Source organism: Aedes aegypti, chromosome 3, assembly GCF_002204515.2.
Source record: "Aedes aegypti strain LVP_AGWG chromosome 3, AaegL5.0 Primary Assembly, whole genome shotgun sequence".
Classification (NCBI taxonomy): domain Eukaryota; kingdom Metazoa; phylum Arthropoda; class Insecta; order Diptera; family Culicidae; genus Aedes; species Aedes aegypti.
In genome coordinates this window covers 107550864-107695042 of record NC_035109.1, presented here as the reverse complement: position 1 = coordinate 107695042, position 144179 = coordinate 107550864, and the positions used below count along the sequence as shown (strand labels likewise).

Genomic DNA, 144179 nt, shown 5'->3' with positions numbered 1-144179 from the left:
TCCTCTGAAAAAATCCGAGAATATTAATTCATTCACATGTAAGGACAATTTTTAATTCGAATCATTAGATACCTACAGAAATTTGTAATTGAATACTGCCCAGTTCCTATATTAGTACAGTAATTTCTCGATTATATCAGGGATCCAAATATTTATGGCGTAATATAATGAAAATTTAATTTTCATCAAAATTTGAGCTTTATGTTGCGGAAATAGATAGAATGAAACGAAAAGCAAATCAAAAAGATATATGTTGGTTGTTTGAAGTTGTTTTTCTATGTAAAATGTATAAACTTCATACAATTATTGTGGCGTGATAAAATTGAACAGAAAACCGTGCTAAAATCGAGGGTGATATATTGGAGCGATATAAAAACAAGCAGTGATAAAATCGAGAAACTACTGTATTAATTATTACAAAAATAAACGAACAAAGATAAGTACGGAATATTTCTTATACCTCTCAAAAAAGGTGAACAGTTTCAAAACATACATATGTAATTTTTAACAACTTTTATATGTAATTTTTTGTCGAACTATCAACATAGGTTTTAAAATACTCAAGGATAATATAAATAAGATTAGACTCGGAAAAAATGCGACTGTTTGATTCGGGTGTAACATTTTATCGCGTGGGTAAAAATTAAAGAAACAGTCGAACAGTTTTAAAGATGCATTCGAAACAAGAAGAGCTACGGCAGCAAATCTTGGGCGCGGTAATCGATAATCCTGGTCAGTCGCACAGGTGGATCGTCAAACGGCTTGGAATCTGCCATTCCACCGTGTCCCGTGTTGTAAAAATATTCCAGAAGACGAGGAGACGAAGACCATCGAGCGGCGCGCTGGAAGTGGCTGAAAACCGAAAACGGAATCAACCACCCAAACGCTACCGATAAAATATCTGCAAAGTATATACTGCCACCAAGTGCCTGCCGAACGCTATTTACTAGGATGAGCACAATCCCATCGAATCGCAAACGTTTGAGATAAACCGAAAATCAAAAGATTCACGGAGCGGAGAGAGCACCAATCCGCTCTTAAATGGGAGACACGAAATAACGCGTTCGCTGAATGCTTTCTGCGGAATTTACGGATTTCGCGTTCACTGAATCATTTCGCCGGGTGTATTCCCCGTCAGTGAACGCTCATCAGCTCTCAAACACGAATGCCAATCGTGCGGAATCGGAATGTAAAGAATTATTCGCTACAGCAATTGGATGCATTCGGCACACGAAGTCGGTAGTGAATCATTCTGTTGCTGTTTTTGTCGAACTTGTCGCTTGGCGGACAAGAAGAAACCCAAGCAACCAAATTTCAGGTAAAAGGGCATGTTTTGGTTTAATCAGCTTACCTTTTAAGTAATGAACCGTTTAGGTTGCTAGGAGGATGATATTTACCTTCATGTAAGAAAGAAGTTCAATTTAAACTTGTTCTGAACTTTCTAGTTGTTGTTAAGTTCCGAGCCAGTCTTTCGAGAATCAAGCTCCGTAGTGTTGTCTTAATCAGCGAAAAAGTCTAACTGAAACTAGATTCATACCAAAAGTCATCTTTGGAGTTCACTGCTTAAGTACAATCCGAACTATTGATTGCTTGGGAAGCGCATTGAAAATTGAAACACTCAGCTTGGTTGGTTGGGATACGTATTTTTAAGGTCAGGAAGGCGCCGAACCGACTGACAAGCAAAACACGTGGGCCAAATTGCGTGCGCGCAAGCTGTACCGTGAGTGGCTGGTCAAGCCAGGCTGTCTCGTCATGGACGACGAGACCATACATCGAGGCGGACACCAAACAAAACCCCGGCCTAGAGTTTTTACGTCCCACATGGAGGTTCCGGAAGAAAAATATGGACAAATTCGCGAAAAAGTACCTGTTGTGGCAGGCGATCTGCGAGTGCGGACGGTACAGCAAGCCGTTCGTTACAACCGGCACTCAAAACGGGCAGATTTATCTAGAGTAATGCTTGCAGAAGCGTTTGCTGCCTCCTCCGCTCTCACCGTGGTCTCACGCTGTTCTGGCCGGATCTCGCTTCGTGCCATTACGTCAAGCCTATAATGGATTGGTACGAAGCGATGGGCGTTAATGTGGTCCCGAAAGAGGCGAACCACCAAGTACACTAGAACTTCGTCCGATCGTAAAGTTTTGGGTGATAATATAGAAGAAGTTGAAGTAAAGCGAAAAACATTCAAAACCGATGAAGTTTTGAAGAAAAACTGGGAGAAATTGTTTAAAAAAGAAAGATGGGCAAAGCCTCGCTCAAAATCTCTTGAGCAGTGTTTAGAGAAATGTACGAGCATTCAGCTTGGGAGATAAAATGCAATAAATGAATTATGCCAAAACATAGCTAATATATAGCTATTTCATCCCTGAAAATTTGAGAAGTATCCGATTTAAAATGAATTTTTGGTGATCATTTTTGTGCGTCTCATTTTTCCGAGTCCAGTCTTTATTTACACGGGAATCTATATTTTCTCTCAAAATATCCCTTGCAAGGCAACAACTTCAAAACGATTAGTTATAGCATCTCATAAATCATTGTATCAATATTCAATAAAAAAATTTCGGCTTGAAATGATACTCAAAACATGAAATTATAGCCAATAAATCTTCAAAAACCTAACGAAGTGGAGTTCTCCCAAGGAATTCCACTATGAATTTGATCTAGCATTAAATGAGCAGTGTAGAGCAAAATCGACATATTAAACCACCCTACGAAACAGTGTTATTCCTGACAGGAGATACCTACATTAAAATATCTTTTGCGAAATACTTTGCGCTATTTTTAGAAAGAAGCTTCTACAAATTTTTTTGAGATAAACTCATTAGGATTTTCTGTCACATTGTTGAAAGCATTTTTCGAAGTACTATTTACAGGAGGCATACAGAAATTACGGAGTCATGGAGATTCCTTTGGGTTAGTTTCAAGCCTCTTCCGTCACCATATCATTATTCAGGCTATTTCCAAGCCGTACAAACCCATTGCCTAGTCCGGAATTGTAATTGCATTTTAGACTATACTATGCTTACTAGAGTGGATCAAAAAATAGTTTTTGCTCCACACCGCTCATTCGATTCTAGATCAAATTCTGAGTGTCCTCTCAAAATTTTAGCTCATTTGGATGAAAACTGAGACTGCACAAGCCCTTCAAAGTTTATATGGGAATTACTATGAGAAACGCAACCAATTAATTTACTCGGTCATAGTGTTTGCCCATGTGCTCTTGAGGATTAGAACTATGTTGATACTGTGAGCTACAGTAATCAGCTACAACCTTGCTGAAGACCGTTTTTTGAATTGGACGCCCCAGTAATTAGTTATTGATTTTTTAATGAGTTGTAAAACTTTGGCTATAATTATTGGGCTGTTCTGCAGGCATCACTGGATATATGCAGTAAACCATAGTAGCCATGATAAGCCATTTTACGAGACGTTTCGGAACAGCTGATCGCCGCAACGGCGTCAATTGACAGGAGACCTGGGATTAAATCCAGCGTGATTTTCAACAACGCCTCATCTTACCAAACGAGGACATGGAGAAAATGACAAAAATGAGATCCAAAAATGTTCGTTACTGCAACATTACACCTAGTTATTGTATCAGCTACCTCTTTTTTACCCATATTGCACATAAAAAAGCACTTTTGTGAACAGAAACATTTGAATATTTTTTCTCCATTTAAGTTTTCGCCTGGATGAAAAGCTACGCTCGAAATGCGCACAGTCATCAATCATCATCATCACGAAAACTAACGACGATGATTGTAAAATCCCAGGTCTCCTGTCATTTCACCTGCTTCGTAAAATGGCTTATTAGTGCGTGCTATCTTTCGCGCCAGGTGCAGCAATGTTGCCTGTTCAGAAGTTAAATGAGCACTGCTGAAGAATTTGTGACTGCGTTAGCGTTAGCGTAGTTACGGTATACTTCGTAGATTGGATACTAACAACATTCATGTTTCTTTTTAATAATCTCATCCTGACTACTTTCAGGAACAAGGCAGGGGAATATACCTTGTTCAAATCATAAATAAGATTACTAAAAGCATGAATATCACTATTCCCGGCCACGCCCATCTTTACCGTAGCTTGGGATAGGGGAAGGAAATGTTGATGTAGCACTTACTTAATGAGAGGCCACCGACTCAGCGACACCCTCATAAGTGCTACGAGTTGGAGATTGGGGAAGGTATATTGTCAGGATTCGCCTAGAAAGCTGGCGATAGACCATAAACATTTGTTGTTTAAGTGTTTTCAATTTAATCTTTTGAATGCCGGCAATCAAAAGAGAAAACAATAGTTTATTTATAGTATAAATAGTATTTCGCGAAATGCATGTCGATTGTGCAGTAATATTTTTGCTCAATCGCCAATAAAAAGCAAAACCGATCCCTCCAGAGTCATCGGATTGTATAAAATAACGATACGCGTAAAAAAAAACTCTCCGGCGACGAAAACACGCGTGGAACCGCGAGCAAAATCTATCTGACGACGCAAAATCGAACTGTCCTGCTTGGGCTTCACGAAGCACTACTCGAAGAATTTGTGACTGGATATAAATCAATAACTAATTACTGAGGCATTCGATTCGAAAACGGTGTTCGGCAAAGTTGTAGCTGATGAATGTATATCACAGTATCAACGTAGTTCTAATCCCCAAGAGTGAATGGGCAAACACTATGATCGATTAAATTAATTGGTTGCTTTTCTCATAGTAATTCCCATATAAACTTTGAAGGGCTTATGCAGTCTCAGTGTTCATCCAAATGAGCTCAAATTTTGAGAGGACACTCAGAATTTGATCTAGAATCGAATGAGCGGTGTGGAGCAAAAACTATTTTTTGAACCACTCTAATGCCTACACTGAAGGAAAATCCTAAACCGAAAATAGCGAAACGTAGGCGAGGCCCTCGTTATCAAAACGAAGGAGGTGAGATACACGAAGAAGCGAAACAACTCAAAATTAAGTCTTTTTCACTCATCTTGACAGCTAAGTGGAATGATTCAAGATTGAGTTGTTTGTAAAGTACTCAATTCTGAGTCATTTCCCTAATACATTGAATTGAGTGAGTTTAACTATATTGCAATAACTGTATTTTAAATCAAAAATACTCAATACCGAGAGTTGTGTTGAAGCTGTTTTTTTTTTTAAATAATGAAATAAATAATTTCTTTGTTTTAAATTATTTCCAAACCATATGCACAACTACTCTAACTACATTATATTTGATCTTAAATAAAACCATATAAAAAATGTAACATTTTCATTTGATGAATGCTGGCACAGTTGTGCAAATCTGCTCCCGGTCTTCCGTTTCCGAGCAGTGCTCCCGTTGTTTTGGGTTTACCAGCAGGACATTTCTACGTCCACTACGACCATCGTTAGGAGGCTGTTATGTTGGGAAAGATTGAGGCTATATATCTCATGGCGTAGATAAAATGAAATAACAAACTTACCAATGATCCCTGAACAATCCTTACGTCCCAGGGTGGCAGCTAGGTTTTTATGCATCTTTTAATATAGAAGATTAAGTGATTATAATAGAAATTTAATTAGAAAACGTAAAAAAAATGACTTACCCGGAGCGCGCTTGCATTCAACCGACGACCAAACTTGTTGTGACGCTCAACTAAAATTTTCATCCAAAACCAAGTACTGGATCAATACTTGCTTTTGGGTACTTTCTCAGATGGCGAAGCAAAGCAAAATTAAATTTGAACGCTTTCAGAGACAAAAACTATCAAATAACTCAAAAATAAGTAGTTAGTAGTGTTGAAGAAGTACTTCATTTTGAGTACTTTTTATCTTAAATTTGAGTTGTTTCGGTTTTCCGTGTAGCCATTGGGTGCAGATGTGCGAAGCATAGGTCGTACTAGGATTGGTGAAATGATGCTGAAGTCCCGACAGAAATAAGCTGTGCAGAAAATGCTGCACCGAAGGCCATAGGGTAAGCGACTGTAAGCAAATCGCTAAGTGCCTAATATGTATCGACAGAGCAGACAGGCGCTTAACGAGAAAATCCGAGCACAAGCGGAGTATCAAAGCAGCCAAAACAAAAATAACACAGTTGAATTTAAATCACTGTGATGCATCCCAGCAGCTGCTTTGGCAGTCAGTCTCGGAAACAAAAACCGACGTCGTGTTACTGTCAGACCCATACCGCATACCAGCCAACAACGGGAACGGGGTGTCGGATAGGTCTCAACAGCTAGCAGCTATAGGGTCGACAGGACGATACCCAACCCAAGAAGTAGTCTCTTTTTCAAATGACGGTCTTGCAATAGCAATAATTAACGATTTATTCTATTGCGGGCCGCTGCAACCGGCAGTAATGATAGCTGGTGACTTTAATGCATGGGCAGTGGAGCGTGGTAGCCGCTACACCAACCAAAGAGATCAGCTATTGTTGGAATTCCTAGCCGCATTTAATGTAGAGCTGTCAAATGTGGGTACAGTGAGTACCTTCCGTAGAAATGGTGCAGAATCGATTATCATCGTGATGTTCTGTAGTACTAACCTTATAGGTACCATAAACTGGCGCGTTGATGACGGTTATACTCATAGTGATCATAAATCGATTCGCTATAGCATAATACCGGGTGAGCGGAGGCTAGTGCGTATATCAGAAGGCCGGTTCCAAAGGTATGTACGTTCCCCAACAGTTGGGAGATTTGTACCCCCGGTGTACTGGTGGTGCGAATCAAGGCGGGGAAACCACCAGGTGACACTAGTGGTCTATGGCGAATCTATGGAGGAAATAAAGTTGACAGTAGCGCACTCTATCTCCATAGTTGAGGAATGGATGAAATATATGAAACTAGGACTGGCCCGTCACAAGATTGAGGTCCGAGCAACGGGCGCTTATCTCGGTAGGTGATTGCACCATAGAGTCCAAGCGGTCCCTTAGCCACGTTGAATATGTCTGTAAAAGGGCATCTACGGCTATAACGGTGCTATCGAGGATGATGTCTAACAGCAAGCGTGGCGCTATCCATACTAAGGTCAAAATCGCTTAGAACGAGCAGAAACTTAAAGCGGTTGGAAAGCACGTATATTGTGCTTAAGAGTAGCTAGTGCATACCGAACGGTTTCTATAGAGTCCGTATGCATCATGGCAGAGAAGACGCCTATCACGCTCATCATCAAGGAAGATGTTAATTGCTTCAATCAAAGAAATACCAGAGGAGTTCGCAATGCGTATAAAAAGGCACCGGTCAAAGATTGGCAGCAGGAATAGGACAAATCCACTAAGGATAGATGGATCCATCGGCCAGTACCAAATGTGTCAGATTGGTATAAAAGAAACCATGGGTTCACTTCCACCTGACGCAGTTTCTGTTAGGACATGGTTGCTATAGACAGTACCTGCATAGGTTCGGGCACTCAGAATCTCCTGCGTTCCCCCATTGTGCTGGTGTGGAGGAAACAGCGGAGCATGTCGTATTCGATTGCCCGCTTTTCGTTGTTGTGAGAGATCGCATGCTCGCTACATGTGGAGGAGACACGTCTCCCGACATTATAATCTAGAGAATGTGTGCGGATGCCGAGTGCTGGGATGCAGTAACTACGGCTGTCACTCACATTATGCTAGAATTGCAGCTCCTATGGCGCGCCGACCAAGAGTTGGCTGCAGAAGATTTGCCCTGCCGAGGATGATCCCTTGTATCATTGTTTAAGTCGAATAAGTGAAGCAGTTTGCCTAGACTACTTCTGCCACATGTGTTAAGTGCTATATGCACTGGCCCTCCCCGAAGAAATATCTTGTCTGAGGCTATGAATAATGTATGTGCACTATGTACACAATTTGAGCAGTTCAAAAAAAAAGAGTACACTTTGTCCACTGTAATGGCATTGGGAAGGTTTACGTCTTCCATAGCGACCATACAAAGGCCTGAAGGTACGATTGTTAAATTAAAAAAACTCTAAATTTCCAGTATACATTGCTAGATTAATTAGAATAAAGTTATCTGAAAAATCGTAAACTTAATGGTAACTAACAGAACTCCAAGACTGAAAGACTACTTGTAAGAACTGGTATTCTTCAATGCAGCATTCTGGGACCAATATTATATAAAATTTCCACATCTGAATAATCTGAGTTACCCCAGAGGCGTCATAAGTCATTGTTTGTGGAGGACGCCAAAGGACGAAGCTTGCTTGTAATCTGTAGAAGATTTCAAAAAAAGTTTGGGTATGTTTTCTTCATTCTTGCAAAAATGGAGGATTTCTCATAATTCCTGTAACTAATAACATTCCACATAAACCAAAAACTCTATTCGAAACCTTCAAGTTTACTTGTTGTCAATAAATTGGTCTGATGAAGACTCATGCGAGATAAAAATTTGACTTTCAAACATCACATTGAGGCAGTACAAGCCGAATGTAACACATGTGTAAAATGTCTGCATCCACTTTGTTTTGTCCAGGGTTGACCAGGCCCTACGCTGTATTGATTGAGGTTTACTGAACTACCCAAACTAATATTTCAGCTATTATTGATTTATTGCACTTCACCGATACACGCTATGGGACGGAGTTGGTGGTCTAATAGCTACCGCTTTTGCTTCATAAGCAGAAGGTCATGGGTTCAATCCCAGGCCCGTCCCATTCCTCGTACTTTGTAGTTGTATCTTTCACTTGCTTCTATCTACCACTCTTAATATATGACAGTTGATGTATCTATCACAGTTCATAGCATTTGCTAGAACCAGAGACGGACAGAAATAAACCGTTTCCATGCGCTTCCATTCGTTCATCATTTTAGCATGCCTTCCTTTACGCCTGATACATAGGCAGTCTGCTAACCAAACCAGCAAGCCTCTCTGCCATAAAAATTACCCCACCCTTTCCCTGCCCATAAAGGCATAACTGTCCCATATTGAAAAAGTAGGCATTGAGAAAACACCGCTCAAAGTTTGAAGTTTGAGTTCTCATACAAATGTTCATGATTTCTTCTATTTATCATCAAAAAATATAAACTTGAACACAATTCATGTTTCGCATTGGATATTTCGGTTGAAAGTTCATATAGACACTGTTATGCCTTTATTTTTCAATATGGGACTGCATCTACTTCATATTTTTTCACAACATTTTCAAACAAAGTGTGTAAATTTTTATGTGCATAGTAAAATACATATTAAAACATGGCTGTTGCGACAAAAAAAGGTGTTGGTTCGAAAATCAATATGGGACAGTTATGCTTTTATGGGCAGTTCACCCCTCCCGCATAAACTGACGTTGACGCAGTGCAAAGTCTATGAATGGAGAGTTGCGCAAAGAGAACTGGCAACAAGTTCCTCAATAACAAAACATTTAATTATTCTGGCAACTTATTTTACTGTGTGCGCTTTCCAGTGACTTCACTCAAATGCGTTCTCAGATCGAATGTTTATTTACATACGACAAACAGCACGTACTCAAAAACTTGAGCTTATTCCGGTATCAGCGCGACGAGCAACAGAAAAACTGGGGAATTTCTTTTTGCCGTTTGCCGCCCAACTGAGAATTGACCGAAACTGCTGCATCTGCAGCGTAAGTCTGGGTTGAATAACTATTATATCGTGTTCAAACTAACTTATTTTATATGGTTTAACATTGAATTAAAATTCACCGTTTTAACTATAAAACGGATTTATATATTTCCACTGATGGATGTGAAATAACTATTCTTTTCACTATTTCACCGAAAGTAGCATCTTCGCTCCGCCACTACAGGATGGAGATTACATTACCGTTACATTACATGTAAGAAGAGAAAAGTTCATTCACAAATTATTGCTGTGTGCGTTTGAAATACAAAATTTGTATGCAATATTGTATGTATATTGTATATTGTATATTGTATGCAAAATTTAAGCAATGTACACGGCGAAAAAATGTGAAAAAGGTGATTCATTTTAAAACAGTTTTAGAAGACAGGTTGTGATTCTTCTGAATTAATTTTCTCAAAACTGTATGGAAATTACTTACGTCGATTTGAAAAGAGAAATATCAAATGCGGAAAAATCAAACGCGGTGAGATTTTTCACAAGAAGACGATGTCAAAGATTTCTTTTCCTTGCTAGGTTGGCGGCTGGGAGGGAGACACCGATACTACACACAAAATATGAGACAAAGTTATTTCAAACTGCAAGAAATCTCCAGCTTGCCAACGCCAATCAAGGCAGACTCTATGAAAATCGCTAGTTTTCTTTTGTTGTGTACCTGCGATCAATCTGGACAAATGAGGAAAAAGGGCCAAAGTTTTTTTATGCATTTAATTTTCGTTTTTATTGGAAAATGTAATATGATGAGTATTTGAGTACTTTATATTCAATCAGAATAAAAGGTGCTATTGTGACATTACTTTTGAACAAGCATGAATAGCTTTTCAATTGATGTTTTGTCATATTTGATAAAATGCAAAAATATGTTTTGATCAATTACGCGCTTTTATCATGTTTGTTCATTGTTTAAGATCTGGGCTCACAGTAACAGTTCGTGACAGCAGAATTTCGGCTCACCTTGATGTGCATAAATTTCGTATCGGTTTCTCCCTCCCAGGTTGGCGGTTATATTGATAGTGGTTGTTAAGTGTCTTGATTGTTGAATGCATCATCAATTCCTTCCCCTTCACCTCATTGGTCAGCATTCTGACGTGGCAGGCACCATTATTGCCTAAAAATAGAAGATCACCAGCACTTATACACTGAGGGTGCCTGTTAATCCCAAGCAATCATCTGGTTCCTTGTGTAAGTGCAGCTGATCTGGCGATACTGGAGTAGCAACCACGGGCGGCCAATCAAGCTCAAGCTTCATCGATACACGCTATGTCCAAACCAGCAGATTATTAAAATTGAATCTACCTTGGATTTTTTCCACAAGAGTTCAGTATTTGGATTATATTTTCATAATAGGAAGGTTTTGAAATATTCCATCGGTAAAATTTTGATGTTTTCCACTTTTTAGCTATTTTTTCATATACAGTCCATGAAAATCATATTATCCTACGCATTTCAGCCCATACTAAATGTATGGAAAAAAATTCACCGATAGAATATTTTAAAACCTTTCGATTATGAAATTATAGACCAAATATTGATCCCTAGCGGAAAAAAATCCGAGGTACCGTCAAACAAGGTAACTTGCAACAGTTTTCAACTTCAAAGCTATATGGATGAAAAATTTGAGGATTCAGATGAGCCAAAAACTATCTGTTACTCTAATCGCCACGTGAAAAATACCACGCGGTAATAATTTTAACATTATTTGGTTTTGTAGGATCAGGAGAGATGAAAAATATGCATTTTTAATGCTACCCCTGATGTGGGGTAACATGCACCACACAGTACTACCTAAAGTACACTATTGAAAACTTATCCTATTTCGTGTCATTTTGATCATTTAATAATTTTCTGCAGTAATAGCATGACAATAATCAGAAGCAGGCTGCTCTTTTGTTAGAAAACTAATTATTATTGATTGAATTACGAGTATTAAACCGATTCGATTGAAAACTTCATTGGCATCCACACGGGGAAATTATACCATATCATGAGTCTTGACAGTTATTGGAAAGCCATTAAAACTTTTGAATTCAATTTTTCTACAAATACAATGGTATTTTAGGTTTTACTACACATAACTTATTTTTTATACATATTTAAATCAAAGCGACGTATATTAACACACATTGATATTAAGCCATTAAATTGTCTATGTTGGTGTTTTGACACAACTTCCATTATATTGATTGCAGAAAGTTCCTAATAGCGGATTTGCAAGCTATTTTTTAAAATTATTCATTATTTTACGAAAAAAAAAATAGAACTGAATCTAAAAATAATGCGATTTTTTAATATCCAGTACCAAACGTGCATTGAAGAACAAACATTTTAATATTACTAAACAAATATATGCTCAATTTTGCCTTTTCATGTGTTTTCGATGACAAACGGCAAGAAATATCAAACAATTGTGATCAAAATTTCTGTTGCAAGTTACCCCAGAGTAGTCAAAATCGTATTTGAATTTTTATAGTGTTTAAGCATCAAATTACACAGCGCAACAAAAATTACATTTTTGCGTGCCTCAAGGATCAAATTATGTGTCTCTAGTAGATTTGGGGTTACTGGATCTGATGCCGTTCTCAGAAATTTCCCAGCACGTTACAATTTTTAGCTACAGGTCGTTAAAGTTGTATAAAACATTGGTTTTATTGATGTTTACCTAAAATTTGAAGTATATTTTATCAAACTTTTTTGTGATCTTATCCACCAAGCATGCAAAAAAGGACTTAAACTTTCGTTTTAGATGTGTTTTGGTTAAAATTTCACGATTTAATTTAGATTAAACCGATATTTTTCAACATGCTTGCAGTCTCCATACAAAATTCTTAGTTTCTATTGTATGGCAAAATACAATACTTTTCTAAACCATCAAAAAATAACTTTTCCGCATCAAAAATATTATAAACTTTAATTATAAGTATTGTTATACACATAAAGTTTGAATTCTGTGGCAAATTAAGCAAATAAATTGCCTTTCAAGCTGGCAAACTTGCATGCAAGTTGGCTGAAATAGTCATTTTTTTCATTTTCAACAACCAATATCACAAAAACTAGACGTGCTATGATATTTCTGTAAACGGCTATGGATTCAGCAACCCTTAAATTAATAAATAGAGGTATTTTGATGCTGGAGACAAAAACGTGTTCCGCAGTGTTATCAAAACTTTTATATTGTCAGTTTGTACACTACTAAGTACTGTAGCTGATAGCAAATGACTCGAATGACACATTTCTACCGTTTGTGTGGTACGATGAGCGTTTTTCAGCATTAGTTTCATACACTACCATGTGTAATATAATTTTCACTTCCATAAAACCAACCAAATAAGAAACAATGCCCAAACCCTCGCCAAAATCTTATGTTGTATACCTCAGGTCAATAAATGGCAGAATAAATTATAATAATTTAATTCAATGTTGAACGAAACGACAATTCGGTTACATGTCGAAGTGTTGCAAGTTTCACCCCTGTTGCAAGATACCCCGTTTGACGGTACATGCGATCTTCATAATCTGCTGGTTTAGACATAGCGTGCTATAATAATAAAAAAAGGGTGCTGAAAATGTCAATAATTATCATTTTGTGAGAAATTGTTGAATAACCTTGCCCTGCCGTTTAAAAGGAGGTGTATTGTGAACACATACACATACAAAACTTGGTGAATAACCTTTTTGAGGTCGTTCGCCCCCTGGAGGAAATCCTAGCTTTGCCCATGCTCGAGCTCGATGAGCTACTACTGGATCAGTGCTTGTAGTGTACAAATTCCTATTGCGCTTCCATCCACAGCTGAGGCGGATATCCACCGAATGGATCGGGAATGATGTTCGTTCTACCAAACCAATTCAAGGCAACAACTTTTACCTACTCTACAACGGTAAAATGGGAGGAAAACGAAGATAATAACACAAAACAAGAGAAGTGCATTTTTTCATGTGCTTTCTCTAGTGGAAGCCGGGAAAATACGAGAATTATCCTTGGGTTTTTCTGCCTTCGAATGAAAATGCTTCGAATACCGACCGACCCGGACTCCTCCTTCGTTGGCCCTCACAAATAGTGGGAGAAAGTGAACGAAACATAAAAATAAAAACATAATAAAACCATCATCGAGCACACCGGTAGCAGGAGCAGAAACATGCTGTTCTTGCTGCTATTTATGCTGTCGGGTTTTGTAAAAACCAATTAATTAAATACGTCACCTTCAGTAAGGGCACGCGAGGAGCATCGGGAAAATTAATTCGAAGGGGGTACAAAAGCTAAATCAGGACTTTTCCGGTTTGATTAATTTTCGCCTCGGACGTTTTGTGCAACAGATAATCAATTGGACAAATCGAACTGTTTATAGTGGGTGGAAAAGTAGGATCGATAGGGACAGGACAAGAAACCCTTGGGGAATGGTCTTGAAAAGTATGAGAAAATAACACAAATTAAACGTTCCTTGAGATTAATTCGAAGTTTGAAGTGTTTCTTTTCATATCTTGGCTGTATTTCGTATATTAGGATATTCAGAAATACCCCCAAAAACATTTCAAATTTTGGCGTAACGTAATAAATGGACGCCGCCTAAGAAAAACTTTAGGTTTTCTGTTAATTGTGGATAAAGACATTTTATATATTTGTTACATTTTGCTTGAATATTCTCAATGTTTTTGACAGTTCAATTTTTATCTACCATGAGCATTAGATAATCAGTTTATTGGAACCCCTCTAATCGTGACATCATGTCTACTTTATTATTTTATTTATTTGGTTTAACATCAATTAGCTTGATAAAACCTCGCCAACAACATTTCGCCAATCCACTCGGTTCATGGCCGCTTCTCTTCCTCCTCGACTGCGACCCACGCTCTCCAGGTCCTGGTGCACCTGGTCCAATCCACCTAGCTCGCTGCGCCCCACGCCTTCTTGTTCCGACCGGATTCGTAGCGAACACCATCTTTACAGGGTTGTTGTCCGGCATTCTTGCAACATGCCCTGCCTAGCGTATCCTTCCAGTTTTAGCTACCTTCACGATACTGGGTTCGCCGTAGAGTTGAGCGAGCTCGTGGTTCACTCGGCGTTCGAAAACCCCAAGAGCTTGCAAGTCCTCCTCGAGCACAGTCCACGTCTCATACCCGTAGGGGACTACCGGTCTAATGAGCGTTTTGTACATCGTGCATTTGGTCCGGGGGTGAATCTTTCTTGACCGCAGTTTCTTCTGGAGCCCATAATAAGCACGACTTCCACTGATGATGCACCTTCACGGTAAAAAGAAGCAAGGTATTACACTCCGAAAAATGACATTTGGCAGTGACGTCATTCCTATCGCAAACTCGAACGAGTGCAAAAGAAAGCAAGGCTTGCTCTCTTTTACTATCCTGTAAGCCTCATGCTTGACGATAGGAATGACGACACATGTTTTGATTGAAAACCGTTGTTTACACGTGGGAATAGCCTACCTTGTTGTACCTACCGTGATGCGCCTTCGTATTTCGCGACTAACGTTGTTGTCAGCCGTCAACAAGGATCCGAGGTAGACGAACTCGTCCACCACCTCGAAGGTATCCCTGTCTATCGTGACACTGCTTCCTAGGCGGGCCCTGTCGCGTTCAGTTCCGCCAACTAGCATGTACTTTGTTTTCGACGCATTCACCATTAGCCCGACTCTTGTTGCTTCGCGTTTTAGGCGGGTGAACAAATCTGCCACCGTTTCAAATCTTCTCCCAATAATATCCATGTCGTCCGCGAAGCAAACAAATTGTCTCGTGATCTCGTGAAAATCGTGCCTCGACTGTTAAGTCCGGCTCTCCGCATAATACCTTCAAGCGCAATATTGAACAACAGGCACGAAAGTCCATCGCCCTGTCGTAGTCCCCGCCGAGACACGAACGAACTGGAGTATTCGCCCGAGATTTTCACGCAGTTTTGCACACCGTTCATCGTTGCTCTGATCAATCTTGTGAGCTTCCTGAGAAAGCTGTTCTCGTCCATGATTTTCCATAGCTCTACGCGGTCGATACTATCGTATGCCGCCTTGAAATCGATGAACAAATGATACGTAGGGACCTGGTACTCGCGGCATTTCTGGAGGATTTGCCGCACGGAAAAGATCTGGTCGATTGTTCTGAGGCAGTCGTGACCCGACCAACGGATCCACGCTGTACTCAAAACTTGGTATATTGTATGGTTGAACGCTAAGGCGACTTCGTGTTCCAAAACTAGTGACCGAGCATTTGTTCAAAAAACTGAACACGAACACGAGCGCAATCAGAAGAACAATTGTGAACGCTCACAGAACATGAGCGTTCAAAATGCATCTCTGATAAAAAGTCGTGTGCTGATGGTAATTTTACATTTTTTTATAAATATGTATTGTGCAAAATAGAAGCGGTCATGTAGTCAGGTAGGGTGAAAGAAATCAGTGATGCATTTTAAACTGAACGCGTTCTAATTTTGCACGAGAACCTAGTAAGCATTGAACTCTCATGCAAGATTCTGCGCCTACTCATGGCCCGTTCATTTCAAAATGCACAATGACGTTGAAAACCAGAAAAGACTACATCAGACCACATTGAATTTATATCATTACAAATATATGAAACCATAAATTGTTGGGCGGTTGTTTTTTTTTTCGGTATGTCCGGTTAGTCAGAAAATTTGACAGCTGCCGCTTTTACTCTAGTTTATGTTTCGGTAATGTTTTCGTTTACCGAACCAATTACCGACCGCTCAGCTGTTGAGATTTCGGTAAACGAATAACCGAAGTCGGTATTTTGTTCCAAGTGTACGTGTTTGCTAAGTTCAACATTCTACAACTAGGAGGTGCTATTGAGCTACAAATATATCAAACTCACTTATCTCACAGGGCCTTCCTTAGCCAAGTGGTTAGAGTCCGCGGCTACAAAGCAAAGCCATGCTGAAGTGTCTGGGTTCGATTCCCGGTCGGTCCAGGATCTTTTCGTAATGGCAATTTTCTTGACTTCCCAGGGCATAGAGTACAATCGTACCTGTCACACGATATACGAATGCGAAAATGGCAACTTTGGCAAAGGGAGGTTTCAGTTAATAAGTTAATAACTTTGGAAGTGCTCATTGAACACTGTGCTGAGTAGCAGGTTCTGTTCCCAGTGAGGATGTAATGCCAAGAAGAAGAAGTATAATTCTTAAACAAATCATTCTCACAGATTTTAGGGCAGGAATTTGCAATTTTTCATGGTCTTTTTGAATAATCAGTCAGAAAAGGACAAATGCCCAACAGGGGACGGACCTGGTGTAGTGGTTAGAACACTCGCCTCTCACGCCGAGGACCTGGGATCGAATCCCATCCCCGACATAGTCACTTATGACGTAAAAAGTTATAGTGACGACTTCCTTCGGAAGGGAAGTAAAGCCGTTGGTCCCGAGATGAACTAGCCCAGGGCTAAAAATCTCGTTAATAAAGTCAAACCAACCAACAAATGCCCAACAGGCCACTCTATCGACACGCAAGGCTATTCTCGAACTTATACGGCCGCCTAAAAGGGCAACCACATCGCTCTAGGGATTAGCCAGCCATTGAGGCCTTGGCGTTACATGGAGAAGAACGCTGCACTACTGCAACCATTCCACACCTCCCCTAATGTAAATCGCGCGCGCAAACCGTGTTATGCATTTATTTATTTTTGTGTGACTCTCTGTTTTATTGTGCAGCATAACCAAAGTGTGACTCCGGGACTCCCTATAATAACTGCGGCAGCACTCTGCAAAATACATTTACATAGGGGGTAGGCGGGGCAAGATGGCCACCTAGAGCAAAATCAGCACTCTTTGTTTGTGAGATTCTATCAGAGTTTTTCAATTTTTGTGATTCTTATGAATAATATTAATATATTAATTGAACCATCAACGCCTGGTAATTCAGGTACGTCAGATGCGAAAATATTGTATACATTGGTCATAAAATGTTGCCTTGAGGTACATCAATTCTTAAAGGAAATCTGTCGAACTTGGAGTACTGATAAATAACCTGAAATGTACGATTCTAACAATGTATGTAGGAAAATTAAAATTTTCTAATTTTACAATCAAGCCTTAATGCCAACACTGTCGAATGCTTTTTCTATGTCTAGAAGAGTAGACCAGTAGAATAGCCTTCAGATTTTTGGAAACAAATCAAATTTGTTGCGCGTAAAAGTTGGTGAGTGGTCGAATTTCCATGTCAGAATCCGAACGGTTCAATGTAAAAAAAAAAATGGTTTTTCCTACATGTGGTTCATCATTCTGTTCAAAATGTCCTATTCAAAAAGTTTACTGGTGGAAGAAAGAAAGCTGATTGGACGATATCTAGAAGCTTATGCAGTAGTTTTGACGGTTTCCTGAGTAAATTGATTATCAATTGGACTAGTGAGTCCTAAATTAAAATTGTGCGCGCTTTCAAACAGCATTATATTTTATTAGTATATTATATTAGACATAATTTCATATTAGTTTATATTAGATATATTTGTTAAGTATGCTTAAATCTAGCACATCTTTGGGGTGCACATCTTGCCCCGTCTGCCCTATACCGGTCCTCATTCGCTCGCGCTCGTCTGCACACATGCATCATCGTACAAATCTGGTTTGACGTGGGGTCAACGTGGGCTTTTTCCGCTTTGGTTCTCGTTTTCGGGACGCTTTTTGCATTTTGGCCTTTCTCTCGACGACTACTGGCACGCTCGCATCTTTCGTCATTCATTTGGTGCGGTGCTAAGCGTGTGGTCAGAATATGTACCGGGATATCAGTGTCGTGGTGGGGAGCTTAAGGTAAGCACCCAACATTTCACAGTAGGATGGCAGCCAGGATAATATCACTGGATTTCATTAGTCTTGTACTGCTTTTATTACGTTATAATCTGTAAACTCTGGCGTATGCGATTTGGTTGTTGGGATTTACCGAGTCCGTTGCCGCTTCTGCTTCTTCTCCCTTGAGCACGTTATGTATAGTTACCCGAGCAAAAAATCGTAACTAATACCAGTCTATAGCATACCATATTTTGATATTGTACCAGAGCCGTAGCGTGGCCTCATACTGTCCCTAGGTATTTTTTTTTCATGATTCAAATGACAAAAAAAAAATATTTGGAACAATTTAATTAGAAAAAAAAAATATCTTCGGTATGTAGGCCTTGACCGGGCTACAGGTCTTTTTTCTGCGCTTGTCATTTTTTTCTACTTTCAACTGATTTTCAACTCCGAGGCTTTGCAATAGATAGAAGGTGTTGGTGATTCCAGCCGTCAACGTTGCTGTTGTTGGTGTCGCCGAAGTTGATTGAAGCTCTATCCTTAGTTGCCGTTCAAGAGTTTCAATTCAAGCATTTGGATTCAAGTTTTCGTCGCTTTTGTTGTTTTCAGACGTTCCGTTCAACCTTGAGTATAGTTTTATCTTAATTATTTATTTCTTTTATTCTTCTTTTTCACTTGGTAGTCCTAGTTATTTCTTTTTGAATTAGGTTTTCATTTTGGAAACTGACGGAGATGAGGGAGAACCCAAAGAAAATAATAATTGTTCTGAATCCTCTTCTTCGACCAAACCTTTCCGTGTAAAGGTAAACCCTTCTAGTTTTTCTGGGCCTTTTGTCGTATTTTTTCGAAACAAAGAGAAACCCATCAATGTTTTACTGATTTCATCTGAGATTTATAAAAAATATTAATCTGTGAAGGAAATCAAAAAATTTCTTTGGACAAATTGAGAATAGTTTTTGGATCACGAGATGAAGCTAACGCTCTCTTGGAATCCAAATTATTTTTTAATTCCTATCGTGTGTATGCTCCTTGTGAGTCATGCGAAATAAATGGAATTATATATGATGAATCATTAGACTGTGATGACATTAGGAATCATGGTTCAGGGTTTATTAGGAACAAATCTATTTCTCCTGTCGAGATTTTGGATTGTGTTCGTTTATCAAAATTATTTATTGATGGAAATGTTTCCAATTATGTTCACTCAAACTGTATCAAGATTACGTTTTCTGGATCTGTACTTCCAGACTACGTAAATGTTGATAATGTAATTTTTCGCGTGAGACTTTATTACCCAAAGCTCATGCATTTTGATCGATGCCTTCTCTTTGGTCACACTTCAAATTTTTGTTCAAATAAACAAAAATGTTTCAAGTGTGGTGAATTTCATTCTTAATCCACTGTAAAAATGTATCGAATGTTTGTATTTATTGTAAACAGAAACACAATTCTTTAAAAGAACGTGCTGTTTACATTGAAAATCAATCAGAATTTAATCAAAAAATTAAAAATAAAAATTCTTTGTCTTATGCTGAAGTAATGAGATCCACTGATAACATTGCTTCTACAAATACTTTTGAAATTTTGCCAGATGATGATGGTAAAGTAGACCAAGAAAATTTTGGTAATTATGTGTACAAACCTCCTAGTAAAAGAAAAAGAATTAACATTAAAACTTCTAACAATCATAATCAATGCTTCGAACCTCAACTATCTACTTCTATTGATATAAGCTTTCCAACCTTAAATGATACTGTTTCTTCTGAAAATATTCCTGGATTTCGTAAAATAGAGACTGATCCAACTTCTAACAGTAAAAATCAAAATTCAAATAATTTTTCAGAGGAAAAAATAAAAGAAGATACTGGTAGTTCAGTTTTGAACATTTTAGAAGAAATAGTAGAATTTTTGGGATTGAGCGATTTTTGGAAAAAAAAAATAATTAAATTATTTTTACCTATATTGACTACTTTTTTAAATAAATTGAATTCTTTCGGCCCTCTATAATCTTCATTTTTCTCTTTCTAATGGCTTCAATAAATATTAATAATTTGAACGTTCTACAATGGAATTGTCGAAGCATTATTCCAAAAATTGATGGATTGAAAGCTGTGATAAGCGGTTATAATATAGATTTGTTTTGTTTAAACGAAAATTGGTTAGAGCCATCCAAATTATTTCGTGTTTCAAAATTTAATATAATTCGAAAAGATAGAGATTCTTCATATGGAGGAGTTTTTATTGGAATTCGTGATGATATAGAGTTTAAATATTTGGATTTATCAATGCATTCACAAGTTGAATATGTTGCTATTTCTATTAAAAAAGAAAAGAGTGAGTTTTCAATTATTTGTTTTTATATTCCTCCAAATGTATCTTTTTCTTTATCCCAAATTAAAAGTATATTGAATGAAGTACCTCCTCCATTTTATATATTAGGCGATTTCAATGCACACAATTTTGCATAGGATAGTGAGAAAACTGATGGTAGAGGTTCGTTGATTATGTATTTGATTGATGATTTAAACTTACATATCCTAAATGATGGATCTATTACTAGGATTGTTGTACCACCAAATCATCATTCATGTATTGACTTATCGCTATGCTCTAATAGCTTGTCTATGAAATCTTCATGGAAAACTATTGACGATCCTAATGGTAGTGATCATTTGCCAATTTCAATAGAAATTCAAAATCCTATTAGCTTAGCTTAGACTGACTACACATATCAATGGTTGCTATTCCGTGATTGACCGAAGTCAGTGAAAATGCACAAAGAATCAACTAGAAGTTCGGCTGGGATTGGCCATAATCTTCTTCAGTGTGCATAATTCAGTGCCTCTATTTATACAGGGTCAATAACGGCGCCGGCCACGTCCTTGCAGTCAGGTGGGATTGGGGGAAGGAATGTTAGTGTGTAACCTTTGCTTTTTGGAGACCGTGTTTGCCTCTGCATCTCCACAAAGGTTACTGGGAGGGATGTTTGTTAATGGGGAGGATCGTTGGGTCATAGGATTCACTTTGATAAGCGATTAGACCATAATAAACAATGATTTGTGAGATATAAACATGCTTATACGTAAATATAATATTTTCATTTGATATGAACAATTTCTATGTAGAGGAAAATTATGCCGACACTTGAGGTGACGAACCATTCAAAGTTTGTTGAACAAATACCTAAATGTAACATTCCTACAGCTGTCAGGACGAACGCATGTGTTATTATATTTTACTCATTTGAAAAGAAACAAAAAACTCGATTGGTTGGGACATCATAGAACACTCTTATTCTTATGCCGACACTTACAGTGGCGAACCATCCAAAGTTTGTTGAATAAAGTGAACCTTTCGCAAGTCTACACTTGTAGTGTCGAACCATTCAAAGTTTTTTTAATTACAAAAATAAAGGTATATAAGAGGTGTTCTGGAAAAAAAAAAGTTGAACATAAATAAATCATGAATCAGAGTTTGTGTCGACACTCACAGTGACGAACCATCCATAGTTTGTTGAAAAATCATATTTACATCCCACCATTGTAACGAATGAATGTGCAGTCATACATATTTTATAGATTAGAAATAGTAGCATGAAACGAGCTCACCAATTGATCCGTTATCCTTGACTGAGCAGCCACAATCCACTTTCGGCTTCACTCGTTTGCTCGGCTATAAAAAAGCACTCAGGAAAAAAAAAAAATAAGCGCGCGATCCAAAAAGAATAAAAAAAAAAACTGTTCGGGCTTTCTTGACGCACTGCCCAGGAGCAAGCGTCAAGGTCGAAGGATCAAACAGAACTAACCGATCGCGGCACTTTTTCAGTTACTCCAACCGAACTTACCGATCACGCCACTTTTTCACTTACGAGACCGACGCGCGACATGTTTGATCCTGCCCTCGTCGCTTGCCCCGGGAAAAGCAAGTGTCAAGGTCGAAAGATCAAACAGAACTAACCGATCGCGGCACTTTTTCACTTTCTTCAACCGAACTCATCGATCACGCCACTTTTTCACTTACGAGACCGACGCGCGACATGTTTGATCCTGCCCTCGTCGCTTGCCTCGGGAAAAGCAAGTGTCAAGGTCGAAAGATCAAACAGAACTAACCGATCGCGGCACTTTTTCACTTTCTTCAACCGAACTCACCGATCACGCCACTTTTTCACTTACGAGACCGACGCGCGACATGTTTGATCCTGCCCTCGTCGCTTGCCCCGGGAAAAGCAAGTGTCAAGGTCGAAAGATCAAACAGAACTCTTCAATAGAAATTCAAAATCCTATTCGTGATAAATCAGTCCATGATTCTAATGTTCCTAATCTATGTGAAAATGTAAATTGGACAAAATTTTCCGATCTTTCATTAATTCATTTTATTGATACGGTATCTCCAATCGACAATTACAATAATTTTTCAAAATAATTAATTGATTGTTTATTCAAATCTCAAAATAAAAAAAAAGTTTCACGATTTATTAAAAAAAATCGCCCTTCTTTCTGGTGGGAAATGAATGTTTCATTGCTTCAAAAACTAAATCTGATGCTTTTAAATTATTTTGTAAATCAGGCTCCAAAAATCATTATTTTACATACTGTAAAACTGAAGCACAATTCATAAGACTAACTAAATCCAAAAAGAGAAATTATTGGAAAAATTTTATTCAAAATTTAGATTGAGAAACTTTTTTATCTACATTGTGGGATGTTGCCAGAAATTTAAGAAATTATGATCCCAGCATTTCTACTGTTTTAGAGTATTCAGAAAAATGGATACATGAGTTTGCTTAAAAAATTTGTCCTGATTTTGTCCCACGTTCCATTAAATTTAAAAATAGTCCAATAAATTATTTTCCAGATCTTTGTTGTCCGTTTTCATTAGCCGAATTCAATTTAGCACTTAGACTTAGTTTCTACTTTTCTTGATGTTTCTGGAGCCTATGATTCTGTTCTAATTGATTTATTATTTGAAAAGATGGATAATTTCAAAATTCCCAGTATGTTTTCTAATTTCATATGTAATTTATTTCCTTTCAAAATTATGGCCTTTTCTCATAATGGAGAATCAAAATAATTAAGACATAGTTATTTCGGACTCCAACAAGGGTCATGTTTAAGTCCATTTTTATACAATTTATTAACCAGCGACATGGCATCAATAATTCCTAATGGTTGTTATTTGCTTCAATTTGCAGATGATAATGTTATTTCTACAAGTGGCAAAAATAGAGAAGTCATTAGTCGTTTTATGCAATGTGCCTTAGATAACATTGATTCATGGGCACAAGAGAATGGATTTTCATTTTCTGTTTAAAAAACAAAATATATGATCTTTTCGAGAAAACATTCGAACATTTCCATTAATTTATATCTTAATAGAATCGAAATTTAACAAGTTGATGAATTTAAATATCTTAGCATATGGTTTGACCCTAAATTAAATTGGAACATTCATATTAAACAAATTCAAAAAACATGTTCGAAACGAATAAATTTTCTCCGTACTATTACAGGTACTTTATGGGGTGGTAATCCATCTGATTTAATTACACTTTACAAAACTACTATTCGTTCAGTCATGGAATATGGTTGTTTCACTTTTCGAAGTGCTGCACAAACACACTTTATCAAACTTGAAAAAATACAATTTCGTTGTTTGAGAATTTGTTTGAAACTTATGAATTCAACTCATACTCAATCAACAAAAGTACTGGCTGGTGTCGTACCACTTAAAATTCGTTTTCAAGAACTCAATAGAAATTTTTGATGAATTGTTTATCAAATAATTATCCAATTATCAATATTTTGAAGTCTTTATTCGAAATTAACCCAACGAGCAAAATATTGGAATCTTACATTCATTGCTCATCTGAAAATATAGTACCAATTTCATTTAATAGTTTTTATGATTCTGAAATTAATATTCACACTTTTCAACCTTTGATTGACTTTTCTCTGTTCCATGAGCTGAAACAAATTCCAAACCATCTTTATTCTTCTTTTGCCAATATTTTATTTATGCGTAAATTTGGTAGAATTACTTCTGCACAATTTTATTTCACGGATGGATCCTTAGCTCAAGGTATCGCGGGTTTTGGAGTATACAATGAATTTTTGGCTCATTTTTTCAAACTAAAATCTCCTTGCTCCATATTCATTGCAGAATTAATTGCTTTATACTTTGCTTGTAATTTGATAAAGGATTGTCCACCAAATGTTTACATTGTATGTAACCACCTTCGTGCTTTGAGTACCATCTTTTTCAATTTCAAAATTCATCATGTTTTATTTATGATGAAAAAAATATTATTTACATTGCATAGTCAAGGATTTATTATTAAATTTGTGTGGATCCCTGCTCATTGTAGAATATACGGTAATGAGCAGGCTGATTCATTGGCTAAACTTGATGTTGTTCGGGGTATAACTTATGATCGTGATATTTTTCCTTCTGAGCATTATCCTAAACTGAAAATACATTCCCTTGATAGTTGGCAAACTTGTTGGAACTCCAGTGATAAAGGAAGATGGTGTCATTCAATTTGTCCAAAAGTCAGTCATTTTCCTTGGTTTAGAAATATACCAGGAACCAGAAACTTTATTTGTTCATTTTCGCGATTGATTTTTAATAATTATATTTGTAACAATCATTTATATCGTATTAATATTGTGGATTCAAATCTATGTGAATGTGGTGAATCTTATGACAGGGTGTCGACTCAATTTGTAAAATAAAATTCCCTGACTTTCCCTGACCTTCCAGTCGTTTTCCAGAAAAATTCCAGTCCACTGAAATTGATTAATTTGAACAAAAATGAAATTTGTACAGGAAGATACATATCCGACTATTCGCATGATGTATACACCAGAGATGCATTTGCTCAGATCATGTTATTGTTGTTGTTGTTGTTCATATTCATGTTCTTAGCCACAATTTATATTCCGTAAATTGACAGATACTTGACGACGTCATTCCTATCCACCTCTAACAAATTTGTTGAGAAAATGACCTAGTGATCCAGATCGTGTATGCTACGATAGCAATGTTTACATGTTTACAATCAAGTAAAGAGACTGCCTTGTATTTATAAACAGTGTTCTTAGCCAGTCTTGGCATTTTTCAGAACTTTTTATCAAAATTGACACCGTCGAGCGCTCAGTGGGTTATTTTTTTGCTGAGATTCTGGAAATATTTTGCAAAAATCAACTAACAAACGTTTTTTTTGCCGAGAGTTTGTTAAAAAAAAATATTGGGCACACGGAATTGTTGAACTCAAGTTAGTTTGTATAGCTTTTGAATTGCTTCACAGAATTAAACAGAGATGTGTCATTTTGTGTCAGAAATTCCTCTTGAAATTATTAAACGTTTTAGCAAGGTTTTCCTCCAATGCTTCTTCGAGAACTCTTCTAAGATTTCTCCTAGGAGCTCCGCAACCCAAACTCAAAGCTTTCTCAATTCAATACAAGAAGGAATTCTCTAACAATTTTTAGAGAAACCTTGAGGCGTGATTAGCAAAATTCTTATGCTAATCACGCCTCAAGGTTTCTCTAAAAATTGTTAGAGAATTCCTTCTTGTATTGAATTTGTCCAAGAATAGCGTGCCTCCAGCAATGGTCGAAAAAACTCCTCTAAGCATTCTTCGATGAGTATATCCAAGTAATCTAATGAAATTTCAATGGCTTATCGAGCAGATGCCTTGAAACAAAATTACCGTTTTCTGAATTTTATGAGGCATCTTCAGAATTCCTGGAGCATACCCTGAGCATATTCTTTCTTAGTTTAAACGAACTGGATATACTTATGAGAAAGATCCTGATAATCCTTAAGTAACGCTAGGACCCTAATTCAGCACATTTAAAAAAATATATGGATAATTGAAAATTATAGTTAATGGTATTTTCAACAGTAATGTGCAGTATGATGTCCACATAAGTATGATGTAGTATGAACCCGACCAGAACCACATAACAAGATCATAACACATTCCTACCAGCATCAGTTAAAAATAACAAAATTTAACACAATTTTGTTATCAAGATGGCTTTGTTCTTAACTTGTTATATTTTTAGTAACACATTTATAACAACATTTGATATATATTTGACATCGCATTTGTAAGTTTGTTGCAAATACCATCCGATGTCATAAACAGTAACATAGTTTGAAATAATTTCATTATTTTGTAACATCCTTGAAACAAATTCTGTTATAATTTTGATATAATTGTAACAGGGTTTGTTACATTCTAATCTGGTGCAAATTTGGTTAGATTTTTTGTTATTTTAACTACTAACGGTACATGTTTTATAACAACTGGTGATATAAAAACATCATATCAGGGGAACACATTCTGTTATAATCTTGTTTCTTCCGTCTGGTCGGGAAAGCATCATAATATGCAATTTCACAACAAATATAACATGAGTGAAATTGTAAAAAAAAAAATATCCGAAAAAATGTACCACTGTTAAAATCACACCACAATCTTTCAGGAACACAAATCTAGAGAACCAAGGATTGATCACTACCAGTGACTAACGATTTTATTTTTCAAAGTGAATAGTTGTTTGATTCACCAGATTTGTGCTCATTAAAGATTGATATACGGCTTTTATTCATCTGCACCAAAATACAAGATTAGTATTACTCTATACAGTCAATTTCCGTAACTCGATATTGAACCAACTTTTACTATGGTTCTCGAATTCGATATCGAGATATGAGTAAGGGATAGTTGACTTTTTAACGTTCTCCCAGAGTTACTTCGATATTTTGAGCGAAATACGCAAAAATAGTCAATGAGTAAATCTAGCAAACTTTAGAACTAAATAGATGAAGCACTACTGATACTTTTCATGTCATAAAATTATGAATTCTTAGTATATGTAGAATATTGCATTTTACTTGATTATGCATAAAAGCGTTTTCCCAATGGTGAACATCTATTTTGAAATATTGATTCCCAGTTTTTCAAAGATCGTATTTATAGCATAGCATGCAAGAAATTATTGTAAATTTTGAATGAAGTTTAATATTTTTCCCTGACCTCTAGTGAAATTCCCTGACTTTCCCTGACTTTCCAGGTCAAAATTGAATTCCCTGACATTCCCTGACTTTCCAGGTTTTTCCAGGTAGTCGACACCCTGTATGAAGATATTGATCATATAGTACTTCAATGTTCCAGGTTCATTTTACCGAGGAATAAATTATTTAATAGTATAATCAATTATGGCCATCCAATTCCTGTATCTATTCGGGATATACTGGGTACAAGATGTTATCATATACTTAAACTCTTATTTAGTTTTTTGAATGAAATCTCATATATTGTTTGATACTCGTTTGGTCTAAAGCATCGAACTGATTTCTCAATTCGATGCAATTATCAACATTAACCATTTCACCCTTGGAAGAAACCGTGCATTCCGGAGAATCGTCCTTTCTTCCATTTTTGCCACGTTTAGCGACAGTTTAAACCCCACTTTTTTGGAAGGAAGTTATGATTCCAAAGGTTCACCCTTCCTTGGACGTGGTTACAATCATGTTCAGAGAATAAACGAAAGAAGACGTGACCTTCGAGAGGTTTTCTCCCAAGACGGTGTCCAAGAAGGATTACCACCGCTAGCTTTCGCTTTTAAAATCTTCCGTGAGCTGAAAGTATTTGTGTACGCATAGCACGATTGAACAATGCGCACTCTATAACCTGGTTCTAGTTATGCATTCCTGCTCGGGTACAGCACTAACGACAAGGCAGTCGAGGTGAAAGGGTTAAGCCACCGCCATCGCCGTCATTCGCCTCTTGGATCCGTGGCCAGGTCGTGTCGGGAGGTGCTTTACAGCCAACCGTAGTGAAACTCCCGCTCAAGTGGATGAGTAGAGTATGGCAAGCCACTTGTAATAGACTCTCCCACAGTGGATTTATGCAGTTGGTTATTAAGCAGATTGATGGTTGTGCAAATTAGCATTAACTTCATAACTGTGTCAATAGTGCTATCTGATGGATCTGAGGGAGTGTGCGGTTGCGCTCAGAGAAAAGCATTAATGACTAAAACTTTGTAAAGCAACAAATTTTAATGAATCTCAAGTATACTCCTGCGAATGAAACAAGAACAGTTCTAGTTTTTTAAGGGCCGAACTTTGAGCTCGATGTTTTGTGAGGATCTACAGATGCCACAAAATAATTCAGTTTTCGTAGTCCATCCCGGGACAAAAAATCCCAGGATTTGACAAATTTCGGGATTTCCCGTTTCCCGGGATTTCATTTCTGACATCCCGGAAATCCCGGGATTCCCGAAAAATACGTAGAATTTGATGAAAACCAATAAATTTCAATGAAAACCAATGACACTTTTCCTCACTTTCAACCTTATTTGATAAAGTGGAAAAGCATAATGAAAAAGAGAATAAACGAGTAATTGTTTTAATGAAAAGATCAATTTACCAAGTAAGAAACACATATTTTTATTTGTCTAGTTGCAACGTTTTTTTTTGCCTTTCGTTTCAACATTAAGGAAGCAGGATCCGTCATTGATTTCCGAATATTCAAAAGCAGTTTTTTCGTTCAAAATCAAGGAGATTTACAGCAAAATGTGTTCACTGTATTATATTCTCCAACCGCAACACAGTGAACACATTTTTATCGAATAATGTTTAGTTTTTTACAGAAAAACTGCTTTTTAAGTTTCGATGATTACGATGACGGAGCGTTGATCGTTAAACACATAAACTGCCGCAAATCGCAAGTCAGTACCATCTGTTAAAAATTAGGCATTGAGAAAGTTGACTGAGAAGTTTTCAATCTCGTTTTCCATACAAATATTTAAAAAAAAACCAGGAGAGTGGAGCGTGTTTCGACTTAAAACTTACATAATTTGATTTTCACTCCGTTACCTTTCCGCGAAAGATATAAAGATGACCAAATAACGATTCATTTTTGTGTTACACTATGCGAAAATCTGCAGTGGAACGGACATGCGTCTACTTTACACTATGGGTCAATTCGACTTGGTGTTTTTTCCTAATTTTACTGAACAAAAAGTGATTTCTTGTTAGTGCAGCTGAAAGATCATTAGAAGATCTAATGAAAACAAAATGCAGATAGGACTGACTTCCAGAGGAGGAAAGAATAACTCGCATGCATACCATATTTTGGTATCATACCATAATTAGGTATTGTTCAGTTGTCAATACCTCATTTTGGTATTATAACGGTATTTAAAAAAAAATGTTTATAGCAATCAAAAATACATCATTTTGGTATTCGATAGGTATTGAACTATTATTGAAAAAAAAAAATCACTTTTATTTGAAAATCCATCAAGTATTATTTAAGTATTACAATACCTGATCTAATTATCAGCTTGATATTTGTAGAATATGCAGAAGGTATTATTTGAGGCATTTTACCTCTTATGCAGGGCTCATTCATACCTCATTGGAAATTATCTGGTATGGAATACCTCAATTTGGTATTCAGTAGTTATTTTCTCATGCTCGGGTTGCGATTCATGGCAGTAAACTTCAGCAAATTGCTTTAAAATTATGACTTAAGTTTTAATCATACCTCCATTCATAAATGTTTGGAGAATTTTGAAAAAATCCATAGCAAACCTATCAAGCTAAGTTTTGATTTTTGTTAGGTTACTTCATCAGAATAAGAAAGTCTTATCTGAAATGTGATTTGCTATAATTAACTTATTTGTTAAATAGTTCCATTATCTGTTCATCTAATTGAAGAAAAAAAATGTATTGTTAAATTTGTACTTCCATTTCACCCGAAAAGCTAGTTCTATTGAAAATCTGATAAATCCCGGATTAGCATAGATGGGCGGGAAATGGACACTCTAACATCTGCTGATTATTTGCGGTTTTTGCAAGCGGATTAAGTAGTGCGGCAGAAGCGCAAAGCATTTTTGAAGAAGGAAAAGCGTCTAAAAAAGGCAATTGTGAATCGGCGAGACCTGCCATTAATTGACCATATTAAGGGTTTGGCTTTGATTTTACATAACAAATAAATGTTTAGTTCTCTGATATATTTCATAAACTAAATGCTTACATGTTACTGATAAAAAATATTGAAGAAACAATCATTAAATAATAATTATGATTTCTCTTTTCCGGGACATGGGTTATTGCGGGAAATGGGGTATTCCGGGAAATGGGTCATTCTGGGAAATGGTTTCCGGAAAACGTCATTCCGGGAAATGGTTTTCCGGGAAATGTCATAGAATCATATTTTTATACTAACCTAAATAAAGCTCTAGGGCAATCAAGTTGTTCGTAGGCACACTTAGGAGAGTCGAATTGGGCATCTCAGAGAGCCGAAGGAGGTGTAGGGTTGTGAAGGAGAAAATGGAGTCGTGACGGACCTTGGTTTCAGGTTGGCCGATTGCGCTGCAGAATCGTTACCCGTTTTGTGGCGTACCGTGCACCCCCGCTAATTTGAACGGTACCTCATGCAAACCAACGGGGTTTATTTTTAATTTGAACATCTAGTCACCCTAGAAACGTGTTTCTGGTTACCTCTTTCAATGTTTTTTTTTTTTGATTATGCGTTCCGTTCCACAGCGTTCCATTTCACTTTACTCCGTTCCATGAGCTGAATGACGTTTGAACCATTTTTAATCTGAACGATGTGCAAATTAGCGGGGTATAGATTAAAAAGTGTTAAGATTAAATGTGGTCAAACCAACGGGGGTTGGTTAACGCGCCCAGTCTAGCGTATTGGGAGTCGTGGGATCGAAGCCCACCAGAACAATTCTTTTATTTTTCACAATCTTACATCTCAATTTGTCCAAATTGACTTTTGTGTCTACGACCTTCAGGTATTTTCAAGTTGGAAGGTTTTATTTACAAAAAGTCAAAAAAAAGCGTTTGATTGTCTTTGTTTGGACTTAGATAATGTGTTTTTCATGGTGACAATAAAATATTTTGCCATGTCCAAGGTTTTGGGAGCATTTGCGTCTTATGGGTTTGATGTGCATTTATTTTTTTTACTGGAGCCGAAAAAAATTATGCCAAATTTATGCCGAAAAAAATGTTATATTGACAAGTAAACAGGTTCAAAAATCCATTTTTCAAGAAAGAAGTTTTGAGTGTTATCAAACACTTCCCTTTGTGAACAAACATAAACATTGTTCTTGTACAATCAAATAATGTCGAAAACATCGCTTTTAATTTCGATTTTTATGCAAATATTAATAATAAAATAAGCATTTCCACAGTTTTATTCAGTAAAGGAAATTATGATTGCATTGAAAAATTACTAATACTCTCCTTATTCACTGAATTAAAAAAAAAATCATGCCTTTAAATTACATGTTATCGCTTTGAATATTGATTTACGGACAAACAGAATAAACATTTGAGATTTTGCGTAAGTTTTTTAGTAACAATTTCTATTTCTGCTTGAACGCGTTCACTGCACTTGTATATAATTTATGCTGATAAAGCTATAGACGGATTTCACGCCAACTCGACAAAGGGATTGGCAGCACCCCTTCAGAATTCAATGAAACTTTCTGGGTGTGGAGACTATGTGAAACTAAGATACTTTACATATTTTGTTTTTTCAAAATCGATCTAGACTAACATTTGGAAAGGGTCAATTTTTTTTTTACTTTTTTTATAAACCCGTATAACTCGAAAACGGTAAGACCTACAAAAAAGTGTTGTATGGGGGACTGTCGTGAAATTTCCTGACGTTTTAGAGAAAAATATTGAAAAAATAATAAAACATTTTTTACACTAAAAAATAAAATATTCAAAACTTTAAAGTCGATTTAAAAAAAAGGCCATTTCAGATATTGATCATCCTTAAGCAAAAAGTTTCGTAATTAAATTTACTAAAAGTCCATACATTGCAAATTGGGCATATTTTAGGGAAAAGAGTTTTTCTAACATCGAATTTTTTAAGTCCCAAAGTTTTTTTTTACTTTTTTTTATAAACCCGTATAACTCGAAAACGGTAAGACCTACAAAAAAGTGTTGTATGGGGGGCTGTCGTGAAATTTCCTGACGTTTTAGAAAAAAATGTTGAAAAAATAAAAACACATTTTCTACACTGAAAAAAAAATATGATTCAAAACTTAAGAGTCGATTTAAAAAAAATGGCCATTTCAGATTTTGATCATCCTTAAGCAAAAAGTTTCGTAATTAAATTTACTAAAAGTCGTCCATACATTGCAAATTGGGCATATTTTAGAGAAAAAAGTTTTTTTAACATCGAATTTCTGTTATATATCTAATGAACAGTATGTTAAAATGTCAGAGGAATTGATGAAATTGTTTGATAAGGTTAAAACTGTCCCTGGTACCCAAAAATATCATTGTTTTATGCCTATTAGTGATACACAAATTGCAGCCAAACGGTATACCAATTCAGAGGATGAACCAAAAATATTCAATTTATTCAGTAAAGCCCAAAAATGATGTAAATATTAATGTGCAGATACTATGTTTCAGGATATATAGCAATAATGAAAATAATGATGCATGATAAAAAAAACCACGACTTTTTTTATAAGCATAATATTGACCCTTTCCAGACACCTGTTAAGATTGGCTTTGACCAAATAAGAAATAAAATATTATTGTGATATCTTTCCAACCATTAAAAACCCATCGGATTGTTAGACGGAGTTCATTTTCTCATAAGCGGTTCGGTGCGAGATCAATTGTATTTAATTAAAAAAAAACTCTGTATAATTCCGTTTTATTTCTTTTAACTACTCCCAATAAAACAAATATAATCTATTTTGTGATTAAAACTAATTTATCACTTCAAAATATGAGCATACTAGACTATTTAAAGCGAAATAAAAAAAAAATAAAAAATAAATTTTGGACTTAAAAAATTTGTTGTTAGAAAAACTTTTTTCCCTTAGATATGCCCAATTTGCAATGTATGGACGACTTTTAGTAAATTTAATTACGAAACTTTTTGCTTAAGGATGATCAAAATCTGAAATGGCCGTTTTTTTTTTACTTTGAAGTTTTGAATCATTGTTTTTTCGGTGTAGGAAATGTATTTTTATTTTTTCAATATTTTTTTCTAAAACTTCAGGAAATTTCACGACAGTCCCCCATACAACACTTTTTTGAAGGTCTTACCGTTTTCGAGTTATACGGGTTTATAAAAAAAGTAAAAAAAAACTTTGACCCTTTTCAAATGTTAGTCTAGATCGATTTTGAAAATACAAAATATGCAAAGTATCTTAGTTTCACATAGTTTTGACATCCAGAAAGTTTCATTGAATTCTGAAGGGGTGCTGCCAATCGCGTGTCGAGTTGGCGTGAAATCCGTCTATACGTCATCGCTTACTATGTTGGTTTATAGGCAAGGTTAAAAACTAGAATTTCTTGCAGTTTTTAAATTAAAAGAAATTTTGAGTGTAATTAAAAAATTATATTTCTACTCAAAAATGTTCTCTGGACTACTGCAATTGAAAAATGTCGAAAAACTACAACTGTCGATACTCACAGGCAAACCGTTAATAAAAAGGTTTTTTCTATAGTTGTTTCTAGTGACATAAATTTAGAATGAAATGAAAAATTTCTATTTCTGCTCAAACATATTCACTGCACTTCTACAAGCAAATTCATGTAAAAAATATGTCGAAGATTGTTCAATAAACAACATTGCTTCGTTTTAAGCTAGGATGCTTTTATCAAAAGATAAAACTGATCTAGGTCAGTTAAAACCGGTCCGTCGCACTCAGGCTCAGCTTGGGTACCACTTCTAGTACTGCATTTGGTCCCTCGGTAGTGCAAAAGGTACCCACGTTTGACAGATCACAGTACACATTTCACGGCATTCTAGATTACCTTGTAAGCCATACAATTTTGGGCAACTGCAAGGGACATGGAGGTCTTTGATTTGTCTTTGGTTACAACCTATATAAATCAAAACCAAAGGGATCAAAAAGTAGTGCAAATTGTTACCAAACACTTTTTTGAAGATTTCAAACCTCTAGCATGCACTAGGGGTTTTGTTTATCGAAATCAGCGATCTACACAAGTCTGTCTAGTTAGAGATGCTTGAAAAAGATTTATTTTGAATTATATACATTAATTCTCTAATTATCTAAAGTCATTCGTATCTGAGAAGCCTAAAATAATAATATTTGCGGTCAGATTTAACACGATTCTAATGCAGCTTAAGTATACAAAAGAAAATGTAAGTATAGGAGAAATTTGAACACCCCTAGAAACATTTTTTTACCTACCGTACGATACTATGGAATATAGACATCAGATACGTAAAAGAATTTCGAAAATCGTTTGAACCATCGCTCATATATGGATTTTTAAAATTTTATCCCGGGCCCGGAGTGTTAATCTGTTCACCTTGATTACTTAGAGGCACAGACGAACAGACGTAACGTAACTAAAATCCGAGTGTTTAGCCGTCGATCCAACAGATGGTGATAGTGCGTAAACGTCAAACACGTTCAAAAACGATACGAACGCTGCGGGTGGTTGATTGCCCACCTACCATGTTTTTGAATCGACCGTTAAAAAGGTGGTTGATTAACTATGATGATAGTGTGACGTCTGTTTGCCCGTAATAGAAATAGGGTAAAAACACCGGTTTTGGCCAGCTTATTGCCAGAAAATTTCAATAAAAATTAAATGGGAAACCGTATTTATACTACAAATATGTCAAATGCAAGCTTTCAATCCATTTTATCTGTGTAAATATCAAAACTGAGCTAAAACCATTTTTTCGCTTTGAAAATCCCGTTGGTCAATATAGGCCAACGGAACCAGTTTCAGCCAGAGATTTAACTTCGGTTCCTAAATTGGCCAATGTGCCCTGGCTAAATTAGGTGTATGGGAGTTAAAATTATAAGGAAAATGAACTGTTTTTCCTATGTTTTGAATCAATTTGGACGAGTAAATGAATGTAGCTCTATCATGTGAATGTGATCTACTGAACACAAAAGGTTTCATGTTGATTGGCTATGTAAAACGGTGTATAATCCCCTATGGCTACAACTAGCGTATGGCCAAAACCGGTGCTTCTACACTATGCCTTCAAAGTTTGTACGGATAATTTTGGACACCCTCCCTATAGGAATTTGATGACTTCATGCTACGATTCCGGACGAATCAACAGAATCAAATTATTTTTTCACGATTTTCATTGTCGTCCGTCGTTGATGAACAATGTAAAATTTATATTTAATGTTCTGTGAATGTATATTCACCGTAATTGGGGGTAACATTGATCAGTTTTTTTTAGATATTTAATAAAAAAATATTTGCAAACGTTGCAAGTTTCATATTTTAAAAACAAGTTCTGGCACCAATCGCTCGTGACTATATACTGTATTTTGTTTTCCGAAAGATTTGACCATGTTTAAAAAAATGTTTTATGTGGTTTTTTAATTTTGCTGATATGGGGTAACATTGATCACTCAAGTAAACAATGATCGGTATTATTGCAAATGACGTAATACTAAAATCATGTCTCCGGATGCCGAATATAAAGGCAAAACTTTTAAAAGTAATTAACTTTTTAAGTTATTTAAAAAATAAAAACACCTTGAACTGCGGTATACGCCTACAAGTAGGCAATTCCCTTAGAAAATTTCACGTTATTTATAGAAATTCGTCAATTTTGCTGAATTGAAAATATTTATGAACATTTTGACAAAGGAATTGTTTTTGGCGATGCCATTTTTAGTAGAAACCATATTTTTCTTGCTTTCATCATTTCCAGAACTCTTGTGAGACATGAATATTAGGTAGTGTCATCCATAATCACGGAAATCATTGTTTTTGAAAGTTGAAAAATTTACACGTGAACGAAACTTAATATTCACAAAAAGCTTAATTGTATTGTAGATGTATTTGTAGTTGAAAGAGAAACACCATGCTTGCATTGAAAATATTCTATCGATAAATGATAATTCGATCTTCTTACTGAATAATTCTCGCTGAAACCAGGCCGCCATCGGCACCTATCGTTAGAATTCCAATTTTATGTCACTGATCGCTAGTTTTCGATAAAACTTAAGGGTGGTCCTTTCGGTTTTCTCAAATTGGTGCACTCCTCGTACGCCAGCTAGCTAAACAGTTTGCGAAAAAGCCCATTTTTTTGATAAATCTTGGGTATTTCTTCACGTGATATGTCTCATATTTCCCTTGGAACACATAGCAAACTTAGTGGCATCGAATAGAGAAAGGATATTGCTTTCATTTGAAGTTAAAAAAATTTGGCGGCCATGTTGAATTTTGTTAGAAAAATCGTTTTTTTATCATCTTGGATTTTGACGCCATCTTGGTTTTATGGAGTAGAATAAGTTTTCACCTTGTTAGCACTCAACATGTTGAATATTAATGCTACCGTTGCACTTGCTTTTCTTCTTGTTCTTCTTTTTCCTGACGTTTTAGAAAAAAATGTTGAAAAAATAAAAACACATTTTCTACACTGAAAAAAAAAATGATTCAAAACTTAAGAGTCGATTTAAAAAAAATGGCCATTTCAGATTTTGATCATCCTTAAGCAAAAAGTTTCGTAATTAAATTTACTAAAAGTCGTCCATACATTGCAAATTGGGCATATTTTAGAGAAAAAAGTTTTTTTTAACATCGATTTTCTGTTATATATCTAATGAACAGTATGTTAAAATGTCAGAGGAATTGATGGAATTGTTTGATAAGGTTAAAACTGTCCCTGGTACCCAAAAATATTATTGTTTTATGCCTATTAGTGATACACAAATTGCAGCCAAACGGTATACCAATTCAGAGGATGAACCAAAAATATTCAATTTATTCAGTAAAGCCCAAAAATGATGTAAATATTAATGTGCAGATACTACGTTTCAGGATATATAGCAATAATGAAAATAATGATGCATGATAAAAAAAACCACGACTTTTTTTATAAGCATAATATTGACCCTTTCCAGACACCTGTTAAGATTGGCTTTGACCAAATAAGAAATAAAATATTATTGTGATATCTTTCCAACCATTAAAAACCCATCGGATTGTTAGACGGAGTTCATTTTCTCATAAGCGGTTTGGTGCGAGATCAATTGTATTTAATTAAAAAAAACTCTGTATAATTCCGTTTTATTTCTTTTAACTACTCCCAATAAAACAAATATAATCTATTTTGTGATTAAAACTAATTTATCACTTCAAAATATGAGCATACAAGACTATTCAAAGCGAAATAAAAAAAATAAAAAATAAAATTTTTGGGCTTAAAAAATTTGTTGTTAGAAAAACTTTTTTCCCTTAGATATGCCCAATTTGCAATGTATGGACGACTTTTAGTAAATTTAATTACGAAACTTTTTGCTTAAGGATGATCAAAATCTGAAATGGCCGTTTTTTTTTAAATCGACTTTGAAGTTTTGAATCATTGTTTTTTCGGTGTAGGAAATGTTTTTTTTATTTTTTCAATATTTTTTTCTAAAACTTCAGGAAATTTCACGACAGTCCCCCATACAACACTTTTTTGAAGGTCTTACTGTTTTCGAGTTATACAGGTTTATAAAAAAAGTAAAAAAAAATTTGACCCTTTTCAAATGTTAGTCTAGATCGATTTTGAAGATACAAAATATGCAAAGTATCTTAGTTTCAGTGGCATCGAATAGAGAAAGGATATTGCTTTCATTTGAAGTTAAAAAAATTTGGCGGCCATGATGAATTTTGTTAGAAAAATCGTTTTTTTATCATCTTGGATTTTGACGCCATCTTGGTTTTATGGAGTAGAATAAGTTTTCACCTTGTTAGCACTCAACATGTTGAATATTAATGCTACCGTTGCACTTGCTTTTCTTCTTGTTCTTCTTTTTCCTGACGTTACGTCCCTACTGGAACAGGGCCAGCCCCCCAGCTTAACTAGCTTCAAAAACAAATTACCAAATAGGATTTTTTAACGCTTCTTTGTTACCTGAATGATTGTTCTGCATATCTTCGAGTTGAAAAATAGCATTTATTCTTTCATTTTTTTGGTCTAAAACCATTGATAGAAATTAACAATCAGTTGAACAGCTGAGATAAGATAAGAGAGAAAGAATCTGATTGTTTTTATTTTAACGGAGGCCGCATAATTCAACATGATGAGCGCTGAGATGGTAAAAAATCATTCTGTTAAAATCTAAGATGGTGTCGAAATCCAAGATGGCCGCCAGATTTTCCAACCTCAAAATGATACACCTGCGTTTCGGCATTACGTCCACATTAGAACAAAGCCTGTTTATAATCTTTCAATTTCGCTATTTTTCACATGCATGTTGGGCGGTAGTAAAAACGATACTTTATGGTTCAGAAAATCAAAGATTTGTTTTTCTTGAAAATTTAAGATTTTCATTATAAAATAGTGTACTTTTGGCAATGTTTTACGTTAAAACTACAGATATTACCACAATACTTACTAATGTTCCAACGCGCAATTTATAAACTTCAATCAATGACAAAAATGCACATGGTAAAAGATTTTTTGTTCATTTCAATCAATGTTTTTGAACAATTTTCATTCATTGAATTTATTTATTCATTATTCCTGAATTCAAAGGTATGTCGAAGAATTGTTCTCTTATGAAAAATCGCATTATATAAGAAAATTCCTATTTAATAACCTGTATTTATAACTAATAAAGCTGAGTACCAGGCTCAGCTCCGGTAGAGACGTAACGTCAGGAAAAAGAATAATAATAAGAAGAAGAGTATACGTAACCTTGTTTTTATTGGTAGCTCCTAAATTCGACATGCTGAGTGCTATCAAGATGAAAAATTCATTCTACTACATAAAATCAAGATGGCGTCAAAATCCAAGATGGCCGCCAGATTTTATCACTCAAAATAATATTTTTATTCTTCACTCGACTCGAAGAAAACATCAACGATTGAAAAATTGTTTTTTTTTTTTTTGTTGTACAAAAGACGATTGATTGCACTCGCCATATATGTCAAAATCGTAGAACATGATTTAGAAAATCATTCATTTCATAGGGTAAACACCATTGCTCACCTAGTTTCTGTAGCCTATCTTACGCAATTTTTCTTCAGCTCTCTGATGGTGATCTCAGAATTAAAAACCAGCGGTGCGCTAATGGTGAAAAAACGATTTTTCTAACAAAATTCAAGATGGCCAAAATTTTTTTAACTTCAAATGAAAGCTATATTTTTTCTCTATACGATGTCACTAAGTTTACTATGTGTTCCAAGGGAAATATGAGACATATCACGTGAAGAAATACCCTAGATTTATCAAAAAATGGGCTTTTTCGCAAACTGTTTATCTAGCTGGCGTACGAGGGGTCCACCAATTTGAGAAAACCGAAAAGACCACCCTTAAGTTTTATCGAAAACTTGCGATCAGTTACATAAAATTGGCATTCTAACGAAGGGTGCCGATGGCGGCCTGGTTTCAGCGAGAATTGCTCACTAGGAAGGCCATTCCGATCAATGTTACCCCACTGATCAATGTTACCCCGGATTACGGTACTAGTACTTTCTATCGACGATCACAGGTTGAAAAGCAAAATGAATCCACTGATCCGATAAAAGATACAAAAATTTCATCACTACAATTTTGTTTCTTAACTTTTTAGAGCATATTTGCATGTAGGGACCTAGTGGTTGTGTATCCAGTAATAGTGGGAATGTAGGTTTTAACGTATTTAAGACTATTTGGTGTGTGTTTTTACCATAAAAGGGTAAGCAAAATATTGGTATTTAGTAAGAAGATAGTAGAGAACAATTAAAAACCTTTACTTTTGTTGCTCCTTTGAACCAGTGGTACGGTCCTATGATAGTGGGTCTTAATGTAAAATCAATGAAAACCACTATTATTGGAAAAGAAGTTAGCAAATATATATTATATGATATCACTGTTACTGGAACACTGGAACATGTTCCAGGTGGTAGTGCTTTTAGAAAGATTCAATGATTTTATCATTCTAAGATAATTTTTTTCATGTAATAGAATAGAAAAGCTTCTAAATTACTTTTTGCAATTTGTCATCATAATAGGCTATTTTTCATCACGCTAATCTGTCATGAAACGGCCTACTTTCCTGCACTGAATTATACAGTGTGGTAATAGTCATTACGCAAATGAAACCAGTGCTGTAATGATTCATTACGCAATGTTTTCTCATTACGAAACTGTTTTCAGTTGCGTCATAAATCATTACACAACATTTTTTTCAGAAATTGTAAAATAATGGTGAATGCCTCTATCAGTGGTACAGAGGCCCTTTATCAATTTTCTCTCAGTTTTGGTGATTTGCCATTGACATAATCTACACTTACCGTGCTTAGGAATTAATGGTTGGTTATAGTCATAGTTTTTGGATGATGTAACCGGTAGTAATAATAAGATGTATTTAGTCCCAAAGAATAAACAAAACGTAGGCCCATCTTTGTATTTATGTAGGCAGTTCACAGTGAAAAAAATCTACGCGAATTCTACTAGAAGCCTACAAATACTGCCGCTGCAATAAAGAATGATTTTCGATACATATCTGTAATATGTTCTGTAATACACCAAATGTCCAAATTAAATCACTTTCTAGACATTCGTATCCCTAACAAATTGTCCCGAGTTTTTTTTTGCTACGCGTTGTTTTTTTTATTACTCCTAGTGTATATAATATGACAAGAGGGACGAGGAAACACGCAGAATTAAAGGACAAACCGACTCACATTCAATGCAACTGGAAAATGAAATTAAATTAAAAAAGAAGGAATGAAAAAAAATGAAAATGATACTCTCCATGAAGCTGCTTAATACAGACGGAAAACCGGTATACTCTCAACGATGGGGGGACACATTCATCAGCAGTGGGGACGACACGAGGTAGTATTTAGGGAAGGTAACTACACACAAACGCTCGGATTGCACTTGAAACGAAGCAAAGTAAGAAACTGGGCTACACACACCCGAACCGAACGAACGCCGAGAAAATGATGCGCTTCGCGTAAGCCCCCTCGAGCAAGCGCTGGGGCAGGTCCACGATTTGTGCGAAAAATATGACAAAACGGGCTGAAAAATGAGGGAATTAGGGAGATCCCTCTTTGACGGTATGGTAAAGGTATCCCTCCGGAAAAGGTGTTTCCCAAACTGAGATTACGTTACGTTAAAGCTGGGCCGCAGATCCATCTCAAATCGGTTTGAGAATTGCAGATCAACTTTTTTTTTATCAAATAATACGTTTTCTAGAAACTTCTGTTAGAATGTAATGCAGTGTTGATAGACTCACACTCAAAATCTCAATCGATACGCTCTCCCGTGAGAGCAAACTCATTAGAGATCTGCTTCGCAACTCAATCAACTCAAACGGTAAAAAATGATTCAGTCCCGGCAAAAACTCGTGAAATCCGAATGTTTTTGTTTACGTTAGAAAGGATTACTATAATTTTACCAGACTAACCAGAAATTTTTGCTGTGTGTGAGTAAACTGTGGAAATACGAGACAATGAGTCAAAAAGGTGAGCCAACTCATCCATGATTTTTTGACTGCTGAGTTGCATGATTGACAACTCACGCATGAAAAAGCTCAAGTGTGAGTTGTGAGAAATTGAGTTTTTTACAACACTGATGTAATGTATATTTTCTTTATTCATTGAAGTTGCAGCTGGACGATAGAGTGGAGTGCCAGCCGGAGTAGATGGGTGCATATCTCTAACAGTTTCAATGGATTTGACGCGCCCTTGTAATAACAAACAATCTGGTGAAAAGATGGTCAAGTATTGCAATTCTCTTTATTCTATTTGTTGGATTGTATTATTGATTCTCTTTTCCGCGCGTAAGTATCACTGCTTACAGGTCCACCACACCCCCTCTTGGCCCTTCATACAACGGTATTATGAATTAAAATTAATATTGAAAATTGATTCTGCTATCCAGTGGAACCGCATGCAGAGCAAGTCTTAAGCTAGGATGGTGGCTATCTACATAGGGGAAAAGCACCAATTTTCGACCCAGCGCTAATTTTCGACCCATTCATACGATTTTGGCCTACTTTGTATAAAAATCCGAAAATTCGCACAGAATTCTTGTAGGTCGAAAACTAGTGCTTTTCCCCTACATATATACATTGTCATTGTATTTTTCCAGGCTTGTTGGAACAATCTGTTATTATGTATTTAATATTAATCATCCTTCATTTATCGATTCTACGTCAATCCATCGAGATATAGCATGATTTCCTATATTTTTATATTTTGAATTATTGTATTTAATTTTATTACATAACAATCATTTAATTGAATCATATAACACTAGCGCATGACGGCTCACCATAGTAGCATGTCCGAAAGAACTTGAAACTATTGAGAACCAGAGCTACAGGTCCAAAGCCCTGATAAAGGTGGATGGTTGTGATGGCTATGACCGTGGTCATCATGTAAAGAACAAGCGGACGATGCTGTATCGTGTCAGCATCGAGGAGGCAGCCCCTCTAGCACGATGTAGGTAGCGCAACCCTGGTTAGGTGGCCTATCGAAGACTCTTCACCAACCAAGAAAGGCAAAAGTAGAGCAAACGGATTGATTTTACGGCAACAGACCCGGCAACGAATAAAGGACAACGATTGGAAAGTTGGGTCTTGGAACGTAAGAACTTTGAATGAACCCGCGCGTGTTGGGCTCCTGGCTCGTGAACTGCGGAATGTCGGCGTGAACGTGGCAGCTATCCAGGAAATACGCTGGCCGAGAACCGGAGAACGCGAATTCCGAGCGGTGGACCCCATCGCCAACACTTCATTCAAGTACCACATCTACTACAGCGGTGGCGACAGAGCAGAACGTGGAGTTGGCTTCATAGTGATTGGGAAGCAGATGAAGCGAATTATTCGGTGGAAACCGGTAAGCGACCGAATCTGTGCGTTGAGAATGAAGGGCAAGTTCTTCAACTACAGCCTGATCAGCATATATGCGCCAACGAACGATAAGCCCGATGACATGAAGGATGAGTTCTATGAGAGCCTGGATAAGGCCTACGGAGAGTGCCCAAAACAAGACGTCAAGATAATCATCGGCGACGCAAATGCGCAGATCGGGAAAGAAGATTTCTTCCGACCCGTCATTGGAACGGAAAGCCTTCATTCCGTTACCAACGATAATGGCCTGCGGCTAGTAACCTTCGCTGCTGCTAGAGGGATGGCAATCAGCAGTACATACTTTGCGCGAAAGAATATCCGCAAACACACCTGGCGACACCCGAGTGGCGATGCCTGCTCCCAAATAGACCACGTGCTGGTTGATGGGCGACATTTCTCAGATGTCATTGATGTCAGGACCTTCCGAGGCCCTAATATCGACTCGGATCATTATCTCGTTGTAGCTAAAATTCGAGCGCGGTTATCCAGCGTCACGAGTTCCGCAACACACAGAACGCTACGCTTCAATATACAACGCTTGTCGACTGATGGGGTAGCTGCGCAGTACCGTCAGCAACTAGACGAGAAGTTGGGAAGAGTCAACGTTGCTGGAGACGTCGACAGCCTGTGGGACCCTATCCACGAAGCTGTGACAACAACGGCGCGGGAAGTGATCGGCACTGGTCAACGACGAAGACGGAACGACTGGTTCGATGAAGAGTGCCAGAGGGTGACAGACATGAAGAATGTCGCCAGAAGCTGTATGCTTGTGGCCGGTACCCGACTGAACAGAGAGCGGTACAGGGCAGCGAGAACCAAAGAAAAGCGAATCCACCGCAGAAAGAAAAGGCAGCACGAAGAAAGTGTGGTAGCTGACGCACAAGAAAGCATGAACTGGAATGATATGCGGAGATTTTATGCAACGGTCAATGGTGCGCGGCACAATACCGTACACACTAAGCTCTTATGGTGAATTTCACCGTAATCTCAACAGCTGAACAGTTCGGTGAAATAAAACACCGTAATTCCGTCGAAATTTTACGGATTACGGTGATTTTTCACCGTATACTGTAAAAAATTACCGTACTCCGTTAATTTATTTCACCGAACTGTTCAGCTGTTGAGATTTTACAGGAATCCGTAAAATAATTTAAGTGTGTACCAGTGCCCGCCATGTTCAATGACCGAGAAGGGAATTTGCTGACCTATAAAACGGCGGTGGCTGCCAGGTGGAAGGAGCACTTTCAGCAATTGTTGAACGGTGAGAATGGAAATGTAGCGAGGAACAGGATGAACATAGATGATGACGATCAAGCTGTGGACCCACCGACCATAGGAGAGGTTAAAAAGGCTATCAGCGAGCTGAAGAACTGTAAGGCTGCTGGGAAGGACGAGATCCCGGTCGAGCTTCTCAAGCACGGAAGCGAGCAGCTTTACCAGTCGATCCACCGAGTACTTCTGAAGGTATGGGAGGACGAAGAATTGCCCACCGGCTGGTTGGATGGCCTCATCCGCCCTATCTACAAGAAAGGGCACAGACTGGAGTGTGCCAATTACAGAGGAATTACCCTGCTGAATTCGGCGTACAAAATTCTGTCGCGCATCCTGTTTAACAGACTGAGACCGCTCGAATACGTCGGCGAATACCAAGCTGGTTTTCGTGAGGGCCGTTCGACAACGGACCAGATGTTTAGCTTGCGAATGATCCTAGACAAATTCCGGGAGTATAACTTGCAGACTTACCATCTGTTTATTGATTTCAAGGCGGCGTACGACTCAGTGAAAAGAAATGAGCTTTGGCAGATAATGTCTGAAAATGGTTTTCCGGCGAAACTAATTAGGCTGATACGTGCTACGCTGGATGGTTCGAAATCAAGTGTTCGGATCGCAGACGAGGTGTCAACCTCGTTCGTGACGTTAGACGGATGGAAGCAGGGAGACGCACTTTCGAATTTACTGTTCAACATTGCATTGGAAGGTGCTATTAGGAGATCTGGCGTGCAGAGAAATGGCACTATTATCACAAGGTCGCGCATGCTCCTTGGATTTGCGGACGATATAGACCTGATTGGAATCGATCGCAGGTCAGTGGAAGAGGCCTTCGTGCCTCCGAAGAGGGAGACGGCGAGGATAGGCCTGACCATCAATTCTACCAAGACGTAGTACATGGTTGCAGGTAGAGATAGAGTCAGGCATGGTGGTGTAAGTGCTGAGGTAGTGTTTGATGGAGATGTGTTTGAAGTTGTTGAAGAATTTGTTTACCTTGGAACACTTGTGACATGTGACAACGACGTTTCCCGCGAAGTGAAAAAACGTGTTGCGGCTGCGAATAGAGCCTTTTACGGACTACGTAACCAGCTTAGGTCCCGCAGCTTGCAAACCGAAACAAAATTCGCCCTGTATAAAACATTGATTCTTCCGGTGGCTCTCTACGGGCACGTAGCGTGGACGTTGAAAGAGTCAGACCGGAAAGCTCTCGGTGTTTTCGAGCGTAAAGTGCTGCGGACAATACTCGGTGGGAAACTCGAAAATGGTGTGTGGCGCAGACGCATGAATCACGAGTTGTATCAAGTGTACAAAGATGCGAATATTATCAATCGTGTAAAATACGGTAGACTTCAGTGGGCTGGTCACTTAGTGCGAATGTCGGAAGAAAGAATTGCGAAAATAATATTCAGCAGGGAACCAGGTAGAGGTCGGCAGCTTCGGGGAAGACCACGAATACGCTGGCTGTACGCAGTGGAAGAGGACCTGGCGACCCTAAACGTTCGGGGCAACTGGAGAAGTTTCGCCCAAGACCGACGAAGATGGAGCTCTACAATACGCCCGGCAATGGCGTGATGCTACGCTGTAGCCATCAAGGTATCAAGGTAAGGTAACATGGGTGATATTGGGAGGGTGCATCAGAACATCATTGAAGTTACAGCTGGACAATGGAGTGGAGTGCCAGCCGGAGTCAAGGGTTGAAGTAACCGTAACATCCTTGTAGATGGGTTCTTCTATCCCAACAATTGTAATGGATTTGACGCGCCCTTTTTATAACATACCATCCCGTGGATAACTTGACAGGTATTGCAAATTTCATTATACTTTCCGTTGGATCATATTATTTGAAGGAGATTCTCTATTTCTCGCGGGTTTCGCGTAAGTGTCTCTGCTTACGGGTCCGCCACACCCCATTTTGGTCCTTCATACAATGGTATGTTGGATTCAGATTGATAATGAAAATTGACTGTACTGTTAAGTTGAACTGCATGCGAAGCAAGACTCAAGATATCTAAATACATACAAGTATTTCTTATGGCTTTCTGAACAGCATTTGAGAACCCCGGCCAGCATGCCCGGGGAGCGCAAGCAACTCTATAGCATTTTAAGCGGCACCGCCAGGCCAAGCGCAAAGATGTTTCCACCGCGCCACGTCACGCGTGTTTCATCCAACAACTGGCAGTCAGCAGCGTGCAAAACGATCGCGTTAGGGAGGGAACAAATTAAAAAGAAAGAAAACGAGAAAAATGATGCTTTTATACACCATCGACCGGTGAGATAGGAGATTCATTGCCAACAAAGTCGCGGCGGAGAGGAAGAAGATGCCGCTATAGTATGGTCCAGAAAAAAGGCGAATTTGGAACGAATTTGAATTTAGCATACACAAGCGTTATTTTCATTTTTTTTTTGTAGGTGAATGTAATTTTTGATTACTGTAGTACAATTTAACAAAACTTTGCCATATATGAAATTTTACTTTAGTCTTTTATTTTACTGTCGGCGTACTCTATACTAATTCTTGACTTATTTTGAACTCACTCAACTTCCTTTGTAGTGCAAACACTTAGGGCTGATTCTTTCAACTCTTAGCTACTCTCTAATGACAAATGTTACTTATTTGACTAATCCCTAATATAACTTAAACTTAATCTATTATTTGTTGTGCATAACTCTAGACATACTTTCAACTACCTCTTGTTTTTTATTTTATTTGTTTTGATTACTTTCGACTGATTCTGGATTTACTTTACAATTTTTCTATTACTGGCTTATGCTTTCTATTTTTATTCTTCAACTGTCTCTCGATTCTCTTGACTTCTTCTGATTTGAGTCGTAGTGCAAAGAATTGAGTCGTGGAATGGAGATTCCAAAATATGTTTGCTAGTTGTTTAATTTGATTGCCCCTTAACACACAAGTAGAAATTTTAAAAATCTGCCTGTTTTGTAAGTTACATCCTGAACAAAAACCCCGGTCAAGAGGGACTCTCCCTACCAAATAACACTCATGATTCTTTTTCGTTTTCATATAAAATCTGCTATACAACATGATATAATGATTTTCGCATTTTTTCTGAACCATACTATAGATGCAGCTCTCATTGGTTAAGGTGCGTCCCCACGGGAGCTTACCCGCCCCTTCCTGTTGCACCGTTGGATCCGGACGAATTGCGACGAGAAAACAGATGGAGCGCACGCGGAATGAAATTGGTATAAAGGATTCTCGCTTTCACTTAGTTGGTGTGGAATACGATGGTTAAACAGCAACGCAATGAACAAGAACAAGAGAAAAAAGTGTTCGAGAGAATGATTAAAGTGAAAAGTGCCGGGAGCGCCTTATGTCTCTAATCACGTAAAAGATGGAAATATAAATGGTTTTTTAGGATTAACGAGGACGAGGACGATCAGGTGGGTGAAAATGAAGAAAAAGTGCGCGCACAAAAAAGTGAAATTGGGAAAACGCGAGTCAGCCGGAATACTCCATTGTTGATGTAAGTTTTCTCAGGATAGCCAAGAGGGGGAATAAGTGTTGAAAACTTCACCACAGTGGAAACACAAACAGCGGGACGAGAAAGGAATTTACGGACCGGAGTAAAAGCAAAACACTTGTGTACGCTTTAACGACACTCGAACGAATAATATTTATTCACAATATAAAAACAATAACAAATCGATTTGACAACACAAAATAATCATGGTGTGTCCATTAAACTTTAAAGGTAGTCTCGAGTGCGAGAGGTGTCGATTGAACACACTGAAACTAATATTCAACACCCCCTCTCAAGTCGACAACTCGAGTATCACAGCGAATCTATCACAGAACCTATCACTGATAGTCCTTCTAATAATCATTCATTTCGTCATGTACTCAAAAAATTTTCACTACGTCAGATCGCCAAATCTTGGCACATTATACACGCTCATGAGGTCAAAAAACAGTGACTTCAATACAAAAAAGTTCATTTCAAAATAACACATCAAGGTAAACATCTCTACATCGTCAACTACATTGTTTACACAAAACACTTCTTCCTACGACGATTCCTTCTTCGCCTTCGTTTCGCTCCGGTTCTCGTGTCTTCTCTACTCTGCACTATCAGTTCTACAAATTCTCCTGGATTCAGCATTTCTTCCGGCCGGCATGGCCGCTACCACTTTTCGTCGGTTGCACTCACACCAAACCTCCAACTCGTACAGTCTTCCTGTGTAGTGCCCGACAGCCATTACTGCTCCTTTCTTCACTATATCCGCTCTATCACCGGCGAAGTTCACCTCCATTCCTGATCTCGCCACACGGTTGACCGAAAACAAATTGTGGCTCAAACCGGGGAGATACAGAACATTCCTCACTTCACATTTCTTCAACTTTTCGCCGACGACAGCGTGCACCACCACATCGCCACAGAATTCCGCCAACATATTTTCTCCGTTTGCCACACTCACTTGCACCGGTTGCTCCAGTCGTCGCATTTCCCTGAAGACACTGGGATCCTTCACCATGTGGTCCGTCGCACCAGAGTCTAGGAACCACTGTACCTTCACCAGCTCTTCTTCTTCTTCCTTCGACGCAACGAAGCAAACGCCGGCACGATCCGAGGAACGATCTTCTTCAACCACTATGTCTGCTTTGTTTCTACGTTTCACAAACTCGCTCTCACTCGGATTCACTGGCAAACGCACACGGCAATCGGCTTGCTTGTGCCCAATTTTTCCACATCGAAAACACCGCAACTTTCGCCGTACATGCCAACTAGTCATGGCGACATCTTCACTTTCGGCGTAGGGGGTCAAAAAGTTCTTCTTCTTCATATCAACATCAAGCAACCGCTTCTTCACAAACGCCAGTGTCACACCACCTGGAAGCGTTTCTATGGCGGTAACAACTGAATCAAACGACGACGGCATTGTCAACAGCAAATGACAAATCGCGTCTGAATCTTCCACTGCCGCACCACTCTCCTTCAACTCGCGAATCAAACGATCAAACTTCAGCAAGTGTTCCGGCAAACCACCAGCAGCCCCCTCTTCATACTTTAACCGTAGGATCTGCTTCCGAATATACAATTGCCCGGCAACACCGCGACGCTCAAACACAGACTTTAGCGTGTCCCAAATCTGTTTCGGATTCGCGCAGTCTTTCACAAGCTCCAGCTGATTATCCGCGATGGCCGAAACAATAATCGCCTTGCACTTTTTATCAGCGGCACTTCGTTCCACCATTTGCCTTTTCTTCTCGGCCTTCACTTCCGCGGAATCGGTGGCCATCTCACGCAACTCGTCGATCTCGGCGATCTCCCGGCGGACACAATCGAGTAGATCGTACGTGTCGAGGACGGTCTCCATCCGGAACTTCCAGTTGTGGAAGCCGGCACCGTCGAACGCGGCAACTTTCACTTTCTCGTCCATCCCTGGGCCGATAACCTGTTGAAAACTTCACCACAGTGGAAACACAAACAGCGGGACGAGAAAGGAATTTACGGACCGGAGTAAAAGCAAAACACTTGTGTACGCTTTAACGACACTCGAACGAATAATATTTATTCACAATATAAAAACAATAACAAATCGATTTGACAACACAAAATAATCATGGTGTGTCCATTAAACTTTAAAGGTAGTCTCGAGTGCGAGAGGTGTCGATTGAACACACTGAAACTAATATTCAACAATAAGATCATTTGAATGTTTGATGATTTACCTTTTTGACTCATATTCCGAACACTTAAGGCCAGCAGTCACTTCAAATGCATCTTTGAGGCATACCGTTTTGACTCGAAATCTTGACACCTAAGCACTTGACTAACTTCAAACATCATTTTTTATAATTGATGATATCTATTTTAATAAGTGAATGTGGCTTATTATTATATTAAACGTTTATTTTTTGGCATGGAGTAATAAAAAGAGCAACTATATTTATGCAAAACTAGGTAAAATTGCAAAAGCAAGATATGTGTCTTGCTTCGAAATCTGGATACTGTTATTAGATTGCTTTGAATTCCGGACACTTTTTTTGATGAATTATTTGCATGAACTCAACAATTTCAAATTTCACGACTTTGAACAGTTTACAATAAGTAATCACAAAAGTCTCGAGTCGTAAAGCCGCTGAAGCTAGCATAGAGATAAAAAAAAATGAGGCAAAATTGCTTCACTCACTTTATGCAACCGCCGGGATTCACAAGGCAGTTCATCACCTATAGTTTTATTCATGGTAATACCCTTGATTTAATTCTCACGAAAACATTCGTCACATTTTCTTCTCTTTAACGTTCCAAAATAGCTGTTCGTTGATTATTTAAACACCACAGGTCCTAATTATCTGGATTAAGCTTCGTTTTCATTTGATATTCACGTGCGTCCGGCTTTCGAAGCCTAATCCTAATCATTTTGCAGTTATTTCCACTTCACATTAATAAAACACAATAGTTGACTCTCCATTTCAAACGAATACTGGCACAATAAAGGCTCCCCCAGACCTAAGCGACTTTTTACGGCGACAGCGACAAAAAATCGTCGCAATTTCGCTGATGTTTCGCTGCATGCACTGTTTGATGAGCGCGTCTAAGCCACAGCGACGCGATTTCGCAGCGATTCGCGTCGTGTCAGTCAAGATGGTTCCATAGAAGAGTGCTTGTAACGACACAACAACGAAATCGCGGCGATTGTCGCTGTCGCCGTAAATAGTCGCGTAGATTTTGACGGAGCCTTAACACTTTTTTCAATTGCAATTCATCGAATATTTCTTAAATGACAACTGTCGATACGCATTTTGTTTTTAATATATAGGGTAAATTGACAATTATTGCACGGTTAAGGAAGCAGCGTCAGTAATTTGGCTGTCAAATATGTCAGAATCCCTCAAACTTAAACTGAATTTCACAACAAATATATTCAGCAATCAGATTTCCCATAGATGTTTATGCTTTTCAATTGATTTGATTGACTTTTTTTCACATTCATGAACCCTTCCAAAACCCAATTATTACACACATCGAAAACATCCGCGTCCTATTATTGCACACTTTGAGCCCAATAGGGTCCTAAAATTTTTAATGAAATATTGTTTTAATTTAATAAGACGAAAGAGCATGTTCTTGCAACCACTTTAGCAATTTTTCCTGTTCAAATAACGGTTATATCACATTTGAAATTTAATTTTAAAAATAGGTTCAAATTTGAACCTTGACACTTTAGATCATGTTTGACATTCACTGAGTCGGCAAAAACGCCACAGGGGCTCATCTTTTTAACACTGGGGTTGTTCCTATTTGACATTTCGGAAGGGACACGGAAAACAAAATACACTCAAAATTTGAGTTTAAACCAAGGGGTGTGACAAAATCTCAAAAATCAGAAAAAAAAATATTTTTTGTCCGTAAACCAACGAGAAGCATTCAAAAATTGAGTAAACATGTGTTTCTGGCCTAAACTTAACCGTTTAGTACTAAAATTAGGACAGGGCTTTAGGACCCTATTATTGCACACATCTTTAATTTTACTTGTTGCGTGAAGTTGACTCGCTAGTGTTCCATTTAACGAGACGTTTTTGAACAGCTGATCGCTTATTTTATGAATGAAATTTTGACAGGAGGCGGTGTCGAACGTGTGAAAGTAACAGCAATATCATCAGTGTTACCGTTTCGTAAAATGGACTATTGAAGACGCCCTGATGTAACATTCCGAACAATGAATTTAAAGAAATTACGATGGATTTGCATGATAATTCGATGAAATAATGATTTTATCAAAGAAAAAGTCAGTAGGAGTGCAAAACAGCATTTTGTTTTGTCAGTTTTGTTTATATTCTGTAACAATGGGCATTGCATACCTCACGACGTTTACTGCATAGGCAATAAATTAGGGCTACAGGTGTGCCATTTATTGAACGCTGTAATATTTACAAAGAAAAACTAAGTTTTTCTAATGAGTTCACCTCGCATTATGAAACCATAACATAAATCATCATTTTCGTTGAAAAAAACTGAAATCCATTTAAATATGACTTTGCTAGAAGCTATTTCATTGCGCTAAATATTTGACTCATGACGTAACAATTTGAATGCTACTCGATTAGCGCTGCACACGATAGTTTAATTTCCCTTAAAGTGAATGATTTTGAACTTTTTAATGAGAAACAAACTGCTGGTAGCTGGAATGCAGTATTCATTAGTGTTTAGCATTAGTATTAGGGATTCAATTCATTGCCATCAGTATAATATCCCCCGAATATTGGCAAGTGTGCAATAATTGACAATCTACCCTATTCGCCTACTGCAATACATGTATAACATATAATTTAAGTTAAAGTATAGTTTTGTACATAAGTATCATAGCAAAATTCATATTTATGTGGTTGAAAATGTAAATTTAACCTTAGTGTGCGGCAAGTCGAAGCAAAACGGTAAATTAGATGATATTTGTAAAAATTTCATTTTTTTTCGCAAAATATGACTGTTATCTGTGTAGTGTCCCAGTCGTTCGGATTACGGAAAGAATTAAAAGCTTGACTGATCCAGTGAAAGTCACTACAATGAATGAGGTTTTTATTCATCTAATATATGAATATCCGCCTACTACATCTCTCCTTTCATCTTAAATTAATTTATTTAAATTGAACTCCGTAAAACTAAGCAATTCTCTTACATTTATATACTAAATAATCTTTCAAATATTCTGGCTTTCGAGCTTCACGATGTTTCCTAGTTCTCACAGGTCCAGATACTGCCGGTGTATCATCTTCCGCCTTCGGATGGTCAATTATTTCGTTTGCTTTGACAATTTCATCAAATACCAATGCTGGCTGGTCAAGATTGAAAAACGGGCTATTACAAGTTAAACGTTTGGTATGGTTGATGTGTCTGTCATACTCAACCCCCTCTTCAGAGTGAGACGGGTTCCATTTTTATTTGTAACTATATATGGCTGTGGATCGAAAGTTGGCGTTAGTTTGTTACGTTTCAAGAAATTTTTCACTACAACGTGATCTCCAATATCAATCGCTGAATGCTTAGCTCGTCTCTTGTTGCCTCCATATATTTTGCCTTTCTCCTTCTTGATATGATCAGTTTTCTGGAGCTTAGCCCATGATCCTTGTACATCTGCATCTGAATAATCTGGAAGTTTATCCTTCAAATTACGACCAAACATTAATTTTGCTGGCGTTTCATTTGTAATAGAGTGTGGTGTGTTTCTGTATGCTAGTAAAAAATCATAAACATCATTTTTCCAGTCACGTCCTTGGGCAACGCTTATTTTGATGGACTTCGAAAGTGTTCGATTGTAACGTTCGACTAATCCATTCTGAAATGGAGCGTATGGTACCGAATGATTGAGAATTATTCCAGATGATTTGCAAAATGTGACGAATTCATCTGATCCAAATGGAGGTCCGTTGTCACAAATTATTTTCCTAGGGAAACCAAACCGCGCAAAAATCGTGCGTAGTTTAAATATTGTAGCCTTGGCAGTTATGGTTGTCATTATTTCAATTTCAGGGAATCTTGAGAAATAATCAACGACAACCATAAGATGTGTACCATTTGTCACTTCTGTAAAATCCATCGCTAATTTCTGCCATGGTCCTGCAGGTAGAGGTGTTCTAACCATCGGTTCTGTTGCTGGAGTCGAGACTAACACGCAGCCATCACAATTTTTGACGAAATTTTCCACCATACTTTTTCCCTTAACCTTTTCTTCATTGCAACAATGCCTAGAGATAACATAAAATAATTGTTTGTTAAATTTTAACCTTTAAAACTATGATTAATTTTTTTTTAAATATCTGTTTTAGTACCTAGATGAGGCTCATGAGCAAGCCTTAAGATGTTCAACTGTAAAGCTTTCGGTATGATAATCTTCTTGTTTTTCAAGATAAGGTCTCCATCCGATGAAATTTCGCTTGAAATTGATTTGTACCGTATCAACGTTTTTGGCCATCTTTTCGTCGGGTATGGTTACCAACGAATGAGCTCCGATAATTCAATGTCATTTCGAGTTGCTTCCATAATCTCCGTGAGTGAAACAGCAACGGGACAAACGTCAACGGACATTAAACGCACGATTCTTTCGCATTCTTCATCGTAGCTACCTTTTTCAACTGGTACTTCCTAACCTCGAAAATGGATCTGCAATGTTACTTTTTCCCGGCATGTAGACGACTTTATAGTCATATGACATTAATCGCAACCTCCATCTCTCAATTCTGGCGCAAGGTTTGGATTTATCTCCGAAAATTGTTACCAATGGTTTATGGTCAGTTATAAGCCAGAAAAATTTTCCATAGAGATAAAAGTGGAATTTTTCTGGGGCCCATACTAGAGCAAGAGCTTCTCTTTCTGTCTGTACGTATCGACGTTCAATTTCGGAGTGTCTTAGATGCATAACTAATTATTCTTAGTATGTCGTCAGGCCCTTTCTGGTAAAGAACTGCTCCAAGACCAATTGGACTAGCGTCAGCGATGAGAAAAGTTTCTAAATCCGGATCAGAATATGCTAACGTTTCCACACTAGCAAGGTTATTTTTCAATAATTCAAAAGAATGTTGATGATCTTTGGTCCATTCGAATTTCTGTCCTTTTCTTGTGAGCGCATTAAGAGGACTACAAAGTGTTGATAAATGTGGAATATGACGCCCAACAAGTGTTATCAGCCCCAGAAAACTCCGGACTTCTTCCGCTGACTGCGGTGGCCGAAATCTGGTAATCGCTTCAATCTTTTCGCGTGAAATGCTGACTCCTTCAGCAGACAGATGGAACCCCAAAAACTCCAATTCTTCTGCACATTCTACGGTTTTCTGATCATTTAGAGCTACATTGTATTTTAGTAATCTCTCCTTCAAAATATTTGTTCTACGCATCAAGGTCTCCTTGTCTGGGGCAAAAATCAGGATGTCGTCGATAAATACAATAAGCCACGGGAAATCTCCTAACATTGATTCCATACATTTTTGGAATAGTTCGGGTGCAGCAGACAATCCGAAAACTAGTCGTTTATAACGCATCAATCCTAAAGGTGAAATGAATGTCGTTATGTATCGACAGTCTTTACTAAGCATTAGTTGATGGAACGCTTGTTTGATGTCAAACTTAGCGAACACTTTACTGCCTTTCAATCGTCTAACCATGTGCTCAAATGTTGGCAAAGGATGAACTTCTCTCACTATAGCCTTATTAGCTTCTCGGAGGTCAATTATAATTCTTACTTCATCTGCGCTTTTACGTTTCACCAACATCGGCGACACCCATTCTGAAGCCTCAGAGACACGTTCAATTACGTCCTGGCGCTCAAGCTCTTTAAGCTTAAGTAGAGTAAGCTTTTCAAGTGGGATAGGTATACGACGATACGCTTGTCTCACAGGAGGGACTAATTTATCAATTTTGATGGTCGCGGAATAATCTGCATTTTATCAAATTTACACACTTAGATCAAATCACTGAGTTCGGTAATCTATTTACCGAAATCTCAACAGCTGATTGATCGGTAATCAGTTCGGTAAACGAATAAATTATAGATTGTTCGGTGATTCGCATTTTTGAGCTCAGCTGTCAAAACAACCGAGCAGTCGGTAATCGTTTACCGATGAACTGTAAATTCGGTGTAAAGAATGCTTTCCTTGGAGCCCTATTTTATTTATTACAAAAACGTGGACAACTTCTCAAATCACACTTCTTTATTTTACAAGTAAATCGTACATTTACACATAATGATATAATCGCAAATGTATCGCAGTCGGAAAGTCAACAATATATGGTGTGGGACATAACCGATGTTGGAAATGTGGTTGGGATCGATGCCTTATTTTCAGTTGCAGCAGTTGCGCACAGGAAAATGAGTCAAATCAGCGGATCGGCCGGGCTGCAAAGATCAATATAACGTTGGCTTATGGATGAAACGTACGTGTACTACCGTAAACTCACCTGTTTCCAGAAAATTTGTAGGATTACTGGAACATTTTCAATTGGAGAAATTCCCCGAACAGCTTCACCACAACGCCCGAAAGATAAACATTGACAATGAATTGACCCTGTCATTCGGGCAAACTACCGACTTCGGTAATTTACCATGTCGTTTACCGAAACTTCAGTTAAATATTTTACCATCATCGGTAATACAAACGATTCACAGATTATTCGGTAATATTTTTGACAGGTCTTCCGCAATTCACCGTAGGTCAGTAATTTTGATCACGATGCGCTGTCAAAAACTGTTAAATTACCGAATCATCGGTATTTGTATGAATTACCGATGTGTTTCGGTAATTTAATTTACCGAACTCGCATACTCTGTTTGAGTGTGATTATGTTTAATTTCATACATCAATTTTAAATGAGTTCCTTTAATATGGGTTAAAATTGCTCACCTTTAATGCTAGGTAATGCTTCATCCGTAACAGCATGTAGAAACTTGATGAGTCCGAGGGCTTCTGCAGACTTACCAGAAAGCAACGAGCATTTGCCATCTTTGATCACGAAGAGCGTTGTGTTGTAGTATCTCTCGCCAACAGCAACTCGAGCATCCACTTCGCCTAAAACGTCCAACGACTTATGCACGGAAGATTTTGTCACTGCCTTTCCTGACGTCAAAAGCATTGAATCCAACACGTTTCAAGGTTTTCCAATCATCAACGCTTAGTACATCCTCATCTGCCCCGGTGTCGATTTCGAACCGAACATTTACACCTCCAACAACAGCAATTACAGTACGCTTGCCTTCAAGATGAAACAACTCACGCATCTGGACGGTATTCGTAACATCATCCACTTCTCACACAAATTTCTCTTTTCGATCACGATTCTTGCTATTCTGAATTGCTGGATTGCCGCTTGGTCGGAATTGCTGGGTTTTACAGCACCGCGCATAATGTCCTAGTCTGCCGCATTTGCTGCAACGGGAACTTTTTGCAGGGCAACGAAAATCATTTGCGAAATGGTTTCCCATGCACCGAGAACAGGATACTCTACCCTGTTCGGGATTCTTCACAATTTCTTCTACAGCATTCAACTCAACAGCAGGAACGGGTTTACCACGAAGCTCTTGAATTTGAGATTTCACCGATTCATGCGTGCGTGCAATTTCCAACATCTTCTCCAGGCTTGAGTCAGCTGAGATGCACGAGTTCACTATTTGACGTTTGAGCGGTGACGTGTTATCTACGTGGGCATGGCAACGAATGAATTTGGCACCGTCCAAACGTCAAATAAGTGAACTCGTGCATCGGTCCATAGCTCGTGTTCATGCAAGTTGTCACTTGTGTTGAACTTCTCCACTTTTTCCCATTTAGGTGGTATCCGTAAAAGTGATCACTTCACCTATTTGTCACCGTGAGTGAAATCCGGAATAGGGCCCGATGTGATCAGCATTGGCATCACTGCCCACAATCAGCGGAAGGCCTTTTGTTACGCAGTTTACGACAACTCGTATGAAGTCATCTGTTGGGGATGGTTCATCATGTGGTAAATATACCGAACAATAGACGTATTTCCTGTTGAGGTCACCAACAGAAACATCGATTGTAACAGCACATACATCCACAAGGTTACCTAGATAGAATTTCCCTCTACGAAAGTAGGGTTCTTGAACTAGCGCCACTTGGGCTGTACCATTTTGCACGAGTCTGCAAAGATTGATCATTCTCACTTCACCCTTTTTCCACCATACAAGAGATAAACATGCCAGTTTTGATCGAACAATTGTGTAAATCTATTTCTCGCGTTCAGTATCATAAGGGCGGAACTGCAGTGATCGATTTCACTTCATCTTAACAAAAAGACCATATTGGCGACTTCAACTCTGGACTACCTGAAAAGCACTTTGCATGGTCGAACAGAATGCTTAGGTATGCTTATACCAACTATCAGAGCTAGATAGCTGTCGGCAAATCCATTAGTTAAGAAACCACTGATACTAACTTGCCTCATCAATGGTTTTATCCCTCTTAAACTACGATTACAAACTGTTATCTAGAATTTTAAAAAGTAGACTCGATCGAATTCTCACCAGCAACAACGTGATTAGTGAATTGCAAAAGTGCTCGAACAATAAGCATAACATTTTTCAAGCTGTTCTCACAATTAAAGATCGCATATTACACCTTCGGGAAAAAAAACGTCAAGGCAAGTTAGTTTCGTTTGATTTGGACCACGCGTTTGATCGCGTGGATCATAACTTTCTTTATCGAACAACGAGATCCATCGGCATAAATCCCAGACTGATAGATCTGTTATCAACAATAAATTCTCGATCACGCTCGCGTTTACTTGTAAACGGTCATCTGCCCCCTGCGTTTGAAATAGGATGCTCAGTGCGGCAGGGAGATCCTATCTCAATGCACCTTTTTGTGCTTTATTTGCAACCACTTATTCACAGATTGAACTTAATCTGCAACGATCAGGATGATGTTGTAGTTGTATATGCAGATGACATTTTTGTAATTACCACTAATTTTGAAAAACTTGAGAGAATAAAAACTCTATTTGAGCGTTTCGGAAAACACTCAGGTGCGATCTTGAACCTAAATAAAACTTTCTCAATAGATGTTGGCCATTACAGAGCACAAGATCACTGCATCATACCGATACAGTCCGCTGATAAAATCAAAATATTGGGCATTATCTTCACTAATTCCATCAGACTAATGACTAAACTAAATTGGGAGTCAACAATTGCGAAATTCTCACAACAGTTATGGATTCACAAAATGAGAGATTTGACGCTTGCTCACAAATTTCTTTTATTAAACACGTATATATCATCAAAAATTTGGTATCTTTCTTCAGTTGTGGCCATTAACAAAGCGTTTACAGTAAAAATAACATCGTTGATGGGCTCCTTTTTATGGAGTGGCCAAACAATACGCGTTCCTATCACGCAATTAGCCTTGCCTTATGCAAAAGGCGGGCTAAACTTACATTTACCGTCATTGAAATCTAAAGCTTTATTGATAGGTCGCCATTTGCAAGAAATACACTGCACTCCTTACTATGCGTCGTTCATTCAGCAACTAGAAAATCCTCCAAACCTATCAATAGTTCCAACAAACGCACCGTGTCCTAAAACCATTTGCCAAGAAATGGTGTATTTACCAGTACAAATTAGAGAAAATCCATCAAGTAACGTAATTACGAGTTATTTTGTAAACCTATTAGATAAGCCTAAGGTAGTGAATACTTTTCCAAACATTGATTGGCCTCTTGTTTGGCGCAATGTAAATTCCAGGAATCTTAATCCAAAGAAAAACATTGTTATTATCTATTAGTTAATGGTAAAATCGATCATCAAGAATTAATGTTTAAAATGCAAAGGACAGACTCCTCAATATGCCTACACTGTAACGCGAGTGTTGAAAACCTGCAACATAAAATAGCAAATTGCTCTAGAGTTGCATCTGCCTGGAATGTTTTGAAACAAAAATTATCAACTATCGGTACTCTCAGAACATTAACTGTCCATGAATTGATGTATCCTGCTATGAAAATACAATCTAGAACAAAAACGCAGTTATTGAAACACTTTATAAACTACGTCATATTTATTATTAATTGTTATATCAATATCGACTTAAATGCATTAAAATTTCATCTAGATAGCGAAGTGTAGGCATTTTAATTTTAAAAATTATTATAAAATCATAGCTCTTGTGAACTGTATTATATAAAACTAAACAGAACTGAATAAAGATTTTACAAAAAAAAAGGTTTACCTGCATGGATATTCCACAAAAATTGTGATAAGATTCCCCTTGGGAGCACCTGCAAACACTCAATTTCAGAATCGCAGCTTGACGCAATGTCGAGAAGAGACGTCGGTTTTTGAGCTTTTGGTAAATGCTTTCTCGATATTATCGTCTACAACTTTGTGTAAAAGAGTCACTGTGGACTTTCCAGATTGGTATGCATGTTGATTCTCATGAAGAGGCATGTTCACCAAGTAGATATCACGGATGTGATGACCGGTATTGTAAAAGGTAAGAAGAACTTCTAGAAGTTGTTGAACGTAACTTGTTAACGAGCACAGAAAGTGATATCTCTTCAATAAATATTACAATGATTGTATTCCCTTTAAGTATGCTCCAAAATTATGGATATTTATCATGACTCGCACTGTGTGACTAATCTTTCTTCTTATCATACTCTACCTTAATGCTACCGTGCTTCAACGACGTTGTCTTCATTCGTTCTAGCACCTCGCTGTACGCTGGGGCCAACGGTTTCTGGACCACATCGCGATACTCGTAATCCTTTTCTGGGTCGAGCTGCAATTTGGAATAGAAGTTTAATAGTATCTGGTGTCTAAATTAAACATTGAATATTGTCTCACATTCAAGCTATAGGACATATCCGAATCATATCCGCGCAGGTCCCCGCAAACGATGAACGGAATAATGGACCGGTTCACCTCGGATTCCGTCTCGCTGGCTATTTTCTGCACGTCATCCAACATGGGGTTGATCATCTGCGGATTGTAACCCTCCGGGGGCTTATAGCTCTGGCACACCACGAACGCTTCGATGCTGGAATTTCGCGAACTGGCCGGTTTGGCAATTGAGACCTTCTCGAAAAAGATCCGCAGCTGCGAGTACAGCAAAGTGGTGTCCTTTCCGCGGAAGATTTTTGCGATAAACGTGCCCCCTTCCGTCAGTACGTGAGTTGTTATATTGAGTGCCGCCAGCAAAAGCTGCGATTGAATGTACTCGTCGATGTCGTGCAAGCCGGTCACATCCGGGGCCCCATCGCAGATCACCAGCTGGGCTTTCTGTCCATTGCCGAACTGTTCGATGATTGCATTGGCTGTGCTCAGTTTGGTAATGTCGCCTTGCAGCTGGGTAACTCCTGGCAAAGGTGCCATGGCTTGTAGATCGACGGCAATGATTTTGACATCGTCGGCTTCCTTGTCACGGTTTTCGTACAGCTTTTTCGAAAGAACCTGGCTCCAGCTTCCCGGGGCGGCGCACAGGTCCACTGCCCGGGTGACACCTAGTATGGGAGAGTAGAATTGCATTTATTAGATGGAATCTAAAAACATCGAGCATCGAGGAAAACCAGGAATACAAACCTTCGAAAATGTTGAACACTTCGTCGATGTGGATCAACTTAAAAGCGCTTCTGGCACGCCATCCTTCCTCCTTAGCCAATCGATAATAAATGTCCCGTTTATCTTTACTAGTTTTTCCCATTATTGCACAAAATACTTATTTATGATAGTGGAAAAATCTAAAAACTATTGATTTTTACGCAGCTTCCACGCTAGAAGACTGCACTGAACATAAAGCGAAAGAATTGTTTACAGCGAAACGTCATAATTTCCTCAGAGCTGTGCCCGCTTGGCGGCGCCTTGATTGGTTAATTTCATTTCGACTAGCCCAGATAGGGTAAAGCGGGGAAAGGCGAGCTAAACTCACAGGTAGCTCAATCTGTCAGATTCCTCATTCAGCCATTTTAAAATAAGAAGTTACAGCTGGCGAGTTTGTTTTTGTTTTAAACTTATACCATCGTTCATAGTTTCTAGGAATAAAGTCCAAAAAATCATTAGTTTTGACGAGGTTTGCTTACTAGGCACATACAGTGACTCAATCTCATTTTCGTATGGGGCACTGTTTTCATATCAATTTGGTATAAATCTATTAAATGGTGCATGGACTTCGATATATTGCGGTTATTTTGAAAATTTTCCGTTCTGCGGTAGCCGCCAAGTTCTACCGCAGCTGTCACAGTTCTACCGTAGGCTTGAGAATCATTGCATCATTGAACGAAACCATCTAATCAAAGTATGCTTGTAGAGTTCGCAGCTTTGAAAAAATATCCGCAAACAACAGTCATCAGCGTGGTTTACAAGGTAACATCGCAGCCGATCGATGATGCTTTGGGAAAACCAGTAATGTGACAGCTGCGGTAGTTTTCTGTTCAACCGTAGAACGAAAAAATATCTCTAAAATTGCAATACTTTATCAATAATGAAGGTTATAGGTGTCATCTATTGTTTGGCAATGACAAACTGTTTATATTGGTTTAGCAAACTGTATTCATTTGCTTAAATCTTTGGAATAATGGAAAAGTATTGAGATTGTGTCTATAATTGACTCAATTCCATATCCGTACACCTAACAAAAAAGAAATATACAGCATTCAAAACTAATTTTTAATGGACTAGATGATTACTTAAGCTCTTCGTTGTGTTGTTCAGATGCAGTAGAATACATTGGGAAAATTTAAAAGCGGACATATTTGAAACTTAAGTAAATTTAAGGAAAATACCAGTTTTCCCATGTTTTTTGCTAAAATATTCGGTAAGTCGAACAATAAATTGCATTTTTTTCCATATCACTTCCTTAAGTATGATAACTGCGAATATTGCACAAGTTTCAAAAATATATAATCAGTTTTAGAGTAGCTAGGAGTGGATATCGACAGCTTATACTTTTGAATCTTAGGTATTGACTTCGCAGCACCAAACCGTAATCGCGCCTGCTCATGAGGTGCGAACTTTTCTAGATGCGAAGCTAATGTCAAAGTCGAAACAATGGCTCGGCGCGCCGCGGCGGCTGTGAACACTCCGGGCGGCTTTCACGAATGTAAATAAACGGCTTAACAGATCTCTTACACACTATGTCAATAATGACGAAAATGAAATAAATGTTGTGCAACTTGAGATAATTACGTTTCATATGTACATATAAATTTCACTTTAAAAGGGTTGCATTTTCATCAATTATTATTCGTAGGTCTCTAGTCTGCCTGAAAATATGAATCAGTGATGTGAATTCCCAACTATTCAGCTGTTTATGGTGTAAGAAATTAGCAACGTTTTTATACTATGTAGTGAGTAATTTTCTTTCAACGTGCAATTAAGTTCGCAGCTTCCAAACTGAGCTGAGATCGCACTTTGGATTAAGGCAAAAAATACAATAGTATAACATTTATAACAAATCCAAAACCAAAAATTTTAGTCAATTTCTTTATGTTTGGCTCCTAAATGTATATACATAATCCATAGTTAATGTTCCTATCAAAACATTGCGTAATTATCATTTATAATTTACATTTTACTACCAAACATGATTATAGAGATTTAAAGAATAAATATTATTGCCATAACCGCAACACAAACGTTTTTTAAAATGATGAAAACAACAGGATATATTCTATTAAATAGTATAATGCTATCTGCTCATTCAAGTTATTTTGTATTTTTCTTATTAAATCAATAAATTGCAAAATAGGATGCTATTTTGAATATAATTTGAATATTATTTCAAAGATAATTGAATATTACGATGACATCAATTATGTGGAGGTAAGTACAGCGTAGTTTAGGGTACTTTATAGTAAAACAAAGTTCGTAGTTCAAATTATTTATACAGACAAATTCAAAATTAACATTTACCTGTTGGTTAGAATAAAAATTTGGTTTACATTGATTAAAAATATCATTTTAGAAGAGTTTTGAATTTATGGCACAACAATTTTCTGAACTCAAGAGGGATAAAAACTGTTTATGATTTCTGTAAACTATATATATTTCAACTAAATTTCTATCAGAGCTTACGAGTATAATCTATAGATTGGATCCAATGACAAAAATAAACGTTATTGTTCGAATTATAGGATTAAATAGCAAAAATCATTGGAAAACTGGCATTTCTCATAACTTTACCTAAATTTCATGTATGTCCACTAATAAATTGTCCAAATGTATTTCACTACATCTGAACATCATAATAAAGCATTTCAGTAATCAAATAGAGCTTCTAAATTTAGTTTTGAACGTTGTGCGTATGAATCTTGGTAGGTGTACGAATATGGAATTGGGTGAATTTTAGACATCAATTCAATACTTTTCTATTAATCCAAAGATGAATGTAAATGGAAACATTTTGTGACTGACAAACAATAGATAACACCTGTTACCTTCAATGTGGATAAAGTATTTGTAGCTCAATACTTTATTTAATAGTTTTTTACTAGCTTGATGTGCAAACAGTATCCTGTACGAATATGAAATTGGGCCACTGTAGGTTGAGTATTTATTTTTCATTTCACTATTTTCTCTCTATTCCATTATTCATTCCTGGAGCAGGACATTATAAAGTATAGAACATTTATTTTCCACTCACACATAGGTACACATTTCCGGCATTCCTTTGCCAACTTTTTTGACTTGTGGTAACACTGAAACGAACACTGAACAGTCCATGCTTCGTCTGCCAGTGTTCTGTATGAAAACATATTTCACTTACATATCTTCAACACCGGAATAAATGTATTTTTTAATTAAACACACACTAACACCGACACACAGGCTAATGGACGCAGGAGAAAATTTTCACTTCACCATGTTTGTTGTTGTCAACAATCTCTAACAACCTTATAGAATCGGTAGAGTGAAAACCAGTATAAACAAACTCGCCAGCCAGCTAGCTCGCCAGCTGTCACTTCCACCTTCCCCGCTGCTAACCACACCTCGCACCCACTGACTGCTTAGATTGCTAAACCTGTCAATATAAAAACCTTGCTCACGTCCAATGGACTTATGCACGGGTTCACTATGGACCGATGCACGAGTTCATTAATTTGACGTTTGAGCGGTGCCGTATTCACTTGTTGCCATGGTCACATAAATATCACATAAGTCTATGGTGATACTGCTCCTTTTATATCAATTAGTGGTAGCTTTAGGAGAATATCGATCACCCTGCTTTTACGCGTCATCAGGCATACTGCAAGGCAGTCATCTGGGTCCGTTGATTTTCCTTTTGTATATTAACGACGTGCACTTTGTTGTGGAAGGGCGTCGACTGACGTTCACTGACGACCGAAAAATGTTTCTGCGAATATGCTCAATTGCCGATTGCCGTTATCTCCAGGACCAGATAAACGTCTTCGCTGGATGGTGTGATCTCAACCGACTAGTCGTCAATCCAGCAAAGTGCTCCGTAATCACATTTTCACTCCATCCGAGTTACGAGAGCCGCTGAATTTTTGAACCCATTCAGTCGAGGAGTTTATTTACTTTCTTGAGTGAAACAGCACACTTAGCTTAAAAATTAAAATTAAATGCATACAGAAATGGTACATTTTAAAGGTTTGTCCGGAAGCATGTCTTGATTGTCCCACCCAGGTCATAAGTAGTTGTATCATTTTATTATCAAAGTATTGAGTAAAATGATAGAGAATGTGAATTTTTGAATGCGTTTTTCTTTAAGTTTTGAGCATGCATGCGAAAAATAAATGAAATGTGAGTGTTACTTACATAGATTTGATAGAGTTATCGAGATTTTTTTCTTTTTTTTTGTATTTACGACTTTGCACTTCAGCTGATTTCCAACACCTTGGGGTTTATTCATAAATTTCATAACGCCAAAAATGGTCATTTTTGACACCCACCCACCCCCTCGTAACGCTTTTTGTACGAATATTCTACAAATTTTGTATGAGCTGTATCGCCTCAAGGACACTCACCCATTCCCTAGAGCGTTATGAAATTTGCGAATGGGCCCTTGACATATCTCTTTTATCGTACAAAATCAAAACAAAACGTTTGTTGGCATAAACGGAAATACAAAACGGTTTTCGATCGGAAAAGCATTCTAACGTAAACAAGAATAGGGGTATGATAGTTTCCTTCAGTGTATGCCAAAATGTTCGTTCCATTTCGATTGGTCACCATTCATTATCGCCCTCCTGACTCTCGGTTTGTTTTCATTCATAAAAAAAAGCCAAAACAACAACAGTTACTCATATCGACCGAAACATCGTCAACCAGCTGATCTTTTGTTATCGCAGCCAAATCAATCCAGACATCGGCCCAGACGGAGAGAATAACGGTTTCTGTTGTACGCACTATTGTTTTCATCATTCGGCGCACGGGAAACGATGTCTTTCACAAAGGAAATGCGCGTAGCTACACGGGACATTCACAACGTTAGCGATGCATTGGTTAATGCAAAACTTGCTTTCGGTAAGTGTATTCTTTTCAGATTATGCTGCGTAATTAAGAATTATTCTTTGTGCTTTCATCAATTGAATCTTCGGTAGCCCTTTATGACAGTGGAGTGTGGGCGGAAGGTCTGCTAATATTCTACGACATCTTCAAATATCTCGAGGAAAATGTATCGCATGACTTCCTGCCGGAGGAATATCACCGAACGCAACAGTTTGAAGAAGATTTAACTTTCTACTTGGGTGCCGATTGGAAGTCCAAGCACCAGCCCCGCAAAGAAGTCTGCGATTACATCAAACATCTCGAGCAGCTGCAAGGGGAAAATCCCAATCTACTGGTGGCTTATGTCTATCATCTGTACATGGGACTACTTTCTGGGGGTCAGATTTTACAGAAACGAAGAAACTTTACTAAGAAGTTCAATCCCTTTGCCAATGGAAACGGTGCTAGAGGCGCAGCGTTGACGACGTTTGAGGAGCACAGTATCTACGAATTGAAGCAAAAAATGAGGAAAACCATCGATGAGTTTGGCGACGGTTTGGACGAGGACACACGAAAGCGAATGATGGACGAAAGCCGGAAGGTGTTCGAAATGAACAATGAAATAATCAAAACGGTCAAGGGAGTTAACCGTGCAAATATTAAAACAATAGTTTATGTTATAGTTTTGATAATTCTATACTTTGTTTTGAAACAATTTATTTTAAAATAATATTAGAATACAATTGAAACAGGAAACTGTTCAAAATGTGATAAATATTGGATACTAGTAGTTCAATATCTTTAGTAGATGGAAGCGAAAATTAACTCCATATTATAATTGTATTTTTCTGGTTTTAGTAGGGGAACTTACGTATTCTCGGCAGTCTAAGCCGATGTCGCGCTTCTTTTGTAATTTTTTCGGACATCAGCAGACAAGTTCCGTGTTTGCCTGTTTACATTTATGCGTTGCTCAATCTTCTATCGATTCACACCGATTGACTTGTCAAAATGCTTTTGGAAACGTTTTTACAACGCTGCGAACATCCCTTGTCAGTGTGACTATTATCGGCAGCCTCATTCTGTTCGGCAACTTTCCCATAAACGCTACAGGCGAATCTGTTCGGCAGCTCCAAATCAATCGCATTTTGAGGCGTGTTCATTTGAATTGATGACATCTTTGGCGATATTGTTTGTTCAGTCTCGAAAATCTCGTTAGCGGGAAGCGGGCAGAACAAAGAATCATCTGAATATTTTCATTGATGTGTTTTGATAGAAAAATACTGTGTATCTGGTGTTTGAAATTTGGTTGCCGATAATAGCCTGCTGAAGCCGTAAGTCTCCCTATGAACTTTCTTTTAGTTAGATTCCGAACGATCTCCAGAAACATTTGTTTTTTTTTATTAATTAAAGAAAAGATTGTGCTTCCAGTAACAAAAAGTTTTGCAAACGCTTCATAAGTTTCCTAGTTATTTCTTGTTGAAATATTGGTGTTTTTTTAACCTTCTACTAATAAATTTTCACCTTGACAAGCAATTTGCCAGCAAAACTTATAATCATACTGCCCATACTCGCATAACAGTCCCACATGATTTTTCACCACTTTTGAGTTAGCTTCATGAGTAGTGTTCATTTTTAGTGAACTTTCCGAAATCATATTCAAAATTGTCACTTGAAAGTACTCGCATAACAAGTGTTGATAGACTCACACTCAAATCTCAATCAATACGCTCTCCAGTGAGAGCAAACTCGTTAGAGATCTGCTTCGCAAATGTCACGCTTGAGATTTTGATGTAAAATCACTCAATCAACTCAAACCGTAAAAAATGATTCAGTCACAAAACCCGTCAAAAACTCGTGAAACCCGAATGTTGTTGTTTCCGTTAGAAAGGATTACTATAATTTTACCAGACTAACAAGAAATTATTGCCGTGTGAGGATAAACTGTGGAAATACGAGACAATAAGTCAAAAAGGTGAACCAACTCATCCATGATTTTTTGACTGCTGAGTTGCGTGATTGACAACTCACGCATGACAAATCTCAAGCGTGAGTTATGTGAAATTGAGTTTTTCACAACACTGTGCATAACAGTCCCATTAGAGGATTACAAGGAAATTAAAACAAATAATTTATGTGATAATTTCTGGAATGTAACATGATAGTTTGTATGTAGCTTAGCTTAGCTTAGCTTAGATTGACTACACATATCAATGGTTGCTATTCCGTGATTGAACGAAGTCAGTGAAAATGCACAAAGAATCAACTAGAAGTTCGTCTGGGATTGGCCATAATCTTCTTCAGTGTGCATAATTCAGTGCCTCTATTTATACATGGTCAATAACGGCGCCGGCCACGTCCTTGCAGTCAGGTGGGATTGGGGGAAGGAATGTTAGTGTGTAACCTTTGCTATTTGGAGACCGTGTTTGCCTCTGCATCTCCACAAAGGTTACTGGGAGGGATGTTTGTTAATGGGGAGGATCGTTGGGTCACAGGATTCACTTTGATAAGCGATTAGACCATGATAAATAATTATTTGTGAAATATAAACATGCTTATATGTAAATATAATATTTTCATTTTATATGAACAATATCTATGTAGAGAAAAATTATGCCGACACTTGAGGTGACAAACCTTTCAAAGTTTTTTGAATAAAGTGAACCTTTCGTAAGTCTATACTTGTAGTGTCGAACCATTCAAAGTTTTTTTTTTAATTACTAAAATAAAGGCAAAATGAAAAAAGAGTTTTGAAAAAAAATAGACATAAATAATTTATGAATCAGAGTTTATTTCGACACTCACAGTGACGAACCTTTCAAAGTTTGTTGAAAAATCATATTCACGTCTCACCGTTGTAACGATTAAAGGTGCAGTCATACATATTTTATAGATTAGAAATAGTAGCACGAAACGAGCTCACCAATTGATCCGTCATCCTTGAGCAGCAACAATCCACTTTCAGCTCAGTTTGCTCGGCTATATAAAAGCACTTCGAGAAAATAGGTGCGTGACCCGAGAGGGAAAACAACTGACGACTGCTCAGGCTTTCTTGACGCACTGCCCAGGAGCAAGCGTCAGAGAGATCAAAAAGAACTAATCGAACGCGGCACTTTTTCACTTCACTCGACCGATGCGCGACATGTTTGATCTTGCCCTCATCGCCGGCTCCCGCAGGAGCAAGCGTCAAGGTCGAAGGATCAAACACAACTCTGTAACATGATAGTTTGAATGTATTTAAAAAAGTAGTAATATTAAAAATGATGGGTCAAACAGTTTATTTTCAAGATAAATGCTTGCACAGTTACAGTAATTAATGATCAAGTTGTAGGCAATTCCCGCCCATGGAGTCTTGCTGTTATAAGGTTTTGACGTCTTGAAATTTACACTCCCGTGCAAAAGTTTGGGTTCACCCCCTAAAAAACATACAAAAGTATTCTGTCCATATCTCTGTGATTACACGTCCAATTGAAACTCTCTAAGCCGCATTCGAAAGACAAAGAGTTATTTTTACTTCGTATGTATTTTTCAAAAAACATTTTTTGAATTTTGTATACTAAATTTTTACTTCAAGTTGTTACATTTTCCAAAAAACACACTGAAAAATCATACCTAATTTACTCAACATTGGATCGACTAAAATTTTAAATCATAATGTCGTAATCTTATATTCTTTGAAGTACACTCACGAAATTTTGGCGAAAAAATCTGGGAAGTATTCAAAATCAATGAAACAATCAGTCAAGTCACTGTGCAAAAGTTTGGGTTCATCCCTCAGTATGATGCAAATCGTGCAAAAGTTAGGGTTCATCTGAGCCGCACGCACATATTTTTTGTCAATATCTCTGCCATTTTTCAACCGATTTTAATATTTTAAAGCTTTTTCGAACGCAATTAATAGCGTGTACCCAAACTTTTGCACGATACATACTGAGGGGTGAACCCAAACTTTTGCACGATGACTTGACTGACTGTTGCATTGATTTTGAAAACTTCCCAGATTTTTCCACCAAAATTTAGTGGGGTCTCTTCAAAGAATATAAGATTACGATTCTAATGACACTTTGATTTGATTTGCTGAGGAAATTAGATTTAATTTTTCAGTGTGTTTTTTGAAAAATGTCACAACTTTATGTAAAAATTTAGTACAAAAAGTTCTAAGAATGTTTTTGGAAAAATACATACGAAGTAAGAATAACTCTTTGCCCATCGAATGCGGCTTAGAGTGTTTCAATTGGATGTGTAATCACAGAGATATGTACTGAACACTTTTGCTTGTTTCTAAGGGGGTGAACCCAAACTTATGCACGGGAGTGTACATGTACACGACGAAACACGTGTCAAATGTAGAAATTGAAATTGAAAGCTGGGAAAAGAAACCACGTGCTCCGGTGGGGATCGAACCCACGACTCGCTATTCGCTAGATGGGCGCTTCAACAGATGGGCTGCAAAACGGTGAGTCGACAACTAGGAAGGAGCGTTCAACACAGCTCTGGTCCTCACAAGTTCCTACCTCACGCTTCCACGGGTCAAACGATGACAAAGACCGCCAGCTAAGGATTGCATACTTAGCTGGTAGTGCAGCCTGGGCACTGTTGTCCTTCTGACATCAGCTCGATTGAGGAGGTACGTCTCGAGCGTCTGTTCGCCAGGAGGTGCGGCTCAAACAGCGTCTGTTCTGGTATCCAGCGGCTGAGTAAGAAATGCTGAATCGCGCATAGCTAAATCCAAGGTGGTAGCCCTATCAGCGCGATCGTCCTAGTGTTAGTTGGGACGTTAAACAGAGCTGGCACGATGGCGCTCCGGCGAGACAGGAGTGTTGGCGTAGGCCCAATAAGCCACCCGTAAAAAACCTTATTGCGAATAACATAGGAGATAATACGACCCGGAACAATCGGCAAAGACCCACGCGACGAAATAAGGATTACGATTGGAAACTTGGAACATGGAACTGCAAGTCACTTGGTTTCGCAGGTTGCGACAGGATAATCTATGACGAACTACATCCCCGTAACTTCGATATCGTAGCGCTGCAGGAACTTTGTTGGACTGGAAAGAAGGTGTGGAAAAGCGGGCATCGAGCGGCTACCTTCTACCAAAGCTGTGGCACCACAAATGAGCTAGGAACTGGCTTCATAGTGTTGGGCAAGATGCGACAACGCGTTATCGGGTGGCAGCCGATCAACGCAAGGATGTGCAAGATGAGAATAAAAGGCCGTTTCTTCAACTACAGCATCATCAACGTACACTGCCCACACGAAGGGAGACCCGACGACGAGAAGGAGACGTTTTACGCGCAGCTGGAGCAGATTTATGACGGATGCTCTCCGCGTGACGTGAAACTCGTTGTTGGCGACATGAACGCACAGGTAGGACGAGAGGAGATGTACAGACCGGTGATCGGGCGGAACAGTTTGCATGCCGTATCTAACAACAACGGCCAACGATGCGTCAACTTTGCAGCCTCTCGTGGTATGGTAGTCCGAAGCACCTTCTTCCCCCGCAAAGATATCCATAAGACCACCTGGAGATCACCCGATAACCTAACCGAGAACCAAATCGACCACGTTCTAATCGACGGAAAATTCTTCTCTGACATTACCAATGTTCGCACATACCGCAGTGCGAATATAGATTCGGATCACTATCTAGTTGCTGTATGTATGCGTTCAAAACTTTCGACGGTGAACAGCTCGCGTCGAAGCCAAACGCCGCGGCTTAACATCGAGCGGCTACGAGACTCAGAAGTAGCACAAGAATACGCGCAGCAGTTGGAAGTGGCCCTACCAACGGAAGAGCAGCTTGGCGCCGCCACTCTTGAAGATGGCTGGAGGCACATAAGATCCGCCATAGGTAGCACCACAACAGCAGCACTAGGTCCAGCGGCCCCGAATTAGAGAAACGACTGGTACGACGGCGAATGCGAGCAGTTGAAGAATGCAGCATGGGCGAGAATGCTGCAACACCGCACGAGAGCGAACGAGGCACGGTATAAACAGGCGCGGAACAGACAAAACTCGATCTTCCGAAGAAAAAAGCGCCATCAAGAAGAACGAGATCGCGAAGCGATGGAAGAGCTGTTCCGCGCTAAAGACACACGGAAGTTCTACGAGAAGCTTAACCGTTCGCGCAAAGGCTTTGTGCCACAAGCCGACATGTGCAGAGACTGTAACGGAAATCTTCTCACGAACGAACGTGAGGTGGTCGAAAGGTGGCGGCAGCACTACGACGAGCACCTTAATGGTGATGTTGCCAGTAGCGGAGGTGGCACGGAAATAACTTTGGGAGCACGCGCGGACGACGAAAGACTTCCGCCTCCAGATCTCCAAGAGGTAGAAACGGAGATTAGACGGTTGAAAAACAACAAAGCCGCTGGAGTGGACCAACTTCCGAGCGAGTTGCTAAAATACGGTGGTGATGCACTGGCAAGAGCGCTGCACTGGGTTATTTCCAAGATTTGGGAGGAGGAAGTATTGCCGGAGGAGTGGATGGAAGGTGTCGTGTGTCCCATCTACAAAAAGGGCGACAAGTTGGATTGCGCCAATTATCGTGCGATCACAATTTTGAGCGCCGCCTACAAGGTACTCTCCCAAATTCTATGCCGCCGTCTATCACCAATTGCTAGAGAATTCGTTGGACAATATCAGGCAGGATTTATGGGCGAACGAGCAACAACGGACCAGATATTCGCCATCCGCCAGGTGTTGCAGAAATGCCGCGAATACAATGTACCCACACATCATTTATTTATCGATTTTAAATCGGCCTATGATACAATCGATCGAGAACAGCTATGGCAGATTATGCACGAATACGGTTTCCCGGACAAACTGATAAGATTGATCAAGGCGACGATGGAGCGAGTGATGTGCGTAGTCCGAGTATCAGGGACACTCTCGAGTCCCTTCGAATTTCGCAGAGGGTAACGGCAAGGTGATGGCCTTTCGTGTTTACTGTTCAACATTGCTTTAGAGGGTGTGATAAGAAGAGCGGGGATAGACACGAGTGGCACGATTTTCAGAAAGTCCGTTCAGTTACTTGGTTTCGCCGACGACATTGATATTGTTGCACGCAACTTTGAGACGATGGCGGACACGTACATCCGACTAAGGGCTGAAGCTAGGCGAATCGGACTGAACATCAATGTGTCAAAGACGAAGTACATGATTGCGAGGGGCTCAAGAGAAGACACGGCACGCCCCCCCATCTCGAGTTCATTTTGACGGTGATGAAATCGAGGTTGTCGAAGAATTCGTGTACTTGGGCTCACTGGTGACCGCCGACAACGACACCAGCAGAGAAATCCAGAGACGCATCGTTTCTGGAAATCGTGCCTACTTTGGACTCCGCAGTACGCTCCGATCGAGCAAAGTTCGCCATCGCACGAAGTTGACAAGACGCTGATTAGACCGGTACTCCTCTATGGGCACGAAACATGGACCCTACGTGCAGAGGATCAACGCGCCCTTGGTGTTTTCGAACGGAAGGTGTTGCGGACCATCTACGGCGGAGTGCAGATGGAAGACGAAACGTGGGGAAGGCGGATGAACCATGAATTGCACCAGCTGCTGGGAGAACCAACCGTTGTCCACCTCGCAAAAATTGGGAGGCTGCGGTGGGCCGGGCATGTCACTAGAATGTCGGATACCAACCCGGTGAAAATGGTTCTCGAAAACAATCCGACCGGCACAAGACGACGTGGTGCGCAGCGGGCAAGATGGGTCGATCAAGTTGAGGACGATCTGCGGACCCTTCGCAGAATGCGTGGCTGGCGACGGGCAGCCATGGACCGAGTCGAATGGAGACGTCTCCTACGTACAGCAGAGGCCACCCAGGCCTTAGCCTGACTGGTAAGGTAAAGGCGCTTCAACCTTCAAGCTGCGGAGCTCCTCGAGAGACGCTGGACAATGAAAAAGGAGTAGCTATTAATTTTACCAGCTTTATGGGTATTACAAGCATCGCTTCCTCTCCCACGCTTTTTGAACTATTTAACAGGTAAAACCAGTCTTCCCATGAACAGAACCAATGTGCAACTTTGGTTTGAACCTTGAAACTTGTGTTGAACCGCAAACGCACTTCATCTCTTTACCAGTGTATCAAACCGAACCCGGTACATGTGTACTTCGGTTCAAATAATGGCACAAAGCAGACAGACAGATAACGGTTGAAATCCTCGCGAATAAATTTCTACGATCATATACGGAACTTTTCACCTTGAGGATAACCGCAGAAGTTGTTCCAGAGATTGCACCAGAATTTTTTTTCACGAAATTCCTTCAAAAAATAATGCAATGATTTTTCATCAATATCCATGAGGTTTCGTCCTAGATACTTCTGATATGCCTCCATTGATCTCGTAAGATTCACTTCAAAATAGTCGTTTGAGATTTCTTTAAGATTTCAACCAAGAATTTCACTGAGAAAACCTTCAGCAATAACGTCAGATTCTTCATCTTTGAAAATTTCCTAATGAGCTTCTTTAATAAATTCACCTCTTTTTCCAGGGATGTATCCGGAAAAGCGTCAAAGAAATTTCTAGAAATCATTGGAGAAATTTCTGAAAAAAAACAGAAAATATTTCTAAACGAAAACCTAACGTACCTCTGATGTAATCTCTGATGAAACTGTTTTTAATGAGCTCTTGCATGATGTTTTAAATAACTTTTTGAACCTCTAGAAAATTTTGGTGGATTTTCATGATAAATTGCTGAGATAAATAATGAAAATATATGCCATCGAATCCAGCAGAGTTTTATGGAAGAAATAGCGAAGGGAATCTCTGAAGAAACTTGTATGGGAATGGTCGGAGCAATTGCAAAAATAATTGTTGTAGTATTTGCAGGTGTGACGCCTTGAATGAAATTTCAAAGAAATCATGCAGATTACACATAAGAAATATTTGAAGGGACGACAAGAGGAGTCCCTAGATGACATGCTGTAAAAATTCTTAGGGACATTTCTGGAGAAACATTATTAGGAATCCCTAAGCGAATTTATTGATGGATTCCTGGAAAAGTTATTAAAAGAATAGTACCTGGATTAACTCCTGGAAAAAAATCCTAGTTTCTTGGCAGATCTCTTAAAAAATTTTTGAATGATCAGTAACAACTGGAGAAATCGATGGAAAATTGGCGTAAAAATCTGTGAAAAAAATCTTGTGTCTTGGAAAACTTTCAGAAAAAAATCCCTGTGTAAATAATTGGAGGTAATTATGTTGGATATTCTGGATAAATTTTGGAGAAATTCTTATGAGCATCCCTCGAAAAATCACTGGATAGATTTTCGAACGAACTCCTGGAATAATTGGTAGGGAATTTGAAAGAAATTTTCAAAGGAATATCTGGAGTAGCCCTTGAAAGTATTTCAGAAGAAATTTCTGAGGATATTTCTAGGAGAATTCCTGAAACTTTTCCTCGGGAAGAAATTGCTGAAGAGTTTGTAGAATAATCGCGAAAAGGTCTCTAAAAGAAGTGACTAGAGACTTTTTTTGTTAAATTAGAGACCTTGCATAAAAAAAAAACATTTTAGAGACTTGCATTAAAATAGTTACCAATAATATAAAAAACCTGCTACAACCAATCATCATCAGAAAAATGATTAAATGAAATGAATTAAATCAAATGAAATTTTAAATTTTAGAGCGGTTCCGATTTAGGCAAATGAAAACTTTGATTTTGTTTACAAAACCATCACCGTAGTATTCCATAACACTTATTGGCAATGGCATTAAACATGACCGTCATAAAACTCCCATAAAACTTAAATAAATCTAAGGAGCTCTGGAAATGTTAATTACCCTACATAGATTACTCACTTTTACTATGCCTATAGGAAAAACGTAATTTTCAACAAATGCGATTGGGTGAACCGAGAAGTTGAGCACTTTATTATATTACAAATATTGAAACGGTGATTTGCGGTGCTATGTTACAGGAAAGGCTAAACGATCTACACGCTACTTGACAGAAAGTGTGAACAAACACAATATAACACTAATCTTACTGCTTACTATTGATAATATCATTTCTAACAATTCTAGTCGCCGGGTTTTTTTCCTTCTAAATCCTCATGGAATGCGCCTTTGTCGGAGTGATTGTTTTCCGCACGCCATCGATAGCGGAGTCGAAAACGAACTGGATCGCACCTATCACGACATCCCAGTAGCAATAGGCCATCCACAGGAGCATCGTGTAGATCATAACCTGCACGAGTTTGTCCATGATGTACAACCTGGAATGGTAAATTACCCAATCAGAAATACATTTCTCTGTGATGAATTCGGTTTTCTTACTTTTTCAACAATTTCCGTGCCTTTGGCAGCGTTTCCGGAGGTTCCTTCAGGACGTACTGCCGAACGCCCATGATGTAGTTCAGGAAGTACGTGGGCCAATGCACGTGCGACATGTCGAAGTAGAACTTTTCCCGATCTTCTTCCGACAGGCGACTGTACATGGCCCGCATGTTGTCGTTCTTGAATATCCAAACCTTGGTGGTGTAATACTGGAGCACTTCCAGCCCTTGCGATATCCGTTTCTGGATTTTGATCATACTGTGAATGGTAAGAGAACAATACTATGAATTTCTGTTCCACTGGAGATCATTTACGAATCGAACTTTACAATGGTTTCCGTCGCAGTACGATCAGTAGGAAATCGATCAGATAGGCTGGCAGGTAGTGGAACAGAATCACGCACAACGTGTGATAGTAGTAGTTGGATTTGATGGAGCCATCCGGGTACCACAACGCAAAACATAGCGGATTATCGTAGAACTTTTTCCTTCCGGTTTCCAGGGCTTCACCCCAGGTCATGGGGTTCACGTTAGCCCCTGAAACGTTACAGTACATGATATCACGTTCTTGGTTATTCACTCTTTCCGCGGCGAAGGAAATGATTGCATTCATGGTCATATCTACGGGCATGAGATCCGCTTCGTAATCCGGATTGCAGTGCATGCTTCGGATGATGCCACGTCCACCACCGATCATGAGACCCGTCGGGCCGTTGGTTCCCTCTATCCATCCGGGCAGGGGCTCCTTCCAGGCGGCGACAACGATCGTTGGGCGGGCAATGGCTATCGGGAACCGTTCCCGATAGCTGTAGACTAGGCCCTCGGTCAGGGCTTTCGTGTAGGCGTAGGTGTTGGGCAAGTTGTTGAGTAGGCTGAAACGACATACCGAGAAGGTTTATAAGTGTTAATTTTTGTGTTGTTCACATTTATAATTGTATTTTGTTTTCAGACCGCTCGGCTTAGCTGGTTTCAGAAATATAGGAAAATCTATTGATTTCATATGGGTCATTCCACAAAAATATACAAACCAGGCATTGCAGAATTCGTTCTCAATTGATTTCGATGCACGATCAAAGCAAGCGAAGAAAAACTTCACATCTGTATCGGTCCATGATTGGCAATATTATGATACAAATGGATCGGAATAATTCGTGTTTTACGAGTCTGTTCAAAACGAAATATACCCACGAGTATGGAAGTTGAACATTGAACGTTGAACATGTTTTGCACTTTTAAATCCTATTTTATGAACAAAAATCTATCATTATGAAAATAGTGAATAAATTCTCGCGTTGAGTATCATACAGGCGTATCTGCAGTGATCGATTTCTCTTTGCATTATTATAAAAAATTAAATTGATTTTCGTAACATTTTACGGTGTAGTACGACGAAGGACGATGAGTACTTTCTACTGAGTGAAAAAAAGCATTTGAATACAGTCGCCCGGTCAAGTAATTAGCTAAAGAGAAAATCGATGAAGAGAAATCGATCACTGCAGTTACGCCCATATGATACTGTACGCGTGAATTATTTATTTTGAACGATTTTCCGCACCACATACAATACTACACAATACATCTGCATTTTTTTATAATTTCATAATGAATGATCAACAGTGGAGTCCCTTGGATCGCAGTTGCATTGGTTTTGTGTTCTGTAATTCGATACCTCCCTAACTCGATGATCCTTTCAATATCGAGTAAGGGAGAGTTAACTGTATTTGCATTTATCATGTTATTCATACGTGGATAATTTGATCACCGTAATATTTAGAGTTATCTTCAAACCCCCCAGACAACCAGAAGTCGCATAAAAGTTCACGTAATAACTCGTTTATTCATACAACATACATCGAACCCGCAAAACACGGTGGATAAAATCGTCAGATTGATGAGTTTCTTCGCATAAAACGCTTTTTTCTGAGTTTATTTGTACATTTTGTATCGTCCCGTTCACTCGTACAAAATAAATCGAAAGAATCCGTAGCAGCTGTCAAATCAACACTTGTTATCATACGTTAAGTCGCATAAGATCACAGGTTAGTTCGGAAGAAAATTTAAACGCTCGCATTGTATGCTATTATTCATCACATATCGCCTCCACCTTTGTACGTAGAAGGCCTTTTCTCGACATCTTATAAGTGAAATTTTGCACATACAAATCCTCCAGTTGATTTCGTTATACAAATATTTTGGTTGTCTGGACCAAGTCTGCACAGTGGGCCTGGACATTTAAGTGTTTGTGCCATATCTCCGATATGCTGCAAATATTAATGCTTACAAGAAAATACTCGAATAAATTCCGGTATTTGCAGGATGCTTTTTAATATTGGTTGTGCAAGCACTTAGAATAGAATAGAATAGAATATGTTCTTTGTGTTATCATTATTGAATCCGTGATTGATTGTACAATTGTATTCCAGCAATAAAACTAAAGATCACTGCGAGGCGATTGTATTTTCGAATCAATATATTGAATATCCTGAATTACACGCACATTTATGGAGATTTGTAGTTTGTTTTATTGGGAAACTATTGAACATGTACTTAAATATCTTCATTGAAAACGAGATTGTTATCCTGCAATAAAATTAAAGGTTACAAAAAATGCAAGCTACAAATGACAACCCAATTTTTCGTTGGATTTCATTTTCAAATCGAAAACAAAATTTTCTGTATTACACACAATTATGTGAATTCATTATAGTTTTTTGTATGAGAAGCAGTTGAATGTCGGAAGAAGCATTTTCGTACTCTTATATAAAGGAGTCACCGCGATAAACGAAGAATGGCTCTAACAAATCACATTCATCATAAGACTATCTCCGACTTTTTGAGTTCTCAAGAATACATTATTTTATCAACAGGCTTAGTAGACGCACTACATTAATGGCTGGAAAAATCCATAGGATCCAAAGTGATGCAAATCGAATGAAAAACGGTTAAGATACAGGGTGTTGTAAATACCGTACCAACTGTTTTGAGGCATGGCAGTTGGTGTAAGTGAATTATGCCATTGTAGTAGAAGTGTTAATAAAAGAAATAATAAAAACAAATGATCAAAAATTAAACGAACAATGTTGTTTATTGATGTGAAGTAAAAATATTGAAATATCTGGAAAAGAGGACGATAAATAATCTGTGCATGTCCTGAATTGTCATTAGTTACATAAAATTTACAAAGGCTCGTGCTGTAAAAATCAACATTTTTGTTGCGATTGCTATTACACAGCGCACAGAGGAGCACCTAGAACAAATTCGTAGCCATAATTTCGATTTTGAAAAAATGAGATTTTTGACCCCGCTATATTTTTTAAACATAGCTAATAGTATGCCGCATGTTGTGGCTACATTGAAAATACATCAAACAACTTTGAAAAAATGTTGAAAGAGTTCAAAAAAGCAGGTTTTTAATCGTGTTTTAATTTTTTTTATATAATATAATCAGAATTATTGTTTCTATGTGAACATTTATGCCAAAATAATCATTTTTTTACTGAACGTTTTGTTATATTCATAAAGAGCTTCTGTATAAAATTTTCCAAAAAATATTTTGTATTTGTTTATTTTCAAGGCAATTTTGCACAACAAAGTTTTAGTCATTTTTCGTAAACTTCAGTATTGAAAAAGTTATCTTATACGGCAATATCCGGCAAAGTTTCGACCACAGTGTGAAACTTACATATGTTATCTATCCGTTACAGCATAAAACTCTTCCCCATATTTCCGCACTTTCAAGCCTTTTGAAAATATCAGTTTTTATCATTTTATTCGAATATTTTTAGCCCGGTTTTCAAAAACCTTCTATCTCTAATCATTTCCGGGATTGTTAATTTTATAAATAACGTAATTGAATAAATTTATCACAGTTTTTACACATGACATCGCCAAATCAGATTTCGCAAATTTTTAAAATAAACAGAAATGCTTTGAAAGAGACACAATGGTTCCATGGTTTAAATCTCCATGTCTTTTGAACTCTTTCTTCTCCTTCTTCTTCTTCTACTTCTTTTTGAAAATACGTCCCCACTAGGATAGAGCTTTCTTCTCAGCTTACTGTTCAATGAGTACTTCCACAGTTATTAACTGAGAGCTTTCTTTGCCTAAGTTGCCATTTTCGCATTCGTATATCGTGTGGCAGGTATGATGATACTCTATGCCCAGGGAAGTTAAGGAATTTTCCATTACGAAAAGATCCTGGACCGACCGGGAATCGAACTCAGACACCTTCAACATGGCTTTGCTCTGAAGCCGCGCACTATAATCACTCGGCTAAGGAAGATCTATAAAACTATGTAATTTAAATATGGGAGAGTTTGAAGTAACATCACATTAATAGGTTTTCAAAAATATCGTAATTTCGGTTGAAATGGTGTGTTTTTATCTGTTCTCTTTAATGTTGTCAATGCCAAACAACTAAATACAGGAAAACAAGTACGACGGTAAACCGCGCTGGCTCATGTACAGAATTTTTTCAACAAATGCTAAAAATAATCTCTAAAATAAAAACTGGGGGAATTCCATTTCGGGGTGAAATTCATCACTTGTCAATGCGATTATTGTGAGTTTTTGAAATTACTCTACATACTGAATTCCGGCTCCCTGAATACGAATATGCTCTTCAAATTTGAAAAAGAAAACTATATTGCTGGAAATAATTAAAAAAATCAAGAATTTCGCGGAAAACTTGAGGCGTATGTAAGAAGGAGTTTCCTGATGTCTACACGGGTAGAAATCAGAACCCAAAAACAAGATTATGACTCATGATATCATGATTCCAGCGTGTTTTCGTCTTATGAAAATACACCATGATTTGGACTCATGATATCATGAGTCAGATTGCCGTAACGCAACACACGCGTTAGGTTTTTGTAGCTGATTGCTCGGAATCATGATTCAAATACCAAAAATGCTGAGTCGCGCATCCGTTTATGATCGACAAAATAAAAAAAAGTTAAAAATAGCATACCGTCGTTGGGGGTGACAATGGGTCAAAAAGGGATATGTGCGATTTATTTTTTGAATAACTATCGCAATTTAACTCCAATAAACTTCAAATTTGGTGTGTATGTACTTTGATGGTACATTAGCAACTGTTCAAAAAATTAAAGACAAATATTTATTCACAGCGGCACCACAAGTGAATGAAAAATGACCCAATCTCACCCCATAGAGGGGGTGACATTGGGTCACTGTAATTGAAATAACTTGTTTTTGAGAATATGATTTCAAAACCATTCACAACTGAAAAATATTGACAAAAAACGATGCAAACAAGACAAAAAGATATCTAAGATGTTTCACAAGTATGATAAATCCACTTAAAAGAAAGATTATACTGAAAATTGAAGAGCTATGAGAAAAAATATGAAAACCCAACATTTATCGTCAAGTTTACATATATTTTCTTGGTTTTCCCTCAAATTGTCTCCGAAGTCTCATCCCCATTGCTATAAAGCCCCTTCAGTTTCCCCAAATGTGTACTGAAACAGTGATTATTTTAAACTTTCGCAAATAGTTAAATTTCGGTACGACATTCCACGATCAATTAATTTCAGGCAGAAGTTGACGTCATAATCCCAGTATTTCAGCGATCCAACTCATTTGTACTTCCGTGAGATGTTTCTATAATATGAAAACGCTGATAAATAATCAAATTTAGAAAAAAAACACCCTTTTGATAAAACACGCTGCGCACGAAACACAGTTGCTGGTTTGAGAAGTTGTCAAAATGCGTTGTATTGTTATTCAATGCACGGAATACTCAAGTAGACTTGTTTGATGTTTCAGAGATGCTGTTTAGAAAGAATAAACACATCTTAATGAAAAAAGAGAACACCCGGCACCGTAAAATGTCAAAAAAGTGGACTTGGAATTTCATTTACTATTGTTCTTGCTTGACCCAATCTCACCCCCATTTTCAATGTTTTAGACATCGTACCGAAAAAAATGATTTTTATGTGGGAAATTTTAACAGATTCCGGAAAATAACTGTGATGTGTAATGAAAAGACTTTCAACATTCTACTAATACAAGGATAGAGGCTAGAGTACATGCGTGATACTTTGTACAGGAGAAATTTAATGTTGTAAATTTTATCTAGTTTCAAGATGCAAGTTTATTGATGTAGTACACAAAAACTACTATTTCTAAAAATGTATATTGTTATGAATTATGTGTAATAATATGTTCCCTAACATATGAATTATTAATTTTAGTAATATCAGCGTTATTAGCTGAAATATTTAACAAAACATATTTTTCCGTTTTGACCCAATCTCACCCCCTAGACCCATTGTCACCCCCATCGACGGTACATTGAGATTCGATTCGAGCCAAGAACCTTCCGATTGCGAGCCACGTACTCTACCACTCAACCGCTTCGTCATCTTGAATTAACAGTGATCGATACGAATGAGATGAAGCAAAGTGCGCCGCTTAGTGTTTTCACACTGGATGTTACGCTTATGAGGAATCATGATTATGACTCCAGGAACCATGATTTGTGATCCTGATATCATGACCTAACCAATTTATGAATTTCATGATTTGTAAATCATGGTGTGGGGATCAGATTTTTATCCGTGTAACAGACACTGAATTATTTCAACAAAATGAGCTCATTGGTACGAGTTGTGTTGGTGAAATCTGGTTTGGAGATGTAATTTAGGCATCCTAACAAACTTTCAAGCTGTTTTAGAATGTTTGTCAATATCGTACCGTACATGATTCTTGAATTGAACATTATTTTCATAGAAATAAACATTCTTCAACGCAAAAAAAACTTCACAACACTCGATCCAACAATAGTCAACAACGTTCGTTCACGCCATTGTTTAAAAAAAAAAAACAGCTGTATTATACGCATAAAAGTCCATTTCATTTTGTTTTATGATCCCAAATTTCAGAAATGATGGGTATCTAAAGGATTCTCAATGGACTTGAAAGTTGTGTGTGAAAATTGGATGAATTACCCAATACATAACATGATTTTATATTCATGAGAATAGGAGTCCAGCTGTAAAATTTTCATAAATTACACAGCGTAACAAAAATGACATTTTTGTGTGTCTTAAGGATCAAACTATGTGTCTCTAGTAGATTTTAGGTTGCTGAATCCGATGCCGTTCTCAGAAATGTTCCAGCACGTCACAATTTTTAGCTACAGGTCGCCAAAGCTGCATAACACACTTAGGGTGGGGCTTATTTCCAAAAATCTTTCGTAGTCAGGATTTACAAAGTGGAAAATGGTCATCGGTCCCAAAATAACATCCTGTGAAAAAATGAGAATTTTTGGTGAAGGTTTAGAGGTGGCGCAAAAGGCGTATGTGCAGTTTTCCCATTTAGTGAACTCTGAAAAATTTTGGTATGCTTTTTAGCTTGTTTTGGTGATTTTAGGACCCTTAAGGACAAAAAATCACCTCAAAATTGTGATATATCCACTCCTTTAGATGATATTTGACGAAATATATTTTATGCATGCGATTTTTGGCCCTTGAATAGGTTACAATGACTGATTACTATGAACCCGAATAAGAATAGCTGGGAGGATTCCTATGCTTGTAGAATGGAACAAAGAGCAAAGAAGAATGATAGAAAGAATAAAGAACACAGAAGAATGTAAGGTGGGGTGGGTTAAACAGGGGGGAGGGTGTAACTGATGATATTATATTAGAATCAACTATAGAGCCGTGAAAATATCTCGGTTGGATGTATGAGATGTGATTATATGCAAGTTTAACACTCATTTAGTATTTTAGAATGTCCGTTTGATATAACTCCAGCAATTGCTTTTATAATCTGAAAGAAATTACAGAGGGGCCCAAATCCATACAGGCTCAAAATCCGTACACTTCATATAAATAGAAGGAGTTTTATATGAAGTGGAAGGGTTTAGATTCATTTCTTAGGTGTTCGGATTTTGATCCCACACGATATATCCTTATTAGGTAAATCCATTTTTGCTTTCCAGCAATAACACTTCTTGTTAGAATTTCCACAGGAATTTCTGGATTATTATGCCATTTCAGCAATTAATTGCGTTTGGGGTTCCAATACTTCACTTTCGCCACAACACTTTCAACATAACTTCGGACAAACGAAAATGCAGATGAAGTTCAATACATCGTTCTACATCTGTATTTGAAATCGATGTGTACAAACAACAGCAGAAGGAAAAAAATCGGTAGTCAAAATTCAAATTAGTGCACGAGCTTCTATAGGGTGCAAGAGATAAAGCACTTCAGGTTGAAAACCTCTCAAATAAAACCAAAATTAAGTCGTCACAGTTCTGAAACATATTTTTTAGGACAGAGCTACATAAAGGAATTTTCACAGGATGTCGTATGTATATATAAATAATTATATAAATTAGTTATGAATTTAATAGATACTGCGTGAGGCTGAATTTCCAGGGTGTAAATTTTGCAACGGTCCCTTTCGATATATTGCTATCATCATTCAGAAAAAAAACAACCAAACGATTATTAAGCTAAAGCAGTAAAGTGACGTGCTTTTATCTATATCTACCAGGAGAATAATGATGAAACTTCGCATGGGATTAAAGACATTTTAGCCGTTATTGAAATTTTTACATAAAGTCCAATAAAGTTGCAATAAGTTCCAATAAAATCGTATACATGGGTCGAAAACTAGAGATGGTTAAAAAATTGGTGCTCCCCCCGAGAAATTGCTCGGAATATTTCTGAAGTAGGTAATATTAAATAGAAGTCAAGGGGTTGGACCTGGTGTAGTGGTTAGAACACACACCTTTCACGCTGAGGATCTGGGATCGAATCCCATCCCCGAGAAAAAAAAAATGAAGTCAATAAATATAATCATCGTTTTCTAGATTCCTCAGTTACGCTTAAGACATCACTAATTTCACCCTCCCACCTATTTAACTCACCCCACCTTACATTCTTCTGTGTTCTTTGTTCTTTCTCTCATTCTTCTTTGCTCTTTGTTTCATTCTACTAGCATAGGAGTTCTCCCCACCTACAGGGGATAGGCAAAATGATTGAGATAGGCAAAATGTTGCCCAAATTCAAATGCTTATAACTTTATGAAAAATGAATGAAATTGGATGCATCTGGAAGCAGTCTACGGCAAATTTGGTCCAGTTTTAGGAACTTCCTTGGCCATGCATATTGGCCACTGGACACCGGAGATGTTCCGGATTTTCTGAGGTCATGTCCAAATGTCATTTTTTCTGTCGCTTGTATTTTTGTGCGGTGTAAAGTTAGATAGATGTTTGCAATTTTCCTAGAAACTAGAACTAATAGGAAGTTGAATGCCACCGGACGCATTAAGATTGGTTGGAAATCTTCAGAAATATGACCATTTCCGTAAAACTGGTTCCGGAAAGCATGGTCAGTCATGTTTCTATTTCCAATCATGTAAATATTATCCGGAGCTATATCCAAGTGGACATCAACCTTAAAAATTATGTTTCCTGCAGCGTATTCAGAACCATTAGATGCACAGACCACTCTATAGAAGGTTCCAGGTGCCCTGGGGGAAGTGGTCAATTAGGAACATATCCGGAACCATATCAATATAGGCATCAAACTTCATTATTTTCAAAGGTTATGCTTTCCGAAGCATTTCCAGCACCACCGGCTGCTATGACCACTTTATAGTAGATTCCAGGTGCCCCGGGGATGTGACCAATTCAAAACATGTCCGAAAACACATCAATATGGGTAAAAACATCAAGATTTTCGAAGGTGATGCTAATAGAAGTATTTACAGCGCAACTTATTTATATGACCACTGTATAGTAGGTTCCATGGGCCCTGGGGGATGAGGTCATGTTTCGAGTTGGCTACATCTCTAGGAGCCCCTGGAATATACTATAGAGTGATTATTATATCTTGTGGTTCTGAAAATGCTCGCCAATTTCCAAGTCACATGGATCTTACTGTTTATGGTAGAATGTGATTCTAAACAGATGAACGGACATGTTCCGAATTGGCCACATCCCCCGGGGCACCTGGAACCTACTATAAAGTGGTTATGGCAGCCGGTGATGCTGGAAATGCTTCGGAAAGCATAACCTTTGAAAATCATGAAGTTTGATGCCCATATTGATATGGTTCCAGATATGTTCCTAATTGACCACTTCCCCCAGGGCACCTGGAACCTTCTATAGAGTGGTCTGTGCATCTAATGGTTCTGAATACGCTGCAGGAAACATCATTTTTAAGGTTGATGTCCACTTGGATATAGCTCCGGATAATGTTTACATGATTGGAAATACAAACATGACTGACCATGCTTTCCGGAACCAGTTTTACGGAAATGGTCATATTTCTGAAGATTTCCAACCAATCTTAATGCGTCCGGTGGCATTCAACTTCCTATTAGTTCTAGTTTCTAGGAAAATTGCAAACATCTATCTAACTTTACACCACACAAAAATACAAGCGACAGAAAAAATGACATTTGGACATGACCTCAGAAAATCCGGAACATCTCCGGTGTCCAGTGGCCAATATGCATGGCCAAGGAAGTTCCTAAAACTGGACCAAATTTGCCGTCGACTGCTTCCAGATGCATCCAATTTCATCCACTTTTCATAAAGTTATAAGCATTTGAATTTGGGCAAAATTTTGCATATCTCAATCATTTTGCCTATCTCCTGTATTCATATGCTTATTCGGGTTCATATTAATCAGCCAGCGTAACCTATTCAAGGGCCAAAAACCGCATGCATAATATATATTTCGTCAAATATCATCTAAAGGAGTGGAGATCGCAATTTTGAGGTGATTTTTTGTCTTTAAGGGTCTTAAAATCACCAAAACAAGCTAAAAAGCATACCAAAATTTTTCAGAGTTCACTAAAATGGTAAAACTGCACTTACGCCCTTTGCGCCACCTCTAAACCTTCACCAAAAATTCTCATTTTTTCACAGGATGTTATTTTGGGACCGATGATTATTTTCCACTTTGTAAATCCTGACTACGGAAGATTTTTGGAAATAAGCCCCACCCTAATAACACACTGGTTTTATTGATGTTTACATGAAATTTAAAGTATGATGTATCAAACTATTTTATAATATAATCTACCAAACATGCTTAATAGGACTCGAACTTTCAATTTAGATATGATTTAGCTAAAATTTCACGATAAAATTTAGTTTAAATCGATTTTTTCAACATGCTTTCCGTCTTCATATAAAATTCTTTGTTTCTCTTACTTGGCAAAACACAATACTTTTTTGAACCACCAAAATATAACACTTGACTATCGAAAATATTATAAACTTTGTTGATAAATATTGTTTTATACATTAAGTTTGAATTCTTTTGCAAATTAAGCAAATAAATTGCCGTACAAGCTGGCAAACTTGCATGCAAGTTGGCTGAAATAGTCAAATTTCGCATTTTCAACAGTCAATATCTCGAAAACTAGACGTGTCATGATATTTCTGAAAATGGCAATGGACTCAGAAACCCTTAATTTAGTAAATAGCGGTATTTTGGTGCTTGAGACAAAAACATGTTTTGCAGTGTTATGAAGGAATTCTTATGAAAAGTCGTCTACTCCTTCATTAAAATTTTAAGACTGATGGGCTTAGGCTGACTCCTCATTTTGTTGATGCGATTCACATTTACAAAATATCGAGAGTCAAAATAATCCGTTCGTGATATCTTGAAATTTTTGGATGATATTTTTTGTACAAATGAGGCATACATATTTTTTGCAAAAGGCATGGAGAAAGCGTTTCAGATAAAACATACTAGTCAATTTTATTATTCCTTTAAGAGGAAATTTGATTTTCTGAATGAATTCCAAATGCAATATTGCATTGTATTCTTTTAGAGGAAAAAGAATATCTGAAAATGAATTTCTGACCATACCTACAAAAAATATTTTTGAGCTGGAATATCCAATAACTGTTAAAATTCTAATTATTCATCGATTGCTTACCCTCTTCACGAGCTAGAGGCGCATCAACTTATGCCGTACAAATATATTTTCCATCTGTTACTAGAATATTCGAACGATTGGTCATCCAAAATGTACTCCAAAATTGTTTGTCTTCAACGGCATTTCTTTTCCGATACGAATACTAACTGATGTTTGGATAATTGTCCAGAAACGGTTCGAAATTAATCCTAATTAAGTTATAACAGTTTTTTAGTCAATATTAAAGTATGAGCAGATCATTTAGAGGAAAACATAATTTTGGCCATGATTTAGTCAAATAACTCTTGTGTGCAGCGTAACAAAAATGACATTATTGAGTGTCTCAAGGATCAAAGTATGGCCTCTTATTCTGATGCCATCTACCGAAACATTCCAGCACGTCACAATTTTTAGCTACAGGCCGCCAAAGTTGCATAAAACACTGGTTTCATTGCATGCAAAATAGAACTTAAACTTTCAGTTCAGATATAATTCAGTTGAAATGGCCCGATAAAATTTAGATTTTATCGATTTTTTCAACAAGTTTGCAGTCTCCATACAAAATTCTTCGTTTCTCTTATATGAAAAAATACAATAGTTTCCTGAACTCACAAAAAATAAATTTTGAGCATCGGAAGTACTATGAACTTTGATGGAAAGACAATAATACTCAGAAAGTTTAAATTCTGTGGCAAATTAAGCAAATATATTGCCATACAAGCTGGCAAACTTGCATGTAAGTTGGCTTACATTGGGAAACAGCCAAATTTTGCATTTTTAACAGTCAACACTTCAAAAACTAGACGTTCTATAATATTTATGAAAACGGCAATGGATTCAGCAACCTTTTATTAAGTAAATAGCGATATTTTGGTGCTTGAGACAAAAACCTGTTCCGCAGTGTTATCAACGAAACAAAATTACACAGCGTGATAGAAAATTAGTGGCATCATTTCTCAGCGATAATTGATGGTTGTTTTTTAATTCGCGCTAAAATACTTTATTACAGATTAATATTTTAAATTGCCTGGGAGCCTCTTTCCGCTTATGCAATAAGTATGTTTAACTAATAACAGCTATCCATGCAACTTAAATGCAAACATCTGTAATACTGAACAGTTGATCACTGTGATTAAGTTATAATTAATTGAGTCGTGTCCCATCGCCCGATGACTCACACCCAACGATTAAATACCTACCTAGGCGTGACCAAATCCAGCACATCGCTCTCGACCAGATCGGCCAGCTTGGAAATCCCCAGTGGATTGTGCGGAGCCGGATAGGACCTCTCCTCGACCACTTCCTCGTTGCACTGGCAATACGCAGTGGACACGTGCACGAATGCCATCAGTCTCTTCATCTGCTCTGCCAGCTTTAGCACCCGTAGCGTTCCGTTTGTGTTGAAGTTGATGGCCTGTTTCAGCTCCTGATCGAACCTCACATTGGCAGCACAGTGGAAGATAATTTCCACATTTTCGATCAATTGGTTCCGATCCGATTCGCCAATTTCCAACCCGTCCATCAAGATATCACCTCGGATCAACTTGACCTTGTCCAGCTGAGCACGGTTTGTCTCTCGGATCCGGTCGAACACCAGATGCTTGAGGTAGTCATCCCTCCGTTGGGCGGCATCGATGCCCTTCTTAGTACGAATCAACAAGTAGATGCTCTTGACATCACCGCAATCGCGCAGCAACTTTTCAACAAGGACTTTACCCATGAAACCCGTTGCACCGGTTATGAACAGGGACCGTCCGGCGTAAGTGTCCGGGATGCTCCGGTAGTGGTGCTGGTGGTGGTGCGGGGACATGATTTGCTCCATCTTTGCCCATACGCCGCCAGCCGAGGCGCACTGCAAATGTAGGTCACCTCGCTAGGATGGGAGCTGTTGTGAGGAAGGATAAGAAAGAAAAAGGAAAATTACTGGAAGGAAGACATTGGAAGCAAGAGCTGCTGTGGGCGCGTGAGTGTCCTCCAAATACACCAACTCAGACCCACATCAAGGGCAAGTGTGGGCAATTAACTTTGTGAAGTGGGGAACGAGTGGCGCGAACGATTAAAATATAATTTATTATTTAAAAAGCTTTATTTTGTTTGATGGCTTCAATGTTCACATTACTACTTACGCTGAGACGAACCAGCCGCGGGCTGAAAGTCTCGTAAATAAAGCTAATAATAATAATTACTACTACTTTCGTCTAGCGTAAATATAGATATACATCATTTTGATCAAATGCGCCGATTTTTGGATAGTGAATTATCAAAATATAACAATCGTTTTATTTGGAAGGCAATTTTGAAAACGTATTGTAGGAATTTTGATGGCATAGCCATAGGGCTCTGCCCCCCCTCATGTTCACTCGTTCATAAAATATGCAAATAATAAGGTCAGTAAAAGTAAAAATTCCAAGCAAAATCAAAACAGTGCAATGCCTTATATAAGGCACTGAAATCTTTGGATTTTGTTACAGTCGCTACACAGTCTTGTGCAAGGTACCTGTAATGCTAGGTACATCAATCTAAGCATGCGGGATGTGGTACAGGAGGAGGAAGTGACAGCTGGCGAGTTTGTGTACAGGGGCTACACGGAAAAAACAGTTTACCTAATTTTTGAGTTGACTTTACCCAAAATTAAGTACAGTCGCCTCTCCACATCTCGATATCGAAGGGGTCATCGAGATAGGGAGAGATCGAGACAAAGAACAAATTTTTGATGAATACTAGATTGAAAAACACTCCGTTGCCAAGAAAGTAATACATAAACAAACGTCATTTTGCGCTCCTAATTTGTTTTGAATCCCAAAACTTTGATCTAGTAACCTTCGATATTGGTCATATCGACATACGGAGAGAAAATTGAGAATGAAAAATCAACAGAAACACATCGAGATATGGAGATATCGAGATAAGGAGGATATCGAGATATTGTGAATTTGTTTATCGGCATATCGGTCCATTTTGCTCGAAGTAAGAGGGAGCATGGAGAAGAAAGCAATGAATACTAGATGGATAGGTACCGTAAGGGAACGGCGAGAGAGAAATTGGATTAGATGTTGAAATGTTGTATGTAAGATATCGAGATATGGGGAGTGAACATGTATGCAGACTGAAGGGACTTATGAAATCATCGACATAGGGAAAGATATCGAGAAGTAGAACATCGAGATGTGGAGAGTCGACTGTATATCGATTATTCTCTCAACCCAAAATCTCTCGGTATTCTCTCTCTTCCGCACTAATGTTGTCAAAAATAGAGAGAGCTGCACCTACCTAATGGGGGTAGTTTGGCCCAATAAGCTAAATTTGGGTAAATGTATTATTCTCAAGCTTGGGTTGAATGAACTCAACTTTACGTTGAATCAAACCAAATTTAAGTAAATTTTTCTTAGGGCTTTAGAGGCAAAGTACCTAATGGAGGCCTTGGAAGTTTAGCCATATTTGGGTTATTGGGCTCAACTACGGTTTTGCGTTGAAACAACTCAGATTTGAGTAGATCCGCGTTGCCGTGTACATTTAAGGCTAAGTAGCCCGTCATTCGTTTTGGCAACAATGATGACTTTTCAGCTTGCTTTTCAAAGTGATATAACTCAGTCTTGATAGTTTATATTGACTTGAGAAAGTATCACTGTACGCGCTAACATGCATGAAGTATGCTGATACTTTTTCAGCTGTATCAGTGCAAAACCAACTGATTTTCTTTGATTCAAAATCGTTAGATGAATTAGCAACAATCATCAATGACGGATACAAATCTCAATGACGGCCTACTTCGCCTTAATCACTTGGAAACTCAGTTGCTAGGGCTTATTTGTTTTTTTTTTGCAATTTCTCATCGTAATAGGCTGTTTTTCATCACGCTAATCTGTCATGAAACGGCCTTCTTTCCTGCACTGAAGTATGGAGTGCGGGAATAGTCATTACGCAACTGAAACCAGTGCTGTAATGATTCATTACGCAACGCTTTCTCATAACGCAACTGTTTTGAGTTGCGTAATGAATCATTACAAAAAAAAATCAGAAATCGTAAAATGATGGTTAATGCATTCCGATATAATTTCTGATACCGTCAAGTGATCTTCTACGAAATTGCAAAAAATGTTGTACGTAACTCGTTGCAGAACTCGATTTTTACAGCACTCGTCGTAATTATCCTACTCGGCAAGCCTCGTAGGATAAATTTACGACGCGTGCTGTAAAAATCATCATTCTGCAACTTGTTCCGTAAACTACTATTATAACACAAGTGAAAATTTCTCGCACAACAGCATTCCCGTTCTTTGCTGAGAAGTTTAACTAGAGAAGTGATTTCTTCAAAGTATTTATCATATAAATTATGTAACATTGAAATCTTATATATTTCAGAACTTATTCTAGCGGATCTTTGATGTTCCCTTCGTGAAACTTCATTGAATTCCAAGTCTAACTCATAGTGCATTTGTTGTTAATTGGAAGGCTTGCAATAATATTTTAGCAGCGTAATTCTGGATGGATTCTGAACCTTGTTTTCAACCAAGTTATCAACTGCTGAGGAACGTGCACTCTAAGCGTATTGTTAAAGGAACTCTTGCGGAAACGCTGGGAAGCATACCGAACCATATGCATTATATATGCATTTAAAACAAATGAAACATTCTCCAGGGCAAATCATAGAAGATAACTCATAGAAAACGTCTAAAATCAATATTCTTCAATTAAGACTGTTGGGTGATTTCCTTGAATGTGTTTGACCTATTGTCAAATAATTAGTTCTATTGCATGCCATGCTAGTCTGTCTTATCAAAACAAACTATCCAGTTGTCACATGCGCTTCCAAGATGGCTGAATGAGCGATTTCATACATTGAACAACCTCCCTTCTAGAAACCTTGGTCTGGCGAATAGAAAATTTCAAGAACTGGTTACGCCCCAGACAACCAGAATATACGTATAACGAAATCTTTTTTGCGTTATGCGATGCTTATATGTATTGCTGTTTGCGTTTGACGTGCAAATCAATCCTAACTGGGCTTCAAATGCGGTAACACAAAGTAACCAAAGGATACCATAGTCCATATCACCGCCAACCTTGCAATAAAAATCAATCTTTGACTTCGCATTCCTTGTTGAAAATATTACCGCATTTAATGTTCCCGCATTTGATATTTGCATTTCAAACGCACATAGCAATACAAAGATTCCGTATAAGATGTCGGCCAGAAGGTCTAATACGTAGAAAAGTATAGGCGATATATGTGCATATTTTATATGACGAAAATTGACATATACTGATGGCTAATGGCTACCGCTTCTGCTTCATAATCAGAAGGTCACGGGTTCAATCCCAGGCCCGTCCCTTTCCTCGTACTTTGTAGTTGTATCTTTCACTTGCTTCTAGCTACCACTCTTAATATATCACAGTTGATCTATCACAGTTCATTGCTAGAACCCGAGACGGACAAAAATAAACCGTTTCCCTACGCTTCCATTCTTTCATCATTATAGCACGCCTTTCCTTACGCCTGATACATAGGCAGTCTGCTAACCAAATCAGCAAGCCTCTCTGCCATAGATTCTATTACGAATTAATCTGTATCCTTACGAGACTACAAATATAATAATAAAGTTGACTTGACAGCTGCCACGGATTGATTTGACTTACTTTGTACGTTTATACGGAACAAAATAAGCTACACTGAAGACTCATAAAATAGTATTCAATGCGAGGAAACTAGCCACCAATCGGGCTTCGTGGCCGTGCGGTTAGTGTTACCTAGCATTTAGCCGCATCCAGTCAAGGAGTGTGGGTTCGATTCCCGCTTCAGTAGGAAAACTTTTCGTCAGGAACGTATTTCTACTGTACCACTGAGCGTTGCATGCTAGTTCGTTGTCTAGTGTGATGCTTCCTTCAAAGGACATAATCGTCCACTGGAAGCATTAACGTGTTGGTGTCTTTTAAAACGATTTTTAACGTTAATTCTTATGCGACTTCTGGTTGTATGGGATGATAATCTCACCAAAATTGAATGAAAACTTCAAGCCATCAAGTGAACTACTTGTTCGAATAATGAAAAAATTAAAAGATTTGGCTCAATGAAGTTAAGATGAGTTTCAATGAATTCAAATTTAGCTGAATACTTTTGAACTATACTTTGTTTATACCGTTTAGTCTCGGATTTCGAACAATCGGTATTTGTATAGCGATTTGGTTGAAAAATTTCGTTGAAATATGTATGTCATCAAATTTTCAGTAATTGTTAGTCACTTGGAGTTCAATTTTTAAAATATTTTAATCTATTTTATAGTTTGGTAGTTGTAATATTTCTCTCTTGTCGGAGGTTAGTTTTACAGATAAATTGATTTGCGGAATTATTCATTTTAATACGATTTACTCGTGCTGTTCGATATTGAAGGTGGTCGTCATTTGAATCAAAATATTGTTACATACCGTTCTGTCTCCAATTCCGAACATATTCATATTTCGAACACTCGGTTTTTGAATAACTATTTCATTTAAATGTTTTGCTGAAATATATCATCAAAATGCTGCGCAATAGTAACCATTTGAAATTAATTTTATAGTGTTTTATCTATTGTATACCTTGGGAATGCAACGATTCTCTAGTTCGAGGTCGTTCAGATAAATTTATTTGCTATTTTTTTTATTTGAATACGATTTACTCGTGGTGTTCAGAATTTGAATCAAGGTGCTCGGAAAATAAGATAGTATAAACAGAGTGTTCGGCATTTGAATCAAAATGTTGTTACAGACTTTTACGTGAAACCAATACTAAAAGAAATTAAATCAACATTGTTATCGGCACACTGAACAGCTAACAGTTAAGTTTTGCGAAGAAATTAAAACTTTTACAAATATCAGCTAATTTATGTCTACCAAATGCATTAAAGGCTACTGTTGGAGTTAAGTGATACCGATAAAGCTTATTTGATTTTTCCTGTAAAGCGATTTAATTATTAGTTTTTGTTGATTTGAATATCGCTACGCTTTTGCCCACCAATTCAAGCATTCCTAAACTGTCATTTTTGAATGGCTCCGATAGTACTACTCACCAGACTGAATTTCCATCGAATTCTAACAAAATCCGAGACATCATACTTACAAAATTTCAGGTGAGATTTTGAAAGCGTCCAAGATAAATGTCAGATTTTTGAACAAATTGCTTATTCATTTTTGAAACACATTTTTAAACAAATTTCTTATTCATTTCATTATAAAAGATATCGATAAGAACCATAATAAAATATGTTTTTTTTTTGTGGCTGCCTCGATGGTCCCTAGAATCGCAGTTGCACTGATTTTGTGTTCAATAACTCGATACCTCCCTAACTCGATGGTTCCTTCATTATCGAGTTATGGTTAACTCTTCATGTACCGTCAAACGGGGTAACTTGCAACACTTTTCAACATCAATCAATCAAAACCATGACCTAAACGTCATCTAAAAATCTAAATTCCTTTATGAACTTTTAATGGTCGGCCGCCTACAGAATGAGGTGACAGAAGATTGAATTGAATTATTTTATCATACCAAAAATCATAAAAAGGTGAAAATTTTCAAATTTACCTATGCGGGGTGACTTGCAACACTCTATGCTTATTTAGTTTTGCCATCAAAATGTTGATATTTTTTATTAGTCGCACTTGTTAAGAATTATTATTCATGTATTTAAAGCATTCGAACCATTACAAGAGCATTTTGATTACCTATTTTCAAGAAAATGATTGAGAAATTTTTGTATGGGAAAATGAGGCGTAAAATCATCAAGGCCAAATATCTTAATTCAACAATACACTAAGGTTTTTTTTTACACGGTCCCCCGTGCCGTGCAAAAAAATTCCGTGCAAAAAAAAAAACCGTGCTAATTCTGGAATTTGTGTTAAAATAAACCGTGGTAATTCTAGAATCCGTGGAAAAAGTACCGTGTTAATTCTGAAATCCGTGTGAATAGGAAAAAAAGCCGTGTTAATTCCGAAATCCGTGTAAATAAGTAAAAAAACCGTGTTATTTCCGAATTTTGTGCAAAAAAAGTACCGTGTTAATTCCGAAAGGCGTGTAAAAAAAGCCGTGTAAAAATAAAGCGTGCAAAAAAAACCGTGTAAAAAAAGACTTTAGTGTACATTTAACGAGTGTTTGAAGATGATTGACGAATTATGACTCATTTTATTATAAAGTAAACCTAATACAAAAGTTTTCCACTTTTATAAAACTCTTAACTCCATGGAAATTAGGTGTTGCAAGTCACCCCGCATAGGTACATCTTTATAAAAAGTATTTATATTAAAAAGTTGTTGCTAAAATTTCGTAAAATAAAATTCGTCGTATTATAACTCATTAGTTGTAGAAACAACATGCAGAGTGTTAGTTTTCTGGATTAAATCTATATCATGTTTTCAGGCCACGATTTTGAACCTCCATCAAGTATCAGTTTTAAAGGCATTTAACAGAATTATGATCAATTTGTAAAAATATTTCTAATAGCTGCTTTAATTGTGGCCACTACATGAATTATAAGTGACACGTGTTGTAGTACCGATTAATAACAAATTTTCATTTGAATTTTGTGTTTTATAGTGAAATTTGATTGTAAATTACAATGTGTTGCAAGTCACCCCGCCGTTGCAAGTCACCCCGTTTGACGGTACAGTAAATTTCTCAATAGATGTCATCAAATATTTTGTTTTGAGTTCTTTCAGGAATTACACTTGGAAAGGATTGATTAAGGAATATTTTCTGCCAATGTGTTTTCAGGAATCAATTCGACCTTTTTTTTTTTCCAAGAATTCTTTCAAATTTAATTTTTTTTTTTCTTGAGATGTCTTCGAGATATTTCTTAAGACATTAGTTTTTATGGGAATGGTCATAAATTTTCCATTAATTTCCATCGATCTTTTCTTCGATGAATTCCTCGGTAAATTCTTTATGAAATTTATTCAAGGATTTTATTTAACATTTTTTTAGAGATTTCAATGAGAAATCTCTTAAAATCCTTTAAGTCATTTTTACAGATATTCCTTATGGCATACCTTCTGTGATTTTTTCAAAATTAACTACAAAAACTATACCAAGAACCTAACAATTTCTCTCAGATCACCATTCTTTTCAGATCACCACCATTTCACCAAAGAAAATATCCCACGCAGAAATTTGTGTATTCCAAGAAGTAATATGTTAAGAAACCCCCTTCGAATTCAGATGAATTTTTGGGGTTCTTAGCGTATTCATGATAAACGTTGGGCGTAGAAGAAATATTTTAGTTCTGATTGCCGTTGAGACTGAAAGCCGCTAAGAAAATCCCCGGTGATAAAAAAAACTTGAATAAGCATAAAAGGAAGTTCTAAAAAGCTTCGAAATTATTCCTATTACATCATTGAAATAATTCCTGGCTGAAGATCATAAGACTATGTCCTACTGAAAACACAGGATTAAATTCAATTCAATTATATACGTGTATCACTTGAAGTGAATACTCCGATAGTTGAAATCTGTTTTGAAATGTCCCCTGTAAATTTTCGAGCTGTTCTTCCCTCTACACGTAACTCCAGGATCATAGATTTTTCCACTTGGTCTTGAAGTTTCCCAAAAAAAAAAAAAGGGTTTGGGAAACTTCCAAGGGGGCAAAACGATTCAAGAAATTAACAAATAGTAGTTAAATTGTTGAATTATTTTGCCAAAGCTTTTCAAAAGAAGTTTCCGAAACCTCTTTATATGTTTTTGGGAAACTTTAAGATCTATTGGAGGAATCTATGATGAAATCCTGGAATTATGCATAGGGGAGGAACAGCTTGATAGGGAAAGTTTCTCAACAAATTTCAACTATCGGAGTATTCACTAGTTAACTGCCATCTTTTTTAAAGATGCTCTGAAGGTATTTCTAGGATAATATTAAAAGCTATTTAAAGCAAATTACCTTGAAGAATCGCTGAAGCAATTTCTTGGGGAACACCTGTCTAAGACAATACTTGAAGACGTTCCTATTCGCATTCCTTATCGAATCGTTGATGTTTTTTTGTAGGAATTCTACGATAATTTTAACAGTTTCTAGAGGAACTTCTCAGAATGTTATGAAGAATTTAGTTAGGTGTAAATACCTACCTTAAAAAATGAAAAAGTTTTACAAGGAGTAAAATAAAAAAATACTAAAAGTCTCTTGAAATTCCAAAGTATATAAATAACTATTGGCCGCATCAAACTCCATCTTGCCATCAAGTATGCTGTTAAAAAACGCCATGAATCGTTCCATACTAAATGACAGTTTCGCTCACTTTCATTTTTCAGACTTCTCGGTGAATATCCTGAACTTTTTTATGCACAAAAATACGTCGGAACACTTCAGTTACTTAACTATGAAAGAATTTAAAAAAATATATACATCCCCTTTTTAAGCCACTTCGTCACATACGAACACCATTCCATTTTTGCTTACAAGGGAAGGTCACGATGGTGTTACACGGGGTTTTGAACCGGACTATTTTTTTTTTTTTTTTGATTCTACATGTCGAAATATGAAAAACCCCAAAGGCTTTCGGGTGATGGACCAGTGGTGTAGCCAGGAGGGGCTCTAAAAGGGGCAATTTACTTTATCGATCCTACGTGTTTCGCGGACGATTTTTTACTTTTAGAACGTTTAAATTCCGGATTTACAAAACGACGAAAGTAAGATTTTCAACTTTCGCAACCTAACCGCTACTTTCGCCGCTCTGCTGTATGGAGAGACTTAACCACGAATCGTTGCGTGATAACGGAGTACATCGTAGATTGCATACTGAAAACTGTCATGTTAGTTACTTTACCACTCTTATTCCAATTGCTCATGGAGAACTATTTTTGATGGAATAGCTATCCAATCGGAAGTCAGAAATGAAAAGACATGACAATGTCCATTGCCGGCCACGCCCATCTTCTCCGTTACGAGGAAAGGAAAGGAAAATGATGATATGACACCTACTTGAAGAGAGGCCAGCGACTCACCGACGCCCTCATAGATGTCAAGGAGTTGGATGAAGGGAAGGGTGATGGTCTAGGATTCACTATAAGCGAGTGATACGACCGGATTGAAATTTAGTGTAAGTATAGTTAATTGGGTATAAGTGTGAATGTAATGGTTTCATCATCGTTGGGAGTGACGCAGCTATGAAAGTTAATGTCACTCCTTGCGCGTTCGTATTCTAGGGATGGGACACAGGTATTTCCACCTAGTGCCTTAGCTAAAAAGCTTTGGTTTGAGCGCCATTACTCGCTCTCTGAAACAAGAAAACAAATTGGCCTGTCCCCATGATACAGAAAAAGCCTAGATTACATTAATATATGTGGTCTAACAAACTCACCAAATACGTTCATATGTCTAAACACCGGGTAGAAAACCGTTTCCTCAAAAAATTCTACGTTTCTATAGGGAATTTGAATCGACATCCTCTGAATGGTTTCGTATATGAATAGAGCTTAACGGCATGGCTATGTACTTATAATTTTCTTCGTCCTTGTCAAAATCACACAATAAATGAAGAAAGCTTGGTTTGAAATAATTCTGCGTAGCACAATAATAATCATCGAATGCGGTTTTCACTCTTAACACAGGTTTTTTAATATATATATCCAATATTTAAAAGCATAAAATTAAAAACAAAGCATTAAAAATGATGCAAATCTCACAACTGTGTGATTTTTTTTTCTCAATTTGTCAGGATCACACTTATCTCATACGAAACAAAAACTATCCGGGTAGCGTAGCACCAACGGGATCAAGTCAACATCTAGCACGCTACAAGCCATCTTCAATATCTTCGCTAAAAATACACTTTGATTACAGAACAATCAGCCAGTTCTATTGCAGCTATTTAGCGTTGCACAAAGCACTACAACCCGGATAACAATGCATTTGCTAATATCGGCGGAATCGCGAACAACAGAAGCACGAAAATATTTTCAGGTGGCATAGCACCATCAGCCGAATCTATTTTTCACTATCCGAAAACGCGGAACCGAGGTAAACGTGACAGAAAATTCAAAACGCAGCCGCCCGCGCGCACGGCTTGCTGCGATCTCCCAAAGTGACTTAACCACGAATCAAAACAAAACCCTACTTAAGTCGATTCTACACTGGTACATAAACGTCGCAAGTCACTCATTTTTAAGATTTTGTGCTAACGTAAGAACTATAGTACACTCACAAGACGCGACATCGAGCCCGAAACCGGTCGACGAAAAAGGTAAATGTTTAAATCCTTTTTATGTTTTTAAGAACAATAAGTGTTGTGTCCAGTCTCGCGTCGCGTCTTGTGAGTGAACGTTCCAAGTAACTGAATAAAACGGCTTATCATGTTGTCATAAAAGTTTGTGCGAAGTAATAGGATCTCCCTAGTTTTTGAACGCAAGCTCATTGTATGCAGAGGCGCGTCCACGTTCGGAACCATGGGTAGGACAAACACTAACATTTTTTTGTTGTGTGCTGTGAAGCTACGAAAAATTTTAACCCTGGGCTGGAAATTGAAATTTACTATATTTGAGGGGCTCAAACACAAAGCGGTGTAAGTGACATATCGGTCGTTTTATGTAGAGTTGAGGAAATTCTTCTGTTTCCAAGCGTTCTAACGATATTTTCAGGTGACTTTTCCGCTCAACTAAAAAATAGCATAACTCTTCAAGACTGTTCCAGGAATGTCTCCAGGCAAATGCCAAGGTATTTTTCTGAAAAATAAATCAGTGAGTTATTTCTAAAAATAAACTTTTATAGCAACCTCTGACAAAACTTGAGTAAGTTTTGAAGTCACCCTTGATGAACAAGAATCTCTAAAATAACTACTAGAATCTTAAAGAAGCTTTAGAAGATGTCCGAGATAATTTGCCAAGGCGATAAAAAAAACAATCGAATCTTGGGACAATATTCTGCAGGATTTTCTAAAGAAATTTCTGGAAAACATTGGACAGAAACTCTTAACAAATTTGTTGAATATTCGGAGGAAATATTGTTAAAATTGTTATAGTATAAACTGGTGTGAAGCCTTAAATGACCTTTTAAAGATTGCATGAGTATTTTTGGAAAAACTTTTTAAAAAAATGTTTGATGAAACTGTAGGAGTAATACTTGGATGAAATGCTGGAACAATTCATAGAAAAAAAATATTTGTTCAAAGAACCCCTCAAGGAAGTTTGGATTTCAGAAAGGGAACACGGATGAATTCTTGAAGGAATCCACATGAACAGGTGAAGCAATTCTTGCAGGATTTCTTGAAGACTAACAAGTGAATAATTCGGTTGAAGGATTAGTGAAAAATATCTGGAGGAAATTCAAAGACAGTCTTGGAAAAAAATCAAAGTAATACCTGAGGAAATTACAGGAGGTAGTAGCTTTGAAGTTCTCAAGGATTTCCTGGAGTAAATTCTGGAGACATTCTTCAAGGCACCCTTTGAGAAATCTCTAGAAAAACTCCTGAAGAGAAGCTTATAGAAGATTCTGAAAGAATTTCAAATAAAATCACTATGATAATTCCTGAAACTTTCAATCGGGATATATGAGACGAAATTCTTGAAGAGCCTGTTGAACCCGTTATAGTTTCTGAAAGTTCATTGGAGCCTGTAAAATTCTGCATCAGGATTGAATGCAAGCAGAATAAGGAAAAGAGACCATTTCGGTAGAAATAGATACTCTAAAGACTTTCCGTTAAATGAAGAGATATCTTGCGTTTACTACGAGTGTGGTTATTCTTATTTTCTCATTTATTTCTAGACAAGATATGGCTGGACAGAAAAAAATCTGTGAATATGAGGTGTTTTTTTTCTTTGCACCGAAATGACCCGGCTATTCGCTTTTCAGGAGAAACTAAAGATGCTTTCCTGAACAATCCGGCAAAAAAAAAAAATATCAGTAGGAATTTGATCAAATAATTTTTAAGGAATTGACTAAGAATTACTTCCAAAAAATGTTACGCCAATACTGAATCAACCAAGAACTTCTAGACAATGTGCTGTAAGAGTTCTATAGGAAATGCTCTGAAAATCTTCAAGAGATTCAGCAATGCTGTATATTTAAGAATCCATTTATTGATTACTTCAGAAATGCCATAGAGTATTGCGCCATTTGTTTTTCTAATGGTTGAGGAAGTTTCTTGTAGCAATTATTACAGTTAATTTTCCATGATTTTCATTACAGATATTCTCAATCGTTCTTCTCACGAGTCAGAACTTTTGGGGGTCATGTACAAACCATGTCATACTTTACTAGGCTTGAGAATACAATGATCGTGTTCTGCTGATCTAGTGTTTTGTTTTGTTGAATCATAGGTAGGACAATCCTTTGACTGTCCTACCCAGGTGATTTCGTGCGTAGTACATGTCCTACCTGTCCTACCCACTTCCCGCGCCACTGATTGTATGCAAAATTTAAGGTGAATTTAGAAGACAGGTTGTGATTCTTCTGAATAAATTTTCTCAAACCCATATAGAGGTTACTAACGTCGATTTGAAAAAGTAACCGAAAATTAATTGAGAAGAATCACAACCTATCTTCTAAAACTGTTTTCAAATGAATCACATTTTTTACATTGTTTCGCCGTGCAGATCGCTTACACTTTACCTACAATCAGCTCGCGTTCAAAAACTAGAGTAGTGTTTGATCCTTCGACCTTGACGTTTGCTCCTGCGGGGGCGGGCAATGAGGGCTGGATCAAACATGTCGAAATATGCGCAGTACTATAAATGAACAATCTGTCACATCGACCCAACAAAGAGACAAGCTCTAAGTTTTTCTCAGTATTGATCATTGCACGATTTTTAGATTCTAATGTAATTGTTCATTTGCTAGATAAAACTTGCACACTCGTTAACACCAATAGGCGTATGTTTTAAAAGCTATGACGTTGCAGAATTAATCAAAGCAGTAAGATGGATGTTGTCAAAACTTGTTTATTTTCATGTGTGGTACTTAGCCTCCAGCCGAGCCACTCATATCTCTATCACCTCACGGTACCCACGACCGGGTACGAGCTACCTTTGAGAAGATCGGATAGACAACCTCGATGGAAACTTAAGTCGTATGTTGACTGGAAAGGGGGAGGGTTTGCTTCTGCAGTGCCTGTACTCCATGTCAGGGACGGCTGATCATCGTCCGAATGCTAGGAATCAGTTCCGTTTCCTGTTGCCAGGTTCAGTTTCTAGTCGATGAGCGGATCGGCATTCCGGAAGAACTTTAAGCAGTCTTAACCGTTCAGGATCGAACTGCACTACAGGATCACCATGGGCATCTGTGAGGGCATTTCTGGCAATGATCGGATTGCATTCTGAAATTTTAAAATAATGACTAGAACGTTTCAAGAATCAGAAATCTCTGTTGATCACTAAAATACGTCGGATTTCAAACGATACACTTACCAGAGATAAGTTGAGTTAGTTTTGATGGAAATTAAAAAAAATCTTAGTTTTAGCAAACCTAATGTCTTATTTAGGTATTAAATATCACCTCGTTCGCGCAAAGAAAAGTCAAAACAGAGACGAAAAAGCAACTGTCAGGCTGTTATGCAAGTGTATGTGCAAAATTTTTTTGCACAGTAGTCCAATAAGGTGCAAAATGCTCAATAACATTGTTTATAGGTTCTTGAATTCCTAATACCAGTTTTGAGGTTACTTGTGTTATTTTATTAGCCAGTTGATGATCCGATACATCAACATGAGGGACTTGTGAACTGTGTACATAGATGCATCTCTATCTATCATTGTTGGCATTCAGGGCGTATTCTTGTCCTGGACATTAGAGTTATTTTCTACAAAGGCTCTGAAACTCTCGGAACGTGCTTCATTGGTTTTTAGATTTTATCCGGATTCTGTCTAAGGTGCTGTCAATATACCACGTGGTATTGTGTATTTTTTTTTTTCTGTTCGGATGCGCCACTGCGATCATTATTTAGATCTATTGTGGCATTATCCGTATCCTTAGTGTATAGTGCATGTCGCATTACTCCATTTCTATTGATAGGTAATGAAGCATCGATTTCTGTACAGTTCTTGATTCGATTCCTCAGAGAAGGATAAAAATCGAATGTGATGAAAAGATGATTTACACCCTTCATAGAGACTTACATCCCAGCGAAGGCGCGCCCCTTAGCAAACATAATCTGAGAGTTTCTGAGGAACCAAATCGGTACTACTGATATTTGACCATGCAACGGAACTCTAGTCCCATCATTGTTCCCCTTTTAGTTTACTGCCGTGAATCGCAAGTCAGTCCCATCTGCATTTTCGTCAAAATTGAGTTGAGTTCAGTTTTCAACATATCTTCCAATGCTCTTTCAGCTGCACTAATGAGATAATATGTTTTGTTCGGAAAAATTAGGAAAAACATCAAGTCAAATTGTCCCATAATGAAATGTAATCGCATGTCAGTCTCACTACAGATTTCCGCATCGTGTAATACAAAAATGAATCGTGTTTTGATCATCTTGATATTTATCTCGGTAAGATGTCGTAGTAAAAAGCAAATTGTGAAAGTTTCATTAAGATTTGATCATTTCCCAATCCTGTGGATTTTTTTTAATATTTGTATAAAAAACGAGTTTGGAAACTTCAAAGCCTATTTTCTCAATGCCTACTTTTTAAAGATGGGACCGACTTGCGATTCACGGCAGTTTAGTCCCGGAAAAATACTAGAAAAAAAGGGCTTTGTACTAGTAGCAAAACCGAATAAAGCTAGAAAATTTGTTTAATAATCAGAATTCACGTGAGTTCTTGAATTACCAGAACTTAACAGTTCTTGTTGAGTTAATACTCATGATTGTTATCCTGGCTTCAAGTGTAGTCTCGGGATCGACCAACTCCGAGTCTGTAACCATCTGCTAGGTAAAATAGATTCAATTTCAGAAACTGTTCCCGTATAAATATGAACCATTTTTGTACTGTTTCCAAAACAGTCCTCAACCGCATGTTACAATATCTCAACAGTTTGATATAACACCCAAATTAACAATAAATCAACAATACCGGAAACTGTTTTGGCTGTTTGATGAATGGTAATTGTAAAAACTACAATATGGGGAATAGGCGGTTAAGTTATGTCACCATTAGAAAACGACAAATTTCCAGAACAAAATTTTTCGTTTCCCGTTCGCCAAACAGTCAATATACAATCCATTTTTGGTTCAATCTACTGTACTGCAAACGGTTCATAAGTAGTTAACCTATATGGGTTTCATAAAAATATTTACGGTATATATAATTATGAATTTATAGTTCGTTATTGTTATTCCACCAAATACGGTATTGTTTTTTTTTTCTCTTTTCCTCTAAATTCTTAAACACTTACATTTAGTTTTATCACTCGAGTTATTATTGAAAACTTAGAATACACAATTTCTCACAATATTACATTTTTGTTTAAAATTAACAAAAAGTACGACGAAGTTATCGATTTTTGTAATTCGATGCACATACGGGCTTATTCAAGTGTCGATCCGGAACTTCATCAGCGATCAGAAACGTTGGGTACACCGAATCACGGGCTTCATTATCCGATTTGTTTTTCCGGAACTTACCCCGTCGGGTTCGGCTGTTCCATTTCTGGACATAATTTGTCGATATCTGCTGATTGGGGCAGCAAGGGCTGTTGAGTTCGATTTTCACGGAAGTTTCCATACTCCCGCAGTTCGTAGGTTTAATTATTATTTTAGATTCAAATACTGAAAAAAGAGAAGTATTAAATACTGTTTGAATCCTCTTTCGTATCAAATTACTCGCTAGAAAAACTTGCTTGGAATCATCGAACTTTTGCGGACAAGCGAACATTTTCGGGTTGCCTTCCGTGATCCGCAGTTGATACTCTCGCTTGCTTATTTTAAATTTTTGATGCTGAAATGAAAATAAAATGTTAAATACTGTTTTGATCCTCATTCGTATCAAATTACTTACCAAAAAAACTTAGAACAAAACAGAATAACAGACTTTTTGCAAACTTGTGAAGTCATTTTTTCCTGTTTTCGTGAACAGCACAAACAAACACGCTAAGAATAATGCCAACGAGTTTAGCATAATTTACAAAAGTTTCATTCGGTAATTAAAAATAATTTCTAGTTTTCATTAATCTGGATCAAAAATATTAAACAACATAAATTTTGTGTTGGTTTCCTTTTTTGGTTGAGTTGTGTGGAAAGACAACAGGTAAATATTTTCAAAGCTAAACAATCACTTCGATATCTGGTGGCCAGTAGATGAACCGGCGAAAAAAGGGTTTGGGATGAGAACGCATTGTGTGCATTATAGGAAGGAGCACACAATGTATACTTTTTCTAGGAATAGGTATTGTGTAGACCAGTGCTTCCCAAACTTTTTCAACTTTCGCCCCCTTGAGGCCAATATTTATCTGGAATCGCCCCCCTGATATGTGATTTAAATATTTTAATTAAGCACTGTACGTCAAAAAATGTCCTCGAGTCGCATATCCATAGAATCATAATACAATAACGATTATGTTCATTTAAAAACATTTTCTTGAATATCAATAACGCACAATTACTAGGAATGATTTATAGGACTGTAATTTAGAATGTCAATTTTAACAATATCTTGCGTGCATTACAGGGTACTGAATCAGTCGATAAAAGTTCGGTCCAGTTTCAACTTATCAAATGTAATGTATGCAAAGGCGCCTTGTGACATAGTTAAAGGCGAAGTTCTTCAAAACTGAACCAAATGCAATATTTTCCGGCAAAACGCATTTCTTTTTACATGAATATGTCATATTTGGGAGAATTGCATTGATTCTGTTTTTCTGTTTGCAATTGCTCGTTTTTGGAAGGTCTCACTCCGTGAATTGTGATTTCATACGGACTTCTCTACTATTTCTAAAATAACTGCAATAACTTTCAGAAATTGTGAATAGTAAGTATTTGAAACGTTCTGGAAACGCTTTTTTGATCCAATCCAAAAACCCTGAAAAATATATTATATATCATATATTATATATCATATATAATATCAGAATGTTTTCAAACTAATTTTTTAATACAATTCACCAAAAATGTTTTTTTTTTTCTAACACCACGAAGAATTCTAAATTTTTCAAAGTTTGTTTCTAACATGATTTGTACCATAACTGATGAGAAAGAGTGAAAACGAAACATCAAAATAAGTAAGTTTGTTTTTTTTTTTTGTGAAAAACTGGATGCCAGAAATATTAATTTCCTAACCTCAAAGTTCACATACAAAAAAGTTCCTTATATAAAATATTTGGCATCTGCAAAATCTTGTGAAAATCTCAAATGCTGACTATGCTTAAAACTCACATGATATTGAAATACCTGAATGCATAGCACAAACATCAAGTGTTGTCCATCATAATTTTAAAATGACCTAGGTTAGAGATATAACGATTTATGGTAAAATAGTCCTGGAAATAGTTAAGTTTGGAATTTGGACCTTCAAATGTGAGTCCTCCAGGTTATGAGTAATTATTATCAAATGCTCCCGTGTTTGCTTTTTGAAGGTCCAAAAAGTAATTATTATCAAATGCTCCCGTGTCTGATTTTTTCGCCCCCTTTCTGAAGTTTTCGCCCCCCAAATTCTGTTTTACAAATTTTCGCCCCCTTGAGCCTGAAAATCGCCCCCAGGGGGGCGAATTCGCCCACTTTGGGAATCACTGGTGTAGACTATCAGAGAGCACTGAAAAACATAATTAACATTTTTTTCCTTCGAAAATATACAGGTCCAGTCGGTGTTCATGTAAGTTTAGTGGGAGAAAATAGGAAAATTTGTGTTTCACGACATAGGTTATAAATATCAAGTAATAAACATTCGTATTCTTTGGTAATTTTTTGTGATATCAGGTGTATCGCAAGAATAATGGATGAAAATGATTATGTCAATGGAAAAAATCAGGGGACGGACCTGGTGTAGTGGTTAGAACACTCGCCTCTCACGCCGAGAACCTGGGATCGAATCCCATCCCCGACATAGTCACTAACGACGTAAAAAGTTATAGTGACGACTTCCTTCGGAAGGGAAGTAAAGCCGTTGGTCCCGAGATGAACTAGCCCAGGGCTAAAAATCTCGTTAATAAAGATAAAAAAAAAAAAAAATGGAAAATAGTACAATAATCGATTGATTATGACCTAATTTGAGGTTGAAACATTGAAATTCAGACATAAGAAACTTTTTCAGTGACATTTCTGTCGTTCCTCCCTAGTGAACTATATGACGGTGGTGCATTATATTTGCCTATAATATCTGATCGTTAAATTTGCATAGCCACAGTGAGCTGTTTTAGGCGTGCCTAAAAACTCATGCATGCAACTGTTTGCCAAACTGTTCAATAATTGTAATATATAGTGACATGTCTACATGGAAGTGTGTTGCGTAAGTATAAGCACATACAATTTGGCTGATGGTGATCTTATTTTGTTACCATTTAGTGAAAATTTCCATTTTCATATCATGCTACAATTCGTGAACAGTTTCATGTATTGTAACTATTCGGTAAAGACTTCTTAGATTGTTTTTAATGGTTTAACGCTTTTGAATTCATATTGTTCCAAATTAAAACAACCATTTGTGTTACACTAACCTTAACAGAAAAAAGAAACTTACTGTTTGGAAACTACGACAAATTGTGTTTTTCTATGCGGGTTGCCAGTAACAAGGACTTTGTACCGCGAATCCTTGAATTACCAGAACATATTACCCTAGCCTGACAAACAAGATGAGACTAGGGTTCAAATTTGTAGATCTTACCCCGTAACGCACCATGAAAAGATGATCTACCCGAGTTACGGGTAGTTTTGTGTATTACACAAACATATAAAAATTTGTATTCAGAATGATCAGATCTCATCTCCCCCATTTGAGCACGTGGTCAACGTGGTTACCTATGTTCAAATACGATATAATACTCGTTTTAAGTCCTGCAACTAGGATAATAGGATGGTCCTTGAAGTTTCCATTTCTGTAACCCATTTGAAGATTCCAACGTATTCCATTCGAACGACTACTTTTGCCATGCACGAAAACAGAAATTTAAATCATGGATAACTCGATGGTTTCAGAGCTTTCTATTAGTATCTGCTAATCCCACTTAATATTGCTGTTTGCGTTTGACTTGCAAATCTTGTTCAAATGCGTTCCAAATGCGGTAACACAAACTAATCAAAGGACACCTAGCAACCGTGATCCATATCATCGCCAACCTAGCAAAGAAAAGCTATCTTTGACTTCGCCTTTCTTGTGAAAAATCTTACCGCGTTTGGTGTTCCCGCATTTGATATTTGCATTTCAAACGCACACAGCAATACTTCTAATACCATCATGTCTTGCCCCTAGATATGTTTCGAGAAGTTTATAAAAGTAATGTGCGAACATGAGTAAAAAGCAATAGGGTAGAAGCACCGGTTTTGGCCATACGCCAGTTGTTGCCATAGTGGATTATCCACCGTTTTACATAGCCAATCAGCATGAAACCTTTTGTGTTCAGTAGATCACATTCACATGATAGAGCTACATTCATTTACTCGTCCAAATTGATTCAAAACATAAGAAAAACAATCCATTTTCCTTATTATTTTAACTCCCATACACCTGACTTAGCCAGGGCACTCCTAATGTGGCCAGTCTTATGAGAAATCAATGCGATTGGCCAATTTAGGAATCGAAGTTAAATCTCTGGCCGAAACTGGTTCCTTTAGCCTATATTGACCAACGGGATTATCAAAGCGAAAAAATGGTTTTAGCTCAGTTTTTTATATTTTGCACACATAATATGGATTGAAAGCTTGCATTTGACATATTTGTGGTATAGATACGGCTTCCCATTTAATTTTTATTGACATTTTCTCTTAGGCTGGCCAAAACCGGTGCTTTTACCCTAAGATAATTATTTCTTACATTAGCGTGATACAGAAAGATCGAAACATAGAACAATTTTTTAATCAATCCAACTAGGTCGAAAATCACTCTGTTATCAGGAATATTAAAAACAAAAAGAGGTAATTTCGTCTTCGCAAATTGTTTTGACTCTCTAAAATCTAGTCTAGTAAGACTAAACTAGTAGTACGGAGAGAAAATCAGGAAAGAAAATCACATCGAGATAGGGAGATATCGAGATAAGGAGGACATCGAGATATGGAGAGTGAAAATGTATGCAGAATTGGGACCGGGGGGAAAATCATCGACATAGGGGGAGATATCGAGATGTGGAGAGTCGATTGTATTCATTGATTGTGGTTTGAAAAGGTTCAGGTTTTTGCTGTGATTCCTAGGATTTTCAAGAATTGTCTATTCTTTTTGAGTATATTTCCTCCAAAAATTATATGATTAGTAATGAAGTTTGACCTTACTACTAAGTAGTGGTGTAAGCACAACTATCTCATACTCTTCACTCAAATATCATATGAGAAATGACTCTTGAAATTAGAAATGGTCGAGTCTCGGGTTCGAGTTTGAAAAAGTCGGTCAGGTTTACTGAGCATTGTGAACAGAGCAACAACCTGAATGTTTCTTTAATAATCAAAAATGAGGTTTCGGGTTGGGTTCGGGTATGAACAATATTAAATAAAATGTAAAACCTGACCAGTTCTAATGTCAATTACTTTTTTTTTTTCATCTCTTTTTTTTTTAGGCACTTTGTGCTCGTGGCCACTACTGTGCCGGAATCAGGTGGTCTGTAGCTTCTTTATCGATACAGATCTATTTTCAACTTATCTATATTTACATCTACTTTCACTCTCTCCTACTCTTTTACTCTAACACCGAGCAGGTAGGAGAGAGCTCTGCTGTTAGTGAGGCTAGCTGCCTGCGAAGAGGGTCAGTTTGTCTCAGTCACCATCTGATACTGACGGAGGATGGATGTGCTCCCCAAAGCACGGTCCTCCGTGAAGCGTCTTCTGGTGGCTGGACGGGTTTTTTTTGGGGAGGGGCTGGGAATCGAACCCATGACCTTCCGCTTATGAAGCGAAAGCGTAACCTCGAGGCTACAGACCCCCCTAATTTTTTTTTCATTTTGACACTGTAAAATTCATTGTCATATGTACCCTGAAAAAGTTTCCTGATTGTTTAGAAAGCTTGCTGAGATATTTAAGCTTTATCATGCTTTTTAAGGAATAGAAGAAATCGCCACTTATATTTCAAGAAAACAAAATTGGGATGTAGTTTTTTACATGTCTCATTTAACCAATTGTCAAATTACCAAAGTTCAATCTTAGTCAATCTAAGATTGATAGACCATTGATACTGAACGTTCTGAAACGTTGCATTGTCAGTTTACGTAATGCTATGACATTTTCAAGATAATCAATTTAGCATGACTTACGCAGCGATTTACGAAGAAGAATAAATTGGCATTAACGTCCTCACTGGGACAGAGCCTGCTTCTCAGCTTAGTGTTTTTATGAGCACTTCGACAGTTATTAACTGAGAGCTTTCTTTGCCAAAGTTGCCATTTTCGCATTCGTATGGCTGATACGATGATACTCTATGCCCAGGGAAGTCAAGGAAATTTCCATTACGAAAAAATCCTGGACCGACCGGGATTCGAACCCAGACACCTTCAGCATGGCTTTGCATTGTAGCCGCGGACTCTAACCACTCGGCTAAGGATGGTCCCCGCTGTTAAATGAATATCCCTAATATATTTAATTTATAACAAATTCTTAAATACACTAATACCAATCAAATTGGTAATATTCAGCATTGTAAATTTAAGAAGTTGTGCTACTTTAGTGAATCTCTTCAACGACATTCTAACTCCATTTGTATCTCGCTAACTTCAAAGGAGCGTGCTCAGACGCTTGCAATTTCTCATCTTCTCTATAGCTTACAAACTGAATGCATCAAAGTTTGCTTTTGCCCTTTCATGATATCTTGAATCCATTAGAGGTAACTACTAAACCATGCCATGCCTTGTTTTTGAATAATAATGCAAAATCTTTGATCGATCGTCTCCGTCATAACAAAAACAAAACCCAACGTTACCTTCTGTTATTATAGTTAAGCTGGCCACCACAGACCGTGTCGATCGGAACCAAGCTCACTATATTTCATTCCCAATAGGGCTTGGAAGCCAATGTCTTAATGTCTGAGCTTCAAAAGGTGCGGTGGGAATGCTTTGCTCACTTCGCGATCGCGACGTGCATGCGGTTTAGCCGTTAATGAGGTGCGTTTCTGTAATTCTTGCCCGATCTTGATTCAACAAATGGCATTGAAGTTTTGCACAGTGTGGGATAAACTACTGGCGTAGAGATTTTTCGATTGATTCAATTCAGTTTGTCTTAAAATCGTTGCAGAAAGATTCGCCAATTCCTGGCCTGAGGGCCCATACACTCGTGATCGCTCTGAGATTATACAGCAAGAAGAGACAACGGAGATATCGCGACCTACGAGCAGGGCCATCCACTGCACTTCAAGCTACGGGTCAACTTATCTACTATATCCATAGCAGCTCCACACGTACGAAAGCGGGGAGGTATCGAAGTGGCATACAGCACACCATTTATTTTCGTTTTTGTTTTATGACGAACGTACCCTCCTAGGCACACAGCACTGTGGGCCAGTAATCTGAATTTCGTGATAAAAGTTCATAGAATCATTATAAAACGAACAGGAATTGAATTCTGAGAAAATTGAGAGAATCCCTCACTTATCGCTCTCTGTAACAATCATGATTCACAGCACATCATCAGAACCTGTTAATCATCTTCTGTTACAACTCTGATTAGATCGAGGGGATAACAGTGCATGATAAAATTCATCTCAACAAATTCCAAACCTGAGAGAAACTAGTGCCATCAGATGTTGCGAGATTGCTTGTCATGTCAGAAGAATAAAACACCTACCACAAATGTTAAATAAGAGAGAAAAATGGGTTTTATCATCGCTCTCTCTTCGGGGCTCTCGTTCATTGCTTTTTTTATATTCATGAGCAGTGTAAAAGTAAGAAAATCCAGTTGAAGCTGAGGTAATAGATAATAGAATTGTTCTCCGGGATATAGGATCATACTAAAATGTAAATCGAATTGTAAAAAAACATAGTTGAAATAATTAATGAAATAAATTTCTAGCATTGAAGCTGATCAAACAGAGTCTGCTGTCAGTAAGTGTTTAAACGTTCCGGAACTGATGACTTCAATTTCGATGACTACGTATTTCGTAACTTGAAATACGAGCGAATTTAGATGAAGAATACTAACATTTCCTTTTTTCTCCTAAAATTTAGAAGCTATTCCTAATTTAATGAGGAATGCATCATTTCAAACACAACTTTTGCTCGTTTATTTCTGTTCGTATTATTTTAAGATTGGTTTTTTGTTTATTATGAAGATGTTTGGAATTTTGCCGCAAAATTTCAATTTCTAGCCCGTAGTGCACAGCAGTAGTGTAAGAGGAGGGTATCTGTACACCCTCGGGGGTGGCAAACAAGTGGACAAAGAATGCACCGGCAAAACTGCATCGCGGCGGGGTGTGGTGGTGTCGGTGAGGGAGGTAAATGCAACGACAAAGGTGAGAGGAAATATGCATGGATGCAATGAGTCTGCATCGTCGTATTGAGGTTAAAATTTAATAACATGTAGATGGGATTGCAATAACTAAACTCTGTCGCTCAGTGCGGTCCGTTGATCCGTGTGGGCCTTTAGTTGTGATCAAGTCTTTCACATTTTTTTTCTCTGCGTTGTTTTTGTTCGAAGATCATTCTTTCTTGAATGGGGGACATTCTGCTGCGACTACCATCGGAGTCTGCAGCAGTTTATAACTTATTTCTTTAATTCAATGCCGACGATATTGATTGTTGCTATTGAATAGGATTGCAGAAATCCAATTGAATTGAAAATCTAATCCTGAAAGTTGAACTTCCACTTCATTTCGGAGGCAACCTTTGCCCCTCATTTGGATTTATTCTAGGCACCCCTTTGTCTCATTATAATAATAATCACGCTACCAATTTGTATTGCACCACCAATCTTCAGGAGAGGTGACAAATTGCTCGTACTATGGGTATGGTGATGAACTTTTCGGCCTTGCCTTCTTCGGGGCCCGCTGCGCAGCTGGTAGTTACAACTCGAAAATAAGAAATATGGTCGAGAGGGGAGGTAAAGATAATCGAGAAATCGAAACGACTTCTCAATAAATTTGCATACTTCATTGTGACCTAGTGAAGACTGTCTGTCAGTTGGTGAGTAGGTATTGGTCGCCTTGTATACCATGTTAAGGAGAAGTACATTGAATTACGCATGATTATCAATTGGAGTAAAATATGAATTATGGTATGACGATGTTGTGAGGTAAACAGCAGCTTAGCATATTCGAAACCATTATGACCACATATCATAGTAGAAATTGTGTAACATTTCTAAACAATTATTTACATTAAAACTTCTCATATCGTCATTGCGAGTAATAATGGACCAAAAATGCAAAATATGTATTACATCTAATATAGTTTTACAACTATCACAAATTTCAGGCTCTTTTTGAAACAAATTGCATTTAATCAATCGCGTATGAGGTGAATTAAGTAAATTGCGGTATTTTTGGGCTTGAGACAAAAATGTGTTCCACAGTGTTATATGCGCATAGAAAATAGTCATTTGATCCATGTCAGCATCATACATACGCAAAAAATGCAATTATAGTACCAGAAAAGGCGAAATAGTGTTTTAAAAAATATAATCGATGTTCTCAGCACCTCTAATGCTAATATAAGAACACGTGAGAAACGTCAGTTGTCAGTTTTTTGGGAGATTTGTTTGTGTTTCCGCGTACGTGGCCAAACAAATGGTACACGAGGTAAATAAATGAATGAAAACTCAAATAAAAGCTAGAGAGTACTTTCTGTATAGCAGATTTATTTATTTAGGTGTTTTTCGATTTTTTTCGATATGCCATTACCACTGCTCCATTGTACTTTCAGCCACAGATGATGAATATTGTTACACTGAAAACAGCGTAGTGGTTGAAAATACTATATCGAAGGGTTACGTGTTAAGTTAAATTTAAACACAACGCCACTTGATTTGTGCAGACTGAATTCGCATTTATTTGGAATATTTTATGCATTGAATTTTACCATGGCACATTTGGACAGTAAAAATTACTATAACATGGTTGTAACGCGAGTAGTCGCGCGTTGTACTTTGTATAACACCCTTGGTTTTGCGAATATCCCAGGAGTCTGACCACTTAGAAAGATGACGTCTTCGGCTGAATTGTTCAGTAGCTCAAGGGCTATCATTATATTAGCCAAGAAAATCGGGATTTTGACACTAGGCGGCGCTAGTGAGCATGAAACTTTTGTTTTGCAGATCTCAGAATTGCCACCAGGCGAGCATAAAACATTTCTTTGCAAATATCTCAGGAGCTCAGGAGGAGTTGTTCAGTAGCCCAAATTCTTTTTTTGTTTACTCCTTAAAGTTCGAGATTTTGTAAAATAATTACAGTCCCTGAGCTTCTGAACAACTTTGCCAAAGATGCCTGTCTAAAAAGTCAAGATCCTGCAGTATCCGCAAAACAAAAATTTCATGCTCACTAGCACCACCTGGTGGCAAAATATCCTATTTCTTGATTCAAATAATGATAGCCCTTGAGCTACTAAACTACTTTGCCGAAGACACTTGAGGCTCCTGAGATATTAAAAAAACAAAAGTTTCATGCTCACTAGCGCCGCCTAGTGGCAAAATTTTTAATCAACTAGCTCGAACAATGATAGTCCTTAACTTACTAAACAACTTTGCCAAAGACGCCATCCTTCTAAATGGTCAGGATCCTGAAATATTTGCAAAATAAAATTAAAACTTCTATGCCCACTTGTGCCACCTAGCGGTCAAATTCCAAATTACATGAGGTACCATCAGTTAGCGCTTCACCTCCAGAACAACTTTCTATATTATCTGGATTTTGAGATACCGTAATTTCGGGTGAAATTGATCACTTTTCACCGTTTTTCATGTCTGTTTTTCATGATGTTGCCAATTACCTACAACTTAATGCAGGAAAACAAGCACGACGGTGAGCCTCATTGGCTTATATACTCAAATTTTCATACAGTTGTGATTTTAGTGCTAAAAATCGTCTCTAAAATAAAAAATCAAGGAACTCCGTTTCGGGGTGAAATTGATCACCTGTCAAAACAATTATTGTAAGTTTTGAAAACAACTTTTCTTATTTAATTTGGGCCTCCTGAATCCAAATATGGTTACTAAATTCTTAACAATGCAACATATATGGAAATAATAAACAATTAATTTTCAACAATACCGTAGAAAACGCCTAAATGTAGGCAATTTCCGAAGGAATCTTCTTATATCTATGAAAAAATCAATTATTACAAAAAAATGAACAAATTGGCACGAATTTTGATGATAGAATTCGTTTTGGGGATATATTTCAAGCATCCTTACATATTTTCAGGTTGACGCCATGTCCAAATCCTTGTTTAAAACTATAAGTTTATTGGTGTCTGCCAATACCACACAGAACAAGATTATGGAATTTTCTATTATTTTCATAGAAATAAACATTCCTTAACCCAAAAAACTTCACAACATGCAATTTGACAATAGATAAGACAAACAACGTTCATTTAAATAGGTTGCATTGATTTCTGTGCTCTATAAGAGGGAAATAAAATCGTGTGACACAGTGATCAATTTCACCCTACTGATCAATTTCACCCGAATTTACGGTACACCGATTTCAAACTGTGGTTTACTCAAACCCTGTATAGTGCATTCATAATTAAGCGATTTTCATGCACATTTGTTGATTTTACCATATTATAAAGGGCCGTACTGCAAATAAGAACTGTCCAGTATTGTTCTTAAGAAGATTCTTGAAGAATACATTTTGTTTTGGTGTCTGTAGTGAAACAACGTCTTCAGCTTTCAGTGGTTTACAGTCGCCTCTCCACATATCGATATCGAAGGGACCATCGAGATAGGGAGAGATCGAGACAAAGAACAAATTTTTGATGAATACTAGATTGAAAAACACTCCGTTGCCAAGCAAATAATACACAAACAGACGTCATTTTGCGCTCCTAATTTATTTTGAATCCCAAAACTTTGGTCTAGTAACCTTCGATATTGGTCATATCGACATACGGAGAGAAAATTGAGAACGAAAAATCAACAGAAACACATCGAGATATGGAGATATCGAGATAAGGAGGATATCGATATATGGAGAGTGAAAATGTATGCAAACTGAAATTATCGACATAGGGAGAGATATCGAGATGTAGAACATCGAGATGTGGAGAGTCGACTGTATTACAGAATGAACATCCCTAACTGTCAATCTTATCTTTTACCTTAAGTCTGCCTACTATGATCTTACTACATCTCGGGCATCCTGACACTATCGATGTCCTCATCGATATCACTGTTGTCAGATATGTAATTACTCATCCATTCCCTCATATTTTGAGGAGAGCATACCGAATTGAATGGGATATTTGCAATTTGAAATCCATCTAAATCAGTTACAACGTACCTATCGTTCGGCAAAACTTTATGAATTTTATACGGACCTTCATATTTAGGGGCTAATTTATGTGTTTTGCCAGTTTTCAGAACTATGAAATCACCCTCTGCATATACTGTGCTCTTTTTTCGTTTCTTATCTGCATTTTTTTTGTTACTAAGTTGACTTCTAACAGTTTGTCTTTGAGCATTTACTCGGATATCTGTCAAACTCGATAAACTAGTTGACATCTGCCTATTTGCTATAAAATTCGAAATATTATGACTTTCACAGTCCACATTATTCTGTTGCACACCAACGCTAGAATAATTACCTGTTGACCTATTAAAAGTACTACAGTCGACTCTCCACAAGTCGATATTCTATAACTCGGTATACTCTATAACTCGATGGATTTTTCGGTCCCTTTCAATTTCCATACATCGTGCTCTCAATAAGTCGATATTTCTTCAACTCAATATCTCCACTAGTCGATGTCACGTGAGAGGTAAATTCCTCTCCATAACTCGATATCGAAATCCTTGTTATTATGGGGAAACATGGTCTAATTCTTGTTTGAAGGTGACGTAAGTTGTAATTGTTGAAATCACATAAAAATTTAATAAAAAATGTCTGTCGCAATAATGTGATTTTTCGAGCATGTCGAAAAAAGTTTTCATTTAATAGTTTTTAAAAATATTATTAACAAAGCAATATTGCTTTATTACAGAGGGTATCATGTATGTATTAGAAATACAGACATTTTTTCCTTTGATTTTGTGATTTTTTTGTGTCGGTATATTCTATAACTCGATAATTCTATAAGTCGATAATCTCTTGAATATCGAGTTTTGGAGAGTCGCCTGTATTAAATATAAATTCCAATTTTGAAAACAATTCATTCCACGGTTTCGATATTTCATTGCACATTTTTGCAAGCATAGGAGTTAAAGTTTTGTTTACGCGCTCAACTTGACCATTAGCTTCAGGAGTATACGCAGCAGTATTAATATGTTCGATTTGATTGATGGTAGTAAAATCTTTGAATTTTTGTGAAGTAAAACAAGTACCTCCATCTGTGAGGATCGGTGACGAAATCAATTTTTTTTTTCAATGAGTTAAAAGCATCTAATTGTTCTTTACCAAAATCGAATTTTGCTTTTTTTTTCAAAAGAATATACAAAGGTCTAGCGATAGTTGCAAAATTTTGTACAAATTTCCTAAGACCTAAAAACCTTTGAACGTTTTTATTATTTTTTGGAACTTGCTTCTTCGAAAAGAAATTGACATTTACTCAATTTTATTTCTAATAAATTATCATTTAATATTTGAAAAACTTTTCCTAAAGTGTCTATGTGTTCGTCAAAACTTGTACTTGCAATAAGAATATCGTCAATATAAACTATAATTTTACCATCATCAATCAATTCTTTGAATATTTTGTATATAAATCTTTGGAAAACTGCAGGGGCGTTGCACAATCCTAAAAGAACACGCAAATATTCGTATTGTCCATTTGGCGTTACAATAGAAGTGTACTTAGTTGACTCAGGTGCTATTCTAATCTGATGAAAACCAGATTTTAGATCAATAATCGAAAATATTTCCTTATTTTTCAGTGTATCAATTAAATCGTCAATAACAGGTAAAGAGTAGTTATCTCTAACGGTGGTTCTATTTAGTTTCCTATAACCTACACATAATCTAAAATCATTGCTTTTTTAGGAATTATTACTATTGGACTGGCATAGGGTGAATTTTTAATAATTCCATCTTTCAAAAGCTCTTTTATTTTTACTTCAACTTTGTTTTTCTGGTCAAAAGATAATCTTCTTGGTTTAAAAAGAAAATATTCCTCTTTTTTCAATGCAATATTCCGTTACTGGTTTGGATGGTTTGTTGTTAAAATAATATTTAGTTTTAAAACATTCTAAAAATTTTGCCTTTCTATCATCTGATATTTCTCCAATATTCGACGATAGTGTTAGGTACGTATCAGAACCAACATTAAATATTTTCTGTTGTTTTACCTTTGTGTTAGATCAGATCTTCAATCTGTAAATATCCTTTCCCGACTTCAAAAATCTGAATACCATTTTCGATGACGGTTCGAATATCTGAACGCATGATTACATCTCTTCCAATTATAGCATCGTAGAGTCCCATGTGAAGGGGCCCAGATAGCCGTAGCGGTAAACATGCAGCTATTTTGCATGACCATGCTGGAGGTCGTGGGTTCGAATCCCGCTGGTCGATGATCTTTTCGTAATGGAAATTTTCTCGATTCCCAGGGCATAGAGTATCTTCGTACCTGCCACACGATTATAAACATGCAAAAATGGTAAATCGGCAAAGAAAGCTCTCAGTTAATAACTGTGGAAGTGCTCATAAGAACACTAATCCGAGAAGCAGGCTTTGTCCTAGATGGGACGTAACGCCAGAAAGAAGAAGAAGAGAGATATATTCCGAAGACTGACAGCTACTTGGCGACGTCATTCCTATCCACCTCGAACAAATTTGCGATAAAAATGATCTAGTGGTCCGGAAGGTGTATGGTACGATAGGAGTGACGTCACGTGTTTACAATCAAACTTGATATTTACATCAGTAAAGAGCCTGCCTTGTTAATTTTTATGCCGTGACTGATGTAAATATTAAGTTTGATTGTAAACATGTGACGTCACTTCTATCGTACCATATACCTTCCGGACCACTAGATCATTTTTCTCGCAAATTTGTTCGAGGAGGATAGGAATGACGTCGTCAAGTAGCTGTCAGTTTTCGGAATATATCACCTTCTTAATGTAGTACACCGTGTCCCTAACTGTCAATCTTATCTTTTACCCTAAGTCTGCCTACTATGATCTTACTACCGTGTCGATAGATATCTTTGTTGCAAAATTATAGCACATAAATCACAACTGTTGTACAAAGTACAACAGCGCGATAGCCCGAAGATTAAAAACTTGCAGCAGACCAGAATCGAACTAAGGATCTGGCGATTGTCAAGTGCGAACGCTTACCGCACGGCTACCGATACGGTTGTATTGAGAGGGAACAAAACGCAAATAAAAAGCGTTCATAATAGCTCAATAGTGGTTGGGATAGTAGATTTAAAAACTCGTCCATGGTTTCAGTGAAGAGAGAGAAGAGAGCAATTTATATCATCACTTTTCCCCGTTATAAAATCTGCGATTGTTGTAATGAGAAGGTTTATGTTTGGCTCTCTCTTACTACTACATGCAAACACTAAGCACGTGATATATCTGTCAAAAAACTGGATGGTATTGAAACATGCCCTTTATGCGAAGTCAATATAGTGCTTATTCAATGCCTGTATGCATTAGACTTAGAAGCATTAATGATGCAGTAATAGGGTTTCTTTGCAGTGGAAGCGCTTATTCAGTGTAGTGCCATTATAATGCATGTATGCATTATGGGGGGCTTTCCTTAGCCGAGTGGTTGGCGTCCATGGCTATAATGCAAAGTCATGCTGAAGGTGTCTTTCGATTCCCGGTCGGTCCAGGATCTTTTTGTAATGGAAAATTCCTTGACTTCCTTGGTATATAGTATCTTCGTACCTGCCACATGATATACGAATGCGAAAATGGCAACTTTAACAAAGAAAGATCTCAGTTAATTACTGTGGAAGTGCTCATAAGAACACTAAGCTAAGAAGCAGGCACTGTATCATTGAAGGCAATAATGCCAAAAAGAAGAAAATGCATATGATGCTAATTTAGCGGTTATTATTAGTGTTTATGGTTACTTTTGTAGTTTATTTGCCGATTTATTCAGATATCCACAACGGATCATGTAGACAATCAGTGAAAAAGGTTAAAAAAAACCTTTTTAGGCTTCTGTCAAGAATATTGCAACAAATCCCACTCAGGAATTCTTTGAAGTCTTCTCTGCGGATTTTCACCAGAAGCAACTCCACAAATTCGTGCAAAAATTCCAGTTCGGATCTCTTTTGATAATTTTGTAGGAAACTTTCCATGGGTTCCTCCAAGAATAACACCAGGGATAACCCATAACGTGGTGCGTTAGGGGGTACAGATCTACTCAGTGAACCGTAGTCCTGACTGCTTCAAACGAAGAGAACAGGATGTTATAGTAATCAAAGGAACACTTATTAGTCCTTGTTACATTTTAAACCTCGTTGAAAGTGACAAGTCTCGGTTTTCAAAGTTGCCGAGAATGATCTTAAGACAAGGAAAAAAATGAGTCGAATTCAACAATTTGTTTTCTAATCTTTTATTTATTTAGTTCTCTAGATTGAAGTAGTAAGGAGTAGGATTCTGATGCATGGACAATATTGGTGTAATTTCTTGGCTTTATCGAGGAATCCGATTTTGCCTGATAAAGGGGCACACCTGTGGAGAGTGCATTCAGCACACTCTTCGAAGGGTAGGAACCGTTCAATTAAAATCCTTTCTTGTGATCAAGTTAGGAATTATAACTGTAAGAAAACCGAATGCTTTATCACTTCTCGATATTGACTAAGTAAAACGACATGCACTAAACAAAAGACACAGGATATACTACAATATATCAAATGGTCGATGTTCAGGCAGACTGAACCAAGTGTTTTTTAATGGTTTCAGAAAAACGTACCCCAGTCATTCGAAATGTAGAAATATTGGCATCATTCGCTGTAATAATGTAACTTATCTATTTGATGATACATCTGTATCAAAACAGCATCGGAAAAATCAAAATTGATGGAGTTTTTAACGTATCTTTAAAACGCCAAACTAACATGTTCCGAACAGAAAAAGAACACCAGGGATTCCTTCAAAAAGTATTCCTAGGTGTGCTTTGAATGTCTTCACAAAGTCCTTAGCATGCATTCTCACATGAATTACTATATGAACCTATGTTTCAATTCCACAAAAAAGCATTTTTCAACTCTTTGATTAATCTATACAAATAAAAATGAAATTGTGTTGGTATGTCACGAAATGGCTTGAGAACGAGTCAGCGGATCTATCTGATTTTTTTGCAGTTAGGTTCTTGAAGTGTTTGTGTGTATAAATAACTAAGGATATGCACCGGAAAAGTTCGGAAAAAAACGAAAGTGTAATTTTGTATGGGACGTTTCATAGCGTTTTCGATGGTAAGACAAAGTTTTACGGGAACACTAGTTCCTAAATAAATGGCGTTTGAAACATAAAGACCCTGGAAAAGGCACTTTTCGAGTATTTTTTACTATATTCATCATTTTTTTTAGATTGATAAATTTCTCTTTGTGTTTTTTTTTTTTTCAGCCTTCCCGGGAAGCTCACGAAACTGATAAGAGCGACGGAAGGTGTGCAAAATTGTGTGAAGGATTCAGGCGAACACTCCAGTTCATTTGGTTCCCGCCGGGGACTACGACTAGGCGATGGACTCTCGTGTCTGTTGTTCAATATTGCGCTAGAAGCTGTTATGCGGAGAGCCGGGCTTAACAGCCGGGGTACGATTTTTACGAGATCCAGTCAATTTGTTTGCTTCGTGGATGATATAGACATTGTAGGCCGAACATTTGAAAAGGTGACAGACCTGTACACTCGCCTGAAACGCGAGGCACAAAAGTTGAACTGGTGGTGAATGCGTCCAAGACAAAGTAAATGGTAGCTGGTGAGGCCGAGTGCGACAAGGCTCGCCTAGATAACAGTGTTACGATAGACGGGGATACGTTCGAGGTGGTCGACGAGTTCGTCTACCTTGGATCCTTGCTGACGGCTGACAATAACGTTAGCCGTGAAATACGGAGGCACATCATCAGTGGAAGTCGGGCCTACTATGGCCTCCACAAGAAGCTGCGGTCAAAAAAGATTCACCCCCGCAGCAAATGTACCATGTACAAAACGAATAAGACCGGTAGTCCTCTACGGGCAAGAAACGTGGACGATGTTCGAGGAGGACCTACAATCAGTGGACGGACCTGGTGTAGGGGTTAGAACACACGCCTCTCACGCCGAGGACCTGGGATCGAATCCCATCCCCGAGATAGCCACTAAAAAAAAAAAATTCAGCAGTGACGACTTCCTTCGGAAGGGAAGTAAAGCCGTTGGTCCCGAGATGAACTAGCCCAGGGCTGAAAATCTCGTTAATAAAGATAGAAAAAAAAAACCTACAATCACTTGGAGCTTCGAACGTCGGGTGCTTAGGATGATCTTTTGCGGTGTGTAGGAAAACGGTGTGTGGCGGTGAAGGATGAACTACGAGCTCGCCTAACTTTACGGCAAACCCAGTATCCAGAAGGTGGACAAAGCTGGAAGGATACGATGGACAGAGCATGTTGCAAGAATCCCGGACAGCAACCCTGGCAACAGCAAAGATGGTGTTCGCTTCGGATCCGGTTGGTACAAGGAGGCGTGGAACGCAGTGAGCTAGGAGGACGGATCAAGTGCACAGAAAGAAAAATCCATGTAAATTTCAGCGTTAAATCATGCACATGAAGGGAATGCCAGGTTTGTCGGAAATTTACATGACACATCGTGGAAAATTACATCAACATCATGTAAATTTATGCGAATTGTCGCGTAATCGGTTAGAGTCCATGCTAGATTACACCATATATAGCGGAAACTTACATGATGTTATTGTAATTTTACACGATGCGACGGGTGAATTTGCGACTACTCTGGCATTCCCTTCATGTGCATGATTTTACGCTGAAATTTAATGGATTTTTCTTTATGTGTGCGATTTGGCGAGCGTGGGACATAACCGTGGATGGAAAGATGCGGCCACGTGGTCAGAGACGAACTTTGGGCCGAAAGTCTCTTTAATAAAGACATAAAAAATGCGGCTATGAAGTATTGTACCGAGTATTGTGACGCGAAATTGTTGATTCAGTGTTATCTGTTTAGATGTTAACTAAATAAATTAATGAAATTGCTCTTTACAATTCGGCAATGAAAAGCTCCAATAAGAGAAGTTCTGCAGAGATTTATTTTCCAGTATTTCACCAGAAATTCTTTTGAAGATTTCGAATGATTCCAGGAGCAATTTTTCAAGTATTTCATTGACCATTACAAAAAATTAGCTGAGAACACCTATAACCAGTGCTGGGAATGGTAATAGTAGTAGGCTTGAATTTCGCGAAAATCACGTGGCTCTCTCACTACAGTAGTTTAAAATCGTGAATCTCATCAAGTAGCCTATATTGGGTACATGAATTTCTCTAAATCAGTAATGTCATCGAAGGCTCTAAATGCGGGAAATGCAGCGGGAAATAGAACATTTTTCTACAGTAATTTTGGGTTGCCCTTAGCAACGGGTGTTTTGCAATTTTCAAGGCTCTTTGCCTACAGCAGCGATGGGCGTGAGTTTCACTGGCTTCGCTGACTGTGATTGGCTTTGTTTGACTACTGTAGAGTGAATTTCAGATTTTTTCCCAACCCTGCCTATAACAAATGTTCTAGGAAGAGATTCACCAAGAAATTATCTCAGACATTTTCGATGTAGAAGCACGATCAAAGCAAGCGGGTATGGAGCTTGTTCAGGGTGAAGATAAATCGAAAACGTAAAACATTCAAGATCACATATCTGAAGAACCAGGTAACCGATCACGCTGAAAATCTGATCGATTGGTCACAATCAGCAAGTGAACAATCGATTAAGTCAGCTCCCGATTTGTGTTCTTGAAAATTTGAGGAGTAGCTTCGATTCATCTTTACCATAAATTGGTTTTATAATGCACTGTTATTTCCCCGATAAAATCGGAACTGTAGCAGTAGACGATGAACATATTCTCATGATATGTTGCGGATCATGATTGTTATAGAGACCGATGATTGAGAGATACTCTCAATTCTCCCAGAATTCAACCCCCGCTTTAAACGGTTCTCTTATCTACCTACTTCTCATACATACTTGAAGAGAACTATCTTAAAACCAACTTGAAACTATGCGTTTTTTACCCATTCCCACTCGCAACGTCGGTATTTCACATTTGTTTTGCCCTGAATGTAGAATTACTTTCAAGATATCGCCAGAATTCGTTTTGACAAGAAGTTTTGTTAGGAAACTCAGAGTTACTTTGAGTACCAAAGTGAATAGATTATTCAGGGGATTTTAAGAGATTTCCACACAAATTTTAAAAATATTCCTCTACATATTTTTAATGATGAACTTTCAAAAATTCTCACAAAAATTGCTAAGGTTTGTTCTAGTTTTATTAAAAAGTTCTTTAGATAATTATTTTTCAAATAATTTTTATCACGAAGTTACTGAAAAACTCTTTGAAGGATTGTATCTCAAAGGAGTTTCGTACTATCAGGTTTCTAAAGCATGTCATATGGGATTCCTGAAATGAACACTCAATGAAACTCCATATCAATTGGTAGAATCATGTATGAGATATTTCTAGTTCTCAGGTGTTATCCTGATCGTATCGTGAATGAGTTCTTGATGAATCTTCAACGAGCTAGGTCACTGATGCAAAACCTGCTTTTTAGCTTGGTATTCTATGAGCACCCCTACAGTTATTACTTCAGAGTTTCCTTTACCAAAGTTGCCATTTTTGCATTCGTATTTCGTATGCAAAAACCATTCAGTAGAATACTAATCACCCACAATGATTGATGAGCATTAATTCTTGTACCTCCATTTTTCAGCAATACCACAATTTCATTATTTCTGCAAAATAAGCGAATAATAATTCCACTCGGTTGGTTAGCCGTAAACCACGAATGATAATTAAAAAAAGAATAACAATAATGGCATAATAAGCGAAACATAGATTACGGTTGCAAGGAAATCATTGGAAGATTTTCTGTACGAATTTCAGAAGTAACTCTAGAATAATTTCTGAAAAAAAACGTCTGAATGAATGAATATTGGAAGGGTTTTTCCAATATTAATTAATTCAGACGTTTTTTTACAGATGGTGCAAGGAATTTCTAAAGAGAGAATTTTTTTTTCAAAAGACACCGACACGTTAATGCTTCCAGTGGACGATTTGCCCTTTGAAGGAAGCACCACACTAGCCAACGGACTAGCATGCAACGCCCAGTCGCACAGTCGAAAAACCTTCCTGACGAAAAGTTTTCCGGACTGAAGCGGGAATCGAACCCACACCCCTTGACTCGATGCGGCTGAATGCTTGGTAACACTAACCACACGGCCACGAAGCCCACAAAATTTTACTGTTGATGTTTTAAAGATAATTCTAAAGAAATCTTTAGTGAGTTAATTAAAATATTTCTGAAAGAAGATTGGCGATCTGTAAAAAGATTTCAGGAGCGGTTACTGGGGTCGATTGAAAAAAAATCAGAAAGAATGCTTGAAAAATCTCTAGATAGAACTCAAAAAGATTTTGTTAGGTTTTCTCATTAGAGGCTACTGATTAAAGGACGAATATTATAAAATATTTTTGATCAAGAATTTTTCAAAAAACAAATTATGAAAGATCTAATGTAATCTCGATAAACAAATCATGGCAAAACACCAGATATAATGACTAAAGAAATATTTTAGACAATAATTCCCATGAATTTTAAAAGGAATTTTTGTTGTCTTTACTTTTTTGGAAGTATCCCTAAAATAATTAATTTATTTCGTTAATCAGTAGTAGACTAAATGTCATCACTTTCTTATAGAACGATTTAAGAGAGAAGTTTCTTTAAGTAATTGTTTTGTCAGAATTTTGGAGATGGATTGGTGGAATCAGGGAAATTCTTGGAGAAATCCTTGGAGTAGTTTATGAAGGATTCAACAAAATTCAGTCATTTTCAACTTCACTCCCCCTTTGTCACACTTCTTGTATGGGAGCATAATATTTGTTTTATAAATTGTTATGCTTCACTATAATGTTAATGGTCACGATTTGGTGATGAACTAACAATAACATGGATTTTCATTTTACGGTTTCAGATGGGTCCAAATTTGGTGCAAAAATCTAATCAACAAAATAAAATTTAATAACAGAAATACTTTACAAAGCAATTTTAAGTCTGCTAGTACTGCATCAGAGGACAAATAGGGTGAATTTACTTGAATTGCCTACTTGTTTATTTATCTCTAACTGCAGTTAACCTTTTTTATTTCAAACTACGACACTTTTGAAATTTTGCCGCATGTATATTGAAAGCTTTAAATCCGGCAGAAATTGAAAACTCAAGCCAAAATTTCATGTCATTCGAATTTCTAAATGCATAGATAGAAGCCTTTAAACCTGACCATTTTGTATGGAAATCGGAAAATTTTTGAATTTTTATTTTTTTTAGGAAATATAATAAGTGTTGGTGATACGTTTAAAGTTTTCAAATTTCGTCGTAAGTAATTTCTTCTTTGCCGACATAGAACAGTTTCTTCAAACTTACTATTTGAGTAACTATATAATTTTTCAACCAGTTTCTCGATACGGACTTATTATAACACTGAATTTATTGTTTTATCTTTCAAGCACATGTCAAACTAATCATCAATAAGGGGATCCATCAGTTTAACTGCGATATTATGGAAACTCGTTTTGCACTAAAGCGTCACATTACCAGATTGAAATTCGCTTTTATTACTTATGAATTATTTAAGAAGCTCCAGTCTGGTTTCCACTATAATTGCCTTTTTAACAGTTTCAGACAGCATCAATCACTCAATAATTGCACTAGGTTATCTGGTGTTCTTGGAATTCCTCTGGTCTTCGATCATCCAACACAATAATACACTCCAATTTTTACACAGCAACTTTAACATTGTGATATCTGTCTATTTAATTGTATACCCGTCAATCCTTTAAATTAGATATCATTAGGAGTGTCCTAAAAATGTGATCCTTTCCATTAATAGCACTCACATTAAACCAATCACGCGATGCACGATTCCACCGGAGAGCAGCTGCCTTGCGAAATCACCTTCAGTCTTCAAACCGATCCCACTGAAAAGGATGTTCCACGTCTCGGGAACGGAACACCCAATTGCCAGAAGGGCCACGATCCACACACAAAAAAACGCCAAAACCGCGTCCGCGTTGCTCAAAAGATGAACACCGACTGAGTGCAGCCCTAGTAGAACTCCCGCATAACTAAGTAAGTACATGCAACGAGTAGACCAAACTGCAACAACGGCAAGCGCTCATTGAAAGTCAAAGTACGCTGCACTTACATCAGGCTTCAGCGCCCCGGCTTTCTGTCGTCGTCGTTGTTGTTGTTTTGCACAGCTCTCCGCTACATTTTACCCGAGATGCAGTCCAAAGTGGTCCATATTTAGAAAATCTAGACAACAATTACGAACTCTTAATATTTTGAAGTTTTGATTATGAAAAGTGTTGCGGAACATGTTTAAGGTTGCAGCCCCTATTCTTGGCAAAGTCACCATTTTGCTGTTTTACGTCAAAATTGAAGCTTGTTTTTTTTTTGACTATATTTGAGTGAAGTTCAAAAAATATTGAAGCTCTCAACTCAACTAAAAAACGAATACTCTACTCCTAGGAATCAACTTAGGCTTAAAAGAGCATTTGAGCAAAACATCTTCGCGGAGAGCAGCTGGGAGCAATTTGTACGATATGAATAAGCTGTCCTTTTGAACGCAATACTAGATATTTATTTCAAAGGGTTATGTTGAATATAGGTAAAAATGAAACTTGCAAGAGCTTTGGTGAAGATAAAAGAGTTGAGTTTTAAAGCAAAAACTAAGAAAATTATGTTTGTTTTTATTGCTTTGAATTGTTCACAACCGTCAACTATCTGATATTTTGGATCAATTTTTGACTTTGGTTTTCAATTAAAAAGATGTTTGGAAATTTCGGTTTTACTAGCATTTCAGGAAACTGTACCTCTGTGAGTCGGATGAATGGGGACAGCGTAAGTGATGCCTCTTTGCTGCTACCGGTGGTGAGGCCGTCGATCGCCGATGGAGACGCGCCATAGCTGGTGCCGTTGTCGCTTCGCTCGTTGTTCATCGATCGATAATTGCATACGCTGCTGAAGGGAGTTGGAAATTGGCTTGATCGATAATTCGTGATGTTGTTTGGCTTATGTAGCAATGGATGACAGTTTTCGGTATCGAGTGTTGGTAATCGCGTGAGATGATACAGAACATCACAGTGGACAAAGGAACATTTGGGCCAAAAGCTGAACATATTAAAATTAAACTAAAAACCAAAAAGTTTAAAAACCACAAAAACTTCAAAAAGCCTTACTCTTTCCTTGTTAGTTTCTTATTAAAACCCTCTAACTTAAGTGAATGTTTGATTAAGCCGTTAACGGTACGTTACGGCACTGGTGAAATACTGATACCTATAGATATTTATTTAAATAATAAAAATGGTTTTGAAATTTTCAGCTTAGCTTAGCTTAGCTTAGACTGACTACACATATCAATGGTTGCTGTTCCGTGATTGACCGAAGTCAGTGAAAATGCACAAAGAATCAACTAGAAGTTCGGCTGGGATTGGCCAGAATCTTCTTCAGTGTGCATAATTCAGTGCCTCTATTTATACAGGGTCAATAACGGCGCCGGCCACGTCCTTGTAGTCAGGTGGGATTGGGGGAAGGAATGTTAGTGTGTAACCTTTGCTATTTGGAGACCGTGTTTGCCTCTGCATCTCCACAAAGGTCACTGGGAGGGATGTTTGTTAATGGAGAGGATCGTTGGGTCACAGGATTCACTTTGATAAGCGATTAGACCACGATAAACAATGATTTGTGAGATATATACATGCTTATATGTAAATATAATATTTTCAATTGATATGAACAATTTCTATGTAGAGGAAAATTATGCCGACACTTGAGGTGACGAACCATTCAAAGTTTGTTGAACAAATACCTAAATGTAACATTCCTACAGCTGTCAGGACGAAAGCATGTGTTATTATATTTTACTCATTTGAAAAGAAACAAAAAACTCGATTGGTTGGGACATCATAGAACACTCTTATTCTTATGCCGACACTTACAGTGGCGAACCATCCAAAGTTTGTTAAATAAAGGGAACCTTTCGCAAGTCTACACTGTAACATTTGACAAATGTTCCAACCAAAATGTTTTCAGTTTGGTGTTAGTTTTGCCATACAAAATAAATATAAATGTAAGTAAATGTAAATACAAATGCGAGAACTTATTTGGTTTATATAAAGTTAAACTTTCGCAATATTTGACACACCCTAAATAAAAAAAATAAAATTGAAGTAGTAGAATACTAGCCACCGATAGGGCCTACGGAAGTAGAACCACTCAGATATTGAGCTCCACCGCTCAGAATTCAGCATCCCGATGACCTTCATCTTCGAGGAAGTATTGGTGTAACACCAAAATCCAATTGTCCAAAATTCTACCTGGGCGCCTATAAAAGGGCCCGACAGCCAGCCGCTGGTCTCTTTTATCCTGGGAAGCCAAGATCAGCGGAAGTGTTTCTTCGAAGTGTTCGGCAAAGTAGTTACCCAAAGTGTTGTGAACGTATCACCTTGAAAATAGTGGCAGTGCTCTGAAAAGTTTCAGTTGCGAAGGCAATTAAAGTGATTTGAGTGCTTTTAGTGGCCAGATTCTGGCAAACTGGATCTCCTAATTGCTAACGCGAGGCCAGTCAGAGTGTGAGAGGTCGCCTTCCGGTGTAGAAAATTTGTAAACCGGTTGAGCTAGGTGTTTTGTGACTCCGCGAGTGTAACGGTAATCCCGCCTCCAAAAACGTGACTAGTGTCGAACAGCCCTTCAAGGGTGAAGCGATCCTGTGATCCAGCGTGAAGCATCAGCGAGCGAGTACCCGAGAGCGTCGGCCCAGCAACGAAGACGACGCCAACACCAAGCTGTGAGTGAGTTCTGAGCCCTTTTATTCGATTTTTGTGCCTAGTAATTGAATACATTTGGTTAATTGGTTTGTAAAATTAGAATCTTGCTTCAGTTCTTTGCATGCACCGAAAGAAAACATTTCAGGTTGAGAACCTTTAGGTCTGTCACGGTAAGTACCTTCAAGCACGTGTGCCGACCCTGAGAGGCAATTTAGAAGGTGAGCTAGCTCGGGACGTGAGGACGTCCATGCCATAGACGCGTGGGCGTCATCGGGAGTAACAATTGGCGATCCTCCTAAAATTCAAATTTGTGGCTTCACCACAAATTTCCACGTGCTTGGGGAGACTCACGGTTCCTCTTTCAAAGTTCTTCGTGATTGATCGATGTTTGATTTCGGTGTTGCAAATTTCTAAGTGGTAGAAAAGTCCGTTTGATCAATTGCAACGGCAAAAGATCCCAAGTCAAGTAAACCATTGTTAACGTGTTGAACGATTCTCTTAAAAAAGTATAAAGCACGTGCTTCGGTGTGATTGTTCATTTTCCCATTCTTTCGTAGCGAGGTGTTTCAGGTTAGGGTGTTTTTCGCAGAGCGTGATCACTTTTATGCCGCTTTGGTGCGTTTCTAGATCAGTGTAGGATTTTTGTGCATTGAAATTTTCCATCGCAATGGCGGCAGGTGGTAATAATATGATTGCCAACCTAGAAGATTTGGAGGCACGTTTCTGTGACCTTCGAGTAGATTTTCTGAGCGAGGATGAACTCGATTATGAGTTACACATCCGAGGAATCATATGCGAGCATGGCGCGCAAATGGTTCGGAAGCGTGGTAACCTCAGAGAGGCACTCAAACGCGAGCGTGATTCTGAAGTCAAATTGCAGGTTAAGTACGAACTGGATCCCGAATTAGATTATGCTAGCTGCGTGGACAAGTATCATAGCTTGTTAGACAGTTTGGTAGGTGCGAAAATAACACCAGCACGTTGTCAGACCACGATGCTGCATTTAGGAGTTAGGATCGGTAGACTGCTAGACCACGTGGATGAGGCAAAGCAGAGCACGTTGATAGGATTTCTCGAGAAAATATTTGAGTTGCTGAATCGTTTCTAAGCGGGATCGACAAAGAACAGATAGCGTTGGAAGTGATTTTTTTATTGCCGATTTGCTAGCCATCCCGAAATTTGCTGCGAGTGGCGTTTCGACTTCGAATTCCCCCGTAAATGTTCAAGATGAAAAAGAGAAGATTCCCATTTCAGTTTTAGATCCGGATGATAACGACATGATTCAGTGTTTGAAAAGGTTAGGTTGTTTAGATGTGGACAATAGCTCTGGTGATTTGAAGAAAGATGTCCGCGATGCTCTTCTCTCATTTGAACACGAATTGTACTCCCTGAGAAAATACAAGCAGTCGTCCCAAGCGCAGTGTAGTACCAAATCTTTTCTCACTCGAACGAACCCTACTACCACAGTGGTGAGCTCTCTCGCGTCGCCGAGAGTTACCCCCTCGGTGGGCCACCCACTTCCGCTCCTGACACGCTCAGTTGAGCAATCTAGTACTTCCCTCGTGAGTGCTAGTGTTTCTATTCCCCACGCGACACCCACTCTCTATAGCGGTCTGTCTCACGTGTCGTCGGTTCCTTGTTATTCGACGCCGTATACGTCTGTTGCTGCCGATATGAACTACAATCCCATGGTTCATAATGCGTGGTATCCCAACATCTATGGAAATCTTCCTATTGGGTATCAGAACTATCTTCCCACTTCTCATTTTTCAACACAAGTGCCTTTCTCGGCGGCAATGCCGATCAGCACTATGGCTCCGCCAGTATCGATTCCACCATCAACCACCTATCCAAATGCTTGCTCTTCGGCTGCATGGATGCCATCAGCTCCAATACCGCCCCCTCTTTTCAGGACTGTTCCACCTTACTCGTCGTACAGTCATAAATCATTACCCGTTTCCAAATGGAAACTGAACAAATATGCAGGCACTGACCAAGGCAGTACTTTGAATGAATTTTTGGTCTTAGTTCATCAATTATCACTCGCTGAGAGAATCTCAGAGCAAGAATTGTTTGACTCTGCATTCCATTTGTTCACTGGACCTGCGTTAAATTGGTTCATGACAATGAGTTCCCAAGGCTTACTGAGGGACTGGAAGCATATGGTTGAGGAACTGAGGAAGTCCTTTGTGCATCCCGAACTCGATTCTTTGGTGCGTTCGAAAATTTACCAACGCCGCCAACAAAGAAACGAGTCGTTCCAAGACTACTATTACGATATGGAGAAATTGTTCAGATCGATGACTGCTCAGATGAGTGACCCCGAGAAGTTAGATGTAGTCAAGCGTAATATGCGTGGTGACTACAAGAAATACCTGCTATGGAAGCCCACCACGACTTTGCAGCAATTGGTAGATGCTGGTCGTCAGATTGATGCTTCGAATTTTTCCCTGTACAACAAGATGTTTGGCTCGGAAAAATCTCCAAACGTGGTAAACGAAATCAAGAGTAGTAAACCAGATTCCAAATCCCCACCCAAAGGTCCTAGTGAGAAGAAGTGGTTCGATAAACCAAAATCGAAACCCTTTGAGAAAAGCTCCGACAAACCGGTCAAAGAACAACCCAAACCGCCCCAAAATCCAAAGAAATTTCCCCCGAAAGATTCAGATTCTAAGCCCCAAGCCGGTAAAGAGAAGATTCAGGAGGGAAATACAAGCAATATTCGTTCTTTAGACAGCTTGGTCGCCGCTCACAAACCCCCTCACATGGACCAGTGTTTGTTCTGTCGATTAACGAATCACACGGTAGAGCAATGCAGATCTATCAGCGGTATATTTTGTCGAATGTGCGGCTTCAAAGGGTTCGACACCCAGAATTGTCCGTTCTGTGTAAAAAACGAATTTCAGACGGCCAAAAGTCGCCGGTCGTCGAATTCATCCGCGTGAATAGTTTCCAAAATTCTATCACCCCGTGCGATTTCTGGGAACCTGCTTTGGACGAAATGTACTCCAAGAAGAACCCAGAGGTGCAAGTTATTTTGAATTCCGTTTCAACTGACAACCGACCATATGCTAAAGTGAAGCTGTATGGATCAATTGTTAGAGGATTGCTTGATTCTGGCAGTAATTCGACCCTAATCAGTGATCGCACATATCAAAAACTAAAAAGTCCTAAGTTACATGCTTTGAAAAATCCCTTAGACATTCGGTCTGCAAGTGGGACAAAGTTAAAAGTGTTAGGAAGGCTGTACATTCCAATCACATTCGATAATCAAATGCGAATAATATCAACCCTTGTAATCGAGAATTTGATTCAAGATTGCATACTTGGCATGGATTTCTGGAGGAGGTTCAAGATTTCTCCGTCCATTGACCGGTGTGCTTTGATCGAAAACGATAAGAACCCAATCCCTGAAATGTCGAGGTCTTCGCTGACCCAGACAGAAGTAGAACAGTTAGAAAACGTCAAGCAGCTGTTCAAAGTGGCTATTCCGGATGAAATCTCATCCACTCCACTAATTACCCATCGAATTGAAATCCAAGACGAATGGAAGAAGAAACCTGCTATTCGGCAGTATCCTTACACCGTTTCTCCTAAAGTTCACCAGAAAGTTTCTGATGAGCTGGAAAGAATGCTTCGTGTCGGAATTCTTGAAAGGAGTAACTCCGACTGGTCGCTTAATGTCGTCCCCGTGGTCAAACCTACGGGAAAAGTCCGTTTGTGCCTCGACGCCCGTAAAATTAACGAGCGTACGGTGCGAGACGCATATCCGTTACCCCACCCCGGGAGAATCTTAAGTCAGTTGCCAAAGGCCAAATATCTGAGTACGATAGATCTCTCGGAGGCGTTTTTACAAATACCCCTCGAAGCTTCCTCACGTCGGTACACAGCTTTTAGTGTACAAGGCAAAGGAATGTTTCAGTTCACTCGTTTACCCTTTGGCTTGGTGAATAGTCCTGCAACATTGTCTCGGCTCATGGATCAAGTCCTAGGCCACGGTGAACTGGAACCAAGAGTTTTTGTATATTTAGATGACATAGTTATCGTCAGCGAGACATTCCAAGAGCATGTCGAACTGCTAAAGGAGGTTGCACGTCGCCTACGCGCGGCGAACCTCGCTATAAATTTAGACAAATCTAAATTTGGCGTAGAAGAACTGCCATTTTTGGGCTATTTATTATCCACACAAGGTTTACGACCGAACCCCGAAAAAGTTAAAGCCGTGGTAGAATATGAGCGTCCAACAACGGTAACTAAGTTACGCAGATTTTTGGGAATGTGTAATTATTACCGAAGGTTTATACAAGACTTCAGCGGAGCTACGGCACCCCTGACAGATCTACTTAAAACTAAGAGCAAAGTTTTAGGATGGAATGAGCGAGCGGAAGAAGCTTTCTGTAACATAAAAGAAAAGCTCATCTCCGCCCCCATTCTCATGAGTCCGGACTTCTCGAAGGAGTTCTGCATACAAACCGACGCCAGCGACGTAGCTGTGGCCGGTATTCTTACGCAAGAACAAGATGGCTCAGAAAGGGTCATTTCATATTTTAGCCATAAACTCACGACCCCGCAGCGCAATTATCATGCGTGCGAAAAAGAAACCCTTGCGGCGTTGTTGGCTGTCGAGGCATTTCGCGGGTATATCGAAGGAGCCCACTTTACCTTGATAACCGACTCGTCCGCCCTATCCCACATTATGACCACTAAATGGAAAACTGCATCCCGTTGTAGTCGTTGGTGCTTGACACTGCAACAGTATGACATGACCATAATACACAGAAAAGGAAAGGACAACATAGTCCCAGATGCTTTGTCCAGGAGCATAGCGGTAATTGAAACCCGATCTTCCTCGGTTTGGTATGACAAAATTATTGAAGAAATAAAAGCCAATCCGGATGATTTCGTAGATTACCGTATTGAGAATGGAAATCTTTACAAATTTGTTTCAGTTCCTAATTTACCCTATGACCATCGGTATGAATGGAAATTCGTTCCGCCAGTCCCAGATAGGGAGGACATTATCCGTGAGAATCACGATGGATCAATGCATCTTGGCGTAGACAAGACGGTTGATCGTATTAAACAACGATACTTTTGGCCAAAATTAGCCGCCGAAGTGCGCGAATACATTCAAGATTGCAAAACCTGTAAGGAGGTCAAAGGAGCTTCCGTACCTGTTGTTCCTCTAATGGGTGACCAGAGAATAACGAAACATCCATGGCAAATCATCGCAATGGATTTTAAGAGTAAGAAAGGATTCCAGTACATTTTAGTAATTTTGGACCTGTTTAGCAAGTGGATTATGCTCACTCCTGTGCGCAAGATCGACAGTGCTTCCTTGTGTACCATTGTACGCGACCAATGGTTCTTCAGAAATTCAACGCCCGAGGTTATCATAACCGATAACGCCTCATGTTTTCTTTCCAAAGAATTCAAGTCTCTGTTAGAGCGATTCAATATTCGACACTGGCTGAATGCTAAGTACCATTCACAAGCAAACCCAGTAGAAAGGGTCAATCGCACAGTGAATGCCGCAATAAGGACATATGTTAGAGAAGACCAAAGGTTATGGGATTCCAAGCTTTCGGAAATCGAAACCATATTAAATTCTTCGGTACATTCTGTTACAAAAATGACCCCGTACTTCATAACCCACGGTCATGAATTGTTTGTGAAAGGATCGGATCACAAGGATCTCCCTTCTGAACATGATCAAACTCTTGAACAGCGTTCAGAAAAACAAAAGCAGCTTTTTGAAAAGATCTATGATGTGGTGGAACAAAATTTAAAACTAGCTCACGAGTCAGGAAAGCATCGCTATAACCTAAGATATCGTCAGCACGCCAAAGGATTTGAGATCGGTCAAGACGTCTACTACAGGAACATGAAGCAGTCCAGCGCAGTTTTTTTTTTTTTTTTTTTTTTTTTTTTTTTTTTTTTTTTTTTTTTTTTTTTTTTTTTTTTTAATTTCTTTATTAGTATCATTCCAAACATTACATTCATTTCTTATATCTAGGTGTTCTGTGTTATTAGACAACACTATCATCCTTATTTGGTAAAACAAATTTAAGATTTTATTAACATTTTGTTAACAACATATAACATTTCATTTGCCGTAGCAGTTCAGATTTTTTACAGGTGAGTTGATTTCACCTGCTTATAAGAGAAAAAAAAAACGCTTTAAATATACTTAACCTAACTTAACCTAAACATATAACGCATTAATCGTGGCAATAGAAGATTGTAACGATTTTTGCCTGAAATTATTTATTATTTTATTTGACATTTGTTCCAATGTTTCAACATTGGATATTCTATGTAACTCATTGGTACTATACCAGGGAGGAAGCCTCAGAATCATTTTCAAAATTTTATTTTGAATTCTCTGCAGAGCTTTCTTTCTGGTATTACAACAGCTAGTCCATATTGGTACAGCATACAACATGGCTGGCCTGAAGATTTGTTTGAATATCAAAAGCTTGTTCTTAAGACAAAGTTTTGATTTTCTATTAATAAGGGGATAAAGACATTTTACATATTTATTACATTTGGCTTGAATGCCCTCAATGTGATTTTTGAAAGTTAAATTCTTATCAAGCATGAGCCCTAGATACTTAACTTCATCTGACCAATTTATTGGAACCCCTCTCATCGTGACAACATGTCTACTTGAAGGTTTCAAATAAAGAGCTTTTGGTTTATGTGGGAATATTATTAGTTGAGTTTTGGAAGCATTAGGAGAAATCTTCCATTTTTGCAAGTATGAAGAAAAAATATCCAAACTTTTTTGCAATCGACTACAGATGACACGCAGGCTTCGACCTTTGGCGGAGAGGCCTGTGTCATCCGCAAACAAAGATTTTTGACATCCCTGAGGTAACTCAGGTAAGTCAGATGTGAAAATATTGTATAATATTGGTCCCAAAATGCTGCCTTGGGGAACACCAGCTCTCACAGGAAGTCTTTCAGATCTGGAGTTCTGATAATTAACCTGAAGTGTACGATTTGACAGATAACTTTGAATTATTCTAACAATGTATGTTGGAAAATTGAAGTTTTTCAATTTTACAATCAAACCTTCATGCCAAACACTGTCGAATGCTTTTTCTATGTCTAGAAGAGCAAGACCAGTAGAGTAGCCTTCAGATTTGTTGGAACGGATCAAATTTGTTACACGTAAAAGTTGATGAGTGGTCGAATGTCCATGGCGGAATCCGAACTGTTCATTGGCAAAAATTGAATTTTCGTTGATGTGGGCCATCATTCTGTTCAAAATAACCTTTTCAAAAAGTTTACTGATGGAGGAAAGCAAACTGATTGGACGATAGCTAGAAGCTTCTGCAGGATTTTTGTCTGGTTTTAAAATTGGAACAACCTTAGCATTTTTCCATTTGTCAGGAAAATATGCTAATTGAAAACATTTGTTAAATATATCAACTAGAAATGATAAGCTACTTTCTGGAAGTTTCTTGATGAGGATGTAGAAAATTCCATCATCGCCAGGAGCTTTCATATTTTTGAATTTTTTAATAATAGTTCTCACTTCATCCAAATCAGTCTCCCAGGCATTTTCGAAAACGTTCTCTTGATTGAGAATATTTTCGAACTCCTGAGTAACTTCATTTTCAATTGGACTAGTAAGCCCTAAATTAAAATTATGCGCACTTTCAAACTGCATAGCAAGTTTTTGAGCTTTTTCGCAATTAGTTAGTAATAATTTGTTTTCCTCTTTCAATGCCGGTATAGGCTTCTGAGGTTTTTTCAAGATTTTAGATAATTTCCAAAAGGGCTTAGAGCCAGGGTCCAATTGAGAAATTTTATTTTCAAAATTTTTGTTTCTTAATTGAGCAAAACGCTTTTTGATTTCTTTCTGCAAATTCTGCCATATAATTTTCATAGCAGGATCGCGAGTGCGTTGAAATTGCCTTCTCCTCACGTTTTTAAGACGGATCAAGAGTTTAAGATCATCGTCTATAATCACGGATTCAAATTTTACTTCACATTTTGGAATTGCAATGCTTCTGGCTTCAACAATGGAATTTGTTAAAGTTTCAAGAGCATTGTCAATATCAAGTTTAGTTTCTAAAGAAATGTTAACATCAAGATTAGAGTCAACATACGTTTCGTATATATTCCAGTCGGCTCGTAAATAATTGAAAGTGGAGCTGACAGGATTTAGAATCGCTTCTTGGGATATTTGAAATGTAACAGGGACATGATCAGAATCAAAATCAGCATGAGTAACTAATTGGCTACAAAGATGACTAGAGTCGGTTAAGACCAAATCAATCGTAGACGGATTTCTAGAAGAGGAAAAACATGTAGGGCTATCAGGGTATTGAATTGAGAAATATCCTGAAGAGCACTCATCAAATAAAATTCTGCCGTTGGAATTACTTTGAGAATTATTCCATGACCGATGTTTGGCATTAAAGTCACCAATGACAAAAAATTTTGACTTATTGCGAGTCAATTTACGCAAGTCAGTTTGGAGCAAATTAACTTGCTGTCCAGAGCATTGAAAAGGCAAATAGGCAGCTATGAAAGTATATTTACCAAACTCTGTTTCAACAGAAACACCTAAAGTTTCGAAAACTTTAGTTTCAAATGATGAAAACAGTTGATGTTTTATACGCCTGTGAATGATGATTGCAACTCCCCCACATGCCCCATCAAGTCGATCATTACGATAAACAAAAAAGTTAGGATCTCTTTTGAGTTTAGATCCAGGTTTTAAATACGTTTCGGTAATAACTGCTATATGCACGTTATTAATCGTAAGAAAATTAAACAGCTCGTCCTCTTTACCATTCAGAGAACGAGCATTCCAATTTAAAATATTTAAATTATTATTTGGATCCATTAGAAAAACGTAATCCAATAACAATTTGATTTGTAAATTTTACACCTACTTGGACTGCTTCAGTCATAGTGGTGGCTTTGAACATTGCATCAATCATTAGATTCAATTGTTCAGTTAGAAAATTAAAATCAGAGGCTGACATGTCATGTGATTTCCCATTAGAATTTCCGGTAGACGAAGAAGCGGAATTACCTGTAGCGGTAGGGTTTTTTCCATTTGATTTGAAACAAGTAGAATGGGTACCCATGGATCGAACAGGGGAGGAGTTCAAATTTCCTGCTACGATATCGGCAAAGGATTTACCGTGGGTAGATACATTCGAAATTGAAAGATTCGAACGGCTTCCCGATGGATTAAAATTAGTTTGTGAATGAGCATGATTATGATCTTCCTGATGGGTATGATTCATGATCAAGCGATCTTTAACTGAAAAATGAGCATTATTCGATACTCTACCAGGCAAATTCCGGAAACGACCGTTATCGTAACGGATATTATCTTTCATCTGCCTGGCACGAGCCTCAATGACCCTTTTGCGTGAAGGACAATTCCAAAAATTGGACTTATGGTTAGCCCCGCAATTACAGCATATGAATTTGGTGGTATCTTCCTTCACTGGACAGACGTCCTTAGCGTGAGAAGAACCTCCGCAAATCATGCATTTAGCATCCATGCGACAATTTTTTGTACCATGACCCCACTTTTGGCACCGACGGCACTGAGTGGGGTTCTGGTAATTTCCTCCAGGTTTCTGGAAATGTTCCCATGTCACACGGACATCGAACATAACTTTAGCTTTTTCTAAAACTTTGATATTATTTAGTTCTTTTTTGTTAAAGTGAACTAAATAATATTCTTGAGAAAGCCCTTTCCGAACAATGCCAGATTGGGTTCTCTTTTTCATAATGATTACTTGGACTGGGGAAAATCCAAGTAAATCATTTATTTCATTTTTGATCTCTTCAGGTGACTTATAGTCACTTGAGAGACCTTTCAAGACGACTTTGAACAAACGTTCAGTTTTGTCGTCATAAGTAAAAAATTTGTGCTTCTTCTCTTCAAGATATCTGAGAAGAAGTTCACGATCTTTAAGAGATTCCGGCAAAACGCGACAGTCTCCTTTCTTTGCGATTTGGAAGGAAACCTTGATTCCCCTAATGGAGTTCAAGATCTCCTGCCTAAATCCCGCAAATTCGGAACAACTGACCACGATAGGCGGCACTCTTTGCTTCCTCACTTGAATCAAAGAGCCTGGGCTAGAGGCTGCTTCGATTTGGTGTTCGGAAAATTTGTCTAGAGCATCGAACTGATTGCTCATTTTGATACAATTATTCATTTCACCCTTGGAAGAAACTTCGCATTCCGGGGAAGCGTCCTTTCTTCCATTTTTGCCACGTGTAGTGACAGTTTTAAAACCCACTTTTTTGGAAGGAAGTAGTGAATTCAGAGATTCACCCTTCCTTTTGTTAGTTGTTGATACCATGTTTAGTTAATAAACGAAAGAAGACGTGACCTTCGAGAGGTTTTTTCCCGAGACGGTGTCCAAGAAGGATTACCACCGCTAGCTTTCGCCAACGGGTCCAACGAAAAATCGAAGGCACGGGTCCAAACAAGGATCGTAAAGGGATCAATAGTAGAAAAATAGTACTGAAAAGTACTGTTTTAGTAGCACTGAAAAGTACCGTTTTTAATTTTAGCACTGAAAAGTACTGTTTATGTAGCACTGAAAAGTACTGATTTATTGCTTTAGGTAGTTTTTAAGAAAACTTCCAAGAGCAGAGAGAATTCGTGTACGCACAGCACGAAGGTACGATGCGCACTGTGTCCAGCGCAGTAAATAACTACAATGCAAAGTATGGTCCAATGTACCTGCCTGGGTGCATAAAGTCCAAACTTGGATCGTCGTCATACGAGATTGAAGACTCAAATGGGAAGTCTTTGGGAATATGGCACGGTTCCCACCTAAAACCAGCGTAGCTTTGAATAGTCTGTCTGCAAATCGATGATAGATTTTTTTTATTCTCGATGATCCCGTGAACATTAAATTAAATAAAAAAAAAAAAAACACACACAATAAAAACTTAATTCGAAATATTATTGAGTTTAACTTTTAGACAGTTGCGTCTAAAGTTTAGAGATCATTTGTTGAGATGATAATATGGTTAGGATAGAATATTGAAGGGTTTGTAAATATTTTGTTTTAAGATTGTACAGTTAGTAGTAAGATAGATTAACATGTGTGTGTGTGTGAGAGAGAGAGGAAGAGTGAATGGCATGAGTGAATGGAAATAGAGGGATCCCGTTTGATTGATTGGTGAATGAAAGTATGAGAGAGTTGAATCAATAGGTAAGTTTAGAAACCCACCAAAGTAAGGTTGTCCCCCACAGGTTGAGGGAGTAGAATTGAATTTCCACTTGAGAGAGATGTTTTCTCGGAAAGAAAGAATGATCAAAATAAGCATTTCATATCGTAACCACGGAGACTTTAAAAAAATGAAGAGTTTCACAATAACTCGTAAACAATCGTCCAGTAAATGAACGATCCGGACCTACTACCCAAAAGAAATGACGTGATACTTATATCATATGTCGATCGTCACGAAAGATTTGAATTAAAATTACACACAATTAAAAATGTGTAATTTTATTCCGAAGAGGGGAACATTGTAACATTTGACAAATGTTCCAACCAAAATGTTTTCAGTTTGGTGTTAGTTTTGCCATACAAAATAAATATAAATGTAAGTAAATGTAAATACAAATGCGAGAACTTATTTGGTTTATATAAAGTTAAACTTTCGCAATATTTGACACACCCTAAATAAAAAAAATAAAATTGAAGTAGTAGAATACTAGCCACCGATAGGGCCTACGGAAGTAGAACCACTCAGATATTGAGCTCCACCGCTCAGAATTCAGCATCCCGATGACCTTCATCTTCGAGGAAGTATTGGTGTAACACCAAAATCCAATTGTCCAAAATTCTACCTGGGCGCCTATAAAAGGGCCCGACAGCCAGCCGCTGGTCTCTTTTATCCTGGGAAGCCAAGATCAGCGGAAGTGTTTCTTCGAAGTGTTCGGCAAAGTAGTTACCCAAAGTGTTGTGAACGTATCACCTTGAAAATAGTGGCAGTGCTCTGAAAAGTTTCAGTTGCGAAGGCAATTAAAGTGATTTGAGTGCTTTTAGTGGCCAGATTCTGGCAAACTGGATCTCCTAATTGCTAACGCGAGGCCAGTCAGAGTGTGAGAGGTCGCCTTCCGGTGTAGAAAATTTGTAAACCGGTTGAGCTAGGTGTTTTGTGACTCCGCGAGTGTAACGGTAATCCCGCCTCCAAAAACGTGACTAGTGTCGAACAGCCCTTCAAGGGTGAAGCGATCCTGTGATCCAGCGTGAAGCATCAGCGAGCGAGTACCCGAGAGCGTCGGCCCAGCAACGAAGACGACGCCAACACCAAGCTGTGAGTGAGTTCTGAGCCCTTTTATTCGATTTTTGTGCCTAGTAATTGAATACATTTGGTTAATTGGTTTGTAAAATTAGAATCTTGCTTCAGTTCTTTGCATGCACCGAAAGAAAACATTTCAGGTTGAGAACCTTTAGGTCTGTCACGGTAAGTACCTTCAAGCACGTGTGCCGACCCTGAGAGGCAATTTACAAGGTGA

General features: G+C 37.8%; 3 protein-coding genes across 3 annotated transcripts; 1 reads left to right on the top strand and 2 right to left on the bottom strand.

Annotated features, from left to right (window-relative positions):
- Positions 1-60427: 60427 nt before the first annotated feature.
- Positions 60428-61686, bottom strand: LOC5570154 (putative tRNA (cytidine(32)/guanosine(34)-2'-O)-methyltransferase). Its single transcript, XM_001658906.2, has 3 exons — positions 61448-61686; positions 60713-61368; positions 60428-60647 (listed from the first exon to the last, which is right to left on the bottom strand). The coding sequence occupies exons 1-3, from the start codon at positions 61566-61568 to the stop codon at positions 60504-60506; spliced, it is 921 nt and encodes a 306-aa protein (XP_001658956.1). The 5' UTR covers positions 61569-61686; the 3' UTR covers positions 60428-60503.
- A 4422-nt stretch (positions 61687-66108) lies between these two features.
- Positions 66109-67173, top strand: LOC5570153 (heme oxygenase 1). Its single transcript, XM_001658905.2, has 2 exons — positions 66109-66349; positions 66427-67173. The coding sequence occupies exons 1-2, from the start codon at positions 66265-66267 to the stop codon at positions 67041-67043; spliced, it is 702 nt and encodes a 233-aa protein (XP_001658955.1). The 5' UTR covers positions 66109-66264; the 3' UTR covers positions 67044-67173.
- Positions 67174-76169: 8996 nt separating this feature from the next.
- Positions 76170-128938, bottom strand: LOC5570152 (putative fatty acyl-CoA reductase CG5065). Its single transcript, XM_001658904.2, has 5 exons — positions 128726-128938; positions 89720-90405; positions 76931-77473; positions 76603-76860; positions 76170-76541 (listed from the first exon to the last, which is right to left on the bottom strand). Exons 2-5 carry the CDS (start codon positions 90340-90342, stop codon positions 76370-76372), a joined length of 1596 nt encoding a protein of 531 aa, XP_001658954.1. The 5' UTR covers positions 90343-90405; positions 128726-128938; the 3' UTR covers positions 76170-76369.
- Between the last annotated feature and the right edge of the window lie 15241 nt (positions 128939-144179).

Bases quoted from the DNA above. Each gene is read 5' to 3' on its own strand.
- LOC5570154 (XM_001658906.2), bottom strand. From the start codon at position 61,568: ATGGGAAAAACTAGTAAAGATAAACGGGACATTTATTATCGATTGGCT. The intron at 61,369-61,447 runs GTTTGTATTCCT...CTCCCATACTAG, and splicing joins AGTGTTCAACATTTTCGAAG to GTGTCACCCGGGCAGTGGAC. The intron at 60,648-60,712 runs GTGAGACAATAT...TCCAAATTGCAG, and splicing joins ATATGTCCTATAGCTTGAAT to CTCGACCCAGAAAAGGATTA.
- LOC5570152 (XM_001658904.2), bottom strand. From the start codon at position 90,342: ATGGAGCAAATCATGTCCCCGCACCACCACCAGCACCACTACCGGAGC. The intron at 77,474-89,719 runs GTAGGTATTTAA...ATGTCGTTTCAG, and splicing joins CTGGATTTGGTCACGCCTAG to CCTACTCAACAACTTGCCCA. The intron at 76,861-76,930 runs GTAAAGTTCGAT...TACCATTCACAG, and splicing joins GTACTGCGACGGAAACCATT to TATGATCAAAATCCAGAAAC.
- LOC5570153 (XM_001658905.2), top strand. From the start codon at position 66,265: ATGTCTTTCACAAAGGAAATGCGCGTAGCTACACGGGACATTCACAAC. The intron at 66,350-66,426 runs GTAAGTGTATTC...AATCTTCGGTAG, and splicing joins TAATGCAAAACTTGCTTTCG to CCCTTTATGACAGTGGAGTG.